Genomic DNA, 144,179 nt, shown 5'->3' on the forward strand with positions numbered 1-144,179 from the left:
AAGTGAAATGACCTGGCCTAGACCATGTATTTTGCCACCCACCAGTCTGACAAGTGAAGCATGGCTTCAGGTCCACATGTGTGGCCTTACTGCTGCAGCTTTTAAACCTGCAAGCAGTCCTGTCAAACTATGTTTTTTCAACCATTTTAACAGAAAGTAAACCTACTATTAAATGTTATGTAAGTCACACTAAGTAGACCTTACAGCACACAAGGTAGGGTGTCTATGCTTAAAAGTAGAATATGTAAGAATATATGGAAGGCATTTTCCAACACTGACTAACCCATGAAGACTATTTCATTGTATAAGTGGTATTGTTCTTTCTAAGAAAAAAAGCTAAAATAATATTGAAAATGTTATGTTTGCAAATTTGACTTGAAAATCTACAGAGGCTTACAACCACCATTTTTGATATTTATAAACATCCAATTCAATGGTGAAATTGAATTTCTGACAAATATAGAGGTAAGACGTTTCTGAGATGGATTTACTTTTTCTGCCTAAAACTACAGTAAACTAATTAGCATAAGCCTGCCTGGGCTGCCTTTCCTGCCAGTGCTTCACCTCTGAGTATGTGTGAAAAGCGCTCCCAGAGAAGAGATAATGGCTCAGGTCTTTTGGCAGGATGGCCTGAGTGTGAGATATATAACTCAGGTTACCGAAAGAAAAGACCATTTGGAAGTGTCATTAAATTGAAAGGGACCAGGGTGAGACCTGTCCCTTCCTGGTTAAGTGACAAGTGAGACCTGGAAAGAAGGGGCCTACAGGATGTGATGAAAAATGGGGAAGGTTGACCCTATGGAGAATTTTACCCATTGGTTAAGGAGTGTCCAGCAGCTCCTACCCATGGGCTAGTGCACTGTGCCAAAGTGGTACCTCTTCCTCCACTCCTCAGAACATCTTTGGACTGTGGCTGAGTACAAGAGGAAGATATCTGCTGCCTGTGACCTTTGTGAACTCAAGAATGCCTAGACTTGCTCCCACTTGTAGCCAGGACAGGGAAGTGGACTGAACCATTAGTTAGCTGACCTCCTTCATGGCTTTAGGGCAGAACAAGCTGTAATAAGCCTTTCTGGGTAGTAATCAGTGGCAAGGAATTCTGATTGGACTGTGCCGGTAACCTCTGATGTAGTGTGTCCTGCATGCTAAGTGCTCTCCCTGAGGTCCTGGGAGGCATAAGAGTGACCAAGAGGAGCTGCTCTGAAAAAGAATAGTTAGGCTTTAGGCATGTTTGATCTCCACTTGACCAGTTCCAAGCAATAAGGTAATATGACCAATGGGCAACCTTGGGAGGTAAGAAAATAATGTTAGTTTCCCTTGAAGCTTTATGCTACCACTTTGGTGAACTTTGTCACACAACAGCTTTGCATGCTTGTCCCACTGGTGGTTTTCAAGCTCCATAAAATAGTCTAAGACTTACAAAAAAGTGGCACATCAGCTCTGATGTGCTACTTTTCTTGTGTTGCCCTGCGGCCCCCTAACGTTACCATGGTAGTGCTGTATTTACTATACAGGGCACCATGGCACACATTGGCACAATAGCATCATAATTTATGGTGTTATTGTGGTGCTTTTCTGTATCAAAGCTATAAATTATGGTGCTAGTCCAGTAAAGCACAGGGAGGCCTGTAGGTTTTTATGGGAGCATCACTTTAATGCCTGCCCTGAGCAGGCGTTAAAAATAACAGCAAAAATGACGCAGTGAAACCTTGTAAATTTCACTGTGCCATCTTTTTGGGCCTTCCTGCATGGGAAAGTCCCCCTTGCATACATTATACCTGGTGCAGGTATAATGTGGCACAAGGAGTTACAAAGTGGCGTAATGCATGCATTGCCCCACCTTGTAAATATGGCATATAGTAGGGGCCTCCTTAATGCTTCCTTAGTGTAACAAAATGACTCTAGCGTGGCACAAGAAAGCACAAGGGGCTTGTAAATATGCCCCTAAGGGTCTTATGAATACTCCATTAAAATGTGGTTGTTATCCTGTTCTCTGTGGGACAAGTTCTATAGGCAATGATCACTTGTAATTCGGCAGATGAGACATATGCAACATTTGTGATGGAGTATCCCATCTGCCAATCTCTTAGTAAGGCCCTAAGTCGTAGCGTAGAGGACTTTACCAGGGGAAAGCGATTCAGGTATCTGGCCTACAAGAGGATTTCAGAGAGCATGGAATTAAAATCTTCTCATTGTGTTTTTATTTTGAAAAACCAAAGCTTCAGCAGGACCTCGTCTACATGTGTCCAACTACAAGAGGAATTTGTCATATACGTCTTTCAACTTTGCCTCACTGGAGATTTTCTATTCCAAAAACAAGACTAAGGGAAAATTTAACATATTTGTCTCGTTGACCCAGTGGGCTTAGCTGGCATCCAGTGCTTCACAGGTGGCCTCCACTTGCACCTAAGCCCCAGGCAAATGAACCTTTAGATGCTATGCAGTTTGATGGAACATTTTAAGTTAAAACCTTTGAACTTGCATATCTTCAGTTCCCCTGATTTAACTATGATAATTTATATTTTTGCCATGTTCTTGTTAATTTTTTCTTGATTTTTAGAAATTGTCTGCAGGGTTTTTATTTTGTTGTGTTTTGACTTCTTACCTTTTTTGTAATGTTGAAACCTTTACACGTGTATTCTAAGTGTAACATGACTGCTCCATGCCATAGTCTCTATTCAAGGTTTATTTAGTGAAATTAGTGTTTGACCTGAGTAGTTTGTGGTTTTATTACTTGTGGGAGGGCACATCATCCCCAAATAATAAACCACCTTATTATGGGCCTTTAATTTCAAGACACATCTACATAGTAAACATGGAAAAGCCACATAATTATCTCTGAAGAAATGTGAAGATAGGAAGCATGCCAGTATTAACTTTAGACTACTTCCTGCTGCATAGAGGAAGTCTTGCATGTTCAATGCAACACTATACTAAGTTGCTGCAAGGTTTATGGAGTTCAATCTCTGTTAACTCTCTAAGGCTGCAACTACAACAATAATACTGGTGCAAGTAAGGTTGTTTTTCAATATTTTTTAGCTACCTCAGTGTTTGTTATTGATATTATGGTCCCCATACGATTGGTTGCACACAGTACCTTTAAGACGCTTGCACACTGCACCTTAAGGCGCTTGATGCTGCCTTTTCCTGCCATAAAATGCCAGCAAAGGCCAGAGAACCACTCATGCTTGTGTACATGCTCTAGAATCATCTCTGAAGAGAGACAGTGCTAACTCCGTTCAAGTCCCACTGTTGGAAAATGGGTTATTGGGAAGGGCAGGTAGGTACCTACACCTAGCAACAAGCCACTAACCTCCACTTAGGTCCAGATAGGTCTCAGTAAATTAACCCCAGCTCAACCCTTGGTAGCTTGGCAACGAGCGTCAAGGCTTAACTTAGGAGACAGTGTGTAAAGCATTCAAATATCACAAAACAGTCATTAAATAAAACACAGGAAACAGTTTAAAAATCCAAAACCAATTTGTAAAAATAGTTTATATTTTTATCTTTAAAATGACAAAAAAACGAATAAAATCGGATAAAGGGAACGGGAGATATGAATTTTTAAAGAATTATTATTTTTCTAGCGCTTAGAAACAAAAAGCGCCAATCGGGTCATCTGGTTGCACCTCGACCGGGGCAAAGTCAAAGTTTCAGGCCGACCACGATGGAGCCCTGCTCGACTACAGGTCGCGGGAGGCCTCGGTTAAAAAGTTACCTTCTGACTTAGTCTTTATTTTGAAGATTTTCTTCAGCGGGACGAACCTGCCAGTCCTATCTGACCTCCTGGAGCCCTTCTCCGGATACGCGATGCTGGATTCCTCGGTGGAGATTTTTACCTTCGGACTTAGTCGTTTTTTCGAGGTGAAAATCCTTCGACCGGGGTAAACCTGGATCTTGATCCGACGTCCATGGAGCCCTTCTCGGATACGATGGCTGGGAGGTCCCGGTCAACTTTTTACCTCCGGACTTAGGGGGTCATTTTGACCTTGGCGGACGGCAGAGGCCGTCCGCCAAGGTACCGCCGCTGAATGACCGCACCGCGGTCAAAAGACCGCGGCGGCCATTCAGACATTTCCTCTGGGCCGGCGGGCGCTCTCCAAAAGAGCGCCCGCCGGCCCAGAGGAAATGCCCCTGCAACGAGGACGCCGGCTCAGAATTGAGCCAGCGTAGTTGCAGGGGTGCGACGGGTGCAGTTGCACCCGTCGCGTATTTCAGTGTCTGCAAAGCAGACACTGAAATACTTTGCGGGGCCCTCTTACGGGGGCCCCTGCAGTGCCCATGCCATGGGCATGGGCACTGCAGGGGCCCCCAGGGGCCCCGCGGCACCCCCTACCGCCATCCTGTTCATGGCGGGAGACCCGCCAGGAACAGGATGGCGGTAGGGGGTGTCAGAATCCCCATGGCTGCGGAGCGCGCTCCGCAGCCATGGAGGATTCACAAGGGCAGTGGTAAACCGGCGGGAGACCGCCGGTTTACCCTTTCTGGCCGCGGCTGAACCGCCGCGGTCAGAATGCCCTCGGGAGCACCGCCAGCCTGTTGGCGGTGCTCCCGTGGTCGGTGACCCTGGCGGTCACCGGCCGCCAGGGTCAGAATGACCCCCTTAGTCTCTTTTTCGGAGATTTTTCTTTACCGGGACGAACCACCAAATCAGGCCGGGTCGCGGTTGAGGCAAGCCGGCTAGAATTTCCGCGGCGGGTCGGTCCCTCTATGGAGCTTTTTTACAAAAATTCTCAAATCTTCTCCAAACTTCTGGGCTTCACCCAGATGTTCTTTTAAGGTTCTTTTGGGGTCCACAGCTCACCCCAAGGGTCCAGAAGTTCTGAGATGGTCCTTGGGGGGTGCGGATTACAACTCCCAGAATGCACCTGGCGCAAACTCCTTTTTGGCCACTGGGCAGTGGTCAGCTGGTCGCTTTCCTCAGGAGTTGGTGCAGGGGACTCTGGTTAGCAATTTTTCACCTGTAGCAAACAGGGAGTCCCTCCTTGAACCAGTTGAAGCCAGGCAAAGTCCTTCTTGTGGTGAAGCCCAAGTGTGCAGCTGGTGCAGTCCTTCTGAGTGCAGGTTCCAGGTGCAGGCCAGGGGTCCAGCAGGGCAGTCCTTCTTCTCCTTTAGTTCTTTTCTTGTTGAATTCTGGTGGGGATCTGAGGTGTGGGTGCAGGTCTGCCAGTTTTATCCTTGCTCCTGGGTGAAAAGCAGGGGGGTCCTGGTTCTCCAATCAGGTACAGGGTCGTCCCCCTGTGATGACCACTTCCTGGGAAGTGTGGCAAAAATCCATCCCAGAAGGCAACATTCTCTAAAAATCCAACATGGCTGAATCTGATTTTTGGAGGTTACATCTGGCTGAGCCCACCCACTGGTGTGGCTAAAAATCATAAACACACCCCTCTCCTGCCCTCTCCTAATCTAATCAAGGGGGCACCTAGTTGTCTGGGGTTGCAGGATGTGGGGGTGTTGCTGGTTGCTCCAAATGTCTTTCTCTGCCTTTGAAGACCAGTTTGGCAGCCCTCCCCTTCCTGCCTCACCATCTGCTGAGGGGAGATTCTCCCCCACAAGCACATTCCTTTGTGTGAAGCCAGGCCACTTCACACCTCATCAAGGCAGCGTGGCTAAGCTGCTGCAGGCTGGCCAATCAGAGCACAGCAGCAAAAACAATGCAGGGCTGAAATTGGCAACTTTTTAGGCAAAGTCTAAAACTTTTTACCTGAACAAGTTATATTAAATCCAACAACTGGAAGTTGTGGGATTTATTACAACAATTAATTTGATACCAAATTCTTGGGATGCAACATTTAAGGAGACTTTAAAATTTAAAATAAAGTCTCCCCATTCTAGCCTATGAAGGTCATTTACTTCAATGAGGGAAAAACGAATTTGGCTGTTTTTACCTCACCAGGGTTTATAAATCTATTTTTATAAAGTTCCTGCTTATAGTTACATGGCACCCAGCCCTAGGGGCACATAGGGCACACCTTAGGGGTGACTTATATGTAAAAATAAGGTAGTTTAAGACTTTGGAAGTACTTTTAATTCCAAAGTCGAATTTGCATGTAACTTTAATTTAAAAGCAGGCAGCAAGGCAGGCATGCCTTTAAAATGACACTGGGCACCTCAGCAGTGCACCTAGGTGTGCACCACCTATGCTGTGGTCCCTAAACCTACATGCCCTACCATATACTAGGGACTTATAGGTAGGTTAACTTAGCCAATTATAATTAGCCTAATTTGCATATTGATTTTACACAGAGCACAGGCCCTGGGACTGGTTAGCAGTACCCAAGGCACCATCAGAGTCAGGAAAACACCAGCATAAAGTGGAAAATGGGGGCAAAAAGTTAGGGGGCCTCTGCAATCAGCCCTGTTTTCTCACACCCACTGACTCCATTGCTGTCCCAAGCAAAGAAGTTATGCACAGGTACGTGCCTCTGATTTGGAAGCGAAGGGTCGGTGTGAACCGCTTGCACCAATCTTGAGGACAGAAATCCTCCTCCCTGCACAATACTCGTGTCAAAGCAAGCTCCCCATCCAAACAAACGAAGAGCCCACACTGAGTCAAGTCGTGGCAGGGGATGTAAAGTATAAAATCATCAAATGAGGATACAATGTTATTCAGTGCCAAGCCGTTACAGGCGATTGCAGACAAAAGTGCTGGATGCAGGTAGTTTTAATTAACACCAAGCCATCACAGGCAATTTCGTTCCATGTCTGCCATGTCTGCCCTTGAGGGTCACTTTCACCGCCAATGTCTAGTTGGAGGAGATTAAAGTACCCACATTCAGGCACAGCTTTAAAGACCAAGTTACTTTGCTCTAAGACATATTGTAAGGGGAATTGATTCACATGGCCTGACAACATAGCCTGGCAGTGCTTATCCTTTCCAGGGCTATAAGGAACGAAATTATATTTTTTGTGCACAGCTCTTGAAAACCCACTACTTCTAGGCACCCCTTACTACGTGCAACATGAGGGCTCATCCAATATGCCCCTCCAGATCACACAGCTCAGCGTACATTTCTAACATGCTCTCTGTCTACAGTCATGTGCAGAAAAAATCAAGGGGCATATTTACGAAAAGTGACACTGCACCTAGTGCAGCGCCACTTTATTTGAACCCCTTAGTGTTCCCCTAACACCACCATGGTAGTGCCATATTTATAATACGGTGCACCATGACTTTGCAGGACTAGCGTCACAAATTATGACACAAATCTTGCAAAGCACACAGATACCCACTGTAATCAATGGGAGTTGTTCGGGGCACTGTTTCCGGAGATTAGGTCCACAGTCTGGACCTTACGACAAAACCAGTCGTTCTGAGTCCTAGGAACGTGTACCCCAGGGGGTCCTTTCTCACATTGAGAATGGGTGACCTGATGTAACCAGTGTACTTAAATTGTAAGTTACCGGCTTCTTTACCCTACTAGAGGTGGTTGTTCCTTTTCTTTTGTATTATATGAAGAGGTTATTCATTTTTGGTCCTGATGAAGCGTCAATGGATCCAGATGGACCGACAGACGCGAAACATGTTGACCTGTTCCTAAAGGCCCTATAAAAACCTGGAGCCCTTAGTATGATGTGAAAGTACCAAGAGCATTACACTCTATATATGACTTTCAATTTTTGTTTTTAATCTTGGTCTTCATCTTCATGAAACTGATTAAAATATGATGTTGTTTGGGAGATGTATAACCAATTTTAATTATTTTTTTTTGACCTCTTTTGTGTACGGGTGCTTGAATTTAAGCATCTGTGACTGTATAATAAGTCTTGATTACATAAAAATGGTTTAGAGCCCCCCGTCTGGGGTGCCCACCAGGCATTGCAGCACCAGCTTGGTGAGGAGCATTTCCCGATGATGATACTGTTCATCCATTGTGATGCTTGAGGGCTCTTGCTCCTGAGACTATTGGTCCCCTAGGATGATAAGCATTTTTTTGGAACAGTGTACTCGATATATTTGCCTCTTTTTAACGCCTGCACTAAACAGGCGTTATAGAATGCAGATACAAATGATGCAAAGAAATATCATAGATTCCATAATGCCATTTTTACACTCCCCCCATGCATACATTATGCCTGGTGTAGGCACAATGTGGCGCAAGGGATTACAAAGTGGCGCAATTCAAGCATTGCGCCACTTTGTCAATATGGCACGTGGGAAATGCCACCTTAACCCCACATTTGTGTAAAAACAAATGTGGCAAATGTGGTGCAAGGTGGCGCAATGTGGCGCAAGGTGGAGCTAGGGGGTCATAAATATGCCCCCAGGAGGGTTCAGATTTAAAAGAAAATGACAGAGCACGCTGCTGCTCCAAAATTTGAAGATTTGCAGCACACACAGAAGTGCCAATGCATCTTTTTTAAATGATTGTTTATGTGCTGGAGGGGACACCTTCCTGCACATAAACAATCATGTCTGCCAATTTTAGCACAGCGTCGCGCTCCGTCATTTTCCGTTAAATATGGGCGCAAGTCTACTGAGGAAAGGCCTATGACTGTAAATATGCACTCTGCGGGGGCGTGGGAAGAAGAAAAGGGAGGAGAAATGTATAAATGCCCTTCCATACAAAAGAAAGCACTAACAAATTACTCTGTCCAAGTGGGTAATTAACCACCCGATAAGCTGCCGTGGTTTTTAAAATATAAGTGGTGGTGAAGGGATGCAAAAGACCAGAACCAACATTTTAAAGCGTTTTTCACAGAGATGATCATAAATGTTCTGAAGCCTAGACAAAATGGTAAAAGAAATTCAAGCTCACGGGGTGAAAGTAAATGGAAAGGTAGCAACTATATTTGGTCTATGTGTCATTGGTATGGAGGGACACGAGCAGACAGGATGGGCCAGACGGCCCTTGTCTAGTCTCAGGCTTGATGTTTTTATGTTGAATGTCAACACGTTCTCAAAGGTACTTCATACACTGGAACTTCCTATGAGCATTATTTATGATACACACCCTTGATGTTTTCTTTAATTGAAGCTTTCCTTTGCCAGCATGCAGCATAAATAGGCCTTTTATTTAAAAAAATGACATATCCTTGTGGTAATGTATGCACGAGCAGGGCATTAGAGACTTAAATATAGTAAAATAAATAGTCATTCCTAAGCAATGCTTAAAGAGCCTTTCTTACTTTACTGTTTAGAACTGTGTCCTAACTAAGATAAATTAGAGCATCAAGGGAGTCCAGAGTCATGTGCTATAACCATCAGTGAATGATGTCATCTGGGATGAAATGACTTCACACTAAAGATATTAAAAGGTAAATGAAATGCGAAGGGTGGTTAATGCATAGTAAATGAGGCCCAGAGCACACGTGATTCAGGACTGAATTAGGTCAGAATCAGAGGGAAATATAGAGTTCAAAGATTATTTTGATCACCATTTTGAATTACTTTTGTGATGATATGAGAGAATGCGGTAACCATTGTGGCCTAGTTTTTAATGGTGCCTTCTACATTTAGGCCCTCATTACAACCCTGGCGGTCGGGGATAAAGCAGCGGTAATACTGCCAACAGGCCAGCGGTAACAAAAATGGAACTATGACCATGGCGGAAACCGCTCAGACAGACAGCCACTTTAACACACCCACCGCCATGGCGGTAGCAACAAGCACCATGGTGGTAACCGGCAACAGCTAGGCTGAAGACAAAGAACTGACCACTGTATTACAACAGTCCTATCTGCCACTGTTTCCGGAGCGGTACCAACGATATCAAAAGCACAGTGGAAACAGTACACAGAAGGCAAGGGACTCAACGCTGGAGACACAAGAAAGAACAATGCAGCCATGGAGCACGAGTTGCAGGTGTTCCCCATGCTCATTTATCTTGTTCTTCACTACAAACACCAACGCCGGCGAAGATGACCCCAATGAATACTGCTGCCTAGCACACAGGGAAGGGGGGAGGAAAAAGAGAGTGACACACACATGCAATACCCCCACCCCCAACACCATACACATAACCAGATCCAGTGACATTACATATTCACCCTGTACCCCTCAGGAATAATGCAAGGACAAAAGGAATTGTTAAAGTAAGTGTAATAAGATAAAAGTGTAGGAAATTGTGCTTCAAAATCAAAACAGTATATATATATATACAAATGGAGGGACACTGCCCAGTCCACAATGTCCGTGGGCCACAGAGCCACATCACATAGGCCAAGGCCCCACTTGACTCCTGCAACAACCCGGAGAGAACACCGCAAGGGCATCAGGTCAAAAATACACAGGCACCTCATGGGGACGGGGAACGGGGGGGGATGGAAGCCAGAAGATGGTACAACACCACTGGTCCTGGAGGGGGCTACATGCCCTGTGCGATGTCCTGGGGAGTGCAAGGCCACAGTCTCTTAAGTGGGTGGTTTGCCCACTGCTTGGCCCTGGGGAGTGCAAAGCCACAGTCTCTCTAGTGAGTGGTTTGCCCACTGCGTGGTCCTTGGGAGTGCAAGGCCACAGTCTCTCAAGTGGGTGGCTTGCCCACTGCTTGGTCCTGGGGAGTGCAAAGACACAGTCTCTCAAGTGGGTGGTTTGCCCACTGCTTGGTCCTGGGGAGTGCAAGGCCACAGTCTCCCAAGTGGATAGTTTCTCCACTGGTTCTGGAGGGGGCCTTGTGCCCAGTGTGCTTCATCCTGGCAAGGATGGGGTGAGTGGATGGTTTCTTCCACTGGTTCTGGAGGGGGCCTGGTGCCCAGTGTGCTTCATCCTGGCAAGGATGGGGTGAGTGGATGGCGTCTTCCACTGGTCTGGAGAGGGCCTGGTGCCCAGTGTGCTTCATCCTGGCAATGATGGGGTGAGTGGATGGCTTCTTCCACTGGTTCTGGAGGGGGCCTGGTGCCCTGTGATGCAGCACTTGGGGAGTGCAAGGTCACAGACTCTCACTTGGGTATCACACCCACAGGATTTGCAGGGTTCAGGACGCACTACAGTCCATGGAGGCAGGACTACAAACTACCCGCCGGCGGTGACGGCTGCTCAGTGGTGGCAGTGGCGGTGCTGGTGTCAGGGCTGGCAGTGGTGGTGGGAGGCTCCAGCCCATCCCCTGCAGCCTCGTACGGCTGCCCACTGGGGCTGCAGCTTCTGGCAGTGGTACTGGTGGCGGTGCTGGCAGTGGTGGTGGGAGGCTCCAGCCCATCCCCTGCAACCTCAGATGGCTGCCCACTGGAGTTGCTGCTAGCAATGGTCCTGGCAGTGGTGCTGGTGGCGTTGCTGGTGTCGGGAATGCCAGTGGTGGGGGGAGGCTGCAGCCCATCCCCTGCAGCCTCGGACGGCTGCCCAATGAGGCTGCTGCTGCTGCCAGTGGTGCTGGTGGCGATGCTGGTGGCAGTGGTGGTGCCAGTGCTGGTGTCAGGAATGCCAGTAGTGGGGGGAGGCTGCAGCCTATTCTCTGCAGCCTCGGACTGCTGCCCACTCGGGCTGCTGTTGCTGGCAGTGGTGCTGGCAGTGGTGTTGGTGGTGGTGCTCATGGCGGCTCTGGTGTCGGGAATGCCAGTGGTGGGGGAGGCTTCAGCCCTTCCCCTGCAGCCTCGGATGGCTGAACCACCATGGTTGGGGTTGGGGGCTCAGAATCAGTCCCAGCATCAGGCCTCCTGTCCTTCCTGCCTGCAGGGGCAGGACCTTGCCCTTGCCCTTGGCAGCTGGTGGTGCCTCCTTGCCCTTGGCAGCTGGTGGTGCCTCCTTGCCTTTGCCCTTGGCAGCTGGTGGTGCCTCCTTGCCTTTGCCCTTGGCAGCTGGTGGTGCCTCCTTGCCTTTGCCCTTGGCAGCTGATGGTGCCTCCTTGCCTTTTCCCCTGGCAGCTGGTGGTGCTTCCTTGCCTTCCCCCTTGACAGCTGGTGCAGGCACACTGTCAGTGCTGATGTCTGGTTCCCTGGAGCCTCTCACACCTGCAGTAGCTGCCGAAAATACTGTGGCTGTGGACTGAGTGGCTGAGGTGATCGACTGGGTTCTGACCACCCTGGCCCGATGTGAAGGACGGGAGGGGTAGGGAAGAGGTCAACGGCGGAGAGGAAAAGCTTCTTAGGGACACTGGGGTGGGAAGAAGGTGAAGGTTTGGGGGTGGAAGAGGGAGTGCTTGTATGAGGGTTCTGTCTGCTGTGTTTGGGTGCAGGTGCATGGGCTGGATGCTGTTGTGAGGTGGATGGCTGTTGGGTGTCTGAGTGCTTGCATTGTGTTCTTTAGGAGGAGGGGGCACAGACACAGTGGGAGAGGACACAGGGGACGTGTGCATGGATGTGGTGGTGGTGACTGCCAGTGAGGGGTGTGTAGTGATAGGCGTGATGGTGATGGGGGTACTGGATGAGGATGTAGTGCATGCAGGTGTGAGTGGAGATCCTACAGGACGGGTGGTGGACATTGAGGAGGAGGGGGACACAGTGGACGCAGTGGATGTTGACATGTCTGCATCTGGATGGTGTTTGTGTGAGTGCCTGTGGAATGATGTGTGGTGCTTGTGTTTGCCAGAGCCACTCCTGTGTGTTGTCTTGGGTGCATGCTGGTCTGAATGAGTACTTGGGATAGGTTGGGGTTGAGGGGAATGGGACTTGGTAGAAGAAGTTGGAGGGTAGAGGCTAGAGACAGGGACAATGGCTGCCACCAGGGAGGAGGCCAGAGCCTGGATTGATCTCAGTTGGGTCGCCATGTCAGAGTGAATGCCCTCCAGGAATGCATTTGTTTGCTGCAAATGGCCTGCCAGCCCCTGGATGGCATTCACTATGGTTGACTGCCCTACAAAAATGGGTCATAGGAGGTCAATAGCCTCCTCACTCAGGGCAGCAGGGCTGACTGGGGCAGGGCCTGAGGTGCCTGGGGCGAAGGAGATGCCCACCCTCCTGAGTGAGCGGGCACGGGAAACTCGCTGAGGGGCTGCTGGGAGGGCGGTGTTGGTACGGGATGGCAGCTGTACCTGTAGTTGGGGTGGGCACACAGGTGTCTGCCACCAGCAGGGAGTTTCCATCGGAGGAGGTATCACTTTCAGAACTGTCCCCTCCTGTCTCCCCCGTGCTGCTCCCCTCGCCCTCCGTCCCACTTGTGCCCTCACCGTTGGTGGATTCGGCCTCATGGGCCATGTTGGATGCAGCTTCCTCCGTAGCTGGTGCCCCTGCTCCTCCGCCAGATGATGCTAATGCACATAAGGACAGGGTGACAAAACAAAAGGGGGGGAGAGACAGAGGATCATTGGCTGCCCCAACAACACCGTTGGCGTACACAGCACTATCACACAGGGAACAGGCCTACACACTATGCAATGCACTACCAGTCACAATGCTAGTCACCAGCCCGAGGACAGGAATACCTAACGCCAATAGCAGCATACCTGACACCCACAGACCCCTGCCCAGTAGTGGATACCTACCAGCTTTGTAGGAGGTGGTGTTCATCAGCCCCTGCCCAACATGGGACCTACCCTGCAATGTCCGGCCTGACCTAGGGGCACCCACAGGCCCACAAACCCCACCCATAGACCACCCCATGCGCAAGTAGTAGACTTGGAAACAGTACTCACCCCCTTGTGGCTGCTGTGATGCCCTCAAGTGCCCATCCAGCTCCGGATAGGCCACCGCCAGTATGTGGAACATCAGGGGGGTCAGGGTTCTACGGGCACCCCTTCCTCGTTGGGAGGCCATCCCCAGCTGGGCCTCCGCCGTCTTTCATGCCCAGCATCTTGGGTCCTCCCATAATTTGCAAAAGTGGGTTCTCCGCCTGCCGTAGACCCCCAGGGTCCACACATCCTTGGTGATGGCACACCATATACCCTTTTTCTGATGGGGGCTGACCTGCAGAAAAATACAGACAGAAAATGTATCAGTTATACTGTCCAGCCTGTTACACTCATGTTCCACCACAGCCCCTCCCATCCCCTTACGCACAGACATTACCCACCATACATGCACACACTTCCCAGGACCCTTCCACCAACCCCCCCTTTCATGAGGCCCTCACACACAGCACTACATTCATTCATGCCCCATGCATTGTGCTCACAGTGTACTCACCTGTTGGTCTGGGGGCCCATACAGCATTCGGTACTAGGGTAGGACCCCTCCACCAGTCTCTCCAACTCTGCAGCGGTGAAGGCAGGGGCCCTTTCCCCAGTGACTTAAGCTATGGTCGGTTCCAGACACAGGTCACAGCAGCACTTGCAGTGTAGGTCCTCTACTGTTGAACGTCATGCAGCAAGTAAGAGAACAGATAGAAAATGGCGGTCACGTCCACTGCGGTGCGTACCATCACCACTGGTGTACTTCACCATTGGCCACTGTAACCCATCGGGCCCAATGACAACCAACGAGGAGTTACACGACAGTACTCAAACTCCTCCCGCAATGGCGCACAACCTCAGCAGCATTACCTCATTTCCACATGCCCATCCACACAGGACACGCAGGCGCCATTTCAGGGGGGAAGGCCATGGCACCTAACTGCGTCAAAGTACACAGAGGCACCATTTGGGCCTATCCAAAAAGATACTGTTACTGTCACAATATGCAATACAGTGTACAGTTTGGGAATGTGGCATACTGACCAGCTGCTCACTCTTTTGCCCACTAGAGTAAAATCGCTGCAGATGAATAGGAGATGGAGACATTTCCCCATGTCCAGACCCCTTGTGGACTTGGCAATAATGGACGACAGGCACATTATCTTCACCTATAGGCTGGACAGGGCCACAATCACAGAGCTGTGTACATAATTGGAGCCAGACCTGATATATGCTATCCGTCACCCCTCTTGTGCAAGTCCTATCAGTGCTCCATTTCTTGGTAACTGGTTCTTTCCGAGTGACAGTGGGCTTGGAAGAAGGAATGTCTCAGCCAATGTTCTCAATAGTGCTGACCAGAGTGTTGTCTGGCCAGATTAAACACATGCACAGCTACATCGTTTTCCCCGAGGTGGAGGATTTGGCCACTGTGAAAGCTGATTTGTATGCAATGGGACATATCCCTAATATTATTGGGGCTATTGATGGTACACATATTGCATTTGTTCCCCACCGGAGAAATGAACAGGTGTTCAGAAATCGAAAGAGCTTTCACCCCATGCATGTGCAGATAGTGTGCCTGGCGGACCCGTACATCTCACATGTCAATGCTGAATATCCTGGGTCTGTGCATGATGCCTTTATCTTGAGGAGTAGCAGCATCCCATATGTGATGGCTCAACTCCAGAGGCACCGGGTGTGGCTAATAGGTGAGCCCATGGTTCCAACCCAGTATATGTTGGTGTATGTGTATGGTGTTGGGCCTAAGGGTTAGTGTTTGGCTGACAGGTATCCATTGATATTTGCAGGTGACTATGGTTACCCCAACCTCTCATGGCTACCGACCCAGTGAGGAATCCAGGACAAGGGCAGAGGAACGTTACAATGAGGCACATGGGCGACCAAGAAGACTAATCGAGAGGACATTGGGCCTCCTGAAGGCCAGGTTTCGTTGCCTCCATCTAACAGGTGGTTCCCTGGGCTACTCTGCCAAGAAGGTGTGCCAGATCATCGTGGCATGCTGTATGTTGCATAACCTTGCCTTGAGACCCCAGGTGCCTATTTTGCAGGAGGATGAGGCTGGAGATGGGCATGTGGCAGCAGTGGACCCTGTGGACATTGACGAAGAGGAGGCAGAGGATGAGTATGAGGACAACAGAACATCAATCATACAACAGTACTTCCAGTGACACACAGGTAAGACACTGTAACTTCACCTTCCATTGACAGTTTTGTGTTGGACATTGTACATGGCATTTTCCCACTACTATGGCCACTTACTGTACCCTTTGGCATCTCTATATGCAGATATCTGTGCCCCACTCTGGCTCCTGGTGTGTTGACTGCTGCCAAATGCAGGTCATACCTATGTACAGTATACATTACTGTACAGTTGAATTGCAATGTTTACAGCTTGTTAAACCAATACATATTTCAATCAATTGACAGACTCCATACTTTTATTTGTTCCAAGGGTGTTTATTTAGGTGCTAATAAGTGGAGGGGGTACTGCAATGAGCTGGGTTGCTGATGGAGGAAAGTCGAGGGTAGAGTCCAGTCTATTGGTATCACAGGTGCACTGTCCGAGGGGGCATAGGAAGTGGAGAAATGGCAGTTCAAGGTGGACAGGGTGACTGAGTGGGACACAAGGGTAACATTCAGGAGAGACTTCTTTACTGGCGGGGGTCTTGGCAATGTTCTTTGGCTTCTGCCTGGATCACAAGGACCGTTTGCGGGGTGATTCCCCTTCTGCAGGGGGAGGGGTGCTGGTGGCCTGTTGTTCCTGTGACAGGGCCTCCTGTCCACTAGCGACAGGGGAGGTGGAAGGCTGTACATCGTTTTGGCTAGTGTCAGGGCCTTGTTGGTGTGCCACTGCCTCCCTCATGGTGTTGGCCATGTTTGCCAGCACCACGGCAATTGTGACCAGGGTGGTGTGGATGTCCTTCAAGTCCTCCCTGATCCCTAGGTACTGTCCCTCCTGCAGCCACTGGGTCTCCTGCAACTTGTCCATTATCTGCCCCACCGTCTCCTGGGAATGGTGGTATGCTCCCAGGATGTTGGCGAGTGCCTCCTGGAGAGTTGGTTCCCTGGGCTTGTACTCCCCCTGTCGCACAGCAGTCCGCCCAGCTTCCCTGTTGTCCTGTGCCTCTGTCCCCTGAACCGTGTGCCCACTGCCACTGACCCCAGGTCCCTGATCGTCCTGTGTTTGTGGGGTGGCCTGGGGTCTCTGTAGTGGTGGACACACTGCTGATTGACGTGTCCTGGAGACATGTCCCTCTGGGTGGGTGCTGTGTTGGTGTTTCCTGAGGGGGGAGGCTCTGTGGTGGTATGGGACTGTGCCTGGGTTACCGACTGTCCGGAGATCCCTGATGAGCCCGGTCGATCATTCAGATCCAGGCGTGCATAGCTGCTGTCATCACTGTGGGCCTCTTCGGGGGAGGGACTGGATGTTACTGTCACCTCCTCTCCGGTGACGTTGGATGGGGGAACTGTGGGGATGTAAATGCAGTGTTATTGTTTCTGTGTGTGCCATCTTGTGCATGGGTGTGTTTCCCTCTATGGTTGTTATTGCCCTGGAAGCTTAGCCTTGTGTGAGTATTAATTTGGTGGGCTAGGAGATTGTCTCTAGTGTGCATGCTTTAGTGATGTGTGTCCATGCAGGTCTCTGATGGGGGTCCGTGCATTGGTGTTACGTGCAGGGCTTGGCATTGTGATGAGTGGGTTGTGATGGTGGAGTGATGGGGGTGAGGGCAGGAGTGGGGGTATGGGATGGTATGCAGGAAGAGGGGTGATAGTAATAGAGAGTTGACTTACCAGAGTCCAGTCCTCATGCTACTCCTGCCAGTCCCTCAGGATGCATGATTGCCAAGACTTGCTCCTCCCATGTTGTTAGTTGTGGGGTGGAGGGGGGGTCCACCGCCAGTCCTCTGACAGAGAGTTGGTGTCTTGCTGCTATGGAACTTACCTTCCCCCGTAGGTCGTTCCACCTCTTCCTGATGTCATCCTCAGTTCTTTGTGCTGTCCCACGGCATTGACCCTGTCCACGATCCTCTTCCATAGCTCCTTCTTCCTTGCAATGGATGTCTGCTGCACCTGTGATAAGAATGGCTGTGGCTCTACCCGGATGATTTCTTCCACTATGACCCTTAGCTCCTCCTCTGAGAACCTGGGGTGTCTTTGTGGTGCCATGGGTGTAGTGTGTGTGATGTGTGTGATGGTGTGTGGGGTGATGTGATGGGGTATGTGCTGTAAGGTGTGTGGATGGTGAATGGGTGATGGAGTTTTGTGGCTCTGGTTCTGTGGGTGCTCTTGATCTGTCTCTCTCAGTTGGCAATATTGTTTCGTCTTAATGGGGTTGTGGGTATTGTGTGTATGTGTTTTATGGTGTTGTGGGTGTGTGGGTGTGGTGTGTGTATGTGTGTCAGGTGTGTGTAGTTTGAATTGTCCAATGTGGTGTTTTTTGTTAGGTTGTGTGTATTTTGCCAATGTCACAAAGTATCACATAAGCACCAGAATGGTTCCAGAATATTCAATTCTGATGCCAAACATCTATGGAATAGACACTGTAAAAGAATGAATGAATAGTTGATTATTGATATTCCGTTAAAGCCAAGAACAAAGACACTACTTGTTGAACTCCTAGCATGGATGATGTTTGGCCTACAGTCCTTAATTGGAGGTTCAAGATGTTCAGACGTAGGAGAACCCATTAACCAAAATTATGCAAAATTCTTGTGCAATAGACATGTTGTGGAGCAATGTATCCATTGCCCCAACTGGGCCAGACACAAGGTAGATTCTCAGTCTATCAGCCTGGGATCCATTCCCATACATTTGATTTTTAAACATGGATCAATTAAAAACCAGTTGTTATCTGTGGAATTAGGGTCCTGATTTATACACATTACGAGGCTGGTTGTCCTAAAACCCCCAGCCCTGCGGTGGAGGTCAGACTGCTGTGGCTGGAGCAGTCCAACCGCCACATTCCAAAAATTGGCAGACATATCTGTCTAAAGACTGCATTCCCCGTCAGTATCAAAGATCCTGATGGAGTGACAACGGTCAGGTTTGTAACTAGCCATGGTGTTATTGAACTCAGCTCACGTGGCATATTACAACCCCTTTTTCCACCAGCCTTGTCATGGCGGGGACCCTGCCATAAAAAGGCTGGTGGAAAGCTAGTGCTGGGGGCCCCCCTGCCCAGCACCATCAGAATGCACACTGTCTGCATTGCAGACAGTGCACATTTTGAGGGTGCTGGAGTGTTACGATATTATGGGAACTGAGGCCAATATCCTAACATTGTTCCTGCTGTTCAGCTCGGCCGGACCACATATTGCAATGTTCCTGCCGGTCAGCCCGGTGGGAACATTCTTATTCGCTCGGGGGATATTACCACTATGGCAGTGGCATCCTCCCTGTGAGTTTGATGGTCCTGTGGTGGGACTGTCAAACTCATAATGCGGCCTTTCGGCTGATGGGTTATTCCATCACAATAGTGAACGCTATACTATCGGCCAAATTACAAATCCCATTATTTCCTATGGGATTTATATTCCAGTGGACGGGACATACTTCACTGTTGTGAAAGAATAACCCATCAGCCAAAATCTAAATCTGGCCCTATGTCTTGAATGGGAACTCTTGAATGTTGACGTTGGTCACCCCTATTTTAAGAGGTCACTGGGAATTTGTCTCATTATGTAATCTTTATTGCACATCAAAACATAAATGAACAGACATGAATGGAACCTCTTTCTTTATTTTATCAGAGAGTGTGTTCAAATCCCTTTTGTAACTGGTGCATACTGTTTTATCAATGCCAATTCATCTTCCCTATGAGGAGGAACAGGCTATTTAAATGCACTACTGTCACAACAAGACAACCAGCATTTGACTCACATTTCACATGATGTGGCCACCAATCATAAGGTGACAAAACTACCCAGATTAGTACTACTAGTGCAAGAGACAGCCCTGGTTCCATCTCCAAAAAAGATGCTGGGAAGCATTCTATCTATTTTTATTTGTAGAGTACAATACATTTTGATAGTTGTAGCTTTTGAAACAATTTCAAACAAAAATCCATAAGAAAATATCAAGTAGAGTTCCCAAAATTGGTGCTTTTTATATTTTAGAGATGTTTATCTCTCAGTTCAATAAACTCTCAGTAGATAGCAAGCCATCTCGCAGTGTCCAAAATTAGCAATTTTTCCATTCTCCACCGTGGAATATCATTCACACTACTCAGAGTTTCATGGTATGTTGGTTAAAATATCTGCCATCGGTCCATTTACTGTCTCCACCACTTTCTAGTACCTCCATTGATAGTAATGTAGGCACAGAATGAAGGATAGTTCACTGAAACTCAAGTACCCAGTCTACTGTATCTAGAGTCTGTCATCCCCAGGTTGATCCATGTTACATACTTGACAAATATGATGAAACAAACATTTGCAATGCAATTGGTCTTGCATTTCCTTGAGTTAGAGCTATTGGCACTGTAAATGTATAACTGGACTTTTATTGCCACATATACTGGTCAACCCTGCACCATAATTTGGTCTTCCCTGCCACATAATTCTGGTGGTCCTGCATATACGTAAAGCACTTCCATTTACCGTCTTCCTCTATGGGCAGCAAAAATTCAAAATATTGACATTATTTATTATATTTTTTATATCATTATTTTTGCAGTCCCCCCAACCTAGTGTGGGGACCCAGAGATGACCTAGAGAGAAAGAGCACGCTGTGCGTAGAGTTATGGGCCAAAAATGTTTTGTGAAAGGAATGCCTTGCAAAGCATTATGGGGCGAATTTCTGAGAGTTGCAAATATTGTAATATCTTGACTGTAATGCTCAGAACAGCCCCTAGAGGGTACCACTATAAAAAAAAAAAACATTTGTAATAAACATGGTCATGTAACCATATACTCAGCCCCTCCAGAGCATAACAACTTGAAAACAGAATGGCAGAACGTAATGCAGTGTAACCATATATGTAGCCCTTAGAGGGCATAGAGCTTAACACATTTTCAGGCCTACTGCAATGCTATCATAAACAACGCCCTTAAAACACACTACCAGCTGTAAAACAAAACATCCAGCCATGAAAGAGCTTAAACAGGCATTGTACGGTGGGAGAGGTTACTATTTTGGGGTCCCCCCAACCTAGTGTGGGGACCCAGAGATGGCAGACATCAGAAAACAAATGCAGCTTTGCACACTACATGAGCACCCTAACATGAATGAACGTACTTCATACCCAGGTTACATGAGTGGAAGGTTATGCTATAGAGACATGTAGATGCAGAATTTAAATACGGTGACATCATTACAGTAATGTAAATTTACAGTACTATCAGATGGTATTAATTTGCTGTCGGGGTACTTATGCTTTCCACCTACTCAACAAAAGTCACTGTGAAAAAAACAACATAAACTGAGGGGTAATGCACATCCCATGTCAGCTGCAGGCAGAAGGGTAATGGAATATGGTAATCATGAGATATTGCACTGCATCCAGAGGAGCCACTAAGCCAGCGTGAGTTCTTTATAGCGCCCACGGCAGACACAGATCACAGTGCCCACATATTACAGAGCGGCAGGGTTCACACACAGTGGATCACAAGACCACAGCCTTTATCCCCCTCAAAGCACCACTTTAGCCGGTTGTAATGAGACATTGGCGCACAGACTTTAAAAGACAAGCACTTGCAGCAATAGGTAAACGTTAGCACATCGTAACCTGCTAAAATCAGATTGTTATCCATTGCTAAATCACAAGCAGGTTTGTGGAACAAACACTTTGACTTGTATTGTTGCTTAAAAAGGTAATTTAGTGAGATATTACTGTTTGGATTTACTAAAACAATATTTATTGGTCAAGTGAAAACATGGATGACTGCTTTCTTCATCCAAGCAAATCACTTGTATGATCGTTTTGCACATAAAACTTTTAAAAAGCTGCTATTTTCAAAATACATTACATTTTGTTAACATATAGTTAAAACAGGCATTATTATATTTTTACACTTTCAAATATTTGCAAAGTCTGGAAACATATTCTCTCTTCTAAGTTAGCCTTTTCTAATACAAGTCTTTGTTAGATGCAGATCACCTACTGATGTCTACATTATTATAAAATTATGTTACATCAGTTATTTTGATATTGTCAGAATATTATTTTTTTTCTAATTATCATATATGATAATTATTTTTAAAGCATACCTTTTTTTGGGTGAACTGCAGTGCTTCACAATAGTGCGTTTCAGCTTTGAAAGTTATATGGGCTTTTTCTACATAGATAGAAAAATATACATTAAAAGCATCTTTATCTATAATGTTTTCAAAATGAAAACACAAATGTTTCAGTATTCCCTTCATTTGATTATATTATGCATGAGTTACTCATAGATTGCTCTTCCTCCTTTCTTTCATTGAAACCAGCCAACCAAAGGAAGCAGCAACCAAGAACTTTTAATTTTAACTCAGTTTTTCAATAGAAAGAACATTACTTTAATTATATGGAACAATTGAAAATCTTTTTGATGCTAATACTATATTCAAAATGAAAAGACTGAGAAATTAATGCATGAGGCATTTTACAATATTTTGATCATGCCAAAGGACCCCCATTGTTTTACAGAGTGCAAGTGCAATCACATTGCATTATCTGCCACGGAGAATCCATTTTTTTAAAACAAATTCGTCTTGATTTCATATATCATTACCTTAATTAAATATCTAACTAAAATATATACATTAAAATAATATAAAATATGAATACATTCTTATTTTGTTAAATACGTTTTATTCAATTGTTATGTTGAAATCAAAGTTATTGCTAATAATCATAGAGAATATGTTTTTTCCTTAATATAATTTAACATTTTAATGTTTAGAAATGTTACTAAACTTTAACTTAGGGATATATTTATGACCTGGCTTGCATCACTCTTGCACCACACTGCAACGTACTGCAAGAGCAGTGCAAACCTTAAGTGAGATTTATGAAGACATACAAGCCCACCTCGCATGGCCCTGAGTGGGTTCCTAAATCTTGAGTAACGTACCGCAGCGCAAATCACTGTATTAAATTGCTGTTGGCAAGGAAGGCATTACTGTGGGTGTTGCATGGGTGTTCCGTCACTACATCCTAGGATTTTGACACATTCCCAAATTTACAGGAACTTGTAAACCTGGAAATGCGCCAAAAATATACACTTCCCAAGGAAAGACATGAATGAGGAGAAATAAGTTTATTTTTCCTCTTACTATGTGTTGCACTCCACAGAAAGAGGAAGAAGCCTCTCAGGATTGTTTTTGTGCAGGAAGGTATTCATTCCTGCACAAAAACAATCCTGGATGCAGACTCTATTTCGGACATTAGTATTTCAACTGATATCTCACCACTTGCTATGATCATGACATTGTTACATTTCTGTTCAACTGGTTCTTTTCAGGATACTGCTACAGAGAATCTAATTGGAATGTCTCAGCCACAATTTTCTGCTATCTTGACACAAGCTTAGCTCCAGGATTTGGAAAAACAGGGATACATTTGTGCTTTAGATCGGTTTAGAAATGTGGTTGGAACAACTGCATGTAGACATGTAGCCTTGATTCCACCTCAACACAGGAAGCAGTTCAAGCATAAGAAAAAGGGCTTCCATTCAATCAATATATCTGAGATCTGTTCAATGCCAGCTAAAGTTTCCTGGATCTAGCCATAACTGGAAGATATTGTTCAACGTTAGCGTACCACAACAACTGACATTAGCTCCAGTGAGAGCCTGGAGTGTTGGTAAATTAATGGAATATTAATAACAAACATATAAATATCCATTCAACTTTTGTCCAAGTATATTCATCTATAGATTTTGTCAATGAATTCAGCCTATTCAATAAGAACATGATTTTTAAGAAATCCAACATTGCCAGGAGAAGTGCCTTATAACAAAGCCCTTGTTTTAACTAAAAGTCCCGTGAAATGGTCTTTCAGCCTCTTAAATGTCTGCTTCAGATGCATGGATAAGACTGGTGATCAAGAGATCACCAGTCTTTTACTCTCCTAGAAAAGAATGTAAAAAAGGGCTACTTTTCTGTAGGCTACTCAATAAGAAGACACGCACCTCTCATCCCTAATGAGTCATATGCGGATTCATTGAACATTCGACAAACATTGAGAATGACATTTTTTAAAGGTGTAATTGTATGCACATTAATTGAATGAAATTGCCTCTTGTTTCAATATTCCCAGCCCTGGTGTTGCTATGATGTTTTTTATGTGTTACGTTATTGAATTGGGAAGTTAATGTAAATTTCATCTGTATGCGTACAAAATATGAATTGTCATATTGTTTTCATATCTATTCCCTTCAGGCACAGAATATGCTAATGTATGTGAGTATTCAATCAACTTTCAAGATTTGAGTGTAACATTAGAACTCTTTGGCTGTAATACTGGAAAAGAAAATGTAAAGAAAATATTAAATTAATGTTTGAGAACATATATATGTCACTAATTTGTTTGTTTTTTATTATTCATAAAATCTAGTCATATTATGCAGCTTTATTTTTTTTTTAAATCTTTATTTCTTGTTGTCTTGGTAATAATGTGATGGCTTACACAAGTCATTGCAACCAAATCAAAATACATTTTTTAAAGAAACGGGTGTTGTTTTCCTTATTTATTGATATATGCACATATAACATTTGTTAACTAAGTAATATTGTGTATCAATGTATACATTTAAATATTTTGATAGATGATGTGTAAATAATTGTTCATATTTATTTATAGAAGATCAATAAGTAACTTTTAAACAAATCACTAATTACTGGACACATATCCATTACTCTTTATATAGTTTGCCTAAGCAGTCCTATTCTATGTATACCTTACCAATTTTCTGTATTGTGAATTCATTAAATTAATTTATGCAATTAAATTTATTTGTAGTTGTCTTAATATTTCTTACTTGTTGTGAGAAAACAGGGCTGATTGCAGAGGCCCCATAACTTTTTGGCCCCATTTTCCTCTTTTTGCTGGTGTTTTCCTGACTTTGATGGTGCCCTGGGTACTGCTAACCAGTCCCAGGGCCTGTGCTCTGTGTAAAATGGATATGCAAATTAGGCTAATTATAATTGGCTAAGTTAACCTACCTATAAGTCCCTAGTATATGGTAGGGCATGTAGGTTTAGGGACCACAGCATAGGTGGTGCACACCTAGGTGCACTGCTGAGGTGCCCAGTGTCATTTTAAAGGCAGGCCTGCTTTGCTGGCTGCTTTTAAATTAAAGTTATATGCAAATTCGACTTTGGAATTAAAGGTACTTCCAAAGTCTTAAACTACCTTATTTTTACATATAAGTCACCCCTAAGGTGTGCCCTATGTGCCCCTAGGGCTGGGTGCCATGTAACTATAAGCAGGGACTTTATAAAAATAGATTTATAAGCCCTGGTGAGGTAAAAACAGCCAAATTCGTTTTTCCCTCATTGAAGTAAATGGCCTTCATAGGCTAGAATGGGCAGACTTTATTTTAAATTTTAAAGTCTCCTTAAATGTTACATACCAAGAATTTGGTATCAAATTGATTGTTGTAATAAATCCCACAACTTCCAGTTGTTGGATTTAATATAACTTGTCCAGGTAAAAAGTTTAGACTTTACCTAAAAAGTTGCCAATTTCAGCTCTGCATTGTTTTTGCTGCTGTGCTCTGATTGGCCAGCCTGCAGCAGCTTCTGCCAAGCTGCCTTGATGAGGTGTGAAGTGGCCTGGCTTCACACAAAGGAATGTGCTTGGGGGAGAGAATCTCCCCTCAGCAGATGGTGAGGCAGGAAGGGGGGAGGGCTGCCAAACTGGTCTTCAAAGGCAGAGAAGGACATTTGGAGCACCCAGCAACACCCCCACATCCTGCAACCCCAGACAATTAGGTGCCCCCTTGATTAGATTAGGAGAGGGCAGGAGAGGGGTGTGTTTATGATTTTTAGCCACACCAGTGGGTGGGCTCAGCCAGATGTAACCTCCAAAAATCAGATTCATCCATGTTGGATTTTTAGAGACTGTTGCCTTCTGGGATGGATTTTTGCCACACTTCCCAGGAAGTGGTCATCACAGTGGGACGACCCTGTCCCTGATTGGAGAACCAGGGCCCCCCTGCTTTTCACCCAGGAGCAAGGATAAAACTGGCAGACCTGCACCCACGCCTCAGATCCCCTCCAGAATTCAACAAGAAAGGAACTAAAGAAGAAGAAGGACTGCCCTGCTGGACCCCTGGCCTGCACCTGGACCCTGCACTCAGAAGGACTGCACCAGCTGCACACTTGGGCTTCACCACAAGAAGGACTTTGCCTGGCTTCAACTGGTTCAAGGAGGGACTCCCTGTTTGCTACAGGTGAAAAATTGCTAAACCAGAGTCCCCTGCACCAACTCCTGAAGAAAGCGACCAGCTGACCACTGTCCAGTGGCCAAAAAGGAGTTTGCGCCAGGTGCATTCTGGGAGTTGAAGTCCGCACCCCCCAAGGACCATCACAGAACATCTGGACCCTTGGGGTGAGCTGTGGACCCCAAAAGAACCTTAAAAGAACATCTGGGTGAAGCCCCAGAAGTTTGGAAAAGATTTGAGAATTTTTGGAAAAAAGCTCCAGAGAGGGACCGACCCGCCGCGGAAATTCTAGCCGGCTTGCCTCAACCGCGACCCGGCCTGACTTCGTGGTTCGTCCCGGTAAAGAAAAACATCCAAAAAAGAGACTAAGTCCGAAGGTAAAAAGTTGACCGGGACCTCCCAGCCATCGTATCCGAGAAGGGCTCTATGGACGTCGGATCAAGATCCAGGTTTACCCCGGTCGAAGGATTTTCATCTCGAAAAAACGACTAAGTCCGAAGGTGAAAGTCTCCACCGAGGAAACCCACATCACGTATCCGGACAAGGGCTCCAGGAGGTCGGAATCAACTGGCAGGTTCGTCCCGGTGAAGAAAAACTTCAAAATAAAGACTAAGGGGGTGATTCTAATTCTGGCGGGCGGCGGAGGCCGCCCGCCAGAATTCCGCCCCTATAATACCGCTCCACGGTCAGAAGACCGCGGAGGGTATTATGAGTTTTTCCCTGGGCTGGCGGGTGGTCTCCAAAAGACCGCCCGCCAGCCCAGGGAAAAACTCCCTTCCCACGAGGATGCCGGCTCGTAATTGAGCCGGTCGGAGTGGGAAGGTGCGACGGGTGCAGTAGCACCCGTCGCGTATTTCAGTGTCTGCAAGGCAGACACTGAAATACCTTGCGGGGCCCTCTTACGGGGGCCCCTGCCGTGCCCATGCCATTGGCATGGGCACGGCAGGGGCCCCCAGGGGCCCCGCGACCCCCCCTACCGCCATCCTGTTCATGGCGGCTTTCCCGCCATGAACAGGATGGCGGTAGGGGGGGTCAGAATCCCCCATGGCGGCGCAGCAAGGATTCTGAGGGCAGCGGTAAACCGGCGGGAGACCGCCGGTTTACCCTTTCTGACCGGCCTGTCGGAGGTGCTCCCGCCGACCCTCGCCCCGGCGGTCGAAGACCGCCGGGGTTAGAATCAGCCCCTAAGTCAGAAGGTAACTTTTTAACCGAGGCCTCCCGCGACCTGTAGCCGAGCAGGGCTCCATCGCGGTCGGCCTGAAAGTTTGACTTTGCCCCGGTCGAGGTGCAACCAGATGACCCGATTGGCGCTTTTTGTTTCTAAGCGCTAGAAAAGTAATAATTCTTTAAAAATTCATATCTCCGGTTCCCCTGAACCGATTTTAATCGTTTTTGTGTCATTTTAAAGATAAAAATATAAACTATTTGTATACATTGGTTTTGGATTTTTGAACTGTTTCCTGTGTTTTATTTAATTACTGTTTTGTGATATTTGAATGCTTTACACTTTGTCTCCTAAGTTAAGCCTTGACGCTCGTTGCCAAGCTACCAAGGGTTGAGCTGGGATTAATTTACTGAGACCTAACTGTACCTAGGTGGAGGTTAGTGGCTTGTTGCTAGGTGTAGGTACCTACCTGCCCTACCAATAACCCATTTTCCAACACTTGTTATATAATTAAGTCTTAGTTCAATCATGCAAATTAGAGTTTGGATTTTATTGCATTATTTTATTTAAAAAAAATAAATGTAGGGTAATTCCTTTTTATTTAAATAATACATTCATCGAATCAAATGTATACAAGTACATAATTAAAAGTGAATTATATATTTCTATATTTTATTCTGTCATAATAATAGAATATCATGACTACATATTCATATGTGGAAAAACAAAATATATATTTGACAAACTTAAATTATTCATTCACATTATTCTGAGAAAAGTAAGATAGGGAAGTCTCCTAAACATAACCCATAGTTGTTTCAAGTTAAAATGCATAAAGTAACTTTGTCTTCCACTAGGAAGATTTCTAACCATCATATAAATAGGGTTCCAAATAGTGTCAGTGATAGAGGGTCACAGAATCACATTAGTTTTTCCTTGGTTGAACCTGCAGAACAAACCCAGCTTTATGGCTGTTTATTGAGCTGGGTTAGTTGTTGGTTCTAAGGGGCAGCAATTTGTGACATGTTAGCACTCGCCATATCTATACCACCATAAAATGTGGTACTTGTGGTTGTACCACACGTTCATATTTCATCACGAATAAAAAGTGGATCATTAATAGCTCAAGTCAATTTCTGAAATTAAAAAGTATACCTCATGTGCAAAGATCAAGGAAAATATTTTCAAGAGATTTACTCAAAGAATAAAATGACTCATATTAAAACATTTTCTGCTTAGGCTTGTTTCCCTTTTGCAAAGGTTATATAAAATCATGTAACACAAAAATTTCAAAGCATTTAATGAATTTTACATAAAGCTAAATTCCTCAAATTAGTTAGCATGAATACAATTACCCTTTCACCACTAACCCATTTTGTGTCAGGAGGGCTGGACTGGCATTAGTAGCAAGGAGGATAACTTCTGCCATCATGCAAAAAGTGACAGTTGTCCCGCCCCACAGAAGTGATGTCACTTCCATTACTGGGACTTCCTGGGGGTGTCACGTGACCGCGTTGGGTTACGTGTGTTGTGACATCCCCCTGGTCAAGTGCTAGTCACATTTTCATGGTCCTAAAATGTGGTGAGGGCTGTGCAGCAGCCCTCAATGACACAGAGCCCCTGGAGATAAGGTTATCATGATGTGTTGTAGAGGAGTATGCCCCATTTTTTTTATGCTTAGAATACATATAAGGCGCTCCTAAACAGCCTATGCTAAACCCAGGAGCAGACCTCCAGAAAAAGATCACTCTGTCATTATGAAGAGATACAGACAACTCATCAAAAATATGCCCTCTGATGGTGGTTTGAACACTATTGATAGATATTATTGTAGCCTGACATCAGAGGCAATGGAGTATAGCTCACAGCAGAGCGACCTTAAAGAGGGTTGTCACAATGTTACCGGTTTTGAAGAGGAACTCTGCCGAAGGATGGAAATGCTCCACCTTAAGGATTTGCCACAACTGATATCCCCTATTAAATGCTCCAGCAATGAAGCCTCGAGTAACAAAGCAAATGCTGTAAACAATTTAATCGAAATGGAAGATGGTGAAGAATCTATAACAGCTCCTAGCTCATCAGTCTGTGAAGATATGGGGTTTCCGGTGAAATCGTGCAACAGCCGTGTACAAACTCCAACGCTGGTTATGCCTCGATGGACCTCAGTGACTCTCAAGATTTCAGAGCCCCCACTGAGTCCCATGAAAACTACGAGGTTGGTAAAAATCATTATAGACATATACTTACACTGAATATGACTATATTTTATTTCTAACTGATAGTCTGTCTTTCTTTCTTTTTTGAATGGTAGAAAGCATCAGCAAAAATAGTCATAGTAGAGGGGGCGTCACCAAAAGTTAATGATGTAAATTTTTACTGCTCATGCTGTTCAAAATAGATTGAAAGTTCCAAAATCCAAAGCAAAGAGCTGCGTAAGATATGTGTTTGTGCCCATAATATCGCAGATTTTGAAAATAATCTCCAGGTGCACCTAACAATGCCATGTGGCCTGCGATTGCTGTTAGCGCTTGTGTCTATTGTGACTATTATAACCTGTTGCGGCGGTAAAATTAGTGATCCACAGCAGGAGGTTCACACGTATCTATGTGACTCATACACTTTAAGAACAGTCTCATATGTAGCTTGCTAGACACAAACAAAGTATAAACATTGTTGAGGTTGGTGTATGGTTTGCCCGAAGAAAAGAAAAATGTCCACCCTGATATGATTAAGGTCTCGTCGACCACGACCAAAGAGATCCGGTGTTCGAGTGAACCTCTGTCAAAACTCTGTTGTATGCATGGTTTGTATAAATATTTTATTAGAAGGATGGCAGAAATGTCTACAAAAAGACTTACGCACAATATTTATTTTAAAAATAAACAAGTCAGCCCCAAGAAGACTATTTAAAAAAATAATGAGTTACGCTGGCATCATGTCATTATTGTATTATTTAACATTACATACGTACTCACTTTTAGGCCATGCACCAGAATGTTGGTGCCTAAGATGCTTCTGAATTATGTCCAGGATACATATGTATTGCCAGATTGGTGTATGTATTGTTTAAAGAAAGTGACAGTCCTATGTGCATAGTAACTGGCGTATAATGCGTGGCTACCTACAATGGATGAATACTGGAGCGCATACAAAAGCTTTTTGAGGGAGTCAATACTATCACAGACATCCAGCTTACATATCGCCTTGGAGCTTCTGACTGAAGATCATTTCGTAAATAAAGGTTTTGTATTGCATGACAGAGCATTGTATGATCTTTTGAATGCGATCAGTATCCTGAGTGTACAAAGTTATAGGAGGGGTGAGCTGGAATTTGTGTCTAGAGCCGTTGAGTTTATAGCTATAAAAATATCAAAATATCTTCCGGGCCCCTTATAATGTATGTGTCATGTGTCATATTATGTATACATAATGAAAAGCCAGCAAACTGTCCAACAGCAATGACAAGACGTGTACCATAAAACTGTAAAGTATACCCTGTTTATGTGGAGCTAACAATCTTTATTTTTAATGAAATGCCCCTACATAAAACCACGTCTTTTATTTCATAGGATGCAGGGGCTGAAAACATGTTGGGGCTACAGTAAAGGAAGATTTATTATGATACAAGTGGGGTCGGAAGCTTTGGAAGCGGGGAAGCTCTGTTTAGAAGGGCTCTAGTTGAAAATGAGCAGATAAACAGAGCACAGGTGAAGACCTGGTTATCTGGGGAAGAGGCATATTCACTCCACAAGCCAGCCAGGTGAAGTTTTAAGAGGAGAATGACGTAATGCTCAGTTAGATTATTATTGCCAGCCAGGCATAATCAGCCATCAAGAGCTAGCCAAGCATAAAAATGGAGCTCAATATATATTAACGGTAATGGATGTGTTGTTCAAGTACGCCTTTGCAGAAGCACTACTCGATAAAACTGATAACAGTGTCACCATGGCCTTTAAAGCCATCTTCAGGAAAGGGTGAACCCCTCAAAAACTACAAACAGATGTTGGAAAATAATTTTTAAACAAGCTGTTTCAGAAAGTATTAAAACAGCACACTGGTCATCATTTTGTAATGCACATGGAGGTAAAAGCTGATAGCGCTTTACCAGAACTTTAAAATCTAAGATGTGGAGATATTTCACCGCTTACAACATGTATCGATATTTGGATGTTCTATGGGAATTTATAGATGCTTATAACACCAGTTATCACAGACCCATCAAAATGTCTCCCTTAGAGGTAATAACTATTAATTCCTTAGCAGTGTGGCAACCGGTGTACAAGAGCTGTTTCACTGCCAAAGTAAAGAATTCTCTTTTGAAAAAAGTCATCATTTTAGGGTTTCAAAGTTGAGAGGGGTCTTATTGAAGGGCTACAAGCAGACTTTTAGTGATTCAATAGTTATATTGGAGAATGTGGAGCTTAAAGAAGGTATATATATTGCAGGTTAAAGGACTACAATGGCAAAATGGTGTTGGGTGCCTTTTTCAAGGAAGAGTTACAAAAGGTACCATACAGTCCACACAGTGTGTACAGCATTGAAAAGATTCAGAAACAGAAAGGTAGCGGGGCAAACAGACAAGCCTTTGTCAAATGGAGGGGGTGGCACATGAAATTTAACAGTTGTGTGCTTGACAGCTTGCTGCAGAGCGTGTGAGTATGGGGGGGCTCTTTGAAGGCTGCAGTATATTACCTTGCCATCCAATGCCTTGAAGGACATGTTCCATGGCAATCAAATTTCTAATTATACTGTGAAACTGGCTAAATCTGTGGTCCTAAAAGGGGACTGGGAGGTGACCCTAACTGAAATCCAATTCCCCAAAACATGGAATATATTTCCAATGTTAGAGGCCAAGTTTACCATAATGCGTGATCAGGACCTATTGATCATCTAGGCTGGCTTTCCTCATGGCTATTACCCAAGCATCGCTGCGGTGGTCTAAACCATCAACAAATCCATAGCAGGTATCAAATCGTATTTGAATATTCAGCCAGTATTAGATAACGTCTGAAGGAAGGTGTTTCTTAAAGTTGAAACTAACTATACAAAGTTTAGCTGTATGGGTACTTTAAGAAGGGCGTTAGGCACAGTACAACATATAAAAAGGCAAGCGGATCCGTATCCTACGTGCCCTGATATTCTATACACTCTGTTTATAGTGAGAATATTGTGATATAGGGGGTCAGAGATAGTTATGCACCATTGCTAAGATTGTTCTAGGTGGAGTGGGAAAAGAACACAGTGGTTAATAGTCAATATATCACACCTGACTAAATCACAATTTCTAATAACAATTTTGACACTATATCGATCATGATCTTTGATGATCAATCTGAGTTGGTGCCCTTTTATAAATACAAGAAAGTTATTTTTAAGCTTCATTTTAGACCGTGACGCAAAAGTGAATATTAAAAAGTCGTCATGGTAATGATGAAAACATATGGCGACCCCGCTCTGTAGAGTTACTATTACAGACACCGGGTTGGATATGAAGGGCCACCATTGTTTCAAGGTGCCCCTGTTATGTACTGAGTGGGACTTAAAGGTTTTTACAGTTTTTTGTTTGGAAGAGCTATGCCTTTCTTGAGAAGAGACTAGAACAGTGCAAACCCCCACATTAAAGCGGCGGCCTCAAACATTTCTCAGGATGTTGTGGAACCTGTGACTTTGGCTGTTGCTGAACACATGAACAAGCACGCCCAAGAAGGACTGGATTTGTGTACAGGCCAAACACAAGTATTAAAAGGAAGCGAAGTTCTTTCAAGTATAGGGGTACGCCTGCTCCCTACAAAAAAGGCAGCACTCTTCAAAAAGGGCTCACAAAAGGTGATCCGTAAAACAGAAGAGAACCTCGAAGAAAAAGAGAACACCCAATAGCATAAATATTTTTACAAATGTAATAACCTGAAAAATTACGATGGTATATTGTGCATCCGGAGATTGCGCCTAACCAGAGATAAACTTGTTTTCTCAAAAGCCCACTCAGACCATTATCAAAAACTGTTTTTTCATGGACGTATCACCGCTAACCGTTTGACGCTGTTGGTGCCGATAGAGTTTTTTGTGTCAGGCTCCACGGATATGTATCTGGATCTCAACAGTATTCTGCTGCATCTTGTATGTAAAATCGTAAAAGCAAATGGTGCCAACGTACCAGCCGGAGCTAAAGTGTTGATCGCTTACACCAATGCAACCATGTTTAATCCAGAGGACATTACCCTAGATGATCCACTCATCACTGAAAGTGATAACATGTATGCCTACAGAGTCTACATTGACAGTATTCTAAATTACAGCCACAACACCCTGGACAAGCATACTTATGTATCTTTTGAAGACAAGGAGCTGGACAGTAACAATCAAGGTCTTGTAACAAGAGCAAGCTTTGCGGCCGGCAGTAGACAGTTTTACCTCCTTGGGTGTATACATTCAGACCTTTGCTTTCAAGATAAACTGCTCATCAAAGGTATCACTCCTAAGATCAAAAGCAACAAGGATTCTTTCTGTCTCATCAGTGGGGATGAGAAACAATATAAACTGGTCATACTGTCCACTAGTATGTTTGTAAAGAGAGTGAAAGTGTCCCCAAATGTCATGCTGGCTCACGCCAAAACTTTACAACTATCGAATGCCAATTAACCATTGAAAGAGTAGCTCTGAAGATATTCAGTATTCCATCCAGTACTAAATTAACACAGCAGCAAATTGTATTTTGGGCCAACTAACTAAACATATCATCACAGGTTTTGTCGACAACACAGCTTTTAGCTGACTCTAAACTTAAAACCCTTTCAATTCCAAACACTATGACATCAGCTATGTGGCACTGTTCCATGAAGGGGGCTGTGATTCATGCAAAACCGTACACACCCAGCTTTGGAGATGCTAACTTTATCAGGGAATATCAGGGCTTGGCTTTGATAACAGGGAAGAACCTGCGTGACTCAGGTGTCGTTGTGTCAAGAGAAGGATATGGGACAGGCTAATCGCTGTTTGCTTTAGATTTGACCCTGACATTGAAGACGGCGACCACTACAGCTTGATCCAAAATTGAAATCTAAAAGCAGAAATACATTTTAGTCAGCTCTTAGCTATGAATGCGTTCATGTTTGTATTCTCAGTATTCGACAACCACGCCTAACAGATTTTGACTATCTTTAAGATATTGTAAAATGGACACTGTTCAGATTCAGGATTTCTTAAGCCATCATAACTCTGCTAAGAAATACTTTTTTGGTGATTTCCAAGCAACACTCTACCTGCTGAAATTGGGTCCGAGAGACCCAGCACGCTTGTCTTTAACACAGATTTACACTACATGGAAGGAACTCACTGGGCAGCCATGTTTTTAGATAAAAGTAAGTTTACAGTGTTTGCGGTGGGGTTCCCCGAGCATGGCATCTATAGAAAACCTATATTTAAGTATGTAAAAAGAGCTGCAGCGAGGTTGGATTATAACCAAATACAGGTACAGGAGTCTCTCTGTGTCACATGTGGGGAGCATTGTATATATTATATTAGTAAAATGTCTGAGGGTATGATGTTCAGAAATATTTTTAATCGATATTTGAACAACCTAGTTAACAATGACAGTATTGTTATGAAATAGGTGAAAGAAAACTCTAGGTCTACGTCAAACGCTGTTAAAACAGAATACATAGTTTGTCAAACGTATAGGGTCATCTAACACCTCTTATGTGTAAAAAAAGAGTACAAACCTGAATGCAGACTCATTATGTTTATTCCAACACAAGGACACACATTTAAAATGTTTTTAAAAGAGGACAGAAACACCTTGAAAAATTAAAAGGTTTATTTACAATCACTGTTTTTTTAGTACAAGCATCACATTGATAAACTTACTAAAGAAATAAAAGAAGACAAAAGTAAAAATGTTAAATATGGCAAAACTATACACACAAACAAAGGCACACATATATAGGTTCGAAAATGAGAAGCAACATCATACATTTAACCATGTGTTCATTTTGGACAATGTCTTTTTTTTAGCAGCATTGCTCCAAAAGGGGGATAGCCGGGCAAATAAAGCTGATTATGGCATCTTAGGGAGGGAGTTAAAAACAACAGGTGTTGCAGTACTTAGGAGCTGTAAGACAGATCAAACATTCAAGCAGTCGTCTGTGTTCGGCATTACCAACAATTGTTGAAGGAATGTTGAGTTCCGCTGAGGCTGGCAGAAACTGTTCCTAACCTTTAGGCGCTTTCTGGAGCGTTACTGTTTTGGGATGCGTGAGACCTTTGACTAGGTTGTGCATATGGGATCCAACCATCCCTTGACCATTGTAGAGGAATTTGCCTCTCTCATTCCATGAGGGCCGATCTTTAGAAGCTGACATTTTACTTGACAACATTTGTGCTTCCCCTCTGTACCTTTGACTTAAATTTTTAAATATTTCCTCAACAACAATGTCTGAAGATGGTGGTGGTTCTTGAGGCATTGAAGAGGGATGTGGAGGCTGCTCAGAGTCAGGGGCATGTGACATCAAACTTTCTTTTCCAGCACTCATTTGCCTATAATATCTTGAAATGTTTTGAAGAGTGCTGGACTAAAGACCTGCTTTGTCATAAGGTTTTAAATCAGTACAGTTCAATATGTCTTTAATCCCTGCATCCAGGTGCTGCGTCTCATTTTTCCAGATATCCCAGGCGTCACCCGTAGATGGTCCCATTTGTTCCATCTGCTGTTGTGGTACCAAGTACATCTTTTGGGAATGATCCATTAGTTCCCAGTTAGGAGGCTGTTAGTGAGTGATATAGCTATACTTTACAAAGGACCTATAAAATCTCCCAACTGCTTTACCAGTTTCATCTCAAATGTGAGGGGAGCCATTTTATTACTGACCTTCTTGAGACGGTGATGCTTCTTCTTCAAAACACAGAACTGACATTCTGATATAGGGATATTATTAGGGTGTTTAGGGTGATTTCTGAAATAGCAGCCACTAAATTGTCCGAAGCAGCACACAGGATGGCCTTTCTGTGCTGAGGGTTAGCCACTACTAGCATTATTAAGAGGGCTAGATTACGGCATAGACATTGCAACATGGTCAATACTGTGTATTTTAAAGTCTAGGGTGTAAATGTTGCGGGAGTCTCTTTAACTATTCTTTTTATAGACTTTGGACTTAATTTTAAGTGTGTACGCAACAGGGAGATCGGGTGGGAAAATACCAGCACGCAGTCTGTAGTTTTCTAGAGTATTGGGTTTTAAGTCTACCAGTAAGTAACCGTGGGGTTTCTGAGTAGTGTCGTAAAAGGCTTCCAAGAAAAACTGGGTGTTTCCAGGGTACATCTGCTGATCTATGTTCTATAACAGATATCTGTTGATTGCCTCAGGGTTTTTAAAATAAAACCAGGTATGAGTCATTGAGAGATATAGAACGACTGCTCTTACCCTTATAAAACAAGTTCTACACAATGTAATATATGCTTAGATTGTGATGGTTTGAATATTGAGTAAAGGCTTTCTCTATCTCAGTTTGATCCCCACCTTCGCTCATAAGGTCATCTGCAATCACCATGTTTACAAGGCCTGTAGGTAACAATGCATTGTCATTGAGATTATTCAGTATGCCTTCTGTAAATTGGATGTGTGGGAACCTTAGGGATAGTTCTGAATAAAGACCTTGCCTGCACGAATAAAGCCAAACAATATTGTTAGGGGGTTGGGACAAAACACTGGAAGTATTTTCTAATAGAATCTTTATAAAATAGCTTTTAGCGTGGTTTGAGGGCCCTGGTCAAACCCAGGAGAACAGTCAAGACCCTTTTACTAAACAATATGCGTAAGGTTTTGTTCAAAAGGTGCGCTGTAATTTCCCACTGTTTTTTGGTCCGTATTATGCTAGGTTGTTTTATAATGATTGTTTTATAATTTTCACGGTCGCTCAAGGTAGAGTATTTGTTCACCAGAGCCTTTAGTCTGTCAAAATTGATTTTGATTTTTGGACTGTCAAAATTGATTTCAACACTGTTGTTTACTTTTAAGATGAGGCCTTTGACTTTTGTACATACTGCATTGTCAGACATTTTGTAAGAACCGGTCTTAGGCCCAGATGACATGAACTGGACTATGTATTCATCCTTTTCTAGCTCACTGGTCAAATCACCTAGATAATCATCCAGTTGGGGATCTTCATCTCCTAATTTGCTCACAAACATAATAGTGTTGGTATAGTGATACAGACACTGTTCCTGAAGTTTACCAAACACATTGTAAAGCTCTAAACGAGTGTGAGAGGTTGTGAAACAGGCTATGAAGATGTTTATATTGTTACAACTTGTGAGGTACTCTTTTGTGTATTTCCAACACAGTGCTGCAGTTTCATCATCGATAAACTCACAGCTGGATACCTCGCAACACGGCACAAAAAGATATTTAAACAATTTGTTGGGATGTGTGATGACAGTTGTGTTTTACAAGTTTGTATGCTGTGCAAATTTACTGCATAAGGAATTGTGGCACAGCTTGGCTACCTGACATCTGGCAGGGTTGACTTTGATGAACTGGGGTCTCAATCATATACCCTTGTGAGAGTAGTAATCATCAATGTATTTTTGCTTTGAGACCTCGTTAATGCACCAATCTGGAAACCCCAATGCCTTCTGCTTGTCTCTGAGAAATAAGTAAATATTCTCAGAAAAGAGTTGGGTTGTAGCCCTCTCAATGTGTCAAATTTTGTGTATATTTCCAATCAGTATCCTTTCTATAAGGCCACCTGTACCTCAAAGCTACACCAGATCCCAGTGAGCACCATTTGCTGTTCAGTGTGTCTGCACTCGCTAGTCTCTTTACTTTCAGCACAAGTTCCACACAGTGGGAACATTAGCTTACCATCTACTCTGTATGGTACTAAGGGGAAGTAAAGTCTTTGGGTGGGCAGATTTGACATTTAGCTAACCCAATGTGTTCATCTATGTCTTTAAAGTCAATATATATGATGCTGGGGTGACCTACGAGGAATACACTTTATCTTGTATTCAAATGGATACAGACTCGTGAAATCGTAGTAACGTATTTTCTCACCCTCTCACTTGGCCCTGTACAACTGTAGAGCATTTGTACAACCTCCAAATAAGGCATGACAGTGCTCCAAGTGTTCTGGTAATTTATTCCTCTTAATGAAGGACCAGAATTCCCCCTCTAATGATAACATGTCTAGCCACTCATCACCCCAGAGGAATATCAGCACAAAACCACAGTTTTCAACATATTGTGCCTTTAACAGAGTATCCCTGTGCAAACGTTCACATTTGGTACACAACAGCTTATTAAACATGTGGGGTTTGTAGCAGTGGGGGCAACTGTGGTAAAAGCAACTGCTGTATTCAAAGGCTGTTGGCATGCCACTAATTACAGTGTACCCATCTAGGAAATAAAAGCCCACATGATATTCACCACCCTGTAAGGCATGTTGGCCAAAGATGTTTTCCTTGTCATGAGCCATTAAATAGAAGGGGTAGAATAAAATTTCTTTTTACTATTATCAAGGTTAGGCAGCACTAGAAATATGCTTTCAGGTTGTAAAAACATGTGCTTGTAGGTGAACATATACATGGAAGCCAGCGTGACGTGTCATAAAGGGTCTATGTACTCTATGGACTTTGTCATATTGGTGGTTTTGGGTTTCAGAACCTTTTCTTGTTTTGTTATCTCTACAACAACGTCACTGAAGAAACTGCAACCCTTTCTCAAGATCATTCATCTGCCTGAGAGTAAGCATTTCACCATACCAATGCAGAAAACTCTCTTTCTCCTCAGGCATCATATTCTCAGCACCAGAACTAATGGGAGGAGGCATTGGAGCCTCATAATTCTGATTCGCCCAGGTGTTAAAAAAGTGGGGGAAATAGCCTTCACAACCTGGAAAAACCAAATGCTTTTGGCAACTTGATCAATTTCATGGGCAGAAAATTCAAAGTATCTATGAACCTTATATGTAACGGTGCAGCTGTTAGCAACATCAGTTTGGGCCCTGGGTGATAAGTTCTACAGGCATCTTTTCACAAATCATATTTTGCAAAATAAAGAATGAGTCATTTGCTTTTGAGTTATGGGCATCAGGGTATATTGAATTTTGTCTGAATTAATGTGCTAAGAAATTTGGTCATGCAAGAAAGGCCTTCGAACTCCCAACTTTCACCTGAAGTTAGATGGTGCACGCAAATATAATTAGGCTGTTGCACATTCTATATTGAACACTACATAGTCTTCTGTTTAGTTCTGTGGCAGGCCTTTAGTCATGTAACACAGGAAGAAAAGGTGCCTTACTGCGGGGGCATTTCATACCTTTGCATTTGTGATCAGTGGCTGTGTAGTGACCACATAGTCGATTTTAGTGATGCACTGAATGACCCCAGTGTGTAAGCTCAAACAGTTTCACGAGTGACAGAATAGATTACATCTAGGACATATCACCTTCCGATCGGGGTCTACAATGCAACCGTCCATTTGACATATTTACAATGCATTTCACACTGATGAGCTGTCTGTGTTGTAGATGTGATCTCAATTGGTGCACACGTATTTGGCTCCTAAAGAACCCTTCAGGTTCAAAATATCATTAAAGTGATTTTCATGATGTACAATGTAAACCGTTTTAGTTTTCACAGGCTCTCCAGATGTGAAGTACTTCCAAGATCCGCTGTAGTAAAGAATGTTTACTGTGATGGCAAAATAGTTCTCAAAAAGACCCAGTTCTCCAAAGCTTACCAATCTGTCAGGATGTATTTGAGGTGCAGCATGGGCTTCAGCATCTCTAGAAAGGATGACAGCATCTGTAGTGCTGCGATCCATTACTAACCCAGCAATGCTAGCCATCAGACATGTGTTGGTTGCACTGGTGTTAAAGTTAAGCATCCACAACTGGGTTTTTTCAATGACTTTACTGCAGAAGATACACTTTAAAGGTCCAGAAATTATCCCTTCTCGACCCCAAAAAATGAGGGTGACTCTTCTGAAGGTCCCAAATGCTCCTATTTCAGCTTTCCTCTGCAAAAGTTTTGTGAGGTTTTTTTAAAATTCCACAGCATCCAACACATTGCGAGGTGTTTGTCTGATGAACAAGGGGTTGTCAATACCCTGCCTGTGGAAACAGAGCTGAAAGACATAATTTGGCCCCACATTGTGCAACAACCACTCTGTAAATGTTTGTATGGCCTGGTAAATAGCTAGATTCCCCTGATCAGATGTATTCATGCATTCTAAGTTAACAAACCAGAATTCTTTGTAATACTCTACAGCGTTAAATCTCTCTACATATTGCAGGTACCATCTGAGGCTCTCTAAAAACACCATCTCTGAATCCTAAGTTTGGGATGTTTGCGCTGGATGTTGAGCTCTCTCGCAAATCATTTTGGGGGGCTGACTTTGATTCTGAGGCAGTGTATTTTCAAGCTTCCTTGTATCATAAATTCTGGCTTTCTTTAATTTATTGATTAGAAGCCTATGTTGCATAATGCTATTAGCCTACTTTTGTTTCTCACCGGCCCACCCAATTCCCAGAGCCGGTTCGAATGAGGAGTATTTGCTGAAGGTGCCCTCCCCGATTCCCTAGCTACTACTTTTACCTCAAGACTGTCTTTCTGCTCGGTGTATCCAGGTCTCTTAGCTTTGACCTGTGAACACTTAAAACTCCCAGAGCACCTGCAACCCTTTCCCAAATTTGTATTTGGGCATCAAGTCTGTGCCATTTTAGGATTCACTGTTATTGTATTTGAAATTTGTAGGCCCTCTCTAGGGGTTCTAACTTTTTTTGGCTGTGCAGACTCGTAAGAACCATTGTGGTTTAGTAAGGATGTCTTGTACCTTCTTCTTGTATCTTTTTATTATATTTGGAACTTTGGACTGTGTTATTAATAAAGCTGGAGCCCCCTCTTTAGGGAGCAGCACAGACCTGGTCAAGATGAAATAACCTCTACGTCTGCAACGACTGATTTGCAAGATTGTAACACCTCTATTCTACACCTTTGTATGATCTCCCTCAGAACAACTCTCAAGGGGTGGGTTCTGGGTTTCTGTCTTCCACAGTTTTATGGCCTTAGAGTTCAGTTTGGATTTTAGTTTTCTGACAACCTGCTGCATGTCTTTCACAAATGAACGTAGAACAGCTTCTTGGGCTAAAACCCCATATTCTGGGGATTTATCTGAGACAATAGGAGTGGGCATATATAACCCTGAATCTCCCTGAGCACTGCTCTTGGGCACCACCACTAACACCATTCTGAAGGTCTGGAATTGGAGGGGTCAAAAAAAGCTTCTCCTAATCTGATCACCCAGCGTAGTATCCTACGGCTGCTCCTGAGGATGCCTCATTGCTATAATTTGTTTCAAAGCTCCTATTTTGACAGCCGCTCCTTCCTGTACTACTGGTGGGGTACGTTGTGGAGGGTGATGGAGGTTTTACATTTGACGTGGGGCTGGTGGGATCATACGCGCCTGGAGGTGTAACCGTGGACGTAGGATATGCTGAATTTGATTATTGGTCATAATCGCTTTGTGTGATAGAGGAGTAGGAAACCTGGGGCTGGGAACAGGTGACTGCTGCCCCTTGGAGTCTACATTAGAAGGAACACTGTGAATGGCTACCGCCATTGTTTCAGAACTCGCTGGCTCCCTTATCAGACCCTTGAGAAACCCTGTACCTCCATAAGGTTTGTCCATTTGGAAGTGATCATTTTTAAACCCTCAATTAACTAGGGTTTGTGAGGTTTTTAAATGTGGTTGTGGCTCACCAGTTAGAGAAGCCCTATACGTGTAGAATACTGGTTTGAGTCAAGATGATCCTTTTCAAGCCCTGTGTCCCAAAGGTAATGTGAAAGATTTGTAGTCAGTTTTGGGGATCCTTTAGGGAGTACATCAACATTCACCCTCACAGCAGTTGAACATTTACCTGCATTAAGATTATGGGGACCTGGCTGTGCCGTAACTGTGTTTTTTAAGGATAGATCTAAAGGGACAGTTTGTAAGTCCGGGACCATGGGTTTCTTCTTCTTCAAGGAAAGATAACTTGTTTTTGGTTTGTTTAGCAGGAGATCTACCTCCTGGTTTTTACATGACCCTGGCTGTTGTATGTCTGTGGCTGGACATGTGCACCCTTTGAGGTCTACACCCCTAGCAAAAACTGGCCTTCCTGTAAGTGACTTCCCTGTACTGGTTGTGGGTTTTGCTGGGAAAGCAGTGTAGGGGCTACAGTAACAAGTGTTTATAAGGCCTACATTTTCAGAGTCCACACACAGTTTGTTATGATGCACTGGGCATCTCTGACAAGTTGCTGATGTTGGGTCATTTTGACAGATCTTTGTGATGTCCTTTAGTGGCGTCGACGTAAACGTAACCTTTTCGTGGTACTCCGGCGCCAGTCTTTTGCGTTGGCTATACGATGGAAACAAAAAATATAAATACATTATAAAAAAATGTAAAGCAATAGTTAGACAGGCTGTTACAATCATAAGGTTGTAAAGAGTTGTTTAGGTTTTTTTTTAGCCCTTCCAAGATGCTGAAGGAAATCGATGCTTGAGACAAAAATACATTAGGGTTTTTTGGCACTACATTTTGTAAAACACAACTGCTTTGCTCCTTTGTGGAACCCCTTTCTTTATAGCCGCTCTGTCTATAGGCCCTGAAGACTTCCGTTTTTTTGAATGATGTTCCAACCTTTACAGGACTCGTTGATGCTCCGGTCAACACTTTTGTCTGAGAGTCTACCTTTTGCTGAGGTTTGGCATAATTGCAAGCTTCCAGGGAAACTGTGAAGAAATTAACTACTGTCACATTTTCAATATAATACACCACTTTAGCACACTCTCTAAGGGCAGATGGAATCTTTGGGGTTTTTGAATGTACAAAACTGTTCCCACTCCTATAGTTTACAGGGTAATCTTGACATCTCATTCATTCAAACCCACCCCACATTCACCTGTCACAGAAGGGCTATGGTCTGATGCATCTGTAGACTCTAAGATGTGTTTTAGCATATCAATAGCTATCTGCACTTCCACCTTAAAACCTGTAAAAGCACGCACATAAGAATAGATTTAAAAATAAAAGACAATGTTGCGACAATAGGGTTACTAATGGTCTCAGAACTATGGCGCTCCAAATAGGTGTACCTTTCTGAAATTCAACTGTTAACTCATGGCTCCATGGTAATTCAGGAAGATCCTGTATGCAGAGCAGACAGATTTGCGTTAAACATAACTATGATGAAAAGCACATGTCATAGTTGATTGAGTCTTTTTAAAAACTATTCTAGACGTGTTACTAAATCTTGGAAAGCTGCTGCAACTGGAAATCTTATCAAACTTTGTAGAACAGGTTGCTAATTAAGGCAGGGGCTTTGAAATGGCGCTAAACATTTGTGTCATCTATGCACAAAGACTGTGCTAAATCCCTAACTCCAACATTACAGATCTGATCAAAGCATGTTAGTAATTCAATACACATTTTACATCAGAGTAATTTGTGCTATTACACAGAACATTAAACATGTATTAACAAATATTCAAGAGTCAGAGTCTTCTGTGCAAACACCCCTGGCAAACCATGGTTTAAACAACAGATTTTATGCCCATATGGCCTGCAACCTCTTAAGCAGATGTACCCCAATCAAACAAACACCCTGCTTCAGTGACCGTTCCCTAAATAACAACAAGGTCCTTGAACTCTCAAGGGTTGCCCTGTCAAAATGTGCACTTTTACATAAGCCTGTTACAGAATTGCTCAAAGCATTTTAGAATTCAAGGGCTACAGGCTTCTGTGCAAAAAAAATGGCAAAAATGTTATTTCAACACAGCCTGAAACCTCTTAAACAGATGTACCACAATAAAACAAATGACCTGTTTGAGTGACCATTCCCTAAATAACAGCAGAGGTCCATGAGTCCTCAAGTACTGCCCTGTCAAAAATTACACTTTTACTTAAGCGTGTTACAGAATTGCTCAAAGCATATTGGAAAATCAACACACATTTGACATCAGAGCAATTTGTGCTATTACACAGAACATTAAACATTTACAAGTAAATATTCAAGAGCTAGAGCCTTTTGTGAAAAACCCCCTGGCAAACCGTGATTTCAACAACAGATTTTAGTTCCATGTGTCCTGCAGCATGTTAAGCTGAGCCTCTATGACGTTAGGTTAACACAGTTTTTTTTCAAACCTAAAAGAAGCAGACATTTTTCAGACCAGGAAAAACAGTAACAGGGCTTCCCTATGCAACACATTGAATGGAAAACAAAAAATATATTAAAAGATATAAACTATCATTGTGTTTTAGCTGCAGCAGAAGTTGTCCTATATTTCCCTGTTGCTCCCCTCAATTCTATTCAAAGCTTTGCCCCATCTTGCTTGGGGTCCTTCAGTCCACAAACTTAAATTCAGCATTTCCCTGCTGCTTCTGATTGTGTGTATGTGTGCAGCCTTGGGTTGGCATTTTATACTTAATAGAGCTTGGTAATTATGCATGGGTCCTCCTTGGGGAGTTGAGTATTCCCAGCCATCTGTGTAGGAGTTGCATTTTATAACAGTTATGTGCTTCTGGTTGTGTGTGTGTCTGCATGTGTGTGACCTTTGGGGTGACATTTTATACTTAGTAGTCCTTGCTAATTATAAGATGGGAGCACTTTGGGAATTTTAGGAGCCCCAGCCATCTGCTTAGGGGTTGCATTTCGTAGCAGTTGGATGCTTATAAGTGTGTGTGTGCGGCCTTGGGATGACATTTTATACTCAGTAGAGCTTGTTAATTATAAGATGGGAGCACTTTGAGGAGTTGTGGAGTACCTGCCTTCTGTGTCTGGTTTGCATTTCATAGCAGTCTTGATTCAGTTGTGAAGTTATCTGGGCATTTCTAACAAAAGACCTTTCTAAGTCAAATATGTACTTTCCAAGATAAGACAGATGAGGCTTAGGGAGACAGTGGGACCTTGGGGGTTCCATCTGTGTATTTGTCCAAGCCTCTTGCTGGGGAGCCCTCCAATTATCTCATCAAGATTTCATGACTGCAGATGTCTGAACATGCCCGGGCTTTCTTTGGTAGAGACTCACAAATTGTGCACACTAGAGGGCATTACAGTTTTGCCTATGACAAAGCCCTAGACACGGGGCAATGGGGCCCATACCTGTTTTGACAGCATTCTAACCACATTTTAGGACCATGGGCATGTGATGAGGGTGATGTCACAACACGTGTGGCCCCCAGGAAGTGACTTTACTGCCAGGGGAGGGCCCCCAGGGGCCCAGAAGTCCCAGTAACGGAGGTGACATTATTTTAAGGGGACGGGAAAGCTGACACTTTTTGCATGATGGCAGAAGGAATATCCTCATTAGTGGCAGTAATAAAAGACATATCTCAGATACTTGGAGAGGGACTTGAATGTTGTGATGAGACTTTCCATTTCGTTTTAAAGCCATTTCTTGACTTTACATTAAAGCTTAATTCCCCTAATGCCATGCAATTTTTAGGGTAACTGATGCAGGATGTAGCAACTCATTTTGATGCCCAAATTGAACTGACACAATTGAAAGGATCTTAATGTTTGACACGTTAGGAGACCACTCAATCTCTTCAGTGATGATTTCTTCTGTTTATGTTTCTTCTGACTTGCCTCTGTTTCTTTAGTTGACGAAACTTCTAGAAAGATAGTCCTCATTTGCTGAGAAAAATATACAAGTATCTTGTCACAGATGTTCACTTTTTGAGAATGTGTGTACCTTTATTGGCAGCCCTAAGTAGTACAATTGTTCTTTAAGAAAGAAAAAGGAGTTGGGACGATTTGAGAAAAAAGTTGCAGATTGTAGTATATTTCCTACCAGATAAATAGAGACATTAAGTTGAGACTTTCCTACACAATGTCACCACTACAGTCAGCTATGGCATTAGCATATTTGCTTACCATGAGACATGGAAGATAGACCATGGTGTCAACTCCAAGGCTAGACTCCAATGGTTGAGGCCAATTGAATAACATTGCCTTGCATGGGAACTTCTCTGGGAATTCCTTATTCAATATTCATGCCACTAAAGCAGAAAAGGAGTAATAGAGGAGGCAAATACAATTTGCACAGTGAGCAAGGGTGTTCCATGAATTGATTAATGAAGCACCCAAATTCAGTGAGTGATGTACAGGGACATTGTTCCAGCAGGTCTAATCAGAATAGCCAGAAGACTATACCCACATCTGGAAAAGATAGCTAATAAAATAGGAAATAGGTTGAATCCTGTAAGCCATGTGAAGAGCCTCTCTCCTGCTTTTAGAGAAAGTTAAACACATTTTCTTAGGGCTTCATTACGAGCTCGGTGGTCCAAGGAAGGCCAAACTTGTGCTTGTGTGCAACGGCATAGGACTTGGCTCCCCAAGGGAGCTGAGGCCAATTCAGCTGCGCTGTTTCCACCAGGCTGACCAGCGTTTCCTCTGGTCAGCCCAATGGAAACACCATAATACGAAAAGATGAGGCCACCAGCTTGACAGCAGCCTTACCCTCACCGTATTGGCAGTCTCTGCTGCAATGCAGCTCAGATTGTAATCAGGCCCTAAGTGTCAGATGGAAACTCTTTCTGTAGTAATACGATACCCCTGGGGAAGGCTTTCATTTGTTATTGCTCAACTAGACTTACCACATACAGAACAGAGACTATTTAAAAAATCCATCTGCAACTTACTGCCTGCAGAGAGGGAACCTTTTCGAGATCATGGATAATGATTGTTTTCCAGGTATTTCCTGGCAGACAAGAATGTGTCAGACAGAGAAAGAATCAGTATTAGACTAGAGTCATCTAAATTAATAGTTTCAAAAAATGTTTTAACAAAAGGCAAAATTGCAGCACTAGTGTCAAATCTATAAAAGAGTGGTTATTTGGCTATCCTCAATGAAGTGCAAGTTTTTCTGTGTTTTACAGTAGAGGGAGAGCAGTATAAGTTCAAAGTCCATTTTGTCAATTCAAATGTCTTGCAATAATGATGATGGTGCTCATAGACAATCAAGGATTTCACATTCATAAGTATATGAACAACGGACTACAGTACAGATGTTCCCACTCTTCAAGCAACCATAGAGCAGGTACCCAAATTAAAATTCTCCCTGATTCTGACAAAGTCAAACTTCTTACTTCAAACAAAGTTCTTTTATCTGGTGCTGACTATACATTTACACTTTATTGTCCTTCATCTATCCAGACTAGAGGCCAGATGTAGCAAATAAAATATTTGCGAGTTGCAAAGTGCGAGTCCATGCGACTCGCAATTTGCAACTTGCAAATTGGTATGCAGTACGGTGTCTCAGACACCGACTGCGACTCGCTATGGGGTCGCAATGACCCACCTCATGAATATTCATGAGGTGGATCGCAAATTGCGGCCCCATAGCGAGTCAAGGCACTCGCAAACATGGAGGCCTGCTGTAGTCAGCAGACCTCCGTGTTCGTGACTGCTTTAAATAAAGCCGTTTTTTTTTTTTTTAAGTGTAGCCCGTTTTCCTTAAAGGAAAACGAGCTGCACTTAAAAAAAAAAACGAAACCTTTAGTTTCGGTATTTTTTCAGGGCAGGGAGTGGTCCCTTGGACCACTCCCTGCCCTGAAAAAATAATATGGGGTCCAGTCACAAAGGGGAAGGGGTCCCATGGGGACCCCTTCCCGTTTGCGAGTGGGTTACCATCCACTTCAAGTGGATGGTAACTGCGACTCCATTTGCGACCGCGTACGCGGTCGCAAATGGAATTGCATCCCACTGCGAGTCGCAAATAGGAAGGGAACACCCCTTCCTATTTGCGAGTCGGAAATGCATTTTGCGAGTCGGTCCCGACTCGCAAAATGCATTTCTGCATAGGAAACTCACATTTGCGACTCGCAAACGGCCATTTTTGCCGTTTGCGAGTCGCAAATCGTTTCCTACATCTGGCCCTAGGTTTGTTATGCATTTTTGCGATACAAAATGCATGTCTAGATATCAGGCAAGAGTGCCAACAATTCATTTGGCATCAGATGCTTTCTCAGTGGGAGGACACAATGACCTCAAATGCTGGATAAAATTGGAAAATCTCTAAAGAAGTCTACAATGAGAAGTCTGCCTTTCAGCCAAGAGTTTGTGGTAAAAGATGCTTCATTGGAAGGACAAGGATCCCTCACCCTCATATTAATGCACAAAATTCAGTTAGAGAACACATTTGTTTTATCAAAATGGCGGAATTGAGAGTATACGTTTAGCCACACATGATTGTAGCTTGAGCCTGTAAGAGAAGTCCATTTTCATCCTGCAGGGTGGCACCATAAGTACTTTATAACCTGTAGAGCAAGGCAGGGCTGGATTATGGCCCTCTCAAGGAAAGATCATATTCTGTGGAGCTGTGTAGTAGATCAAAACATAGCACTCAGCATACATGTATTATGGACACACAGCTAGAGAACAGGCCTCCTAAAGATGGACCTCAAGGATTAGCACCAGTGGGTGCTTCATCAGCCAGTTTGGAACAGATAAGAAATAAAAAAGGACAACTTATGGTGTCGAGACTAACATATTCAGTATTTAAGAACAAATTTTTACTTGATTGGCCTTCATAAAAATCTAACTAAAAAATGTTTCTATCAGCCTTTCACTCAGTTCCTGTAGTTAGCTCAGTGAGACATACATTCAAAACAAAGGATCAACCTTGATCCTAACACCTCCATTTTAAGTAATTCATTTGTGGTTTCCAAACCTGCTTTGTATGTCAACCCTCAGCCTATTAAAGTAACACCAACATCGGACCTACGTCTGAGAGGGAAGAATTATACACCACATGATTTGTCACCTTAACAAACATGTAAATAAAGTTCTCTGAAAAAGGAAAACAAACTCATTAGGAAACTTTAAGTGTTTTGCTAACTGAAGCCATAGCACCAGCCACTCGAATCAGTTATTTTGTCATTTAGAAGAGGTTTGCTTTGATGCTCAAAGCATGGTGGTGGTCAATGAATTTGCCAAGAGTAGCCTCTTCATGATATTTCTCAAATATCTCAAGATGTATGTTATTCTTCCTGAACATTTTACCACTTTGCCAACCCAGCCCTGAAGATGTTGCCATCAGTGATTTATATTATTTCTGTTAGACACATTTTTTCAGAAAAAGAGAATTTACATTGTTTGAATACTGGTTTCAAACATGGAACTGCATATGGTACTTTCAAATTTAAAACCAGTGCATAGTAGAGACTTGACGGTCTTCACTTAAAAAGTGGCAATATAAAGACTCAATGCTTGACTTAATGGTATAGGGTTGTGTTTACAAATTCATAACTTCTTGCATCAGTCATTGATAGATCCTTAAGTACTGTTGACAGTGTTCAGCAAATATAGAGATGTTCCGCTCTTCCAGTGCAAACTAGAGCAGTGATCACTGTGGCTCCCAGGGATCCATCAGATATCAACCTCTGAATAATGGAATTCATAATTTAATAGATGAGCAGGAAGAAATGCCGCTTCCCCAAGACAAAGGGGAAGCACCTTCTAGTGAACAATATTTGTTGTCCCAAAGACAAAGAGCAGATTGAGGCTTGTGCTGGATATCAAGAATATCTGCCTGTGAAACTCAGCCCTGCCTTTTCTAAATTATGATTTTATACAGTGCAGCTTTTCTAGTGTAACTTTAGGATTTTCTGGCATCATTGGATCTACGAGATGAATACCTGCATGACCCAATTTAGATGCTAGCTTTAGCTTTATTTTGGTTGGGATGATAAATGTCAGATCGTCTCTGTTGGCATTTGCTTCCTACTGCGGAGCTTACCTACAAATATTAATAAGAATGGACATTACTCTGACAACAATATATAGAAAAATGTGGGTAAAAAGTCTGGATTGCCTGGTATTGCAGATCATGCAATGGGCCAAGAGTTTGGTTCCATAAATGAAGGCTGTACTCCTCAGTGATCTGAAATATCAGTAGATATATTATCTGAGAATACATGTTCCCTCATTAAACTCTCTGTACATCAATGAAAGTTTATTTAAAAGTCTGTGCAGGATGTTTGGCCCTCTTGTTCTGGACTTGCTTGCCAATCAGGAAGACCAGGGTGATCTCTGGCTCAATATCAAGATCTGTCAGCAAAGGTGATCCAACAGACCAGAATTGTTCCCTCAGTTTCTTGAATCCCACTGGATCTTCCCAAAATCAAGAAAAATGCTTCCATATTAGTTAAGGGTTGACTTCCACAACCAACAAGGTAAGATTTTCAGTGGCAGCTATGGGAGTTGCCTCTGGCTCTCTGTCCTGCAATTTACTTGGTTGAGTTCCCCAATCTCTATCCAGATTGAAATTACCAGTTTGAGTATTGAAAATCTAGGGTTAGTGAACTTCGTGAATAGGCTGCAGCTGCAGTTCAAAACTTAAGGTGCACTTCTGCCAGAGGGTCTTATAGAAATCATTGGGGTTCTTTTCAATCCTGGTGCTTATTAAAAGTACAGTATTATTATTTTGTTCTGAAAACAGATTTGAAATATGTTTCCTCATTGTTTTCTAAATGGGATTGTGTGTAGCAATATTAAAAATACAATGGGCAACTATTAACACTTTTCATACCCACGTGGAGGCTTACATCCTCTGGATTATTTAGTCCTACTGCAGGGAATTTTGATTGTTAATTGACTGAGAAAGGTCTTAGTGCCCTCATTGGATTTGCCAAAAGTCCAGCAGCTTGCACCATTTAAACATCTTGATGCTATCCCAATAGTCATTCTGGCCTACAAGTTGGATTATTTCTGGGGGAATTTAGGTATGCTCCCAACTTCTACGTTCTAGAGGATTCATTGCTTTTGTGACCTAGTCCAAATTTTGTAGTTAAAGTAAATCTTATTTTTACGTAGAACAGGAGGTGGCTTATCCACAGAATCACAGGATTCTGTATTGAAGAGTATCAAGTAAAAGGAGCTGTGCAATGTTACCTATAAAAAAGACAGCAGGGTTTTACAGTTGTAAAGGACTGTGTTTCTTCAAAAGAAGGTTCAAAGGTCAGCTGCTACTGTAAATGGGTGAGTTTGTTCTGTCATTTTAAAGATGTATTAGATGGTTGTAGCAGTGGAATTACCCAGTATGGTATAGGGCATGCCTACTGGGGGAATGCAGCATCTTGAGCTTAAGCAACTGTAGTTCCATTGTTAGATTGATGTGGTTAGACTGTCAGACTTAAGGTGGTCTTCCCCCAAACATTTTACCTTCTTCCTCCAACTTTTTGCTGATCTCATTTTGCTGGCCTTAGGACTCTGCACACTTTGGCCCTCATTACAACATTGGCGGTAAAAGCCGCTTACTGCTGTGCAGAAGACCGGCAACACACCGCCGCGGCCGCGGAATTCCGCCACAGCTATTATGACCCACATCTTGGAATCCGCTAAAACTCAGACAACCACACAAGTCCGCCACAGCAAAGGTCAGTGATAAACTGGCAAAAACAAAACCTCCACCGTCACGCCAACAGAATTACGCCCACACTATCACGACACACGAATCCACTCGGCGGTCTTTCAACCGCGGTATTCCATTGGTGGTACACACCGCCGCGCTCAAAATACACACACTTCTACAAAACATCCCCACATTGGACGATTCAAAATACACACACCTAAAACACATACACACACCACTCCCACACACCCATTACAATATAAAACCCACATCTCCCACAAACCCTTACGACCACAAATCACGAATGAAGGCCAGAGAGAGACACCACCATCAACAACACTAGCATCCACAGGAACATAACACTATCACCCACACAACTTCCACGCACCTCACACAACACACCACTACATATCACCAGATTTATCACCACACACTCCACCCCACACATCACCTACACCACCCCATGGCACGGCAAAGACACCCCAGGTTCTCGGAGGAGGAGCTCAGGGTCATGGTGGAGGAAATCGTCCGGGTAGAGCCACAGCTATTCGGAGCACAGGTGCAGCACACCTCCATAGCTAGGAAGATGGAGCTATGGCGAAGAATCGTGGACAGAGTCAACGCAGTGGGACAACACCCAAGAAATCGGGAGGACATCAGGAAAAGGTGTCTCAAGACACCACCTGGCGGTTCAGCAGACTGGCAGCAGACCCCCACCTCCTCCCCCACAACTAACAACATGGGAGGAGCAGGTATTGGCGATTCTGCATCCTGAGGGCCTCGCAGGAGTAGCTGGAGAAATGGAGTCTGGTAATCAAAGCTTTACTATTACATTCCCCACCCTACCTGCATGCTATCACATACCCCCACCCTCGCCCTCACCCCATCACACCAACTCCTCACAAATGTACCAATATCACTAACCATCCATCCCAACACCAAGCCCTGCATGCAACAACAAAGCATGGACACCCATCACCAAAGCATGCACACTGCACATAGCCATACACCCCCCTAAACCATCATCACACAAGCTCCCACACAGGAATGCCAGCACTGGGGTACACGGTCACCCACCCATTGCACACCATGGCACACACAGATGCAATAATCATGCCTTTCCACCCCTGCAGGATCCCTACCCAACGTCACCAGACTGGAGGATCCAGACATTTTCCAATCCACCCACAGAAGAGGCCCACAGTGATGACAGCAGCTCTGTCCAACTGGATCTAGATGACCAGTCCGGACCATCGGGGACCTCTGGACAGTCGGTTTCCCTCACACAGGCACAGGCCACCACAGACCTTCCCCCCTCTGGAAACACCAGCACAGCACCCACCCAGCGGGCCCATACCTCCGTCCCCAGGACACGTCAATCAGCTGTGTGTCCATCACTACAGGGAACCCAGGATAACCCACCACCCCAACAACAACAGGGACCTGGGGGCAGTGGCAGTGGGCATACGGTCCAGGGGACGGAGGCCCAGGAACACAGGGGAACTGGGAGGGCTGACGTGCAACAGTGGGCGGACAGGTCGAGGGAACCCACTCTCCACTAGGCCCTCTCCTCCATCATGGGAGCATACCACCAATCCCAGGAGACGATGGCAACGGTACTCGCCAAGTTTCAGGAGACCCAGCCCATGCAGGAGGAACAGTATTTGGGCTTCAGGGAGGAACTCAGAACCATCAGCTCCACCCTGGGCACCATCGTAGGGGTGCTGAAGGAAGGACTCAACACCAGGAGGGACACTGTGGCACTACAAGGGGCCCCTGACACGAGCATGGACGATGAACTGCTCACCACCTCCGCCAGCGCTAGTGGACAGGACGCCCCACCACAGGACCACCACACCAGCACCCCACCTCCTGCAGATGGAGAACCACTCCGCAAACGGTCCCTGAGATCCAGGAACAAGACAGAGAACAATGCCAAGACCCCCGCCAAGAAATGAGACCACCCTGATTGTCATCCTACTGTCCCACTTTGTCACCCTGTCCATAATTAAACTGCCCCAGCTCCACTTCCTATGCCCATATGGGCAATGCACCTGTGAGACTAATAGACTGGACTGTGCCATGGAAACTCCTCCGCCATCACCCCTCACCATTTAACTTCCCCCTCCAATATTTTGCATTTAAATAAATACACCTAAAGCACAAGATGATCTGGAGTCTGTCTGTGATTTCGAAATAGTGTATTTGCAATTACAGTGACAAAATGTTTTTGAAATAGTAATGTCAATATACCTATGTCACACAGCTCTAGTCCATGTGGAATTTAAGCAGATGACACACAGTGGGACCCACATCTGTGAAATCGTAAGGGAAAGTGACAACTCAGTGACCATACACTGGGTGAAAACGACAGACAGGATAGAGGTTGCAGTGTAAAAGTACATGTAGTAGGCAGGATTGTATTCTCACCTGTGTTTCACTGGAAATGTTGCTGGATCACTGAGTCCCTGTTCTGCATGTCTTCTTCCTCTGCTTCACCCTCATCACTGTCCACAGGCTCCACAGCTGCCACAACACCGCTGTCTGGACCTTCCTCCTGCAGAAAAGGCACCTGTCGTCGCAAAGTCAAGTTGTGAAGCATACAGCAGGCCACGATGATCTGGGACACCTTCTTTGGTGAGTAGAATAGCGATCCACCTGTCACGTGGAGGCACCTGAACCTGGCCTTCAGGAGGCCGAAGGTCGGCTCGATCACCCTCCTAGTTCGCCCATGGGCCTCATTGTAGCGTTCCTCTGCCCTGGTCCTGGGATTCCTCACTGGGGTCAGTAGCCATGACAGGTTGGGGTACCCAGAGTCACCTGCAAATGGCGAGGGACAACTGTTAGACACACACTAACCTGTAGGGATGACCCCAGACAACCATTCCCACTGTCTTGCTTCCAGGGGCTCACCTAATAGCCACACACGGTGCCTCTGGAGTTGACCCATCACATAAGGGATGCTGCTATTCCGCAGGATGTAGGCATCATGCATTGAGCCAGGGAACATGGCATTTACATGGGAGATGTACTGGTCTGCCAAACATACCATCTGTACATTCATAGAATGATGACTCTTCCGTTTTCTGTACACCTGTTCACTCCTGTGGGGGGGGACCAAAGCCACATGTGTCCCATCAATGGCACCTATGATGTTGGGGATATGTCCCAGGGCATAGAAATCACCTTTCACTGTAGGCAAATCCTCCACCTGAGGGAAAACGATGTAGCTCCGCATGTGTTTCAGAAGGGCAGACAACACTCTGGACAATACGTTGGAAAACATAGGATGGGACATCCCTGATGCCATGGCCACAGTTGTTTGAAAAGAGCCACTTGCAAGGAAATGGAGCACTGACAGCACCTGCACTTGAGGGGGATTCCTGTGGGATGGGGGATTGCTGACATCAGGTCTGGCTACAACTGGGTACACAGTTCCTGGATTGTGGCACGGTCAAACCTGTAGGTGATTATCAAATGTCGCTCCTCCATTGTCGACAGGTCCACCAATGGTCGGTACACCGGAGGATGCCGCCATCTCCTCACATGTCCCAGCAGACGGTGCCTATGAAGGACAACAGCGACCACAGAGTCAAACAACTCAGAGGTACGTACCCACAGTTTACACAGAACACGAATCATGCCCAAAAGGTGGCCTGTATGTGTGTTGAGACTAGGCCAAGGTATGTGTGACACAGTTGAAAATAATGCCATGTGGGCCCCTGAAATGGCGGCTGCCTGACCTCTAAAGTGGGACAATGGGATGTGAGCTAACTGCGCTGGCGTTGTACACCGTCACGGTAGGCGGTCGGAGACCGCAGCGCAATGCTGCATTGGTTAACATTGGACCCTATGGGTCCCAGGAGCCAATGACGATGCAAAATTCATGCCCCTGTGTCATCTATGTGTGTAGATGTCGTCCATAGCCTTGTAGGCCATTTCCCAGGAATTGCACTGTGGAGCCCAAGAGCGCGACGTAGTGCAGGGGACCTCTGTGTCTGTCTTGTCTGCCAACGGTAGCGGTAATCCATGCACTCAACATGTCTTTCTTCTGTCTCCCCCCCCTTTTTGTGGTCTTCCTGTTCTTGTGTGCATTAGCCTCATCAGGCGGAGGAGCAGTGGCACCGGGGCACGAGGGAGCTGCATCCCACATGGCCCTGGAAGGCGAGACTACGTACTCCGAATTCATCAGTGGGACGGAGGGTGAGGGGAGCTCCACGGCGGGGACAGGAGCTGACGCCAGTGACACGGACTCATCCTCTGATGGGAGCTCCCTTGTGGTGGCGGCAACATCTGTGCCCCCCGCATCTACAGGTACAGCCGCCACCCCCCCTACCAGCACCGCCCTCCCAGCAGCCCTTCAGCGTTCGCCCCGTGCCTCCTCACCCAGGAGGATGGGCATCACCTTCGCCCCAGGCACCTCAGCCCCTGCCCCAGTCAACCCTGCTGCCCTCAGTGAGGAGGCCATTGACCTCCTCAGGTCACTCACTGTTGGGCAGTCTACCATTTTGAATGCCGTCCAGGGTGTAGAAAGGCAGTTGCAACAAACTAATGCATTCCTGGAGGGCATTCATTCTAGTCAGGCTGCCCTTCACAGAGCTTTTCAAACTCTGGCCTCAGCACTGATGGCAGCCATTGTCCCCGTCTCTAGCCTCCCCCCTCCAACTTCCTCCACCCAGACCCAATCCCCTGTACCTCTGCCTATCCCAAGCACACCATCAGACCAGCCTGCACACACCCCACCACACAAGGGAAGCTCAGGCAAACATAAGCACTACACATCCCACAGGCACTCACATGCAGACACACCAACATCCACTGCCTCCACTGTGTCCCCCTCCTCCCTGTCTCCCTCCTCCCTCCCAGTCTCATCTACACACACACCTGCATGCACTACTTCTACAGCCACTACGTCCCTCACCAGCACACCCACCAGCACACCTCGCTCACGTGCAGTCACCACCCCCACTACCATTCACACGTCCCCTGTGTCCTCTCCCAGGGTGTCTGTGACGCCCCCTCCCAAGATACACAAACGCAGGCACACACCCACCCAACAGCCATCCACCTCACGACAGCCTCCAGCGCATGCACCTGCACCCAAAGCCACCAAACGTACACCTCCTACTACCACCACCTCTTCCTCCACTCCCAAACCCGCCTCCAGCTACCTGTCCCAGTGTGTCCAAAAGAATTTTCCTGTCCAGCCTTGACCAATTTTCCCACACCTCCCCCACCCCGTCCATCTCATAGGTCCCGAAGTAGCACCTCAGCCACAACATCTACGGGACCAGTGGTGCCTGTTGTCACAGGTATGTGGAGTGCACCGGCCACCAGGACAGCCGGTGTGGCACGGAGCCACAGCACAGTCAGTCCCCCCCGTGAAGCATCAGAAGTTGGCCAGTGCCCGGCGGGAGAGGGGGAAGACTCCAGCCACCAAAGCCGCTCCCAGGGTCCCAGTGGGAGTGTGGAGTCAGCTGTTACACCTCCCACGGTGGGGAAGGGCCACAAGAAACCCAGCCCAGCTGCCCAGGAGCGCCCCGCCAGCCCCAGCCCAGCTGCCTAAAAGGGCCCCGCCAGCCCCAGGACAGCTTCCCATGAGGCCACCGCCAGCACAAGCCCCGCTGGGCCATGAAGGACCGCCAGCACAAGCCCCGCTGGGCCATGAAGGACTGCTAGCACAAGCCCCGCTGGGCCATGAAGGACCGCTTGCACAAGCACCGCTGGGCCATGAAGGACCGCCAGCACAATCACCGCTGGGCAATGAAGGACCGCCAGCACAAGCACCCCTGGGCCATGAAGGACCGCCAGCACAGGCACCGCTGGGCTGGGCACCGCCAACTCATGCACCGCTGAACAGGGCACTGCCAAATCAAGCATCACTGACCCGGGCACCGCCAACTCAAGCACCGCTGAACAGGGCACCGCCGTCTCAAGCACTGCTGAACAGGGCACCGCCGTCTCAAGCACCGCTGGGCCGGGCACCGCCAACTCATGCACCGCTGAACAGGGCACCGCCAAATCAAGCAACGCTGAACAGGGCACCGCCAACTGAAGCACCGCTGAACAGGGCACCACCGTCTCAAGCACTGCTGGGCCGGGCACCACCAAATCAAGCACCGCTGAACAGGGTACTGCCAACTCAAGCACCGCTGAACAGGGAACCGCAGTCTCAAGCACCGCTGGGCCGGGCACCGCCAACTCATGCACCGCTGAACAGGGCATTGCCAAATCAAGCACCGCTGAACAGGGCACCGCCAAATCAAGCACTGCTGAACAGGGCACTGCCAAATCAAGCACTGCTGAACAGGGCACCGCCAAATCAAGCACCGCTAGCCCATGAGCGGCAGGGGCACTGACGCAACTGGGTCCGTCACGGGGTGAGTGATGCACTCTGGGCACCAGTTCCCCTCCAGAACCAGTGGAGACATCCATCCACTACCTCTGTCCTTCACAGGATGAAGCACTCTGGGCAGCAGTCCCCCTCCAGAACCAGTGGAGACATCCATCCACTACCTCTGTCCTTCACAGGATGAAGTACTCTGGGCACCAGTCCCCCTCCAGAACCAGTGGAGACATCCATCCACTACCTCTGTCCTTCACAGGATGAAGCACTCTGGGCACCAGTCCCCCTCCAGAACCAGTGGAGAGATCCATCCACTACCTCTGTCCTTCACAGGATGAAGCACTCTGGGCACCAGTCCCCCCTCCAGAACAAGTGGAGACATCCATCCACTACCTCTGTCCTTCACAGGATGAAGCACTCTGGGCACCAGTCCCCCCTCCAGAACAAGTGGAGACATCCATCCACTACCTCTGTCCTTCACAGGATGAAGCACTCTGGGCACCAGTCCCCCTCCAGAACCAGAGGAGACTGTTATCCACGTGAGAGACTGCTGCTTTGCACTCCCCAGGATATAGCAGTGGGCAAACCACCCACTGCAGAGACTTGAGAGACTGTGGCTTTGCACTCACCAGGAGTGAACAGTGGGCAACCCACCCACTGTAGAGACTTGAGAGACTGTGGCTTTGCACTCCCCAGGATTGAACAGTGGGCAAACCACCCACTGTAGAGACTTGAGAGACTGTGGCTTTGCACTCCCCAGGATTGAACAGTGGGCAAACCACCCACTGTAGAGACTTGAGAGACTGTGGCTTTGCAGTCCCCAGGATATGGCAGTGGGCAACCCACCCACTGTAGAGACTTGAGAGACTGTGGCTTTGCACTCCCCAGGATTGAACAGTGGGCATTGAGCCCCCTCGTGGATCTGGCGTTGTGCACTCATCCGGCTGAGGTGCCCCCCCTTCCCTTCCCCCTGAGGTCCTTGTTGTATTTCTATCTGATGTCCCTGCAGTGTTCTCTCTGTTTTGATCGGGTATCGAGTGTGGGCCTCGTCCATGCATTTTGGGCCCAGTGGTCCATGGACTATAAATGGTGCAATACCTGGACTTGTATTATTGGTGTATATATTTGTTTATAGTGTATATATATTTTTGAGTACTGGATTTTAATAGATTACAATGGTTACACTCATTTCCTTTTGTCTTTGCATTCTTCCGGGGGGCTTGGGGGGTATAACTGTGATGTATTGATATGCATTAGTCTGTGTGTTGTAGTGGGTGAGGGTGGGGGTGGGGGTGTTGCGTGTGTGTATCCCTGTTTTTTGCCTCCCCTGTGTCGTAGGTGCAGTACTCACTGTGGTCTTCGCCGCCTGCGTTCGTGCTCCTGGTAGAGGAGCAGGAAGACTATCGCAGGTAGAATTTGGAGTTCCGGTTCCATGGTGTCCTCGTTATTCGTGGGGTGTGTAGAGGTGAGCGTTTTCCCTTCGGAATTCCTGCTTCCGCCGTGTTTTTATCCGCAGTGAATCCGCCCCGGAAAAGGTGGCGGATTGGCCTGTCATAATAGTGTAGGCGGTACATTGTCTCCCGCCTGTCTGTTGGCGGTGACCGCCAAGCTGTTTGTTTGTACCGCTGTGGCGGTCGGAGTGTTAAAGGGGCTGTCTTTGTTGGCGGTTTCCGCCACAGTCGTAATTGCAATTTTTTTACCGCCGGCCTGTTGGTGGTCTTACCGCCGTTTTAACACAGTCCGCCAGGGTTGTAATGAACTCCTTTATCACTGCTAACCAGTGCTAAAGAGCATGTGCTCACTCCTTAAAACATGGTATCATTGGCTTGGCCCCAATTGGCACACTTAATTTACTTATAGGTCCCCAGTATGATGGCACTATAAGTGTCCGGGCCTGTAAATTAAATGCTGCTAGTGTGCCTTCAGCAATGATTGTGCCACCAACTTACACAGCTCTTTAATTACGTTCTCAGGCGTGCCATGACAGCCTGTGTATGCAGTTTAAACTGCCATGGCAACCTAGCAAAATAAACTTTTTTCCAGGTCCAAACCTTCCCTTTTTATACATGCAAGTCACCCCTGGGTATGTCTTGAACAGCACAGAGGGCAGGGTGCAGTGTATTTAAAAGGTTGGACATGTACTTTTAAGTTTACTTGTTCTAGTGGTGAAATACTTTTAAATTAATTTTTCGCGACTGCAAGGCCCACTTTTCCCATAGGCTAACATTGGGGTTACATTACTACATTTAATAAGCTGTAATCTCCAAATAGAGATAGGTAACCAGTTTATGTTTGATGTCTTTGGAATTGTAATGAAACATTTAAACTTATAGTGAAGTAGGGTTTTAAGTTCCAAACTTGAAAACACCACTTTTAGAAAGTTTGCATTTTCCTGTCTTGGCCATATAGGGGGTCATTCTGACCTCGGCGGTAAAAGGCGCTTACCGCCGGTCAGAAGACCGCCATAACACCGCCGCGGTCGCGGTAAACCGCCACGGTCATTCTGACCCGCAACTGGCAAACCGCCAAAAACCCGACACCAACAAAAGGCCGCCACACCAAATGTCAGCGGGAAACTGGCGATGACCAAACCTCCACCGTCACGCCAACACAAATACGCCCATACCATTCCGACCCACAAATCCCCGCAGCGGTCTTTCAACGGCGGTATTCCATTGGCGGTACACATAGCCACACTCAAAATACACACACCTTTACAAAACACTACCACATTGGACAAATCAAAATACACACACTTGAGACACATACACACACCACTCCCACACACCCAATTAAATATAAAACACACACCCACATCACCCACAAACCCTTACGACCACAATTGCGACTGAAGGACAGAGAGAGAGAGCACAGCATAGAGTAGACCATCACACAGAGGCAAATCACAACATCACCCACACAATTTCCACGCACAAAACACCATACACCACCACACTCACCACACTCTACAACACATACACCACCCCTCACCTCATCCACACCACCCCATGGCACCCCAAAGACACCCCAGGTTCTCTGACGCAGAACTCAGGGTCATGGTGGAGGAAATAGTTCGTTTAGAGCCCCAGCTCTTCGGGGCAAAGGTGCAGCACACCACCATTGCCAGGAAGATGGGGCTATGGCAAAGAATAGTGGACAGGGTCACCGCTGTGGGACAGCATCCACGCAATCGGGACGACATCAGGAAGCGGTGGAACGACCTACGGGGGAAGGTGCGTTCCATGGTATCAAGGCACAACATCGCGGTACAGCGGACTGGCGGCGGACCCCCACCTACTCCCCCAGAATTCACAGCATGGGAGGAGGAAGTCTTGCACATCCTGCATCCTGAGGGCCTCGCAGGAGTAGGCGGAGGAATGGACTCTGGTAAGGCAAATCTCCACTACTTCATTCCCCCCACCCCACCTGCATGCCAAATCATACCCCCAACCTCACCCCCACCCCCATCACACCAACTCCTTGCAAATGGCTCACCATCACATCCCACCCATCCCAAAACCTAGCCCTGCATGCGTCTACAAAGCATGGACACCCATCACCAAAGCATGCCCACTGCACACACCCATCACCCCCACAAGCCACCGTCACAAAAGCCCCCACAAGGGAATGCCAGCACTGGGGTACACGGCCACCCACCCATTACACGAAATGCCACACACATAAGCAATAACCATACTCTTATACCCCTGCAGGACCCAAACGCCACCACACCGCCACGGAGGGTCCAGAGATGTCCATCCCACCCCCAGAAGAGGCCCCCAGTGATGACAGCAGCTCTGTCTCCCTGGACCCAGATGACCAACCCGGCCCATCGGGGACCTCGGGACAGTCGGTTCCCCACAGACAGCCACAGGCTACAGCAGACCTATCCCCCTCTGGGAACACCAGCACAGCTCCCACCCAGCGGGCCCATGCCTCTGTCTCCAGGACACGTCAATCAGCGGTGTGTCCACCACTACAGGGCACCCAGGTTGACCCACCACCCCAACAACAACAGGGACCTGGGGGCAGTGGTAGTGGGCACACCGTCCAGGGGACAGAGGCCCAGGGAAACAGGGGAACTGGGAGGGCTGCTTTGCGATGGGGGGGGACAGGCCCAGGGAACCCACTCTCCAAGAGGCCCTCTCCTCCATCATGGGAGCATACCACCACTCCCAGGAGACGATGGCTACGGTACTGGCCAGGTTCCAGGAGATCCAGGTACTGCAGGAGGAACAGTACATGGAGTTCAGAGAGGAACTGAGGAACATTAGTTCCGCAATGGGGACCATCGTCGTGGCCCTTAACCAGATAGTCACCACATTGCAGGACCATGTGGCACCACAAAGGGCCCCTGTCACTAGCCTGGACCAGGAACAGCCTACCACCTCCGCCGGCGCTAGTGGACAGGAGGCCCCCACACAACGACAGGCCACCAGAACCCCACCTCCTGCAGAAGAAGAACCACCCCGCAAGCGGAACCTGAGATCTCACAACAAGACAGAGTAGGATGCCAAGACCCCCTCCAGCAAACGATACCCCCTGATGTCATCCCACTGTCCCACATTGTCACCCTGTCCAACCTTGAACTGCCCCTGCTCCATCCTTCCACAGGCATATGGACAATGCACCTGTGAGACTGAGAACTGGACTCTGCCATGGACATTACTCCACCATCACCCATCACCGTTTTACAATCATGTCCCTAAATTTAGCACTTTAATAAAATCACTTATTGCACTTAAAAAATCTGTAGTCTGCTTGTATTTTGAACAAATGTATTAGACATAACGGTGCAAAAATGTTCAGTTACATTGTGATGACAACATACCACTGTCACACAGCTGTAGTCCATGGGCAAACAAAGCAGAGGACACGCAGTGGGGCCCACAGCACTGAAAACGGAAGGGAAAGTCACAACTCAGTTAACAGGAACTGGGGGGGGAACTCAGACAGTAGAGAGGCAGGAGACTTTAAGTAAATGTAAAATGGCGTGGTAGATTCGTACCTGTGTGCTACTGAAAATACTGTTGTATAACTGTGTCCCTGTTGTCTGTGTCGTCCCCGTCGTCTTCCTCCTCTTCACTCTCCACAGGCTCCACAGCTGCAACAACACCACCATCTGGACCATCCTCCTGCAGGAAAGGCACCTGGCGTCGCAAAGCCAGGTTGTGAAGCATACAGCAGGCCACGATGATATGGCACACCTTCTTTGGTGAGTACATTAGGGATCCACCTGTCATATGCAGGCACCTAAACCTGGCCTTCTGGAGGCTGAAGGTTCTTTCTATAATCCTCCTAGTTCGCCCATGGGCCTTATTGTAGCGTTCCTCTGCCCTTGTCCTGGGATTCCTCACTGGGGTAAGTAGCCACAACAGGTTGGGGTAACCAGAGTCACCTATTAGCCACACACGGTGTCTCTGTAGCTGTTCCATCACATAAGGGATGCTGCTATTTCGCATGATGTACGCATCATGCACTGACCCAGGGAACTTGGCATTTACATGGGAGATGTACTGGTCAGCCAAACAGACCACCTGGACATTCATCGAATGATAACTTTTTCTGTTCCTGTACACCTGTTCACTTCCACTGGGGGGAACCAAAGCCACATGAGTCCCATCAATGGCACCAATGATGTTGGGGATATGTCCAAGGGCATAGAAATCACCCTTCACTGTAGCCAAATCGCCCACCTCAGGGAAAACAATGTAGCTCCGCATGTATTTCATCAGGGCAGACAACACTCTGGACAAAACCTTAGAAAACATAGGCTGAGACATCCCTGATGATATGGCCACTGTTGTTTGGAATGATCCACTTGCCAAAAAATGGAGTACTGACAGAACCTGCACCAGAGGGGGAATCCCTGTGGGCTGGCGAATGGGGGACATCAGGTCTGGCTCCAGCTGGGCACACAGTTCCTGTATAGTGGTTCGGTCAAGTCTGTATGTCAGTATGACATGTCTTTCTTCCATTGTCGACAGGTCCACCAGCGGTCTGTACACAGGAGGATTCCTCCATCTCCTCGCAAGTCCCAGCGGACGGTGCATAGGAAGGACAACATGGAGCACAGAGTCAAGCAACCCACAGGTACGTAACCACAGCTTGCACAGTACACGATTCGCTATGCATTGAATGGCTTGTATGATTGGCAATGCAAGGCCTGTGTGACGCAGTAGAAATTAAGCCATGTGGGCCCTTGAAATGGCGGCTGCCTGACCTGTGAAGTGTGACAATGGGATGTGAGGTCAATGCGCTGGCGTGGCACACCGTGGCGGTAGGTGGTCGAAGACTGCGGCGCAAAGCAGCATTGGTTAACATTGAACCCTATGGGTCTCAGGAGCCAATGACGATGTGCGCCGCGGTCGCGGTACGCACCGCCGCGGTACGCACGGCCACGGGCGTGACCGCCATTTTCTATCTGCTTAATCACTCGAGACCTGATCATTCACAGGAGAGGACCTATACTGCAAGTGCTGCTGTGACCTCGGTCTGTTAGAGACAATGGCTGCTGCGACTGGGGAAAGGGCCCCTGCCTTCACATCTGAGGAATTGGAGAAACTTGTTGATGGGGTCCTCCCCCAGTATGCGCTACTCTACGGTCTTCCAGACCAACAGGTAAGTACACAGGGAGCACGTAGTATGGGCTATGCCTGTGTTGAGTGGGGTGGATGTAAGATGGTGGGGAGGGGAGCGAATGAGGAGTGCAACGCACGACAGATGAGAGCATGTGCCACATGGCAAGGTTTGGGAGGGGGGGCCACTCACATCGACCATGCAGAAAAGTGATGATATTTCTTTTTCCACCCTGTACATGACACATAGGTCAGCGCCCATCAGAAGATCGACATTTGGCGTGCCATCGCCAAGGACATCCGGGCCCTGGGGGTCCACAACAGACGGGGCACCCACTGCCGCAAGAGGTGGGAGGACATCCGCCGCGGGAGCAGAAAGACCGCCGAGGCTCTGCTGGGGATGGCCTCCCAACCTAGGAGGGGTGCCACACGGCAATTGACCCCCCTGATGTCCCGGATCCTGGCGGTGGCCTACCCCGATTTGGATGGGCGCGTGAGGACATCACAGCAGACACAAGGGGGTGAGTATCAGCACATTCTGCTATATTAGCGCACAGTGGAGGTGTCTGGGTGGGGGAGGAGGGCTGAGGCTATCTCTATGCCAGGGCGGTTTCTGTAGGCTAGGCCCCTCCATTAGGCATGGCCCTGTGCCCCCGCCCCCCACCTTTGTAGGGTGCTAAGTACAGCTATCCATGGTCCGGGCTCACCTATGTGTGCATTTGTCGTCCATAGACTTGTAGGCCAAGTCACAATAATTGAGTAGTGTACCCCGAGTGCGCGGTGTAGTGCAGGGGGCTTCTGTGTCTGTTCTCTCCGCCAACGGTGCCGCCAATGCATGCACTGAACATGTCTTTCTTTCTTCTCCCCCCCTTTTTTTTTGGTTTTCCTGTTCATGTGTGCAGTAGCATCATCAGGCGGAGGAGAAGTGGCATCGGCGCATGAGGGAGTTGCATCTCACATGGCCCCGGAGGGCCCTGCAACCGACTCGGAGTTCACCAGTGAGACGGAGGGCGAGGGGAGCTCCACAACGGGGACCCGTGGAGACGTCAGCGACACCGACACGTCCTCGGAAGGGAGCTCCCTTGTGGTGGCGGCAACATCCGTGCCCACCGCAACAACAGGTACAGCCGCCACCCAGCGCACCAGCTCCGCCCTCCCAGCAGCCCCTCAGCTTTCGCCCCGTGCCCGCTCGGCCAGGAAGCCGGGCATCTCCTTCGCCCCAGGCACCTCAGGCCCTGACCCAGTTACCCCTGCTGCCCTCAGTGCGGAGATCATTGACCTCCTCCAGACGCTCATTGTTGGGCAGTCTACCCTTTTGAATGCCATCCAGGGGGTAGAAAGGGAGGTGCATCGGAGCAATGCATACCTGGAGGGCATTCATTCGGGTCAGGCTGCCCATCTGCGATCGTTCAACGCTCTGGCCTCAGCACTGACGGCAGCCATTGTCCCTGTCTCCAGCCTCCCTCCTCCAACTCCCTCCACCCAGTCCCACTCCCCTGTTCCTCTGCCTATCCCAGACACACCTACAGACCAGCCTGCACACACATCAACACCCAAGGGCAGCTCATCCAGACATAAGCACCACAGATCACACAAGCATTCACCCAAGCAACATCCACATGCAGACATGCCAACAGCCACTGCCTCCTCTGTGTCCCCCTCCTCCTCATCTCCCTCCTCCCTCCCTGTGACGTCTCCACTCACACCTGCATGCACACCACCATCAGCCAGTACGTCCATCACCACCACACCCACCAGAACAGTCCGCACACGTGCAGTCACCACCCCACTGCCATTTACACGTCCCCTGTGTCCTCTCCCAGTGTGTCTGTCACCCCCTCTTCCAAACCACACAAACGCAGGCAGCCACCCACCCAACAGCCATCCACCTCACGACAGCCTCCGTCACAAGCACCTGCACCCAAAGACAGCACACTTGACTCTCCTACAACCACATCCTCTTCCTCCACTCCCATACCCACTGCACCTACCCTTCCCATTGCTCCTAAAAAGTTGTTCCTCTCCAAAATTAACCTCTTTGCATCACCTGACCCACCCCCTCCATCTCGTAAGAGTCCAAACAGCACCTCAGCCACCACAAGCCCTGCACCTACTAGGACCATCGTTCAGGGCTATTGGAGTCCACCAGCTCCTAGGGCAGGAACATCGGCCAGCAGCAAGGGGACAGCCAGCCCACCCCCTGGGAAAAGAACCAAAAAAGGGAAGGGCCGGCGCGACAGGCCTGAGACGGCTGCCCCCAAGGACACCACCCTTGCACCGTCACCAGGCACATCCACAAAGGGAGGCAAGGGCCCCAGAGATTCGGCCAAGGAGGGCAAGGGCAGCAGGGCGAACAAGTCCAGCAGCAGGCGAGCTGCCCAGGAGGGCCCCACCAGCCCCATTTGGGGTGTGACGGAGGACACCCACGGGCCCAGGACTCCAGCACAGGAGGGGCCCGCAAGCGAAAGGTCAGATGGCGACTGAGTGGGAATTATTGGCCAGATCTGGTTCCCTAGGAACACAAGACAAGCACCGCTGAACAGGGCCCCGCCGTGAGAAGCACTGCTGAACAGGGCCCCGCCAAGACAAGCACCGCTGAACAGGGCCCCGGCGTGAGAAGCACCGCTGAATAGGGCCCCGCCGTGAGAAGCACCACTCCGCTGGGCCCTTCCTGTCAGGCACCGCTCCGCTGGGCACCACCGTCTCTGAACTGCTCCGCTGGGCCCTTCCTGTCAAGCACCGCTCCGCTGAGCCCTTCCTGGCAAGCACCGATCTGCTGGGCACCGCCGTCTCTGGACTGCTCCGCTGGGCCCTTCCTGTCAAGCACCGCTCCGCTGGGCACCTCCGTCTCTGGACTGCTCCGCTGGGTCCTTCCTGTCAAGCACCGCTCCGCTGGGCCCTTCCTGTCAAGCACCGCTCCGCTGGGCACCGCCGTCTCTGGACTGCTCCGCTGGGCCCTTCCTGTCAAGCACCGCTCCGCTGGGCACCGCCGTCTCTGAACTGCTCCGCTGGGCCCTTCATCTCAAGCACCGCTGGCCCATTGGCAGGGCCGGATCTGTGTCGGGCAGGACTTCACGAAGCACTCTGGCCAACATGCCTCCTCCATAACCAGTGGAGTCTGTAATCCACCTGATGGACTATGGCTTTGCACTCCCCCGGATGGTACAGTGGGCAATCCACCCACTGTAGAGACTTGGAAAACTGTGGCTTTGCACTCCCCAGGATGGTACAGTGGGCAATCCACCCACTGTAGAGACTTGAGAGACTGTGGCTTTGCACTCCCCAGGATGGTACAGTCGACATGGAGGCCCCTCGTGGATCTGGCGTTGTGGACTCATGTGGCTGAGGTGCCCCCCCTTCCCTTCCCCCTGAGGTGCCTGTGGTTTTATTATCTGATGCCCCTGCAGTGTTCTCTCCAATGGAATCGGGTCTTGTGTGTGGGCTTTGCCCATGTGTTTATGCACATTGGCCCACGAACAATGGAATGTAGCCAATATGTGCCGGACTTTTGGACTATGTATATATTGTTCATGTTGTAATATATTTGTTTTATAAATTTCATATTTCACTTAAGTTCAAATATGCTTTAATATACTTCAATTTTAATGATCATTTTATTTTGTGTTTGCATTATTCTGGGGGGTTTGGGGGGTGTCACTCTGACTTGTTGCTCTGCATTGGTGTGTAGGGATTTGGGGGGGGGGTGGGTGTGTCGTGTATGTGTGTGCCCGTAACCTTTTCTCCTCCCCCCTCCCCTGTGTCGTAGGTGCAGTACTCACCGTTGTCTTCTGCGCCGGCGTTCGTGCTCCTGGTAGAGGAGCAGGAAGACAATGGCTGGCAGGATGTTTAATTCGGGTTCCATGCTGTCCAGATTCCTCGTGGAGTGTGTATAGGTGAGCGTTTTCCAGTTCGTAGTCTGTTTCTGCCGTGTTTTTATCGGCGGGGCTCCCGCCCCGGAAAAGGTGGCGGATTGGTGGGTCGTGATAGTGTGGACGGTACATTGTCTGCCGCCTGTCTGTTGGCGGTGACCGCCACGCTGTTTGTTTGTCCCGCCGTGGCGGTCGGAGTGTTAAAGTGGTGGGCTGTGTTGGCGGTTCCCGCCAGGGTCGGAATTCCATTTATTTTACCGCCTGCCTGTTGGCGGGTTGGCCGCCGCTTTAACACCGACCGCCAGGGTTGGAATGACCCCCATAGTGCCTGTACCTGTGACACATGACTGAGTGTAGCTTTCAATATTTCTCTTAGACAGCCACACATATACGGAAGCTTAAGTTTGCCTGGATGAACTATCACTTCCAGGGCGGAAAAAAGGAGCTGAGCACAGCCCCATATACACCTGAATAGGCTGTCATGCTTCCACATAAAGGGCTGCATAATCTCCTTAGTTAGTCTGGAGCCAGGACAGGGAAGGCAGGATGCCTAAGGACTTCAACTAAAAGCCACTTGAAGCTTCTCCCCCATTTTAAAGCAATAACTGCGTATAAATACTAGATCTCAGACAGCAACACTTCAGTACACTTCTGAACCTGTGGATACTCTGCCAAGAAGGAGTGCTGTGCTGCTGAAGGACTACCATTCAGCTGAACTGCTGTCCTTCTGTACTGCTGCCTTGATGTGCTGACCTGCCGCCTTCTTGCCTGGGTGAATAGGGCTGGACGTTTATCTCTTCAACCCAGAACCCCTGAGTTACTCCAAGGGATAGTTGATTTGAGCCTCAGGGACAGAAGACTCATACATCCTTGCATATTTGGCACTATTTTTGCTAAAATATTGGGCATTGAATATCTCCAGTATTAGTAATTGGATGTTTGTTGTTATGGTTTTCTTTTATTTATTAAAATTTACTCTATTTTCTAGCTTTGTTGTGGACACCTTTCCTGGCGGTTTTTCACTGTATTACTGTTTGAAGTGTTGCACAAACAATTTACACATTGCCTCTCAGCTAAGCCCGACTGCTCTATGCAAAAGTACCACAGGGTGGTTGCTCCTTACTCATTTGGGTGCGTCGGATGGCCGAGAGCCGTTCCATGCCACAGTGCTTGCGTCTGTCGGACAACTCCTGGCCATCGGCCTAAACAGCACCTGAAATTCCTCTGGTGCTGGCACCAGAGGGATTTATTTTTGCACGAAAACAGCATCAGGAGCTGGGCAATAGTTTTCTCAGCTCCCAAGGATGGTTTTGGTTTTCAGGGAAATGGCTATTAGCGCATGCATTTCACTGAAAATGAAAGTGAAATGAGCCAATCATCTAATTTCACTTTCTCTGCATCGATGCTTGTGGCACTATGTCAGCCCTCACAAGCACTGAACCATATGGGGGAGGTATAATTCAAAAGGGGAGAATCTCCTCTTTCCAATGGTACCCCTTACTACTGGATTCCTACTTGACAATCGCAGCAGGAGAGCGATCCCCAAACCGGAATCCACCACTAGACACCAGGGAGGGGGAGGGGCCCCTTAGGCAAGAGCTTTTGCCCCGCTTAAGTTGTTTGGGCAAATTTAGTATTTTCGCCCCCCCAGGCACAGATGGGGCAAAAGTCCCATATCTGCCCCCCCTGCCACTAAGAGGGCAGAAAGCAGACTAGGGACCAGGGACTATTTTTTTGAGACTATTTAGAGGGGGCAGCACAAAATGGGCATGCCAATGCCCCCACCCCCTTGAGCACACCCTTCCTGCCCTACCCCCAATCTGTCCCCCTCCCGGGGGGGCAGAAAGCCCACTAGACACAAGGATTTTTTTATACAAACGAGGGTTGGGGCTGCCCACAATGGGTATGGCTATGCCCTACCCAAACTAAATGGGGCCCAACTCCTTCCACCCCCTGGGGGGGCAGATGGGAGCATTGGCCCCTGATCTGCCTGCCTGGGGGACAGAATGCCCACTAGGCACCAGGGATTTTTTTTACAAATCCCTCAGGGTTAGGCTGCCCAGAATGGTATCGCCCCACACCCTCAAAAATGGGCACAGTCTTTCTGACCCCCTGGGGGCAGAAGGAGTAATTACCCATCATCTGCGTCCTGGGTCTTAGAAATCACACTAGACACCAGAGAATATTTATTTTTCAAAAAGAGTGGTGGGGGCTGCCCAACACCATGGGTGTGGTTAGCCCTCCACACTCCAAATGAAGGGGTCAACAGTCTTTGTGCTCCCCTTGGGGACCGAAGACTCTCGTTCTTATGGCAAGCAAGAGGACATTTGACTCTTTTGGGTGTTGATTTGGGTTTTGATTCAACATACGAGCATGGAGAGCATGGCTAACTCACAATATCGTCCCATTAGCAATGGTGAATGGCTGCACTTTTTGGGATTGGGTAGGCTGACAGCTTAAAAAACCTGCCAAACCTAGACACTTCTGAAAACAAGACATCTGGGGTGGTCGAGGGTGGTGTGCTTCACAAGCACTGCGCACTATTTTCTTACCCACAATGCCCTGCAAACCTCAAACTTTGCACTTGTGTGGCCGGACCTAGTGTCACCACAGGAACGGATCCAACAGTGGTTAAAAGGAGTCTGCATGCAGGGGTTTCCATTGCACTTGATTTGTTCTGTTCCTCCTGTTGTGGCACTAGGCCCAGCCCCACAAGCGAGGCAGTGTTTTTATTGGCACAGGTAGGGCAACGCAAGGTAGTAGGAATTTTGTGGATTCCTGCTGTTCCAGAAGTTTCCATCATATAAATGTAAGGACAATGCATAATTTCAGGCAAAGTTGGAGGTTTGCAAGGCATTGTGGGTAGACAAACCTAGTGGCATCCACGGAAGTCACACCATCCAGGATTCCCCTAGGTGTTGAGATTTCAATGATATACAGGTTGGTTAGTCTTCCCTATGTGCCGGCTAATCTAGAGTCCGAAATCTAGAGCTACCCACTTCAGAAAAAGAAGTTCAGTTTTCTTTGCAAAAAGTGTGCTGAATCCATGTTGTGTAATGGGCTATTTCCTTTAACAGGCACTAGGTCTACCCACCCAAATGAGCTACAATTTTTATTGAGAGACTTTAGGGAAATGCTGGGTGAAAGCAGTTTGTGTCTCTGTGCAGATTCCAGTATTTTGCAGAGCACAAATGTGAGGAAAATGTGTTTTTAATCCAATGTTTGAGATTTGCAAGGGTTTCTGTGTCAACAAATGTGGTGAGAGTTGCAAATATCATCCCACCCTGGACACCCCTAGATGTTTTCAAAAATATATAGGTTGGCTACGTTCCCTTAGGTACCGGTTGAGCTAGGGTCCAAAATCTAGAGCTACCCACATCAGAAAAAGAGGGGCAGTTTTCTTTGGAAAAATGTTCCTCATCCATGTTGTGTTTTGGACCATTTCCTATCATGGGCACTGGATCTACGCACACAAGTGAGGTACCTTTTTACCGGGAGAATAGGGGGAATGCCAGGTGGGAGGAAGTTTGTGGCTCCCTACAGATTCCAGAACTTTCCATCACAGAAATATGAGGAAAACGTTTTTTAATCAAATTTTGACGTTTCCAAGGGATTCTGGTTACAAAAATGTGGTGAGAGCCACGCAAGTAGGACCACCCTGTCTAGTGTTCAAAAATGTAGAAGTTGGCCAAGTTTTCCTAGGTGTCAACAGAGAGAGTACAAATTCTAGAGCTACCCACATTGGAAATAGAGGGTCAGTTTTGGGTGACAAAATGTGCTGCATCCATGTTGCATTTTGGGCCATTTGCTGTTGTTTGCACTAGGCTGGCCCACACAAGTGAAGTACCATTTTTATTGGGAGACTTGTAGAAGCATAGAATAGTATGCCATTTTCAATCTAATTGGATTTCACTGCATTTGTGCCTTTCAAATGTGAGTCAATGTATAAGAAAGATTACATTTTGAAAAAAACCCTCCAAATCATATGCTAGTATTGGTACCTACGAATTCAGAGATGTAGAAATAACCTCTGCCCCTAAACTCCATATCTTGTGAAAGTTTGAGAAATACATAAGTGTCCTTGATACCCATTTTCCTCACTGACTATTTAATTATAAGAATTGCTCTTTACTTGGTAGTCAATGAAAAGCCTTTGTGTGGTGCACCGCAGTCGTTTGCTCTGGGTAGCTTGGATTCTTAGAGAACCTACAAGCCCATATATGCCTGTAAATAGAAGGGTTTAACCAATGCAATGGTATATTTCTTTTATCAATCCGCTATTGTGGCAAAAAGTGCCTTTTTTTTCGTACTGGTTGTCAATATTTTTTTATTTCAACACTTATTTTCCTTGAGAAATCCTTGAAGGATCCACAAATATCACCCCTTGCTGAATTTGGTATTTGTTCTGCTTTGCAGAAATCTATAGCTTTTCAGGATCACCCAGGGGTTTTACACTAGTTTTCACCATAAACTAGAAGTAGGTTAAGAGAACAAACATTGGGAAAATAGGCTGCCTCTTAGAAAAATACCAAAACTGTGGCTCAAAATTAGGGGGCATGTTTAAGAAACATGGCGTTGCACACAGTGCAGCATCACTTTTCTTGCACCCCCTAGCTAGCGCCTCTCTAACACCACTATGTGTGCGCCATATTTAAAATACAGCTCACCATGGTGGAAGTTAGGGGACTAGTGTCAGAATTTATAACGCTATTCCGGTGCTTTGCAGGATTAGCATCAAAAATTCTGATGCTAATCTTGCGAAGCACCCAGAGGCGTATTGTAACCAATGGAAGCCTCCTTTAAACACCTGGTCTGAGCAGGGATTAAAAGTGCTGAAAACAATGAAGCAAAGAAATCTCTAAGATTTCTTTGCACCATTTTTTGGACCCCCCTAGTGGGGGAATGTCACCTTTGCATACATTATGTCTGGCGCAGGCATAATGGACGCTCACTGTATTTACAAAGTGGCACAATGCATGCAATGCAACACTTTGTAAATACAGTGAGCGTTTTTTTTTGCTCTTCTAATGCCACATTAATGTAAAAAAAGGAAGCTAATAAGCTGTTGGAATGGCGCTAGGGGCCCTTAAATTTGCCCCTACGTCTTTTGATTTTTTGATTCAGCTCTGCATGTTCCTGAAAGCTGGGAAGATGATGACTTTAGCACAGCTAACTGTTAATTGATCCATTTTAGGACACTGTTCTGTGCAGCACTCTTTCCCTACTTTTTTCAAAATATGTTGCTATATTTTGCCTATATTCTCGGTCCCCTCTAGGTTAATCCACAAACCATGGGGATCTTTAGAATCCCCAGTATGTTTGAAAAAAGGATGCAAATTTGGTGTCGTTGGCTTATGTGGACAAAAAGCTATGGAGCACTAAGCGCAAACTACCCCAAATAGCCAAAAGGGGCTCAGCACTTGGGGGAGTTGGAAAGGCCTAGCAGTGAAAGGGTTCAGCAGTGTTTCACTCCCAGCACCCCAAAACCAATAACACAATTTCTTACAGATGTTGAGGGGGTAGACACGCTTCTCATTCTCAATTGACAATTCCAGCAACGGCAGTGGTGGCAGTTGCCATTTGTCATATCTTCTTAAGGCAAAGGAATTTAATGTGTGTGATTTCATAAAGTTTTACTGGTTATACCATAAACTTCAATCTTTTCTGTTTTTTGCTTAATACAGTAATGCAAACAAAATGATTTACTGGATGAAAGATAGCATGGAATGTAGAAAGCTTAGCTGAAGAAAATAAGACAGTAGAATACAAAATATTATGCTGGTTAGGTGTATAAGGACAGCCATGAACACTGGAAATTGATGTAAAACTGAATGGTGGCATTTTGTTATGAATTTTCGTGACTACTTTTGACCTGGCCTTAAATAAAATCAAAACATTTCCCCACTTGCATGGCACCACAGTGGCTCTGGTTAGCCGAATAAAGCAAAAAAGGGCACCTCAAGCGATTTAACTTTTCACAAGCACTGCTGGCCTTTCCACGGCAGCAACGTACTAAGGGCCAGATGTAGCAAGAAAAAATTTGCGACTTGCAAATTGCGAGTCATACCGACTCGCAAATTGCAACTCGCAAAAGTGCAGGCAGAAAGGTGTCTCAGACACCTTCTGCGACTCGCTATGGGGTCGCAAAGACCACCTCATGAATAGTTATGAGGTGGGTCGCAAATTGCGACCCCATAGCGAGTCCCTGCACTCACAGGGATGGTGGCCTGCTGGAGACAGCAGACCTCCATGTCTGTGACTGCTTTTTTTAATAAAGCAGTTTTTTTTTTTTATTGCAGCCCGTTTTCCTTAAAGGAAAACGAGTTGCAATTCAAAAAAATAATGAAACCATTTGGTTTCATTTTTTCAGAGTAGGCAGTGGTCCATTGGACCACTGTCTGCTCTGAATAAATATTTTCAGCAACATTCACAAAGGGGAAGGGGTCCCATGGGGACCCCTTCCCTTTTGCGAATGCGTTACCACCCACTTCAAGTGGGTGGTAACTGCGAGTTGGTTTGTGACCGCTTTTGCGGTCACAAAGGGCCAGATGTAGCAAGAAAAGTTTTTGCGACTTGCAAATTGCGAGTCATACCGACTCGCAAATTGCAACTCGCAAAAGCGCATGCAGAAAGGTGTCTCAGACACCTTCTGCGACTCGCTATGGGGGCGCAAAGACCCACCTCATGAATATTTATGAGGTGGGTCGCAAATTGCGACCCCATAGCGAGTCCCTGCACTCACAGGGATGGTGGCCTGCTGGAGACAGCAGACCTCCATGTCTGTGACTGCTTTTTTTAATAAAGCGTTTTTTCTTTTTTTTTTTTTATTGCAGCCCGTTTTCCTTAAAGGAAAACGAGTTGCAATTCAAAAAAATAATTAAACCAACAATATTTTCTGCGACATTCACAAAGGGGAAGGGATCCCATGCATTACCACTCACTTCAAGTGGGTGGTAACTGCGAGTTGGTTTGCGACCGCTTTCGCGGTCACAAAGCAACTCAGCATGGCGAGGGAACACCCCTTCCTATTTGCGAGTCGGAATCACATTTTGCGAGTCGGTACCGACTCGCAAAATGTGACTCTGCATCGCGATGGCCGTTTTGCATGGCGCAACCTGCGTTTTTCGCAGTTTGCAACATGCAAACCGGTTGCTACATCTGGCCCTAAGTAAGGTATTTACGGGTTTCCAATAGACCAAGCAACCTTAGTTAATTAGAAGTTTTCATCATTTGTATACGACTGAGACAAAGCTTCTTTACATTCAAGAGTTTTCTAAGCATAGCCATAATGAAAGCTCAATTTAGCATATCGCTACCATACCTCTTTATGAAGGATCTGAAATGACATCCCCTTCTTTAAATGGCTGTTACCTATGGTTCATGAAAACTAGTATTGGAACGACTGAATTTTATAGTTACCATGGCTGCCAGTCAGCATTAAAATGAGTGAAACACGAAACTTAAAGGGCTGCAAAAGCTTTTAAATACACGTTTGAAAACTGAAATAGATGTTTCCAAGTTTATATTGACAGAATCTTCCAAAGAATATATTTTCTGTTGCTGATATCCGTATTCCTACTGGTTTCACAAGCAAGTAAGTGAGAGCCGGTCTGCAACATGAACTGCCTAAGACAGTACGATGGAGGCTGCCCCAAATGGCACCTCCGATGCAGCCGAGTTGTCTGCCCTGGAGGGCATCCCGCTCATTATGCCAGCCAGTTCTCCCACACCCATCCATTAGTGTCACCAAAATCTGGAAATATTAGGGTATTTGAAACCCAATTCTGCGATTCGGCCCCAGTGGTGACAGCTGAGTAATGGCACGTCCGTCACATATGCAAGTGCCAGCACACTTACTGGGAACTGCGGAGAGCGGCTGCTGACAGGCTCTCTGACTTCTGATGCTGCAATGCAAAGCTGCTTGCCAAGAAAACCATTGGTGACGTTCATACCTCCAAATAGCATACGAAATAGTCTTTTAAAATCAGCGTACGTTTGAAATGGCATTCAAATTGAAAATACCCACTCCTCGTGTTCGTTGGTTAGTAGTTTGGGCTTGTAGTGGATAATGTGTTGACTATTTTGCCAATTTCTCTTTTATTAAACGAATGCATACATTGTTGTTTAATACACCGCTATTGCCGTGTTTTACCAATCAGAGCTTTTTACTCATTAGGTACATACATTCAGGTACCGTACACTGTGAGAGTGAGCCATGTACATGAAATGAGCAACTACAATAAGATTTTACATTTAACAGAAAAGATAAGGCAATATTCTTGCACTAAGACCATTATTACATACATATCTAACTTCTCAACTGTAAGTTCTGTTTCTCATGAAGCAATCAATTTGCAAGAAGCTCCATATCTAAGTTCAATTAATAGTTTTTGTTAGACTTGTCATCCTTGACTTTTTGTCTCTGTTTACCAGGTTGTTGATGTGTGCTGGACTCTGTTTTTGCTGTTTTTGTTACTCTTGGCACTTTGCCACAGCTAATCAGTGCTAAAGTGCAAGTGCTCCTACACAAATTGTGTGTGTCATTGGTCTATCCATGATTGACATATTTGATTTACTAGTAAGTCCTCAGTAAAGTGCACTAGAGGTGCCCAAGGCCTGTAAACCAAATGCTACTAGTGGGCCTACAGCACTGGTTGTGCCACCCACCTAAGTAGCTCTGTAATCATGTCTCAGACCTGCCACTGCATTGTCTGTGTGTGCAGTTTTAAATGTAATTTCAACTTGGCACGTGTACCCACTTGCCAGGCCTAAACCTTTCATTTTCTTACATGTAAGGCTCCCCTAAAGTAGGCCCTAGGTAGCCTCAAGGGCAGAGTGCAGTGCATGGTTATGGTAGGACATAGAGTAATGTATTTTATATGTCCTGACAGTGAAATATTGCTAAATATGTTTTTCACTGTTGCAAGGCCTGTCCCTCTCACAGGTTAACATGGGGCTACCTTTAAATCTGATTAAAGTGTAGATTCCCTTTGGGATCGGATAGACATGTGGAGTTTGGGGTCTCTGAGCTCGCAATTTGAAAATACATCTTTTAGTAAAGTTGATTTTAAGATTGTGTGTTTGAAAATGCCACTTTTAGAAATTGAGCATTTTCTTGCTTGAACCATTTCTGTGACTTGCTTGTGGATTCCCCGTCTGGGTCAGTTTGATAGTTGGGTTGGTTGCATCTCTCACCAGACAGTGACACAAAGGGAGCTGGGGTGTAGCTGCATTTCCTTTTGAGCCATCTGTGCTAGGAGGGAGGGAAGGAGTGGTCACTCCCACCAGAAAGGGCTGTGCCTGTCCTCACACAATGCAGTCTCCAACCCCTGGTGTGTGCCTGGGCCACAGACTTTAGAACACTTCTGGAAACCAAGAGGAACCTGTGCCTGGAGAAGAGCTAAAGAGCTGAGGAAGAAGAGCTGCCCCACCTGTGGCTGTGCTTTGTGGAGCAATCTGCAGTTGCTGCTTCTGACTGTGCTAGAGGACAAAGACTGGACTTTGTGTTGCCTTCCTTCTTGTGATGCTCTCAAAGGGCTTGATTTAGAGCTTACCTCCTGTTGTTTGAAGTCTCAGGGACAGCAAAGACTTCTCTGGAGAGACTCCTACTCTGCCAAGTGGGACCCTTCCAGTTCCTGGGACCCTGAAAAGAGAAGCTGGCAGCCCAAGAATGAGAAATCCACGAAGAGAACGCCGTGCGGGGAAAAGATCAACGTGACTCCAATCTGCGGCTGAAAAATCGATGCACCACCGGGCTTCGAGGCTGAAAATCCAGGCTTGCCTGAAACGCGACCCGAAAATCAATGCCCAGGGCTGTAGAAACAACGCACAGCATCGCTGACGGAGGCTGGTAAGAGCGCAACCTGCGCTGCATGGTTTTCGGATCATCGTGCCACTGGATTTCCGATGCAAACACCTCTGGGCGTGTAAAAACAACAAAAGGCCTGCCCGGACCCGAGAGTGCTGACCGGATCGACGCATCCCTCTCCTGTGGAGAGAAGAAACGACGCACGCTGACCCGACTAAGGAGAAAGGACGCAAGGGCTCGCTTGCGAGTGAAATCAATGCATCGCAAGCTCTTTTTGACACACACTCACCTGGGCGGGGTTATTTTTGACGCGCCCAAGGTACATTTTTATGCTAATAGCATTAGTGTGTGTTAAAAATTACATGAAGACTCTTTTTGCATTGTTAGCGATAACTTGACTTGTGTATTGTGGATTTTTGTCGTTTTGGCTTGTTTTGTTAGATAAATATTTCCTATTTTTCTAAACCTGTGTTGTGTCGTTTTGTAGTGTTTTCATTAAGTTACTGTGTGTGTTGGTACAAATACTTTACACCTAGCACTCTGAAGTTAAGCCTACTACTCATGTCAAGCTACCAAGGGGATAAGCAGGGGTTAGCTGAGGGTGAGTCTCTTTTACCCTGACTAGAGTGAGGATCCTTGCTTAGACAGGGGGTAACGTGACGGCCAACCAAAGTCCCCATTTCCAACAGTTTTCACTCCATAAAATATTGAAATTGTCTTGAATGTGTTGTTTAGAATTTTTCTGTACTTGTTCCTGTTGTTACACATGAAAAACCAATCTGATATCTTTAATTATTTAATTAATAAATATCTGGGCACATATATACATATTTGGGCTTTCAGTCAGTGCTCTTCACAAGCTAAATCACTATAATATAATTAACCTTTTATTTGCTTCCACCACAGAATATATAATTGGGCACAAGCTCAGCCCTCTTCGTCCACCGGCTTAGCTCACTGAGTGATGCGATTCTCAGGGGTGTAGTTTCGGGGGTGAGCGTGAATGGGGTGTCACACCACCCTAATAATTGTATTATTTGCTAAAAAGCTGGGTACATGAGCTTTCAGTTGGGTTTCGTAAGGCGTCTGTCGACTTCACCTGGGATTTTAACTACTCAGACAGAAACACACATACACACACTCTTCTGTTTTGAAAGTCTTAACACATGGGCATTTACAAAATACTGTGTTTTAAATGCACCTCACAATCCACACTCCTTTCCATTGGCCCTGAAGCCACCCTCATGCACTGTTTCTGAAATAATAGTTAATATGTTATACCAGCGTGATTTTCGAAAAATGTGCTTCTGGCTATGCACAATGTACCAATCTGCTAGTTAGTAGCCGGCTTCTCCCCTAACACAACAATTCTTAGTCATCTGTTTCCTAGACGAAATGTATTGCTTATTATGCCACTACAGGCCATTTTCCAACCACAACGAGCACATTGATTCACAAGACTTTAATAACGATTTTTATTGTAATATAAATGACAAACGGTATTGGTGTATTGTATGCAGTGTTTTAGTAACTAAACATACTCAACAAATTGTAGACCATCCGCTGATAAAATAATCCCCTTCAGAGCTAGGAGCTGCAGGCCAAAGGCCCACTTTTTGTTCAAAACCATGTTTTTTCCCTTTTCTAATCTTTTATTCTTTCTATGTTTATTTGTGAGGAGATAACAGGTCACCAGACAACAATGGCGTAGCGTGGGGGGTGCAGGGGGGGCCGGCCGCACCGGGCGCAACATCTTGGAAGAGACTAAATCCACGGGTTAGGGGGCGCAAATTACTTGCCTTGCCCCGGGTGCTGACAACCCACGCTATGCCACTGCCAGACAAGGCTAACAATCCCTTGCTACAGGTGGTAGGCTGTTGCATCCCCCCACACACATGCACACTTCTAGAGGCTGCCAAAAAGACTTTCTAAGCCATTTGTAAATAACTACAAGTGTCTTTGTGAGCGTCCTACCACACGCATTAGTGGACAACTTCAAAATATTTGTTAAATGTTTTATTACAAAACGTATTCAAGGATGGCTGCCGGTGTGTGGTCATGCATTTCTATATATTTGGTCGCAATGGAGTCTACTTTAAATGTTTTTGTAATACAGTTTGACAAAATGTCAAAACGTTGCAATAGGAAAACAGCCTTGGTAAGACAAATACCTCTGCAGTCAATTTTAGATCAAATGGCTTTGACAACGTTTGCTTCCTGATTGGTCCTTGCCTTGCCACATGGTATCCTGGAACCTTGACTTTTCCAGTCTTTTGGAATGTTTACTATGACACACAGTACCTGGGGATCGTGCAGCTGTGCTGTGGAGGTTTGGGGTTTGTACACTAGTCCTAGAGCCTCTCTTTGTACTTCATGGGCCAGATATACAACCAATTTTAGCGGTCACAATTGGAGATTTGGCCCTTTTGCGACTGCTATAACGGCCTCTGGCATGAACAAGTCCTATTTTATGAGTCGGTAATCTATTATCAACTCACAAAACAGGGTTTGCAAGTCGCTATTAGGAAGAGGCGTGCCAAGGGTGTCCCTTCCTAATAGCAAGTTGCAGGGGGTGTCCAATTGTTTTGCGACTGGAATGCTTTTGCAAGAGAATTGCAGCTTACCACCTACCTCAAGTAGGTGATGAGCCAGTAGCAAAAGGAGAAGAGGTTCTGAAAGGTACCACTTCCCCTCAGTGAATGGAAATGAAAATGTTTTAAGAGCAGGCAGTGGACACATGGACCACATGGACCACGGACTACCCTTAAACAATGAAACAGAACCATTTCATTTTCCTTTTTGAAATGCATCCCATTTTCCTTTAAGAAAAATGGGCTGCATTTTAAAAAAAGTTGCTTTTGTTAACAGTAATCACAGACATGGTGGCCTTCTGTTCCCAGTAGGCCACCATCCCTGTGTTATTGCCCATTCCCAGTAGGTCGCAAAGTGTGAACTGCCTAATGAATATTAATGAGGCAGGTCAATTGAGACCCCCTTACAGTGGCCTAACAAAGGCCCCCAGAGTCCCCACAGTGTAGGGGGATCCCTCGAGCTCCAGGGGTCCCACTCAGCACTGAACACTGTTCACAGGCCCAAGCTCCTGACAGGGTCCCGGTGGTTGGGGCTCCCTTCAGGTACTTTGCATGGAGTTTCATTACCCCACTGCCCCATTGGGAATAGATAAATGTGTCTGTGACACATTAGTACATTTCCTATTGCTACTCGGAAATAGGGAGTAACTAAAATTCACAATTTTGAGTCTCAAAAGGAAATGGTCATACAGCTGGCCCCTTTTGGGCTGTGAAGTAATGGGGAGAATGATTGGTGCAGCTTAGGGGAAATGGGGTGCCCAGGTATAGGGTTGGACTGCCCTATACGGAATCAGGCAGTGCTGGTCAGACAAGTAAGTATGCATACCATTTTTTGCCTATTTGTGGACTTGTTTTAAGGTCTGATATGCCAGGTTTTACGGTTCATTTACCTGAGACTAAAACAAACATTGCCTGCCAAAAGCTCAAATCCATGCAGTCTTCCTAATTTAAAAAAATGTTATAAAGTATTTAATTCACTAATTTGGTCCCCTTTTATTTAAGTGTCTGCCCCTATTTTCAGTCTCAGTCCGACTTTGCCTAGCTATTGGGATCACTGACCTCCTCCAGTATAACCCTGCTATGCTGCCCTTGGAGGTTACTCTACTAAATCAATTATCAAAAGCTTCAAGGTGCTTTGCAGCTCAGTTCCTCCTCACATACTCATATTGATTGACAGAGTAGAACAGGTCTGACCTGTAATAAAAATGTCTATGTTGAATGTCCAACTTTGTCAGTCATACTGATAGAGTGATAGCAGTGCTGTCCAGAAAGACAACGCAGATCCACTTTATGGTGTGTGTCATAGGTGGGATCAAGAATGAGACTATGGACTAGGTAATATTAAAAGAAGAATTGATGTTGTAGGATATTATGTGCAACTACGATACTACTTTCATGCAAACCCACAAAAAATGTGGCATAATACTGGTACTTCTTGCCATATAATGGGCATGTGCCACGGCAGTGCTCAGTCATGGCATAATGGTGCTCCTGGAAAAACACAGAGGTGTAATTATGGCATTTCATATCCAAGGGATTATGGTGTTTACCCCTGAGTGAATGTTTTCTATTTCACAGTGGTGATAATTTGCAGCATATTCATGCAGCATATTCATGATATGATGGTACCCATCTCGGTAAAATAGTGATGGAAATGTCTTAGCATGTAATACACATTTGTTTTATGTCAAAAAGAAACACAAGCATGTACGGCAGTATCTGCTCTCAGGTGAAACACTGATATTTGGAAAACAAACTTCTACCTGTCAAGAAATAACTAAATAATATGTAACTGTCGTGCTGTTGGGTGGTATTTGTTCAAATTAAGAACATGCATTAGTAACAAAAGCCAGATTTACAATCAAGTAGCATTGCTCTGATTCACTTAGAAAATGCAGGAATGAGCCATATTAACAAGAATATGGTGCTAAATTTGCTGCCGAGCACCAACTCAACCATCCTTGCGCCATGGTGCAAAGATGGCTAGGTTGCGGGAGAGATTTGCTAAAAAAACAAGGCAAAATGAAAGCTTCAGATTAATGAAATTTTGTAAATCTGAACAAGCATCAAAAGGCAATGGGGCAGATTTAAGAAAAGTGACGTTGCATCCAATGCAGCGCCACTTTTCTTGCACCCCTTAGTGCCCCCTAATGCCACCATGTGTGCACCGTATTTAATATACTAGCATCAAAATGTTGATGCTAGTTTGTCGCTTTGCAGGATTAGTGTAAAAATGTTGATGCTTGTCCTGCAAAGTACATAGAGGCCCATTTTAATAAATGGTGTGCCTCCTTTTAACGCCTGCTTAGAGCAGGCATTAAAAATGCTGCAAAAATATTTTAGATTTCTTTGTGCCATTTTTGCAGCCCCCCCAATGGGGGAATGCCCCCTTTCATACATTATGCCTGGCACAGCCATAGTGTGGCACAAGGGGTTCCAAAGTGGTGCAATGCATGCATCTGGTGTGGAGATTTTTGAAGCCAAACTCCACATTAGCGTAAAAAAATGACGCTTCTTAAATCTGGGCCAATGGGTGTTGCTGTGGAAGTTCCACAGCAACACCCAGTACTCACCCCTTCCATGCAAAGTGCTACATGCAAGAGCTTAACGTTGCCTTGTAAATATGGCAGAGTACACAGCGCCAACAGAGCGTCACTAAAGTGACCCTCCGGTGGCGCTAGGGGCTTGTTAATGTGCCCCAAACTGTTCATAATTCTCTAAATCAACAAGTTGATGGTGGACAGAATGATGTCAATTCAGATTGAGTTTGGGAGGCATATTGCTGATGTTTTCTGATGTTTTAGAAGATGCGTCGTGTTATTACACCTATTTAATGACTGGTGGAGGCATTTCATTATCTATACTGATTAACCTATTTTGACATTCTGGGGGTCATTCCAACCCTGGCGGTCGGTGTTAAAGCTGCGGCCAAACCGCAAACAGGCTGGCGGGAAAAAAAATGGAATTCCGACCCTGGTGGAAACCGCCAACAGTGACCGCCACAACAACACATCGCCCGCCACAGCGGCACAAACAAACAGCGCGGTGGTCACCGCCAACAGACAGGCGGGAGACAATGTACCGCCCACTCTATCACAACCTACCAATCTGCCACCTTTTCCGGGGCGGTAGCCCCGCTGATAAAAACACGGCGGAAACAGCCATTTCGAAGGGAAAGCGCTCACCTCCATACAGCCCACGAGGAATCAGGACAGCATGGAACCCAAACTCCACATACTCCCAGCGATAGTGTTCCTACTCCTCTACCAGGAGCACGAACGCCGGCGCAGAAGACAACGGTGAGTACTGCACCTACGACACAGGGGAGGGGGGAGGGGAAATTATTACGGGTACACACATACGCGACACACCCACCCTCACCCACTACAACACACACATCAATGCATAGCAACACATCAGAGTGACACCCCCAAACCCCCCGGAAGAATGCAAATACAAAAGGAAATGATTCTAAACATTGGAATATATTGTAATACTGCCAAAAAAATATATATACACATCAAAAACTCTTATATACATAAATGTACAAGTCCGAGCATTGTAGCAGGCATTGTTCGTGGACCACTGGGCCCAAATCACATGGGCAAAGCCCACACAGGATACCTGACTCCAACGGAGAGAACACTGCAGGGGCATCAGATAGCAAAACTACAGGCACCTCAGGGGGAAGGGAAGGGGGGGAACCTCAGCCAGATGAGTGCACGACGCCAGATCCACGAGGGGCCTCCATGCCCACTGTTCAATCCTGGGGAGTGCAAAGCCACAGTCTCACAAGTCCAGACAGTGGGTGGGCTGCCCACTGTTAAATCCTGGGGAGTGCAAAGCCACAGTCTCACAAGTCCAGACAGTGGGTGGGCTTCCCACTGTTACATCCTGGGGAGTGCAAAGCCACAGTCTCACAAGTCCAGACAGTGGGTGGGCTTCCCACTGTTACATACTGGGGAGTGCAAAGCCACAGTCTCACAAGTGGATAACAGTCTCCACTGGTTCTGGAAGGGGCCTGGTGCCCAGAGTGCTTTGTGCAGCCCTGTCCGACACAGATGCGGGCCAGCCCCTGCCGCTCATGGGCCAGCGGTACCTGAGATGAAGGGCCCAGCGCAGCAGTGCTTGAGATGAAGGGCCCAGTTCAGCGGTGCTTGAGATGAAGGTCCCAGTTCAGCGGTGCTTGAGACGGCGGTGCCCACCGCAGCGGTGCTTGAGATGAAGGGCCCAGTTCAGCGGTGCTTGAGACGGCGGTGCCCAGCGCAGCGGTGCTTGAGATGAAGGGCCCAGTTCAGCGGTGCTTGAGACGGCGGTGCCCAGCGCAGCGGTGCTTGAGATGAAGGGCCCAGCGCAGCGGTGCTTGAGACGCCGGTGCCCAGCGCAGCGGTGCTTGAGATGAAGGGCCCAGCGCAGCAGTGCTTGAGATGAAGGGCCCAGTTCAGCGGTGCTTGAGATGAAGGTCCCAGTTCAGCGGTGCTTGAGACGGCGGTGCCCACCGCAGCGGTGCTTGAGATGAAGGGCCCAGTTCAGCGGTGCTTGAGACGGCGGTGCCCAGCGCAGCGGTGCTTGAGATGAAGGGCCCAGTTCAGCGGTGCTTGAGACGGCGGTGCCCAGCGCAGCGGTGCTTGAGATGAAGGGCCCAGCGCAGCGGTGCTTGAGACGCCGGTGCCCAGCGCAGCGGTGCTTGAGATGAAGGGCCCAGCTCAGCGGTGCTTGAGATGAAAGGCCCAGTTCAGCGGTTCCTGAGATGAAGGGCCCAGTTCAGCGGTGCTTGAGATGAAGGGCCCAGTTCAGCGGTGTTTGAGACGGCGGTGCCCAGCGCAGCGGTGCTTGAGATGAAGGGCCCAGTTCAGCGGTGCTTGAGACGGCGGTGCCCAGCGCAGCAGTGCTTGAGATGAAGGGCCCAGCGCAGCGGTGCTTGAGACGGCGGTGCCCAGCGCAGCGGTGCTTGAGATGGCGGTGCCCAGCACAGCGGTGCTTGAGATGAAGGGCCCAGTTCAGCGGTGCTTGAGACGGCGGTGCCCAGCGCAGCGGTGCTTGAGATGAAGTGTCCAGTTCAGCGGTGCTTGAGACGGCGGTGCCCAGTTCAGCGGTGCTTGAGATGAAGGGCCCAGTTCAGCGGTTCCTGAGATGAAGGGCCCAGTTCAGCGGTGCTTGAGATGAAGGGCCCAGTTCAGCGGTGCTTGAGACGGCGGTGCCCAGCGCAGCGGTGCTTGAGATGAAGGGCCCAGTTCAGCGGTGCTTGAGATGAAGGGCCCAGTTCAGCGGTGCTTGAGACGGCGGTGCCCAGCGCAGCGGTGCTTGAGATGAAGTGCCCAGTTCAGCGGTGCTTGAGACGGCGGTGCCCAGCGCAGCGGTGCTTGAGATGAAGGGACCAGTTCAGCGGTGCTTGAGACGGCGGTGCCCAGCGCAGCGGTGCTTGAGATGAAGGGCCCAGTTCAGCGGTGCTTGAGATGAAGGGCCCAGTTCAGCGGTGCTTGAGACGGCGGTGCCCAGCGCAGCGGTGCTTGAGATGAAGGGCCCAGTTCAGCGGTGCTTGAGACGGCGGTGCCCAGCGCAGCGGTGCTTGAGATGAAGGGCCCAGTTCAGCGGTGCTTGAGACGGCGGTGCCCAGCGCAGCGGTGCTTGAGATGAAGGGCCCAGCGCAGCGGTGCTTGAGACGGCGGTGCCCAGTGCAGCGGTGCTTGAGATGAAGGGCCCAGTTCAGCGGTGCTTGAGATGAAGGGCCCAGTTCAGCGGTGCTTGAGACGGCGGTGCCCAGTGCAGCGGTGCTTGAGATGAAGGGCCCAGTTCAGCGGTGCTTGAGACGGCATTGCCCAGCGCAGCGGTGCTTGAGATGAAGGGCCCAGTTCAGCGGTGCTTGAGACGGCGGTGCCCAGTTCAGCGGTGCTTGAGATGAAGGGCCCAGTTCAGCGGATCCGGCCATGGCGGGGAGGTCATTTGCCACCTGTCCTGTGGCTGGCGGGGCCCTCCTGGGCTGCAGTGCCGGGCCTGTTGGTGGCCTCCTGCCCACCTGGGATGGGGCTGGCGGGGCCCTCCTGGCCAGCTGGGCTGATGGCGGTGTTGTCGGCCGTGCTGCCCTTCCCAGCCTTCCCTGATCGCCTGTGGACCTTCCCCACCTTGGGCGGTGTGCCAGCTGCCTCCACACTTCCTGCCGCAGCCATGGTAGGGGTTTTAGTCCCTGGTGTTTTCACCCTCTTGCGCCGGCCACTGCCTATCTTGGGATGTTTCTCCGGGGTGGGCTGCCCGTACCTTGGCTTCGTACCGAACTGGCTGCCCTGGAGGGTGGGGCACTCCACAGTCCATGGCAGACTGTGATGACAGGGGCCGGTTTTGTCGTGGCTGAGGTGCTGACTGTAGTCCTGACATGGACGGGGTGGGGGACTTGGAGGAAAGAGGTTGATTTTCGACAGGAAAAGCTTTTTAGGAGCAGTGGGACGGGTAGGTGTAGTGGGTATGGGAGTGGAGGAAGAGGTTGTGGTTGTAGGAGTTTTAAGTCTGGTGTCTTTGGGTGCAGGTGCTTGGGCTGGAGGCTGTCGTGAGGTGGATGGCTGTTGGGTCGGTGGCTGCCTGCGTTTGTGTATCTTGGAAGAGGGGGTCACAGACACACTGGGAGAGGACACAGGGGACGTGTAAATGGTAGTGGGGGTGGTGAGTGCACGTGTGCGGGGGTGCTGGTGTGTGTGCTGGTGATGGACGTAGTGGCTGAAGATGTTGTGCATGCAGGTGTGAGTGGAGACGTGACAGGGAGGGAGGAGGGAGACGAGGAGGAGGGGGACACAGTGGAGGCAGTGGGTGTTGGTATGTCTGTATGTGGATGTTGCTTGTGTGAATGCCTGTGTGATGTGTGGTGCTTATGTCTGGCTGAGCTTCCCTTGGGTGTTGAGGTGTGTGCAGGCTGGTCTGATGGTGTGTCTGGGATAGGCAGAGGTACAGGTGATAGGGTATGGGTGGAGGAAGTTGGAGGGGGAGGCTAGAGACAGGGACAATGGCTGCCATCTGTGCTGAGGCCAGAGTCTGGAACGATCGCTGATGGGAAGCCTGACCAGAATGAATGTCCTCCAGGTATCATTACTCTGGTGCACCTCTCTTTCGACACCCTGGATGGCATTCAAAATGGTAGACTGCCCAACAGTGAGCGTCCTCAGGAGGTCAATGATCTCCTCACTCAGGGCAGCAGGGGTGACTGGGGCAGGGCCTGAGGTGCCTGGGAGATGCCCACCTTCCTGGGTGAGCGGGCACGGGGCAAACGCTGAGGGGCTGCTGGGAGGGCGGTGCTGGTGCAGTGGGTGGCGGCTGTACCTGTTGTTGCGGGGGGCACACATGTTGCCGCCACCACAAGGGAGCTCCCTTCAGAGGACGAGTCGGTGTCACTGATGTCTGCCCGAGTCCCCGCTGTGGAGCTCCCCTCGCCCTCTGTCCCACTGGTAAATTCGGAGTCCGTTGCATGGCCCTCCATGGCCATGTGGGATGCAGCTCCCTCGTTCTCCGATGTCACTGCTCCTCCGCCTGATGATGCTAATGCACACATGAACAGGAAGACCACAAAAAAGGGGGGGGGAGAAAATAAAGACATGTTGAGCGCATGCATTTGCGACACCGTTGGCGAACAGGACAGACACAGAAGCCCCCTGCACTACGCCGTGCACTTTGGGTCGACTACTCAATCCGTGGGACATGGCCTACAAGCCTATGGACGACATCTGCACACATAGATGACACAGGGCCATGAATAGCTGTACTTGGCACCCTACAGAGGTGGGGGGCGGGGCACAGGGCCATGCCTTACGGAGGGGCCTAGCCTACAGAAATCGCCCTGGCCTAGGGATACCCACAGCCCTCCTCCCCCACCCAGACACCTCCACTGCGCGCAAAGTCACCAGGATGAGAGTGTACTCACCCCCTTGTGTCTGCTGAGATGTCCTCACGCGCCCATCCAAATCGGGGTAGGCCACCGCCAGGATCCGTGACATCAGGGGGGTCAAAGTCCGACTGGCACCCCTCCTACGTTGGGAGGCCATCCCCAGCTGAGCCTCCGCCGTCTTCCTGCTCCAGCGGCGGATGTCCTCCCATCTCTTCCGGCAGTGGGTGCCCCGTCTGTGGTGGACCCCCAGGGTCCGGACTTCCTTGGCGATGGCACGCCAAATATCGATCTTCTGCTGGGCGCTGACCTATGTGAAATGTACAGGGGGAGAAAAATAGTCATCACCTTCTGCACGCTCAATGTGAGTGGCCCCCCATCCCTACCCTTGCCATGTGGCACATGCTCTCACCGTCGTTTGATTCATGCCTCAATCGCTTTCCTCCCCTCCATCTTTCATCCACCCCACTCAACACAGGCATTGCCCACAAAGCATGGTCCCAGTGTGCTTACCTGTTGGTCTGGAGGACCGTAGAGTAGCGCGTACTGGGGGAGGACCCCATCCACAAGCTTCTCCAATTCCTGAGCAGTGAAGGCAGGGGCCCTTTCCCCAGTCGCATGAGCCATTGTCTCTTCCAGACCGAGGTCACAGCAGCACTTGCAGTGTAGGTCCTCTCCTGTCGAAGATCAGGCATCGAGTGATTAAGCAGATATAAAATGGCAGCCACGCCCGCGGTGGTGCGTACCGTGGCGGTGCATACCGCGACCGCCGGCGCACATCGTCATTGGCTCCTGAGACCCATAGGGTCCAATGTTAACCAATGCTGCTTAGCGCCGCGGTCTTCGACCGCCTACTGCCACGGTGTGCCACGCCAGCGCAGTTACCTCACATCCCATTGTCGCACTTCACAGGTCAGGCAGCCGCCATTTCAGGGGCCCACATGGCTTACTTTCTACTGCGTCACACATACCTAGGCCATGCATCAACACTCATACAAACCATTCAATGGATTGAGAATCGTGTTATGTGCAAGCTGTGGTTACGTACCTGTGGGTTGATTGACTCTGTGCTCGCTGTTGTCCTTCATAGGCACCGTCCGCTGGGACATGCGAGGAGATGGCGGAATCTTCCCGTGTACAGACCGCTGGTGGACCTGTCAACAATGGAGGAAAGACATGTCATACTGACATACAGGCTTGACCGAGCCACTATTCATGAACTGTGTGCCCAGCTGGAGCCAGACCTGATGTCACCAATCCGCCAACCCACAGGGATCCCCCCTCAAGTGCAGGTGCTGTCAGTGCTCCATTTCTTTGCAAGTGGGTCATTTCAAACAACAGTGGCCATATCATCAGGGATGTCCCAGCCTATATTTTCCAAGGTGTTGTCCAGAGTGTTGTCTGCCCTGCTGCTACATCGTTTTCCCTGAGGTGGGGGATTTCCCTACAGTGAAGGGTGATTTCTATGCCCTTGGACACATCCCCAACATCATAGGTGCCATTGATGGGACCCATGTGGCTTTGGTTCCCCCACAGAGGAGTGAACAGGTGTACAGAAACAGGAAGAGTTATCATTCAATGAATGTACAGATGGTGTGTTTGGCAGACCAGTACATCTCCCATGTTAATGCCAAGTTCCCTGGCTCAGTGCATGACGCGTACATCATGCAGAATAGCAGCATCCCTTACGTGATGGGTCAACTCCAGAGGCACCGTGTGTGGCTAATTGGTGACTCTGGTTACCCCAACCTGTCATGGCTACTGACCCCAGTGAGGAATCCCAGGACAAGGGCAGAGGAACTAGGAGGGTGATCGAGCGGACCTTCGGCCTCCTGAAGGCCAGGTTCCGCTGCCTCCATATGACAGGTGGATCCCTATTCTACTCACCAAAGAAGGTGTGCCACATCATCGTGGCCTGCTGTATGCTTCACAACCTGGCTTTGCGACGACAGGTGCCTTTTCTGCAGGAGGATGGTCCAGATGGTGGTGTTGTAGCAGCTGTGGAGCCTGTGGAAAGTGAAGACAAGGAAGCCGAAGAAGACGACATAGACAACAGGAACACAGTAATACAGCAGTATTTTCAATGACACACAGGTAAGAATACACACCGGCATATTACATATACTTAAACACTACTACCTCTCTACTGTCTGTCCTTTTCCCCCAGTGTATGGTAACTGAGTTGTGACTTTCCCTTCCGATTTCAGAGATGTGGGCCCCACTGCGTGACATCTGCTTTGTTTCCCCATGGACTACAGCTGTGTGACAGTGGTATGTTGGCATCACAATGTAAATAAGCATTTTGGCACAGTAATGTCTAATACATTTGTACAAAATCACAGCCAGACTCCTGATTGTTTTGTGCAATAACTGTGTTTATTACAGTGCTCTATATTGGTGGGTGGTTGCAAATCGGTGAGGGGTGATGGTGGAGGACTGTCCATGGCAGAGTCCAGAATATTTGTATCACAGTTGCATTGTCCAAATGGCTGTGAGAAGTGGAGCAGGGGCAGTTTAAGGATGGACAGGGTGACAATGTGGGACAGTGGGATGACAATCAGGGAGGTATCCTTTCCTGGCGGGGGTCTTGGCATCTTACTCTGTCTTCTTCCTGGATCTCAGGGCCCGCTTGCGGGGTGGTTCTCCTTCTGCAGGGGGTGGGGTGCTGGTGGCCTGTTGGTCCTGTGGCGGGGCCTCCTGTCCACTAGCGCCGGCAGAGGTGGTAGGCAGTTCTTGGTCCAAGCTAGTGTCAGGGGCCCTTTGTGGTGCCACAGTGTCCCGCAATGTGGTGACTACCTGATTCAGAGCCCCTACAATGGTGCCCAGGGCGGAACTGATGGTTCGTAGTTCCTCCCTGAACCCCAAATACTGATCTCTTGAAACCTGGCCAGGACCCTCGCCATCGTCTCCTGGGAATGATGGTAGGCTCCCATGATGAAGGAGAGGGCCTCGTGGAGAGTGGGTTCCCTGGGCCTGTCCCCCCCCTGTCACACTGCAGCCCTCCCAGTTCCCCTCTTTCCCTGGGCCTCTGTCCCCGGGACCGTGTGCCCACTACCACTGCCCCCAGGTCCCTGTTGTTGTTGGGGTGGTGGGTTAACCTGGGTGCCCTGTAGTGGTGGACACACCGCTGATTGACGTGTCCTGGGGACAGAGGGATGGGCCCGCTGGGTGGGTGCTGTGCTTTTGTTCCCAGAGGGGGGAAGGTCTGCTGTGGCCTGTGGCTGTCTGAGGGGAACCAACTGTCCCAAGGTCCCCGATGGGCCGGGCTGGTCATCTAGATCCAGGTCGACAGAGGTGCTGTCATCACTGTGGGCCTCTTCTGGGGGTGGAGTGGACATTTGTGGACCCTCCTGCGCGGTGACGTGGCGTTCGGGTCCTGCAGGGGTATAAATGGATGGTTATTGCATCTGTGTGTGCCATAGCGTGCAATGGGTGGGTGCCCGTGTACCCCAGTGCTGGCATTCCTGTGTGGGGGCTTTTGTGACAGTGGTTTGGGGGGGTGATGGGGATGTGTAGTGGGCATGCTTTGGTGATGGGTGTCCATGCTTTGTGGTCGCATGCAGGGCTTGGAGTTGGGATGGGTGGGTTGTGATGGTGAGACATTTACAAGGAGTAAGTGTGATGGGGTGAGGGTGAGGGTGGGGGTATGAGTTGGCATGCTGGTGGGGTGGGGGGGATGAAGTAGTGAAGTTGAGACTTACCAGAGTCCATTCCTCCAGATACTCCTGCGAGGCCCTCAGGATGCAGGATCGCCAAGACCGGCTCCTCCCATGTTGTAAATTCTGGGGGAGGAGGTGGGGGTCCGCCACCACTCCGCTGCACCGCGATGTTGTGCCTGCATACCATTGAACGCACCTTCCCCCGTAGGTCGTTCCACCGCTTCTTGATGTCGTCCCTATTTCTTGGGTGCTGTCCCACAGCGTTGACCCTGTCGACTGTTCTGCTCCATAGCTCCATCTTCCTGGCAATGGTGGTGTGCTGCACCTGTGTGCCGAAGAGCTGTGGCTCTACCCGTACAATTTCCTCCACCATGACCCTGAGTTCATCCTCAGAAAACCTGGGGTGTCTTTGCGGTGCCATGGGGTGGTGTGGGTGATGTGTGGGGTGGATTGTGTGGTGCTAAGTGTGGTGATGTGTATTGGTGTGTTGTGTGAAGTGTGTGGTAATATTGCTGGGTGTATGTAATATGCGCGTCTGGGTGCTCGGTTCTCTATTTCTCTGTGAGTGGTCCCGATTCTCTAGGAGTGGAGGTTTGTGGGTGATGTGGGTGTGTGTTTTATATTTAATTGGGTGTGTGGGAGTGGTGTGTGTATGTGTATCAGGTGTGTGTGTTTCGAATTGTCCAATGTGGGTGTGTTTTGTAAGTGTGCGTGTATTTTGAGCGCAGCTGTGTGTACCGCCAATAGAATACCGCGTTTGAAAGACCGCCGCATGGATTCATGTGTTGTGATAGTGTGGGCGTATTTCTGTTGGCGTGACGGTGGAGGTTTGGTCATCGCCAGTTTCGCCTTTGGTGTGGCGGACTTTTGTGGATGTCTGTATTTTGGGGGATTGCCTGTTGTGGGTCAGAATGACCGTGGCGGTTTGCCGCGGCGGTATGTTGGCGGTCTTCTGACAGCGGTAAGCGGCTTTTACCGCCAGGGTTGGAATGACCCCCTATGTCTACTGCTGATTGAAGCCTCAGCGTCGAGTGGTATTTCTGCTGTTTGTCCCTTTAAGATCCGTCTAATTCTGCTGTTTGGCACCTGACTGCGTGTGTTCTGTGTAACTTTTCATTTTTCGATCAGATCATCAAAACTAGATTATGAGTCATCATATATGACTGACACTTACTGTGAAAGACAGAACGTTGAATTTAGAAGTTGAAGGAGATGCTATATTGGTTTTAAAAACAAATGATTAGGTATTGTGAATATGCACATGCAGCTTTTTCCAACCTTCTTCTAATGTGTATGAATTTTTGCCAATTGCTTATGGTATGAGAGTGAAAATGCACAGCTTTGTCTCAATTTTTCAATCTTTCCTGGCGAGGGAGAATTACAAACACCTCTTGTGAGATGAATATGCATTGTTCGACACAGAATCAAAGTACTGGAGTATTTCACAATTGCCCTTTCATAGCTAATTTAACCAATTTAGACATAAATAGTGCATGAACGTGAACAATTTGTCTATTTTGTCAAAAATGTTTCTCGAGGAAGGATCCAATCCTTCCACAAGGTCCCCAATTAAGTTGATTTACTTCACTTGCGCACCATGTGCTATTGGTATTCATGATTGCGCCTTACTACAGTTAGACTTAACAAGCACCACAGTCCACAGCTGCAGTTTATACCTACTCCATCCCCGCTTTGGAAGTTCAACAGGTGTGTGACGGGCCGGACTGGGCCGACCCGCACAATGTCCCTGCTTGTGCTGGCGCTTCTTTGGCTGACCCGGATGTGTCTCCGGGTTCAACCAATCGCGCGGGCCAGAGTCCGCCTCAGCGGGAACCTGGGCTGTTAAAGAGCCAGGCAGTGTGTTGGAAAGGGAGGACGGCGGTTGTGCGGATGAACGGGAGCTCAGAGACGGCGATTGCAGAGGAGGACGAGGACGGGATTAGGAAATCCGACGGGAGCGAAGGACCCAGGGAGCTCACAGGAGAGAAGACCAGGACTGCAGCGGTCCCAATCGGGGACGAAGAGAGTCGGCTCTGGGGAGCAGAACACTACTACCCGCCATGCTTCAGGAGAAACGTGGCAGAGTCAGGTACGTGGCCGTGGCCTGGGCAGGGTTAGGGAGGACGGGAGGTGGACAAAAATATGGGTTTAACCACTGAAGGGCTGTAAGGGACACAATATACAAAAGTAAGCACAGAAGGGTTGGAGGGCACAAATTGGGGAGGACCAAGAGGAGAAAAGGGGCATATGAGTACAGGAAAAGTAATTAAATAAGAGCAAAACAGTACAACTAGAACCCAGTGAGAGAAAAGAAAGTGAGGACGAGGAACTGAAACTACAGGGACAGTAGACTCAGGAAAAGAAAAGAGAACACAGGAAAAAGGAATAGAAGAAAGCCCAGAAGCAACCACCCCAGAACAGAAAAGAGAAAAGCAAAAGCAGAAGAGAGAGAGAGAGAGACAGAGAGAGAGAGAGAGAGAGAGAGAGAAAGAGAGAGAGAGAGAGAGAGAGAGAGAGAGAGAGAGAGAGAGAGAGATAGAGAGAGAAGAAACAAGTACACAGACATTCCCCTTCCCCCAATAAAAGACCAGGAAAGGAACCAGAAGAGGAAAAGGGAAAGACAGAGACAGAGATAAAAGATAAAATAAGGGAAGGGAAACTCCATGATCACTTACCAGACTATTCTTCTTCTTTTCACATATGCTTCCTGAGAGACCTACGAAGAGTACAAAGAGAAGAAGAAGAGACCATTAAACCCTGCCTGGAGGAGAAGCTTGGGGAGCAGAAACATAAAACAAGAGCCTTTCTCCACCATAAACTGTTACATCCAAACAATAAATATCACTTACCTGTATAACCGACGAGTCCTGTGTGATTGCTAGCGCCAATCCTGCAACAAGGTGCAACTGGCCAAGACAGCAGTTGACCTTCTCCTACGACATAAACACCTGAATCAGCTGCAGCTTTTGATTTGTCAATGTTGTTTGTTTTGGGAATGAAGAATTTGCTCACTCTCCTTTCCTTGTATAGAATCAGAAATTAGAATCAAGCTGAAGCTACTAACATCACACTTTCACAGTAACTGTTGTGAGATAAGCCTTCCTGAAAGCTATCTGCGTTTTCATCTATCACCCAAAAGAGAAGTCGTTTTTTGGTTGGAGGGTCCTAACATGTCCATTGCAACGCTTGGGAGTTGTTCTCGGAGAGTCAAGTCTGGCAAGTAGCTGGATGTGCCTACCCTCCACAGTTCCTATCTTTCGAGATTCGAGCTTCTCCGGTAAGTGGAAGGAGAATGGGCTCCTGTGCACTATTCCAGAGCAGGTCCCATGAGCTGAAAAATACCATGGCTGTTTAAAGACGCAACGGGCTATAATCCTTGTAGCAGAGCCACTGGAGCCCCGTATCCTAGATGCTGCTAATTCCTCTGCTGTTTGATATGCATACCCATATGCCAATCAGATAGGCCTGCCTTTTCTATTTACAATGCATTGTTGGTTTTTCTGCACGCAGTAATCAATGTTCTGTGACTTTTCTGGTTTTGAGGTAGAGTTGTTGAGTATTGGAATGGTATGTAGTACATGATGCTGATCCTCTCATGACAGTGATCAGGATTCGGACCACCTTCTTTGAAGGTAAGTTCTGCGGCACTGCTTCAGGGAGTCTTGAGTTAACGTGGCCTGGAGTGTCTTTGGGGATAGGCTGGCTCGTCTCACCCAAAATAGGCACATTTCTGTTTTCTGTTCTCTGTGTGTAATGCTTCCTTTTAGAATCTGACAATTTAGGGGCAGATTTATGAAAAGTGGTGCTGCACTTACTCCAGCACCACTTTTCTTGTGCCCCTAAGCAGCCCCCAAATGCTACCATGTTTGCACTGCATTTAACATACTGTGCACCATGGAGGTAGTTAGGGAACTAGCACCAGAATTTTTGATGCTAGTTCAGAGCTTTGCCGGATTAGCTTTAAAAAATGTTGACTCTAATCCTGCAAAGCCCATTGAGGCCCATTGTAAACCATGGTGTGCTTCCTTTTAACGTCTACTCTGAGCAGGCATCAAAAGTGCCGGAAACAATGACGCAAAGAAATGTCTTAGATGTCTTTGCATCATTTCTACGGGCCCCCCAATGAGGGAATGCCCCCTTTTCGTATACTATGGCTGACGCAGGCATATTGTAGTGCAAAGGGTTACAGAGTGGCGCAATGCATGCATTGCGCCACTCTGTAAATTTGGCACAGCGATTTTGGCCTTGTTGGGCCACATTAGCATAAAACAAAATGACACTAATGTGGCGCATGGAGGCGCTAAGGGCTCTTAAATCAGACCCTTAGTTCCTTTAGTTGATTCAAAGTAGACCAGTACATTATACCTGAGTCATGGACTCAAACTTTCATCCTTACACATTGTTGATTGCATTAGTCCCTTTGTGAACAACAGAGCTATTCATAATGCTGCCAAGGAATGAGAAACTAGCGGTAAGCACTATGGGGCATACTTAGGAGCAATGTTCCCTCTAATTTTTTTCCACTGTGTGCGGCAGTGTAAGATCTCTGTGCGCTGCAGCCAAGGATATGTGCGCCAAGAAATTGACAATTCACGCGAGCGCAGCGCATAACTACCAAGATCTTTGGCATTTGCCGCTCCATTGCTTTGTTTTACCACTAAAGCAAAAAAGGGATATTTGTATGAACATTGCTCCATATAATAGGCCATTAAGTTAGTATTGTGAACTGATGGCACACCCCAAGGACATGACCTGTTATGTGCCACCTACACCCCAGTTAGAAAAAACAGAAATCAGGAGGTTGAACCATTGTGAAACTTTAATGAATACTTTCAGAGTGCTTCAGGGGGCCATGTACATCAAATAAAGGATGTTCTACAATTAGTTAACATTTACAATGTGATGAACACACTACTGATGAATGCCATGAAGCCCCTGCCTAGAGACAGGATGAGAAATGTTCTTACCCAACCCACACATGGACTGTAGGAGAAGCCACATCAAAGTTTAGACAAGTCAGGTGCCAACATTAGATGTCTGACATGTTTGTTTTTCTCGCCGGTCCTTGCCATTCTTCCAGTGCTGATAAACTTGTTCTAAGTCAACTTTCCCATTTAAGAGGTAGGCCTTTGTCCTCATGAGCATATCTAGGTGACTCTCTTCTAGCCTGTTTCTTAATTTGGACTTGATTGAGTTCATGAGGCTGAATCCTCGTTCACAGTCTGCACTTGAAGCCTGGAAAGTTGCACAGACATCAATAAGCTGAGATACAACACTATACTGTGCAGCATTCCGCAGGGTGAAATTCACCATGTCTTGAAAGGTCCTAAACAATCCGCTTTTTATATGTTCTGCCACCACATACTTATAATCTCGGTATTGCTGAACAACATCATCAGGGGTGTCACAATCACCCAGGACCAAGACCTTCTTATACTTTTCAACAAGTCTTTGTACATTCTCAGTCCCAAAATCAAACTGTGATTGTGTTATTACTGCATGGAAATCAAAGCTTGTCCATTCCTTCAACTCATCTTCTGGGAACCTTCTTTCCATGTGCTCACAAAGGAGTTTAATGAAAGATAACATCAGCTCACTATCATACTCTCTGTCCTCTCTGTACAAAGCCATCAGATCTCTTACTGTGTTGCTCCAAAAGACAGTGTTGCCCAAGTACTGTCCCTTTATTTGGCCAATTTTTGCTCTTGCATACTGTACAGCTTCAACAGTGGTCAAAGAGCTTTTTTTAAACAACTTGCACAAAGATGCAAGTTCACCCAGAATGTCGTTCAGTGCTGCAAAGGAAATATGGTAGTTTGAGTCAGATAGTTTTTTGTAGCAATATTTAGCAATTGGGTCATTCTCCTCAACTCTTTCATGATCAAAGTATTTGAGAGCAACCTCATAATTACGCAAGAGTGCACCAACAGCAAAATGCCTTGAAAGCCACCGCACTTCATTGAGTGGCCGAAAGGAGACCGCTTCACATTCAGTGACCAAAGCAATTTCGTTTAGCTTAGACTTCTTTACAGGTGAGCGGGAGAACACAGTGTAGACAGTCCTCAGTAATGTTTCCATTTCCCTGATCATCAGCACTTTTTTCCAGGCATCATCAACTCCCAAATCCTCTCTGTGCGCAACACAGTGCTGCTCAACTAGATGGGGAATGGATTGTTTGAGGCGGGTAGCAACACCATGGTTCTTTCCCAGAATCACTGATGCTCCATCTGATGTAAACATGACCATTTTCATAAGGTCCAGTTTATTGGCAGAGTAGAAGTCTTTCACAGCTATAGTGATAGCCTCCGCATTGCATGTACTCAGAGTTACAATTCCCCCAAACACTGTTTGTGCTCTGTTGATGTTACAGATCGGAATTTGAAGTAGAGGATGAGCATTTTTGTAACTGAAATATCTGTGCTCTCATCAATTATCAACGTGTGATACCGAGCACTGCGAAGTTCTGCCATGAAGTCAGAGCGTATCACACTGTTGATGGCCTCCAAAAACTCAAAGGCATAGTTCTTGCTCCTCCAGCTGTCTGGTATCTTCACATACAATGCGACGTGATCATGGATACCTTGAACAGATAACATTGACGTGTTCATTTTGACTGCTAGTAACACATTGTTGATGAGAATCTTTATCTCCTCAGGCATGGATCTATGCCGTTCAACCACTTCTAGTCTGTTTGCTCTGTCACTGGCAGTTTCCGTCAGCATGGTGCGCACTCCAAAACCCAGCCTGGCAGCAGCACTTTTATTTCTTAGGGTCACCAAAGCAGATTTGTGAACTTTGCTAAATAGATGGCATTTCAAGTAGTCCAGCTTCCATCCATCACTCCATTTCTTCCCAGTCGAAAAGTCCCCTGCAATGTTTGCTTCTGCACATACTTTGCACATCAGGCCTACTTCTGTATTGTATAGAAATATCTCTCCCAGTTGTACGTGAACCTTGCTCCGTGACTTCTGTGTCTCAGTCTCCACAATTTCTTTCAGCCATTCTTATTTGAACACAAGACAGCATTTCTTCCTTTGTGGCAAAGCACTGCTCTCTGCTGAAGTCACAGCTTTGCACTTGAACATTTTGGTGGCAATCAGTCTGAGCCTACTATGCTGCAAAACCTGCAAAAAAAAAAAAAAAAAAAAAAGAGGAGCATTATTTAAAGTGATGAACATTATTTAAAGTTGGTTCTTACGCTATTGAATGCAATTTACCAGACACGTCTGAGCTATCTCTTGGAAAATGTAGCAATTAATTACCTGGGCCTTTCTATTTGTTCTCACACCTGCCTGTAGATGTAAAAAAAAAAAAAAAGGGATGACTAATGATATGTTATAATAATGTACTAGGTGCATCACAAGTGAAATCAACCAAATAACTACCTTGTCTTTCTGCTTCTACTCGCATATGCCTGTTCAAATTTCTGTGTAGCAGGGTCTAAGATGCCTGTAAAAGAAGAAAACATGATTAAAGCACCTGATTGTTTCAATGTTTCAGATGCACCATAAGGAAAACTAGCAAATAATAACCTTCTCTTTCTGCTGCTACTCCAGTCTGCCCGTCCTCATCTATGAACAGTACTGTCTGAGATGCCTGCAACAAAAGAAAAGATGGTTAACAGTTGGTTACAGCATGTTGTCATATTATAATGTGCCAGGTGACCCAGATGGGGGACCTACCAAATAATTACCTGGTCCTTATGCTTCTACGCATGTCGGTCCATTCAAATCGATAACGTGCTTAGTCCGGCAAACCTGTAATAGAAGCAAAGGTGTGGATCATGAATGTGATTTATCTAGAGACCCTTAATCCCACCTGGAACGTCTACAGAATTACCTGGGCTTCCTTGGTACTCACGCCTGCCCATTCAAATCCAAATGTAGACCATCTGTAATTGGGAAGAAGATATTTAGCATAGGTTATAGGAGTTACAAAAACATTATGCATGACCGTTCCAAAGCAATTGGATAGTTCCCTGGGGTTTCAGTTTAGCTGAACTCCTGTTCCATATTATCATCCGCTTACAAACCTATGTCATGCGTTAGCCCTTCGATGGTGCGGCCTTTACAGGCCTCAAGTTATCTGCTCACCCACTCGCCATGACGAATCGGATTTTATAAGCATTATTGTGCCCTTTTTTTCAGCCCCCTCAACCAGGAAACGCCCCATTTACATATATTATGTCTGGCGCAGACATAATGTAGTGCAAAGGGTTACAAAGTGACACAATGCATGTATTGCAGTACATTGTAAATTTGGGGCAACGATTTTGGCCTCGTTGGGACACCTTATCGTAAAAGAAATATCTGAAAAAGGATAATACATACAAGGTTGTAGTTGGGATAAGCAGTCATGGAGCATGACCGGGGCATGCAGAGGGTGCAAAACTAGCTTCTCATGCACCTGATTAGCTGAAAGCTTCCAAAGCCTTCAATGCAATCAACCTCCCAGCAAACTTGCATTATCCTTCATCTTGGATCACCACCACTGTGCTATCACCCTTTCAAATACCAGTCGTCGAGCTCCCAAATAGGACAACAGGTTAAAAAATAACCAACTATTAACTGGATTACACCACACCCCATTCTTGAGCTGCAGACTATGGGGGTCATTCTGACCTCGGCGGTAAAAGGCCTATACCGCCGGTCAGAACTCCGCCATACTACCGCCGCGGCCGCGGTAAACCGCCACGGTCATTCTGACCACCAACTGTGAATCCGCCAAAAACCCGACATCCAAGGAAGGCCGCCTCATCAGCGGGCCGCGGAAAACTGGAGATGACCTAACCTCCACCGCCACGCCAACACAAACACGCCCATGCCATTCTGACCCACGAATCCACGCGGCGGTCTTTCAACCGCGGTATTCCATTGGCGGTACACACCGCCGCGCTCAAAATACACACACAGCTCCAAAACACAGCCACATTGGACAATTTGAAATACACACACCTGACACACATACAAACAACACTCCCACACATCCAATCAACTATAAAACACACACCCACATCACCCACAAACCCCTACGACCGAAGATCAGAGACGAAGGAGAGAGAGACACATCACAGAATAGAGAGCTACATCACACAGAGGCACACTACACCATCACACACACCACATAGAAGCACAAAGCACCACACACCAACACACTCATCACCATATACACCACCCCACACCTCATCCACACCACCCCATGGCACCCCAAAGGCACCCGCGCTTTTCGGACCAAGAACTCCGGGTCATGGTGGAGGAAATTATAAGAGTTGAACCCCAGCTCTTCGGCTCACAGGTGCAGCACACCACTATAGCCAGGAAGGCGGAGCTATGGCAGCGGATCGTGGACAGGGTCAACGCGGTGGGACAGCATCCCAGAAATCGAGACGACATCCGCAAATGCTGGAACGACTTACGGGGAAAGGTGCGCTCGATGGTCTCGCGACACAACATCACAGTGCAGAAGACTGGCGGGGGACCCCCACCCACTCCACCCAAATTCACTGCATGGGAGCAAGAGGTACTAAACATCCTGCATCCTAATGGCCTCGCTGGAGTACACGGAGGAATGGATTCTGGTAAGTACAATCTCAACTACTTCACCCCCCCCCAGCATGCTAACCCCCACCACCACCCTCACCCCCATCACACATCCTCCCTGAGAATGTCTCTCCAGCACAACCCACCCAACACCAACCCCTGCATGCCACCACAAACTATGGACACCCATCACCTAAGCATGACCACTGCACATACCCCCCCCAAACACCCCCACAACACCTCCCCCAAGGGAATGACAGCACTGGGGGACAAGGGCACCCATAAATCGCACGCAATAGCACACACAGAAACAATAACCATACTCTCTTACCCCATGCAGGACCCCAACGCCAACACACCGGCCAGGAGGGTCCAGAAATGTCCACCCCCCCCCGGAAGAGGCCCCCAGTGATGACAGCAGCTCTGTCGACCTGGAACCTGATGACCAGCCCGGACCATCGGAGACCTCTGGACAGTTGGTTCCCCACACACAGGCCACAGCAGACCCAACCCCCTCTGGGAACAACAGCACAGCTCCCACCCAGCGGGCCCATGCCTCTGTCTCTAGGACAGGTCAATCAGCGGTGTGTCTGCCACTACAGGGCACCCAGGCTAACCCACCACCCCAACAACAACAGGGACCTGGGGGCAGTGGTAGTGGGCACACCGTCCAGGGGACAGAGGCCGGGGGAAACAGGGCAACTCGGAGGGCTGCTGTGCGACAGGGGGGGGAGGAGAGGCCCAGAGAACCCACTCTCCAAGAGGCCCTCACCACCATCATGGCAGCCTACCACCACTCCCAAGAGACGATGGCGACGGTACTGGCCAGGTTCCAGGAGATCCAGGCACAGCAGGAGGAACGCTACATGGGGTTCACCAATCAACTCACCAACATCTCTACCGCTATGGGGAGCATAGTCCAGGCCCTCAACCGGATAGAAGACACGTTGCGGGACCATGTGGCACCACACAGGGCCCCTGTCACTAGCCCGGACCAGGAACAGCCTACCACCTCCGCCGGCGCTAGTGGACAGGAGGCCCCACCACAACGACAGGCCACCAGAACCCCACCTCCTGCTGAAGACCAACCACCCTGAGCCTGAGATCCAAAAAATAGACAGAGTAGGATGTCAAGACCCCCGCCAGCATGAGATACCCCCTGAAGTCATCCCACTGTCCCACATTGCCACCCTGTCCAACCTTGAACTGCCCCTGCTCCATCCTTCCACAGGCATATGGACAATGCACCTGCGAGACTGAGAACTGGACTCTGCCATGGACATTACTCCACCCCCACCCATCACCGTGTTAATATCATGTACCATTATCTAGCACAAAAAATAAATCACTCAATGCACTGAAATCAATCAGGAGTCAGGCTGTATTATTTACAAATGTATAACACATTACCGATCAATTATGTTCTGTTAACTTTGTGCTGAACACATACCGAGATCAATAAGCATTAGTCCATGGGCTAACCAAGCAGAAGTCACACAGTGGGTCATACAGCACTGAAAAGGGAAGGGAAAATCAAACATCAGTTTAAAAGAACTGGGGGGTCATAGACAAAGTTGAGAAGCAGGAGGCTTTCAGGAAAAGTAAAATGGCGTGGTTGATTCTTACCTGTGTGCTACTGAAAATACTGTTGGATAACTCTGTCCCTGTTGTCTGTGTCGTCCTCCTCTTCACTCTCCGCAGGCTCCACAGCTGCTTCAACACCACCATCTGGACCATCCTCCTGCAGGAAAGGCACCTGACGTCGCAATGCCAGATTGTGAAGCATACAGCAGGCCACGATGATCTGGCACACCTTCTTTGGTGAGTACATCAGGGATCCCCCTGTCATATGCAGGCACCTAAACCTGGCCTTCAGGAGGCCAAAGGTCCTTTCTATGATCCTCCTAGTTCGCCCATGGGCCTCATTGTACCGTTCCTCTGCCCTGGTCCGGGGATTCCTCACTGGGGTCAATAGCCAAGGCAGGTTGGGGTAACCAGAGTCACCTATTAGCCACACACGTTGTCTCTGTAGCTGTTCCATCACATAAGGGATGCTGCTATTACGCATCACATACGCGTCATGCACTGAACCAGGGAACATGGCATTCACATGGGAGATGTACTGGTCAGCCAAACAGACCACCTGGACGTTCATAGAATGGTAACTTTTCCTGTTTCTGTACACCTGCTCATCGTCTTTTGGGGGGACTAAGGCCACATGGGTCCCATCAATGGCACCAATTATGTTGGGAATATGTCCAAGGGCATAAAAATCACCCTTCACAGTGGCCAAATCAACCTCCTCAGGGAATATAATGTAACTCCGCATGTGTTTCGTCAGGGCAGACAACACTCTAGACAAAACTTTTGAAAACATGGGCTGAGACATTCCAGATGACATGGCCACTGTTGTCTGGAATGAGCCACTTGCAAGAAAATGGAGGACTGACAGCACCTGCACCAGAGGGGGAATTCCTGTGGGTTGGCGGATGGGGGACATCAGGGCTGGCTCCAGCTGGGCACACAGTTCATGGATAGTGGCACGGTCAAGTCGGTATCATAGTATGATGTGGCATTCTTCCATTGTCGACAGGTCCACCAGCGGTCGGTACACGCGAGGATTCATCCTTCTCCTCGCAAGTCCCAGCGGACGGTGCCTAGGAATGACAACATGGAGCACAGAGTCAAGCTAATCACTGGTACGTTCACCACAGCTTGCATAGCACACGGTTATCTATGTATTGAAAGGCGTGTATGTGTGGCAATGCAAGGACTAGGCCTGTGTGTCGCAGTAGAAATTATGCCATGTGGGCCCTTGAAATGGCGGCTGCCTGACCTGTGAAGTGGGACAATGGGATGTGAGGTCAATGCGCTGGCGGAGCACACCGTGGCGGTAGGCGGTCGAAGACCGCTATACGAAGCCGCATTGGTTAACATTGAAGCCTATGGGTTTCAGAAGCCAATGACGATGTGCGCCGGCGGTAGCGGTACGCACCGCCGCGGTACGCACCGCCGCGGTCGTGACCGCCATTTTCTATCTGCTTAATCACTCGAGACCTGATCATCCACAGGAGAGGACCTATACTGCAAGTGCTGCTGTGACCTCGGTCTGGAAGTGACAATGGCTGCTGCGACTAGGGAAATGGCCCCTGCCTTCACGTCTGAAGAGTTGGAGAAGCTCGTGGATGGGGTCCTCCCCCAGTATGCGTTACTCTACGGTCCTCCAGACCAACAGGTAAGTACACCGGGTGCATGGAATGGGCGATGCCTGTGTGGAGTGGGGTGGATGTAAGTTGGTGGGGTGGGGGGCGAATGAGGAGTGCAACGCACGACAGATGAGAGCATGTGCCATATGGCAAGGTTGGGGAGGGGGGGCCAATCACATCTAACATGCAGTAAGTTGATGAATGTTTCCTTCCCACCCTGTACATGTCACATAGGTCAGCGCCCATCAGAAAGTCGAGATTTGGCGTGCCATCGCCAAGGAAGTCCGGGCCCTGGGGGTCCACGTCAGACGGGGCACCCACTGCCGCAAGAGGTGGGAGGACATCCGCCGCGGGACCAGGAAGACCGCTGATTCACTGCTGGGGATGGCCTCCCAACCTAGGAGGGGTGCCAGTCGTACCCTGACCCCCCTGATGTCCCGGATCCTGGCGGTGGCCTACCCTGATTTGGATGGGCACTTGAGAGCATCACAGCAGACACAAGGGGGTAAGTATCAGCACATTCTGCTTTCTTTCTGCGCAGTGGAGGCGTCTGGGTGGGGGAGGAGGGTTGTGGGTGACATTAGGCCAGGGCGCTTTCTGTAGTGTAGTCCTCTCCCTTAGGCATGGCCCTGTGCTCCCGGCCCCCACCTCTGTAGGGTGACAAGTACAGCTATTGATGGTCCAGCCTCACACATGTGCGCGTTTGTCATCTCTTGACCTGTTGTCCTAGTCAGAAGTACTGAGTAGTGTACCCCGAATGCGCGGCTTAGTGCATGAGGCTCCTGTGTCTGTCCTCTCCGCCAACGGTGTTGACATTGCATGCACTCAACCTGGTCTTCTTTTTTCTCCCCCCACCCTTCTTCTTCATCTTGTGCATGTGTGCATTAGCATCATCAGGCGGAGGAGATTTGGCATCGGAGCACGAGGGAGCTGCAAGTCACAAGGCCCCGGTGGGCCCAGGAACAGACACCGAGGGCACCAGTGATCCGGAGGGCGAGGGGAGCACCACAACGGGGAACGGTGGTGAGACCAGCGACACAGACACGTCCTCGGATGGGTGCTCCCTAGCGGTGGCGGCAACATCCGTGCCCCCCGCCTCTACAGGTACAGCCGCCACCCAGCGCACCAGCCCCGCCCTCCCTGCAGCCCCTCAGACTACGCTCCGTGCCCGCTCGCCCAGGAAGGCGGGCGTCTCCTTCGCCCCAGGCACCTCAGCCCCTGCCCCTGTCACCCCTGCTGCCCTCAGTGCGGAGCTCATTGACCTTGTGAGGACGCTCATTGTTGGGCAGACTACCCTTTTGAATGCCAACCAGGGGGTAGAAAGGGAGGTGCATCGGAGCAATGCCTACCTGGAGGGCATTCATTCGGGTCAGGCTGCCCATCAACGATTGTTCACTGCTCTGGCCTCAGCACTGACGGCAGCCATTGTCCCTGTTTCCAGCCTCCCTCTTCTGACTGCCTCCAACCTGTCTCTGTCTCCTGTTCCTCAGCCTATCCCATCCACACCATCTGACCAGCCTGCACACACCTCAACACCCAAGGGCAGCTCATCCAGACACAAGCACCACAGATCCCACAATCACTCACCCAAGCAACACCCAGATGCAGACATTCCATCAGTCACTACCACCCCTGTGTCCCCCTCCTCCTCGTCTCCCTCCTCCCTCCCTGTGACGTCTACACTCACACCTGCATGCACACCAACATCAGCCAGTGCTTCCATCACCACCACACCCTCCTGTACAGTCCGCACGCGTGCAGTCACCACCCCCACTGCCATTTACACGTCCCCTGTGTCCTCTCCCACTGTGTCTGTCACCCCCTCTTCCAAGACACACAAACGCAGGCAGCCACCCACCCAACAGACATCCACCTCACGACAGCCTACAGCACCAGCACCTTCACCCAATGACAGCACACCTGACTCTCCTACAACCACATCCTCTTCCTCCACTCCCATCACCACTTCTCCTACCCTTTACCTAGGCCCTAAAAAACTTTTCCTGGCTAATCTTAACCTCTTTCCCTCCGATGACCTACCCCCTCCATCTGCAAAGAGTCCCAAGAGCACCACAGCCACCACCAGCCCAGCTTCGAGTGTCACTGTTGTGCATGGGTTCTGGAGTCCACCCTTTGCCAGCAGTGACACCTCAATCAGCAGCAAGGACACATCCAGCCCCCCCCCGGCAAGAGGACCAGGAAACAAAAGGGCCGCCGTGCGAGGACTGACACGGCTGCCCCCAAGGAGCAAAGTTCGCCCACTTCACCAGCCACAACATCTAGGGGAGGCAAGGGCCAGAGAGCCCCATCTAAGGAGCGAAAGGGCAGCAGGGCGGAGAAGTCAGCCAGCAGGAGCGCGGAGCAGGTGGGCCCCACATGCCACATCCCAGCTGTAAAGGAGGACACCAAAGGGCCCAGGACTCCATCACCGAAGGGTCCAGAAACATCACGGTCGGAGGGCGACTGAGCAGGGAGTCCAGCCCAAGTCTGGCTCCCTTGACCTACTGGATGTGCACCGCTGAAGAGGGCCCACCGTGCAGAAGAGCACCGCTGAACAGGGCCCCGCCGTGAAGATAGGCACCGCTGAAGAGGGCCCGCCGTGCAGAAGAGCACCGCTGAACAGGGCCCGCCGTGCAGAAGAGCACCGCTGAACAGGGCCCGCCGTGCAGAAGAGCACCGCTGAACAGGGCCCCGCCGTGAAGATAGGCACCGCTGTACAGGGCCCCGCCGTGCAGAAGAGCACCGCTGAACAGGGCCCCGCCGTGAAGATAGGCACCGCTGAAGAGGGCCCGCCGTGCAGAAGAGCACCGCTGAACAGGGTCCGCCGTGCAGAAGAGCACCGCTGAACAGGGCCCGCCGTGCAGAAGAGCACCGCTGAACAGGGCCCCGCCGGGAAGATAGGCACCGCTGAACAGGGCCCCGCCGTGCAGAAGAGCACCGCTGAACAGGGCCCGCCGTCTCAAGCACCGCTCCGCTGGGCCCTTCCTGTCAAGCACCGCTCCGCTGGGCACCGCCGTCTCAAGCACCGCTCCGCTGGGCCCCGCCGTCTCAAGCACCGCTCCGCTGGGCCCTTCCTGTCAAGCACCGCTCTGCTGGGCCCCGCCGTCTCAAGCACCGCTCCGCTGGGCCCTTCCTGTCAAGCACCGCTCCACTGGGCCCCGCCGTCTCAAGCACCGCTCCGCTGGGCCCCGCCGTCTCAAGCACCGCTCCGCTGGGCCCCGCCGTCTCAAGCACCGCTCCGCTGGGCACCGCCGTCTCAAGCACCGCTCCGCTGGGCACCGCCGTCTCAAGCACCGCTCCGCTGGGCCCCGCTGTCTCAAGCACCGCTCCGCTGGGCCCTTCCTGTCAAGCACTGTTTATGGTTCACTGTGCCCACCATGCCTCCTCCTTGACCAGTGGAGACTGTCATCCACCTGATGGACTGTGGCTTTGCACTCCCCAGGATGGCACAGTGGGCAGCCCACCCACTGTAGAGACTTGAGAGACTGTGGCTTTGCATTCCCCAGGATGGCACTGTGGGCAACCCACCCACTGTAGAGACTTGAGAGACTGTGGCTTTGCACTCCCCAGGATGGCACAGTGGGCAACCCACCCACTGTAGAGACTTGAGACACTGTGGCTTTGCACTCCCCAGGATGGCACAGTGGGCAACCCACCCACTGTAGAGACTTGAGAGACTGTGGCTTTGCACTCCCCAGGATGGCACAGTGGGCAACCCACCCACTGTAGAGACTTGAGAGACTGTGGCTTTGCACTCCCCAGGATACATCAATGGGCATGGTGGCCCCTTCGTGGATCTGGCGTCGTGGACTCATGTGGCTGTGGTGCCCCCCCCCTCACTTCCCCCTGAGGTGCCTGTAGTTTTTTCATCAGATGCCCCTGCAGTGTTCTCTCCAAAGGACTCAGGTCTCCTGTGTGGGCTTTGCCCTTGTGTCGCTACACTGTGGCCCACGGACTGTTCTATTTAACTTTGATGTAGAGGACTAATTGCCTCGGTTCTCCATGGCAGTGTATATAGTATTATTTTGGTATGGATATTTTGCATAGTTGACCTATATTTATCAGAGTCTATTTTTTATCTAAATTTTTCTTCACAATTTAATTATGTCTTTGCATTTTTCAGGGGGGTTTGGGTGGTGTCACTGTGCATTGTTGCTCTGCATTGGTGTGTACATTGTTTGGGGGGGTGGGGGTCGCATATGTGTGTGCCGTAAGCTTCCCTCCTCCCCCCTCCCGTGTGTCGTAGGTGCAGTACTCACCGTTGTCGTCTGCGCCGGCGTTTGTACTTGTGGTAGATGAGCAGGTAGACGAGAGCAGGTAGGATGTTTAATTCGGGTTCCATGCTGTCCTCCGTACTCGTGGAGTGTGTTTTGGTGAGCGTTTTCCCGTTCGTAGTCTGTTTCCGCCGTGTTTTTATCGGCAGGGCTCCCGCCCCGGAAAAGGTGGCGGATTGGTGAGTTATGATAGTGTGGGCGGTACATTGTCTGCCGTCTGCCTGTTGGCGGTGACCGCCGCGCTGTTTGTCTGTACCGCCGTGGCGGTCGGAGTGTTAATGTGGCGGGCTGTGTTGGCGGTTGCCGCCAGGGTCAGAATTCAATTTTTTCGACCGCCGGCCTGTTGGCGGTTTGGCTGCCGCTTTATCACCGACCGCCAGGGTTAGAATCACCCCCTATGTCTGTCAACCAGTTCAACCTCAAAATAACCCCACTGATCCAAGAGCAAGCTCTGCCTAGCAGCGCTGCACTTGTAGATTGGGCATGCTTTGTGCAATAAGCTAAAAACAACCGGATTAGATTTTTATGTCAGCAGCTTCTGAAATCCTGGTGGGTTTGAAATGTGCTAGGAGGTGGCGGTCGCACCATTTTGTCTGTGTGTGCCTACAAAATGACAAGTGATTTACTTCCCACTTCGGATCTGTAAATAAAATATAAATAAGTAGTTTGCACAGGAGTGGGGAAGCAACAGAGGAGCGAAGTGGGCGGAAACAAGACTGAGGGCCGCAGTCAGGGAAAGCAGCGTTGTGGGGGGGGGGAATAGAGGAAACACAAAGGCTGCAGGTGGAAAAGAAACAACCATTGTAAGAAAAGAAGCTTGTGGGTGGGGAAGCAACAGGTGAGAGAGGAGTGCACAGGTGGGAAGGAGAAGCAACAAACCGACAAGAAAGGAGAAGAAAAACAGATGGCAGGGAGGAGAAGCAACGGACAAGAGAACAAAGTGGATGGGGCAGGGACAAGCATACAAGCAAGAAAGCATGGGGGGGGTATGAGAGGACAACATGGAAAGGATATGGAGAGAGACAGCAACATGTTGTGTGGGGGACAGAAATACACAAGGGACACACATGCGTTTTCATCAAGTGCTTAACTCAAAAGGAAACAATCAGAGCTTAAAAAGCAAGTAATGGAAGCACATAAGCCAGACAATCAAAGAGATGGTGAAGAAGCTATGCTTCATGGAAAAGACAAACTATAGGGTGACAAGCAGGGCCACGAATAACAAGCAGCTAATGAGCGTGACAGGAAAGCCAACTAACGGTAAGCAATGGGTGGGCTAAAAGCCCCCTGCGAGTGCTTGGCAAGTCCTGAAAATGTCCTTCAAGAGCCAAGGCATACGCTGTCTAGTGGGCACAACCTAAAAATAGAAATCAGCCTTTACTAAGCAGATAGTAAAAGGGAAATTCAACAATGGTGAGTAATATTTTGAAATATAGGGAGAAAAGAGATATAGCTTCAGTGTTCTCATGGACCTCTATTGTCAGGTATTGAGTATCTGCACTTTTTTAATTTGGAAGGGAAAGTGCCAACCCTTTTCAGCAATGGCGCTACACGTTTAAAAGGCAAGCACCAGGACTTCTCCGTAGCAAACAAGAAGTCTGGCACAGTGGATACCTGCACTTCTATATTTCCATTTCAAGCGCTGACTTAAAAAAACAATGCACAGGTCTTGGAACAATACTCATCGGTTTTTGTATAAAGAATAAACATGACAGGTACACTGATGTAGCCGTACCTAAAGACTATACATAATGAAAAAACAATAACCAGAGACATATAAATTAGGAAATATTTACAACTTCAGGGAAGAATATTGCGAGGGCCCTGGCACTTTTTTTTTTTTTTTTTCTTTTTTACAAATTAAGCACTAGGGCTGGTCCCAGTATGCAGGTATGCCCATCCGTGAGTACTGCATGCCTGAAAGCATGCTCCTATGTGGTATGTCAGTGTGTGGGTGCTTGAACAAAACAAGCCATTTAAAATAGAGTATACATGTTGTATCTATAACAGAAGTATGGAATCCGGCAAAGGTCCCCATTCTATTGTGGCTGTCTCTTCAGAGCATTAAGATCTAATCAGAATTACTCACATCACAATATTGGGCATTAAGTCTAATTTAGGTGTACTGGCAGCGTAAGCGTGTGTCAGCCCAACTGTTGATCCACCAGCACAAGAAAGTATTTTGCATGCAGCTCACATGCTTTAGTTTACGCCAGTAAACGATGAGGACAGACATACCTCCACACACCTCCCTCTTGTGCAAACATGAAGGCACAGCATCAAAGATGAGTTTTAGACCGTGTCCAACGCAGCCACACACAGCACCAGATACAGCACAGAGATTGTGGTCAGAAGTCGGATCTGCTCAGCAACACAGTGCATCCAAGTGCAACCTAGGGCACTATCACTGACACACACAAGCACCAAGGGACCAGAGTCTACAATGAAACTTCAGGGCAACATGTCTTACCTCGCTTCTTCTCTCCCTCCTTCGCTACCTCCAGAACTCCACGAGCCACCTTGTCCTGCCGCGAATAGAGTGACCGTGATTTCGCGCTGTTTGTTTTTAAAGCGCAGCGCTTACGTACGGTTTCACTCTCCCCGCGTTATGCAGGAAGTGACGTGGCTAAAAGGTGTGCGCATCGGAAAGAGGACTGCGCGGTGGGGGAAGGAAGGGTGCGCGCGCGCCCGAGCGTGCGCCTTAAAGGCAACGTTGCCCCACACCCCCACTTTGAACCCTAAAACCTACCCCGCCCTGACCTAAAAATTAACCTGACACCCTCTGGCCTGAACTCTAACACCTACCACATCCACTCCTAAAAACTACTCTGACCCCCCGCCCTGAACTCTAAAACCTACCCTGCCCCAAAAGCCCTCACCTCCCCAAGCTGCACTTACCCGGTCCCTGCATTCCTCTCCCGGCTGTTCCTGTTATATGAAAGAAAGATTCCTATTATGCTGGGCTCCTTGCTGATTACACCAAGCATGTGGATAGGTCACAGTTCTGTAATGAGGGTGGTTCCCACGATCAGGTCCACCCTTACTCTGCATAATAAAGGACACTACATCATCGTCCTGAGAAATGGTTCAGAATGACATTAAAATACTACTTGTCCAGATGTCCTTGCTTCTAAATGAGGAACCTGAGGCTGAACCATGTTCCTCCTGAATTATTCAGTATTTTGAGAAGACGCAATTAAACATGTGTGCTAATCATTCTTATTGTTCAAAATGTACATAGATCATTGAGGAACATTTTTGTTAAAAATAGAATTAGAGTCACATTTTCCCTCACGCAGAGTTGGTGCAATTGAAAAGGTGCACCGCTGTGAAAGCGTAAGAATAAAAAAGGTGATATACCGTCAGTATAAATAATGAGGTTTATACAGGCCACAGCAGTAGGATGTAAGGACTGCTAACTTCCATTATCACAAAGTAATTATCGATGAATAGTGATATGTATTTATTCTTCATGTTGGAGAGAGTATTGCATTAAAAGATGAGAATGGCTAGAATGCGCGCATAACTCTGAACTCATAATGTGAAAGAGGGTTGCCAAAAAGGAATTTGGAAAGGCACTAAATATGTTGATCCTCGTTGGCTGGCAAGCTGTCCGCGTGGGCTGAAGTTGGCATGCTGCTCTTTATGTGGGCAGGCCATTGACAACCAAGTGCATTTCCTAGAAATGAATGTAAGCAAGTTGTATGTGGCACCGAATAACGAAAGGGAAAACATGAGTTTGGTGACTTTTTAAGACTTGATTAAGGTTTGGGAGCACAGACATGAAACTTACGTCGCTTCTTCTTCCCCTCCTTTGCTAACTCCAGAACTCCACGAGCCACCTTGTCCTGCTGCGAAGAGAGTGACCGCGATTTTGCGCTTACGTACGGTTTCACTCTCCCCGCGTTATGCAGGAAGTGACGTGGCTAAAAGGTGTGCGCATCGGAAAGAGGACTGCGCGGCGGGGGAAGGAAGGGTGCACGCGCGCCCGAGCGCGCGCCTTAAAGGGAACGTTGCTTAGGAGGCCATAGTGCCATTCCAACACCACATTAACATTATTTTTGACTACTTTTTCGGTATTCACAAAGGTAAAGTTAGACCAAAATTCTAACTTAGACCAAAAGTTTAAGGGCCTGATTTAGAGTTCAGTAGATGGGATTCTCCATCAGAAACGTGAAGGATATCCTGTCCACTGTATTACGTTTTCCATTGGAAATAATGGAATCATAATACGGTGGAAGGAATATCCATCACGTTTGTGATGGAGTAAACCCCTCCTTCAAATTCTAAATTAGGCCCGGACTTTACCACTTTTCGGTATTCACAAAAGTTAGACCAAAAGTTTAGCTTTACTAGTAATAAAATCAGACTAATGGTCTAACTTTACCTTTGTGAATAACGAAAAGAAAAAAGTTAGACTTTTGGTTTAGGTCAGACTTTTGGCCAAACTTTACCTTTGTAAATACATAAAAGTAGTAAAGTTAGACTTTTGGTCTAACTTTACCTTTATGAAAACCTAAAAGTAGTAAAGTTAGACATTTGGTCAAACTTGACCTTTGTGAATCAGGCCCATAGAGTTTAAACCTCTGAAATACAATACACTTTTAAGGCTTCTGAATAAAATTAAGTAAAGCTCCTCAAATGACCCTATCCCTCCAAGAGTAGTGAAATATTTAGCCCTTAGTATACTAAAGCCTCTTAGTAATTTGCTTAGCTCCGCTCTTCAGACAGGTATTCTTCCAAAGTACCTTAAAAAAGGGGGGTCATAGTTCCTGTATTAAAAAAATTGAACAATGACTCAACTGTGCTGAAAAACTACAAGCCTATCTCATTACTCCTTTTTTGTTTCAACTTACTGGAAATGCAGTTTGCACAGGAGATATTTAATCATCTTCATACTGGAAAATTCCTAGATTATCACCAAGCTGAGTTTAGACCTAAGTACAATACAAGACATTCTGGTATTGCCAATGCTGATTTGAGAATGGAAATGGGTGCAGGCCACTCTGTGGCCCTGATACTGTTAGATCTATCTTCTACTTTCTATACAGTAGTTCATGGGATTCTTCTAAAGCACTTGAAAGTAGCTGGGTTCATAGTACCAACATATAACTGGATTAGCTCATTCCTAGAAGATTGAACTCAAGCGGTTCCCCTCTTTCCCTTTAAAGTTACTGAAGTAACAGTGGATTGTGGAGCCTCTCAAGTTTCTGCCCTCTCGCTTCATCTGCTTAATATCAATTTACAACCTTTGATCAAGGAGCTAGTCGGCAGACGATGTCGGATGTTCAATTATACTGATGATTCTTGGATACTCCTCTGATTAGAGAACCATTTCAGGTCTCATGTCTTTTTTTAAACAGAATTTGGTTGCATTTTTGCATCAATACTTACATACAGTACATCATTAGGACAACAGTGTGTCATCAGGAGTATTTTTGAGAGGGTCTATAGTGTCCACTATTATATCCGGATAGCCCTTCTAAGTCTAATGTACGATACAGTGCAACCGCCCTCTCCTGTAGTTGGAGTACAGTGGGAGCTGGCCAAGGAGGTGTGGGTGAAGATGCAAAATATGGCAGCCAGCCTAGAGGGCGTGTGTTCGTGCATGATGTCATCTGCTGAACAGGCAGCAGCCATGCAAGGGCAAACATCTATCTTGCAAGAACCCCAACAAAGTGTGAAGGAAATCAGCACAGCAGTAAGGGAGTTGACACAACACCTGGCATCCCAAACTTTTCAACGAGTGCACAAATGCAATCATGACCCCCTCAGGGCCGACCTGGCTGCCTACCACAGTGATATAGCTGCTATACTTAAGCACCAGAAGCTCCTCCTTGCTGCAGTACTGCCCCTAATAGACCCACAGTTGGCAGCTACCGGGATTTCTGACTCCACTTCTTTAAACACTGAAGTGTGTGTTGCTCCTTCAAACCCACCACCACCAAGGGCAGAGGAATCGACACACACATCAGAAGATGAAGATGTGGAACAGATCACCTTCACCCATAGGAGTACCCGGTAGCACTAGTCCATGCCAAATGGGCACTTATAACCAAGGTCCTGTGCTTCGTAACTTGCCAGTCTTTCAACAGCTGCTAACAAGCACTGTCCTCCAGCCCACTGTTTACTTTGACACCATGCTCTGTGATTGTCTCTCACTACCTTATTGGCAATTCATGTTCCTCTGCAATGTATGACACTTCACCCCAGCATGTCCAATAACATGTCCTTTTGCACTTGTGTAGTATCACAATAGAAGGCGTCACACTAATGGACTCACAATCCTGGACTATGTAAATATTGCACTACAGCACTTTAAAATACATAGCTCTTACACCTCCACTTTGTCTCTGTGTAATGTGACATATCAACCGTGAGGGAGATTAGTGATGTTTGCCTCATGTTAATGCCCATCGAATGTCAATGCAAATGCCTTGAAAGATTGTGGGCTTATAACTATGCACTGGGATCTGGATTGTACCATCATCTGCCCTTCCTGAGGGTTAATTCTGAAGTAAATAGACAAATTACACTATAATGCTGTGTGGAACAGAAAAAGTCTACTTCAAGGGATGTCTAAGCAGATAAACAATGTCTTAACATTTTTCTTCCAGACAATCTTTAGGTATGTGACATTTCACTCTAAAATTTCATCACACACACACACCATACAGCAGGAATGGATGTGTGTGAGTGTACGGACAAATAAGTAACCTGGCAGTACAATGTAAGAAATGATAGGTGTGAGTCATGTATACTATACTACATAAGATTACCCCATCACTCACCTTATCAGGGTTCACAAGAACAACAGGCTGCAGGCAGACGTACCACAGTGTCCTCAATACAAAATCTGGTCTCAAAGTATGACAGATTTAAAACATACATCCAAACTTAACAACACATTGGGAACCATAGGAACCTTGAGTGGTGGGTGCAATAGATGGCAGATGCATAGAGAAGTAGCTTTGGAGTAGCTGCCAATGTGACAGCTCAGTTGGGATTTGGATACAGGATGGCACTCAAATGCAAACACTAAATTGACACTGTTAACCCATGCCAAGGCCCTGATCCCAAGCATATGACACATCCTGTAAAAGAGTACCTAAATATTTATTTAACTGTAAAAATAGGATGCTAAAACTAGGGGAAACACCTTAACTAACCTAACCTATCCTAACTACACATTACCTAAAACTGGCCCTAACAACCCTAAGCTAAACGTACTTATCACATTTAACTAAAAACTCTAAACATCAACCCCACCACCCCCCTTATATGACAGGACACATGGAGGACAACATATACTACTATCTTCTCCTAAACAATCATATATTTTTTTGTATTTTTTTTGTTTTTTTATATATCTATTTTTTTTAATACACAAATACCCCAACATCATCACCCACCCACCAACCCACAAAAAATACACATGTAAAAATATCATACCCTCCACCCCCCAACCCACTTATACTAACTAAACTAACAGCCTATTCTAACCTAACACTAATCCCCTTAAACCCACTAAATATAAGAATCAGGAAAGAGGAGGGGGGGAGGGAATCATGGCTGAGGGTCACAATGTAACAAGTTTTCCTTCAGCAGGATCTTCTTTATCCCACGCACTCTCCTGTTGATCTGGGACACCTCCTGCTGCAGCCTGTCCAGTCTGTGCAACATCCGTTGCATGTCACGTTGCATGTTACGAAATTCTACATTGCCAATGACTGCAGCAGGGGTGGTCTGTGTGCTAGTTGGAAGGGTTGTGCAGGTGCCGGTGCCGGTGCCATGCTTGGAGGTGGAGGTGCAGGGGATGCTGTCAGTGGTCCAGGAGCGGAGGATGTTGACGGACCTGCAGTGGTGGCTGTCATCCTTGGTGCCACCTGGGTCAACATCCAGAATGTGGTGGTAACACATTGCCCTCCTCTGGAACTCACGGATCTGATTGGCATCCATATTGGCTGCTGTTAAAAAAGAGAAAGCCAAACATTAGCTACATCATTGTGTGATACAGATACTGATGATATTAAAAAAATACATCAATATTATCTTAAACAGGCCAAATCACAGTACAGATCACAGATTCTCCCTGAGGAAGTGCATGCCAACGCAACCTACACATGTCCTATCTAACAGCACAGCAATGCTCAAAAAGCTGTTTACCTACTTAAATGATCTAAGCATCATTGTTCTGCCATTAGTCACATAAAAAATGCTGCAACTCCTCTACATGTGGCAGGCCAACTAATGACTATCTTCTGGATGACAACCAAGGGCCACAAGATCTGTGATTTGTAAATGGAATTGCCAGGATGGTATGCAGTTGCTAATCATGAGTGGGTATCCTAGGTTGGAACAAATGAATTTCAGAATTACGTCTGTGTACTACACCAGGATCCTCACATCTAGGTACACATAGTTCATAACCCTAAGCCTGTGCCTCAGAGGGGGATGGACAAGTAACACATACTTTCAAACATCAAGGACAGCCAGGAAGCTTTGGACAGCTGTGCATGGGTTTAGTCAGTCCACCACAAGTAAGGAGGGTGTCCAACTAGGATAGACACAAACATTGTACAATCCCATCCGCATTTATGTTCCTAATTTCGGACAATTGTCAACATCATTTGATACCACCAATAAGCACATAGATGCAAGCACCCATCTGACCATGAGCTGCATGCACACCTATGACATTGTACTTAAGTGCCACATAAACGTAGCACAACATGTGGAGCTAGATGCTGCTAGGAAGTCACACATGCAGTCTAACATGTTCCTTAGTGAACAGGGAGGCTCAAGTCTGTGGGTAATACTTCGGCATCCCTGCTCTGTGTGAATCAGGGTATGACTTGCTGACTAATTCATGAAAATGGCTCTCTCCAAATTTTATATTACAAGAAATGTAACAAGAAATGTCACCCTATTCACATGGCCATGCCTACAGGGCTGCACTACAATCCCAAAATAAGACTCTAAGCCACTGATTGTCAAACTCAAATATGGAAAAACAAGTCAAACTCCAGTCACGTCACATATCAGATCATGTGCCAGCACATCATACCTTTCTATGTGTCCAACGCACAGGAGTCAATCACACAACAGCTGCAAACACAACACAGAACTGAAATATCAACACTTGTCTGGGTCCGCAAATCGAGCCACTTCTCCAATTGTGTAGGGGGCAGGTCTACCTGTAAAGCATGGAAGGGTGAAATGTGCTCAATGTCAGTGCACTGTACAACACTTTGAAGAAAAAAATACTGTGTGTGACATATTATATCTGAAAGTCCAGCCCCCCAGACATCAAGACACTCCAACAGACATACCACTGCAAACATGTATAGACCCTGTCACTCCGGTGAGTGATACACACATATATGCACACATGCAGTGGCCCTAACTATCATGTGGTGACAAACATGATTCATCAATTGGTTGCAGATTAATTTATAGAGTGTACTTCATTTCTTCATTTGTTGTTATGAGAGACATGCAAAGCCACATTCCTGGTGCACTGCAATACCAGGCACTCAGGTATTGTGGCTTGTGCATCGAGGGACAATCAGTTACTGTGTGATGCTCATGTGGGTTGAGTTTATCTAATGAATTGTTATGCTTTCTATGGTCCCTTACCTGTGGGCCTATGTTGTGTGTAGGTTACATATACTACATTTACAGTGTACCTTGAGCCACATATGCCCCCTATGACACCATAATGGCAGGGATCCTGTGCCTCACTTGATGACAATCTGACGCTAAACATGGAATGACCATTTATCTAAATTAATACAACAAATAAATATATGCTGACTGTATATTTTGGTCACCCATGACAGAATGCATGGGCACAGATGTAGTCATTGCACCTGAAATGTGTCACTCATTGCTCTGTGTACCCATATCGGGTATTGGAATTCACAGTTAGCCACATTCATCATCTTACATTAGCCAAGTTGGGAGATCAGCGGGTATACAGCAAACTGACACTGTCCCATTATTGAAACATGGTTTAGCAAATGTCCTACTGTGGCAATCATGATGATGTAGGTTTCAATTTGTAAGCACCTTGGAAATGGCAGCAGTCACAGGAATGCTGGTCTTCTGATTTTAGCATACACCCATGTCTGTGATAGCTTTCATACTGGGAAGTTAGCTATTGTACATATGCTGCACTAGATCAGCAGGGGTGTACCAGCCATAAAGTAGCAAAGTATTTGGGGACTTTATATGTATGATGGAATTGGTCAGGGGTCCCTTGCACAACATCATGCAAGTAATACATTGTGACCATGCAGTCACCAACTTCACGTATCCCATGATGACCCAATAACTTATGAGATGTGCATGGCTATAAAGTAAAACAGATGGCAAATGCATCAGCTCTGTTCCAGCTATTGTGCCCAAGGCAATTTAAAACACACAGGAACAATGAACTGAGGGCCAGAGATATTTTTTATTCCTCAATTTGTAGCATTTGCTTAATGTTTTACGCTACAGCTATGGAAAGTAGCACCAAACATTTAGATATGAACCCGTGTGCATTACTTTGGCATCCATTTCTAAGTTAATTGCACCACAAACCAAGTCAAACTATCTGCCTAAGATATAACCTGAGGTTAGGAAGAACTTTGTACGTATGGCCCGGAATGCAGTTCAGACATGTATTGCAAATAATTGGGGACCACATAAATTCCTTGCTTTAGCTTGTGAAATACATCTCTTTCCTGGTACACTCACAGACCTTGGATAAAACATATGTTTAAGCCACATTTCCATCATCTATTGACGTGAAAGCAGCACTAATTTACAAGATCAAGTTGTGTTTTGTAAATTTGTGCAGCTGTTGCGTCAAGAAATGATGGTAATGTGTAGCAAGTATTGTATAACTCAGGGCCACGGTATGTTTAACTTGCATTCCACATGTCCAAAAATATTGCCTGCAGCATATCAACAAATCTGCTACTGTCACTACAGAGCATTTAAATGTGCACATTACTCTGAACTGTACTCACCAACAGGGCCACCAATCACAACACCCAGGTGGTCCAGCAGGTCTTGCTTTCTGGCAACAAGGTCAGCCTTGCGATGCTTGAGTTGGTGGTCGTTGCGCAGTGTGTTGAAGATTCTCCGCAGATGGTACAGCACCTTGGACCACCTAAGCCTCCTCGCCTCCGTGTGATACCCCTATGTCACCCTGCCACCTGCCTCAATCATCAGGGGGAGGAAGTGGCAGACCAGCCAAATGAATGCCCCCGCTCCTCCTCACCCATTCTCCCCAGACATGGCCTACCCAACATGACCAAAATAATAGTAATAGGAAAGGTACAGAGGGAAATACAGGGAAAGGAGGGAGGAAAATGAAAGTAAAGTAACCCACAAACAGTCCAACTATCCCCACACTAACAATACCCACTACACACTCCCAACAGTACAAAGACAAAATTAGACACCAAATATGACCAAAACACACTTACAAGGAACAATTGGGAAAATTACAAATAAAACAGATGACAAATAGGATGGCACACAGGAGACAAAAGCACAATTTGGACAGACAAAACTCTCAGCACAGCCACACAGTCTAGAAAAATCACAGACTGCAAAGTGAAAGTGAAAGTACACCCACTGTACCATTTTTGTAAACAGGATATCCTATTACATCACTACCTGCCTCAAATGCGGGGCGTTTTTATTCTGATGCGTCAAAATTTATGACGCTTACGGGCTATGCGTCAAATGTTTTTGACGCAAATGCTTAAAAATTCCCCCGCATTCATATTTCCAAATATTTTTCTTTGTTAATCAATTTCATGGGGTACAGTGTAGGGATTACCGATCGTCAATAGATGTATAATGGCTGTGAGCGTCATTTTTCAACGCATATGCGCCAGTTTTTCATGTATATATATTTGTTTTTTTTATGCATTTGCGTCAAAATATGTCTTTTACTGTGTTTGTGTCATTTCTCTCATTTTTAATGTACATGAAAGCTGTAACTGTACAGAGATAGGCTATTTGCACCAGCATTGTGTGTTCCAGTGTCTGGGCACATGTGGCAGACCACACTACTGAGGACCATAATACTTATGTTGTTGTACTGGATGAGCACTCTTCACTGACGCAATAGATACCCAAACTTTTTGAATAAAAATTTGTATTACCCAGTCTGAGCAGGTTGTGCGTCAATGGAGAATAGCAAGGCTACGCAACTTAATACATTAACTCATTGCCTGTGTGTTAATGTCTGAATTGACTATATGAATTGTTGTTGGGCCTCTGTGTGAACGTCACAAGATGTGCTTTCATTAATGTGCTTGTATGCATGTGTTATAAATGTGGATAACCACCAGATGCTATTCAGTGTAGAAATGAGTCAGGATATGTGTTTGTCATACACGTAGCATCTAATGCTGTGTGAACTGCACTGACTTTTGGGACAATACATCTCCCATGACATACTATGCACAGGATAGATAGATAGAGGCAATGAGTAAGCCATCACATGTATAGGAATGTTTGATACCACATCCTGGTCACTTGTTTGTATGCTACCCATGAGTCAGTCATTTGAAAATGCTATGTAGGTACAGTGTTTGTGACACAGATTCACAAAAACAATCCAAAAATGTAATGTCACTCCACAGTTTGAGTGATATAAATGACCTATGTTTCTCGTGTGGCAGTGGAGGACCAGCTGAGCAAGCTGCATGTGTTTACATATTTTCAGTGGTTAATTGCACAAAGGTGTCCAGTTCAAGTGTGTGGCCATATGTACCCTGTGTCATTATTGTCCTCCATGTTGTCACTGTTACGTGCATGTCTACTCATGAGTCTGTTGAGCCAGAGTATCCTTCAAAGCAGAATTGACCGAAAGCCAAAGAGCAACACACATGGGGGTAGTCCAGCTATGGCACTGCAGAAGTTTTATGAGGCTGACAACAGGTCAACCTTGCTCACCAATGTAATGGATCAGTAAATAGAACCCGGCATCACCACATTTGTACACAGGGTGGCGTCTAAAATTCACACTGCAACAGGTAACATCAGTGCCTCTGTGCTGATTAATCTCACAGCTAGTCAGCACGCAAGCACCATCATTGGGTTGCAGCCAATGTGAATCTGTGTGTGGACTGTCAAGGCACAAACATTTTCTCCTTTCATGCACATTAGCAAACGTTGTTTGTTGTGCTGGAGGCACCATTCCCAATCCATGCATACAGCCATAGTACACTGTCACTGTTTGTCACTCATGCATACATGAAACCCAGGCAAGAGATAGGGCCAGGATTAGGCTATTTGAATACATGTCCCAGACCTTGATACCATATGTAAACTGATTAAACTATACAATATATTTGTGGATTCATCGTAGACCTACCAGGCACAATACCCCAGTGAGGGCATGGAACACAACTATGAGAGAAATGTAGTCACAGGGAACCTCTATGGTAACACAAAGACAGGAACCAATCAGGTTAACAGGATGCATGCTCTGTCAGGAACTAACATGAACAAGGCAAATGCACAGTCAGCAGACTCAGACTGGGAAAAAATGGAACAACACTGTAGAAAATAAAAACTGGATTTGTGCTGTGGACTGTAATGTTACACAATAACCCAAGGGCTGTGTTACACAAGTGGTTTATACGGCAATGCACAACAAGGGTATACATAAAATGGCAGCTTCTAAGCAGTTCCAGGCAGCAGCAATGGCAGTGCAGGTTCAAATGGCTGATCTGCATGGAAGTGCTCACAGGTGTGTGCAGCTTCAGTCTCTCACAAGTCATGTAGGTGAGAATCAAGTTCAAAGGGCCAAGAGTACCTTTCACATGGGAAGCAATGGACAGGTGATTACAGGTCCTGCAGACTACCAGGCAGTGCATTATCAGACCTAAAGTCCATGCAGACAGATGAACTATGGCTATGGCATGCCATACTAAAGAGGGAATCACACTGGAGTCAGAATGGGAGTCTGGGTGTGTGTAGATGAAGGTTATCAGGGTAGAAATAGTCCATTTACAGGGCCCCCTAGAGAAGGGTGGGGAGAGACTGAAAACATGCCTGTGGCAGGACTTATAACCTGGGATGGCATGCGCAGGGCATGTCTTGTGAGCAATGCTTGTCATACCTGGGGCACTCATTGTTGGAAAATGGGTTATTGGTAAGGGCAGGTAAGTACCTCCACTTAGCAATAGTCCACTAACCTCCACTTAGGTCCAGTTAGGTCTCAGTAAATTAAACCTAGCTCAAACCCTTGGTAGCTTGGCAACGAGCGACAAGGCTTAACTTAGGAAAAAAAGCGTAAAGCGTTAAAATAATCACAAAACAGTAATTAAATAAAACACAGGAAACAGTTTAAAAATCCAAAATCAATTTATAAAAATAGATTATGGGGGTCATTCCGACCCCGGCGGGCGGCGGGCGCCGCCCGCCGGGCGTAAACCGCCCAAACACCGCCCCGCGGTCAAATGACCGCGGGGAGCATTCTGACTTTCCCGCTGGGCCGGCGGGCGATCTTCAAAAGACACCCGTTCCCGCCAGCCTCTTCCTGGCGGTGTAAAACGCCAGGAACAGGCTGGCGGGAAGCGGGTCGGAATCCCCATGGAGCGCCGCCATGGAGGATTCCCTGGGGCAGGGGAAAACAGGCGGGAAACCGCTGGTTCCCCTTTTCTGACCGCGGCTTTACCGCCGCGGTCAGAATTGCCCCGGAAGCACCGCCAGCCTGTTGGCGGTGCTTCCTCTGCCCTCTGCCCTGGCGGTTACAAACCGCCAGGGTCAGAATGAGGGCCTATATTTTTATCTTTAAAATGACACCAAAACGAATACATTTGGATAAGGGGAACCGGAGATATGAATTTTTAAAGAATTAATGCTTTCTAGCGCATAGAAGCAACTAGCGCTCAAAGGGTTAAAAAAGGTCACACTGGAAAGGAACAAAGTCCAGAGTTCAGGCCACCCATGAGGTAACACTGTCACACTTACTTTCAGAAGTGTTTATTCAGGAAAGTGGTCCACAGCACCAGCAAAGGGTTCAGAGGCGATGGGGTGCCTCTTGGGGTCTGGGACTACAACTCCCACAATGCACCTCTTCTACTTATGGAGTTGCTCCAAACGTCTCCAAACTTCTGGATCTTCTTCCAGAGGTCCTTTTTGTGTCCTTGAAGTGTCCACAACTTGATCCTAGGTTCCAGGAGCTCTGAGTTGCTCCTTGGGAGTTGGGACTACAATTCCCAGAATGCACCTGGTCAGAATCCTCAAATGGTCACTGGACGCTGGTCAGCTGGGCTCTGCTTGCAGGACTTAATGCAGGGGACTCTGGGCAACTCCTTTGTACCTGTAGCAAACAGGGAGTCCCTTCTTGAAGCAGTAGAAGACAGGTAAAGTCCTTTTAGTGGTGAAGCCCAAGTGTGCAGCTGTTGCAGTCCTTCAGAGTGCAGTGTCCAGAAGCAGGTCAGGGGTCCAGCAGCGCAGTCCGACTTCTCCTGTAGTTCTTCCCTGTCGGAATCTGATAGGGATATGAGGTGTGGGTGCAGGTCTGCCAGTTGTATCCCTGCTCCTGGGTGAAAAACAGGGGGCTCCTGGTTCTCCAATCAGGTGCAGGGTCCTTCCCCCTGTGATGACCACTTCCTGGGAAGTGTGGCAAAAATCTATCCCAGGGAGCAACATTCTTCAAAAATCCATAATGACTGAAAGCGATTTTTGGAGGTTACATATGGCTGAGCCCACCCACTGGTGTGGCTAAAAATCCTAAACACACCCCTCTCCTGCCCTCTCCTAATCTAATCAAGGGGATACTAATTGTCTGGGTTTGCAGGATGTGACGGTGTTGCTGGGTTGCTCCAAATGTCCTTCTCTGCCTTTGAAGACCGGTTTGGCAGCCCTCCCCCTTCCTGCTTCACCATCTGCTGAGGGGAGATCTCCTCCCCCATGCACATCTCTTCGTGTGGAGCCAGGCCACTTCACACCTCATCAAGGAAGCCTGGCCAGGCTGCCAGAGGCTGGCCAATCAGAGCACAGCAGCAAAAACACTTCAGGGCTAAGTTGTCAACTTTTCAGGTAAAGTTTAAAACTCTTTACCTGAACAAGTTATATTAAATCCTACAACTGGAAGTTGTGGGATTTATTATAACAATTAATTTGATACCAAACTTCTGGTATCTGTTACTTAACCCCTTCGTTGCCAAGCCTTTTCCCCCTCAGGTACCAAGCATTTTTTTGGCTATTTGGGGCAGTTTGCACTTAGGCCCTCATAACTTTTTGTCCACATAAGCTACCCACGCCAAATTTGCATCCTTTTTTTCCAACATCCTAGGGATTCTAGAGGTACCCAGACTTTGTGAGTTCCCCTGAAGGAGACCAAGAAATTAGACAAAATACAGTGAAAATTTAGTTTTTTTCAAACAAATTGAAAAAAAGGGCTGCAGAAGAAGGCTTGTGGTATTTCCCCTGAGAATGGCATCAACAAAGGGTTTGCTGTGCTAAAATCACCATCTTTCCAGCTTTCAGGACAAAGCAGACTTGAATCAGAAAACCAAAATTTTCAACACAATTTTGGCATTTTACTGGGACATACCCCATTTGTACTAATTTTTGCGCTTTCAGCCTCCTTCCAGTTAGTGACAGAAATGGTTGTGAAACCAATACTGGATCCCAGACAGCTAAACATTTCTGAAAAGTAGACAAACTTCTGAAGTCAGCAAGGGGTCATTTGTGTAGATCCTACAAGGGTTTCATACAGAAAACAACAACTGAAATAAAAAAATATTGAAATTGAGGTGAAAAAAACAGCAATTTTTCTCCACGTTTTACTCTGCAACTTTTTCCTGCGATGTCAGATTTTTTAAAGCAATATACCGTTACGTCAGCTGGACTCTTCTGGTTGCGGGGATATATAGGGCTTGTAGGTAAATCAAGAACCCTAGGTACCCTGAGCCAATAAATGAGCTGCACCTTGCAATGGGTTTTCATTCTATAACTGGTATACAGCAATTCATTTGCTGAAATATAAAAAGTGAAAAATAGGTATCAAGAAAACCTTTGTATTTCCAAAAAGGCCACAATATAAGGTGTTGAAAAGCAGTGGTTATTTGCCCATCTCTGAATTCTGGGGTCCTCATACTAGCATATGAATTACAGGGCATTTCTCAAATAGACGTCTTTTTTACACACTGTCTTACATTTGGAAGGAAAAAATGTAGAGAAAGACAAGGGACAATAACACTTGTTTTGCTGTTCTGTGTTCCCCCAAGTCTCCTGATAAAAATGATACCTCACTTGCGTGGGTAGGCCTAGCACCCGCAACAGGATATGCCCCAAAACACAACGTGGACACATCACATTTTCAGAAAAAAGACAGAGCTGTTTTTTTACAAAGTGCTTAGCTGTGGATTTTGGCCTCTAGCTCAGCCGGCACCTGGGGAAACCTAGAAAACCTGTGCATTTTTTAAAACTAGACACCTAGAGAAATCCAAAATGGGGTGACTTGTGGGGCTCGGACCAGGTTCTGTTACCCAGAATCCTTTGCAAACCTCAAAATTTGGCAAAAAAACCACTTTTTCCTGTCATTTCGGTGACAGAAAGTTCTGGAATCTGAGAGGAGCCATGTAGGAAAGTCCTCCTTTTTTGCCTGATCACCCCCACACTTTTTGGATAGGTACTGGTGGTTACTGACTCTTGGCTGTGCCCTGGGTACTGCTTACCAGTCCCAGGGCCAGTGCTCTGTGTAAAATGGATATGCAAATTAGGCTAATTATAATTGGCTAAGTTAACCTACCTATAAGTCCCTAGTATATGGTAGGGCATGTAGGTTAAGGGACCACAGCATAGGTGGTGCACACCTAGGTGCACTGCTGAAGTGCCCAGTGTCATTTTAAAAGCAAGCCTGCCTTGCTGGCTGCTTTTAAATTAAAGTTATATGCAAATTCGACTTTGGAATTAAAAGTACTTCCAAAGTCTTAAACTACCTTATTTTTACATATAAGTCACCCCTAAGGTGTGCCCTATGTGCCCCTAGGGCTGGGTGCCATGTAACTATAAGCAGAGACTTTATAAAAATAGATTTATAAGCCCTGGTGAGGTAAAAACAGCCAAATTCGTTTTTCCCTCATTGAAGTAAATGGCCTTCATAGGCTAGAATGGGGAGACTTTATTTTAATTTTTAAAGTCTCCTTAAATGTTGCATACCAAGAATTTGGTATCAAATTAATTGTTGTAATAAATCCCACAACTTCCAGTTGTGGGATTTAATATAACTTGTTAAGGTAAAAAGTTTAGACTTTACCTAAAAAGTTGCCAATTTCAGCTCTGCATTGTTTTTGCTGCTGTGCTCTGATTGGCCAGCCTGCAGCAGCTTTTGCCAAGCTGCCTTGATGAGGTGTGAAGTGGCCTGGCTTCACACAAAGGAATGTGCTTGGGGGAGAGAATCTCCCCTCAGCAGATGGTTAGGCAGGAAGGGGGAGGGCTGCCAAACTGGTCTTCAAAGGCAGAGAAGGACATCTGGAGCACCCAGCAACACCCCCACATCCTGCAACCCCAGACAACTAGGTGCCCCCTTGATTAGATTAGGAGAGGGCAGGAGAGGGGTGTGTTTATGATTTTTAGCCACACCAGTGGGTGGGCTCAGACAGATGTAACCTCCAAAAATCAGATTCAGCCATGTTGGATTTTTAGAGACTGTTGCCTTTTGGGATGGATTTTTGCCACACTTCCCAGGAAGTGGTCATCACAGGAGGACGACCCTGTACCTGATTGGAGGACCAGGACCCCCCTGCTTTTCACCCAGGAGCAAGGATAAAACTGGCAGACCTGCACCCACACCTCAGATCCCTACCAGATTTCAACAAGAAAAGAACTAAAGGAGAAGAAGGACTGCCCTGCTGGACCCCTGGCCTGCACCTGGAACCTGCACTCAGAAGAACTGCACCAGCTGCACACTTGGGCTTCACCACAAGAAGGACTTTGCCTGGCTTCAACTGGTTCAAGGAGGGACTCCCTGTTTGCTACAGGTGAAAAATTGCTAACCAGAGTCCCCTGCACCAACTCCTGAAAAGTGACCAGCTGACCACTGTCCAGTGGCCAAAAAGGAGTTTGCGCCAGGTGCATTCCGGGAGTTGAAGTCCACACCCCCCAAGGACCATCTCAGAACTTCTGGACCCTTGGGGTGAGCTGTGGACCCCAAAAGAACCTTAAACGAACATCTGGGTGAAGCCCCAGAAGTTTGGAGAAGATTTGAGAATTTTTGAAAAAAAGCTCCATAGAGGGACCGACCCGCCGCGGAAATTCTAGCCGGCTTGCCTCAACCGCGAACCGGCCTGACTTGTTGGTTCGTCCCGGTAAAGAAAAATCTCAGAAAAAGAGACTAAGTCCGAAGGTAAAAAGTTGACCGGGACCTCCCAGCCATCGTATCCGAGAAGGGCTCCATGGACGTTGGATCAAGATCCATGTTTACCCCGGTCGAAGGATTTTCACCTCGAAAAAACGACTAAGTCTGAAGGTAAAAATCTCCACCGAGGAATCCAGCATCGCGTATCCGGACAAGGGCTCCAGGAGGTCGGATTCGACTGGCAGGTTTGTCCCGCTGAAGAAAATCTTCAAAATAAAGACTAAGTCAGAAGGTAACATTTTAACCGAGGCCTCCCGCGACTTGTAGCCGAGCAGGGCTCCATCGCGGTCGGCCTGAAACTTTGACTTTGCCTCGGTCACGGTGCAACCAGATGACCCGATTGGCGCTTTTTGTTTCTAAGCCCTAGAAAAGTAATAATTCTTTAAAAATTCATATCTCCGGTTCCCTTTATCCGATATTATTCGTTTTGGTGTCATTGTAAAGATAAAAATATAAACTATTTTTATAAATTGGTTTTGGATTTTTAAACTGTTTCCTGTGTTTTATTTAATTACTGTTTTGTGATATTTGAATGCTTTACACACTGGGGGTTATTCTAACTTTGGAGGAGGTGTTAATCCGTCCCAAAAGTGACGGAAAAGTGACGTATTTACCACCAGCCGTATTACGAGTCCATTATATCCTATGGAACTCGTAATACGGCTGGTGGTATATCCGTCACTTTACCATCACTTTTGGGACGGATTAACACTCCTCCAAAGTTAGAATAACCCCCACTGTCTCCTAAGTTAAGCCTTGACGCTCGTTGCCAAGCTACCAAGGGTTGAGCTGGGGTTAATTTACTGAGACCTAACTGGACCTAAGTGGAGGTTAGTGGCTTGTTGCTAGGTGTAGGTACCTTCCTGCCCTTACCAATAACCCATTTTCCAACATTTTTGGTGGCAGCGGTGGGATCCTGTACTTGTGTTCAGTATCACGTTACAGTTTTAAGTAAAACAAATTAAAAATCCTTTAAATTGTCTTAGTGCAAAAATTATTTTTTTATTTATTAATTTCAATTATTGAATTTTTGTAATTTTTCTAAATTCTTGTTTCCAATTTTTGCAAAAAGTTTTTGTTGACACAAAACTAGGGAACCATGGAGCTTGATCTGGCTAGCCTACCCACACTGACAGTAGTCCAGCTTAGGGGGTTGTGTATTGAAAGAGGGTTGCCTGCAACCACTGATCTCAGGAAGCAAATCCTGATCAAATCCCTGACAGCATGGGCTGAGGCCCAAGAGGTAGAGTCAGAATAAGCTCCAGAGGAGGGAGAAAGAAGGGAGGATGCTAGCTCTAACCACTCAGGGGAGGGAAGGCATCTGAGCCTAAGTGAGGATGAGTAAGAACGGTCCTCAGTAAATACAGTCACTAGGTGCAGACCCAAAGCTAGTGGTGGGAAGGGGGTCCTATCAGGAGGAGAGAACCCATCCATCAGAGAAAGAGAGCTGGAGGCCCAGCTAGCATACATAGCTTTGGAAGCAGATAAGCTGGCCCTAGAAAAGAAAAAGTGGGCAAACAAAGAAAAAAGAGATGGTGGCAGCGAGAAAGAAGCTGAGGTGTCCCTGGGTGTTTTTTTTTCCCCCAGATTACCCAAAGGGGTGGTTCCTGCCTATGTAGAGGGGGATGACATAGATAAATGGCTGGGGGCCTTTGAGAGGGCACTCCAGATGAGGAGAGTCAAGCCTCAGTACTGGGGTTCACTTCTTTGGGAGTTAGTTCCCAACTCTGGGAGGGATAGGCTCCTAACCATGAGTGGGGAGGATGCAGACTCATACCCCAGTATGAAGAGTTGCTTGACTAAAAAGTTTGGTCTGACCCCAGAGCAGTATAGGCTCAAGTTTAGGGACACCCAAAAGACAAGCACCCAGTCCTGGGTAGACTTTGTGGACATTTCAGTAAAGGCACTGGAGGGCTGGATACAGGGCAACAGGGTAAGTACCTTTGAGGGGCTGTACAATTTGATTATGAGGGAGCACCTTCTAACTAATTGTGTCCAAGAGAAGCTCTGCCAGTATCTAGTTGACTATAGGTTGACCAACCCCAGAGAGCTGGGGGAGGCAGCAGATGACTGGTTAAGAACTAGGGTTAACCAGAAACCCCCAGGGGGTGACCAGAAAAAGGGAGGACATGGTTCTTCTCAGGGGAAGAACCAGGGGAAAGATGATAAAAAACCCAAAGAGTCCTCACAAGAGTCCCCAAAAACTTCTCAGGGAGGGGGAGCCCCGAGCCAATTCACTTTTAAAGGGAAAGGGTATCAGGGAAAGAATTATGATCCTGCTAAAGCAGGAAGGTTTCAGGAGCTTGCTAAGGCCGGCAAGTGTTTTGATTGTCATCAACCTGGACATAAAAGAGGAGATGCTCTCTGCTCCAAGAAGCCCCCCACTGGTGGGCAATCCCAGGGGATTGCTAGTGTAGGGTTGGGGGTGGAAGTTGGCCCAGGGGTGGAATCAGGGTACACAGAGGTCACCTTAGTATCCGTGGGTGGGGTGGACATTGCAACTATGGCCACCTTACCTCCCATCATGGAGAGGTATAGGCAGAGGCCTAAAGTCAATGGGACTGAAGTGGAAGCTCTGAGAGATACAGGAGCCAGTGTGACAATGGTCACAGAAAAGCTGGTTTCTCCAGAGCAGGTCTTACCTGGTGTCTTCCACCAGGTGACTTATGCAGATAGCAGAACCAAACTCCATCCCATGGCTATGGTGAGTCTGGAATGGGGAGGTGTGACTGGCCCTAAAAAGGTAGCTGTAGCTCCTGCCCTCCCAGTAGAGTGTCTGCTGGGAAATGATCTTGAAGCATCTGAATGGTCAGAAGTGGAGAGAAGGGTCCATGCACAGATGCTGGACCTCCCTGAATGGGTGTGTGCTGTGACCAGGTCACAGGCAGCACAACAGGGAAATGCTGGACACTTGGACCCTGGAACAATGGGCCAAGCTTCCAAGAAGAAGAGAAAGGGCACTGGGTCTGGCTTGCCAGCCCCTACAAGTACAGAGGGTCAGGAAGAATCCAACCCTGAGGGGGAGGATCTGAACTCTGAGGGAGGGACACTTTCCCTGCAAACTCTGCCTGACTTGGCAGAACTGCAAGGGGCAGGTGGGCCCACCAGAGAAGATTTGTGCCAGGGACAAAGGGAGTGTCCCACTCTTGAGGGCCTGAGGCAGACTGCTGCCAGGCAAGAACAAGGGGATACCAGTGGGACCCACAAGGTTTACTGGGAGGATGGAGTTCTCTACACTGAGGCAAGGGCCCTCAAACCAGGGGCTACTAGGAGAGTTGTGGTCCCCCAGAAGTATAGAGAATTCCTCCTTACCTTAAGCCATGATATCCCCTTAGCTGGACATTTGGGACAGACCAAGACCTGGAACAGGCTGGTCAACCATTTTTATTGGCCCCAAATGTCAGAAAAAGTCAAGGAGTTTTGCAGCTCCTGTGTCACCTGTCAAGCCAGTGGCAAGACAGGGGGCAAGCCAAAGGCTCCCTTGATACCACTGCCAGTGGTTGGGACTCCCTTTGAGAGGGTGGGGATTGACATTGTTGGTCCCCTAGACCCACCAACTGCCTCAGGTAACAGGTACATTGTGGTGGTTGTGGACCATGCCAACAGGTACCCTGAGGCAATACCCCTCCGGACAGTCACTGCTCCCACAGTGGCTAGGGCCCTACTTGGTGTGTTCACAAGAGTGGGGTTCCCAAAGGAGGTGGTCTCAGATAGGGGCACAAACTTTATGTCAGCCTATCTGAAAGCCATGTGGGATGAGTGTGGTGTTACTTATAAGTTCACCACCCCCTATCATCCACAGCCCAATGGTCTGGTGGAAAAATTTAATAAGACCCTGAAGGGCATGATTATGGGTTTGTCTGACAAACTCAGGAGGAGATGGGATGTCCTCCTCCCATGCCTGCTGTTTGCCTACAGAGAGGTGCCACAGAAGGGGGTTGGATTCAGCCCCTTTGAGTTACTGTTTGGGCACCTTGTAAGAGGCCCATTGTGCTTGGTGAGAGAGTCTTGGGAAAAGCCTCTCAAAGAGTCCAAGGAGAATGTGCTAGATTATGTGCTGGGCCTGCGGTCACGCATGGCTGAGTACATGAAGAAGGCAAGCAGAAACCTGGAGGCCAGCCAGGAGCTCATGAAGCTCTGGCATGATCAAAAGGCTACCATGCCTGAGTATCACCCAGGACAGCTGGTGTGGGTTTTGGAGCCTATGGCTCCTAGGGCACTTCAGGCCAAATGGACTGGGCCATATCCAATTCTGGAGAAAAAAGGTGAGGTCACCTACTTGGTGGACCTTGGCACCCCCAGGAATCCTCACAGGATCTTGCATGTAAACAGGATGAAACCCCACCAGGACAGGGCAGACACGACCATGCTGATGGTCACTGATGAAGGGAAGGAGGAGGAGGGTGAACCTCTGCCAGACCTCCTGTCCTCAAAGGCACAAGATGGGTCAGTGGAGGGAGTGGTACTCTCTCCCAAATTGACAGATCAGCAACAAAAAGACTGCAAACAAGTTTTGGGACAGTTTGCTAGTTTGTTCTCCCTGACCCTTGGACTCACCAATTGGTGTGTCCATGATGTTGACACTGGTGACAGCTTGCCTGTCAAGAACAAGCTGTACAGGCTGTCTGACCAGGTCAAGGCCAACATCAAAGCTGAAGTAGCTAAGATGTTGGATCTCAAGGTAATTGAGCCCTCTGATAGTCCTTGGTCCAGTCCAGTGGTACTGGTGCCCAAACCTAATCCCCAAGGTGGGAAGAAAGAATTGAGATTTTGTGTGGACTACAGAGGTCTAAACGCAGTCACTAGGACTGATGCTCACCCCATACCTAGAGCTGATGAGCTCATTGACAGGTTGGGGGCTGCCAAATTCCTGAGCACATTTGATCTGACCTCAGGATATTGGCAGATTGCCTTAAGTCCAGGAGCTAAGGAGAGGTCAGCATTTTCCACACCAGAGGGCCACTTTCAGTTCAAGGTGATGCCCTTTGGCATGAAAAATGCTCCTGCCACCTTCCAACGGTTGGTGAATAGAGTCCTATCTGGGTTGGAATCTTTCAGTGCAGCTTATCTGGATGATATAGCTGTATTTAGTTCCACCTGGAAGGACCACCTGGTCCACCTGAAGGAAGTGCTTCAGGCCCTGCTTCAAGCAGGCCTGACTATCAAGGCAAGCAAGTGCCAGATAGGGCAAAGCTCTGTTGTGTACCTGGGCCACCTTGTTGGTGGAGGCCATGTACAACCTCTCCAGCCCAAGATCCAGACTATTCTGGATTGGGAGGCTCCAAAAACCCAGACTCAGGTCAGGGCCTTTCTTGGCCTGACTGGGTACTACAGGAGGTTTGTTCAGAATTTTGGGACCATAGTGGCCCCTCTGACTGAGCTTACCTCCAAGAAACAGCCCAAGAAGGTCATTTGGACCCCAGAGTGTCAAAAAGCTTTTGACACCCTAAAACAGGCTATGTGTTCAGCACCAGTGTTACTGGCCCCTGACTATAGCAAGGAGTTTGTAGTGCAAACAGATGCTTCAGAGGAAGGGATTGGGGCAGTGTTAGCACAAGTTAATGAAGAGGGCCATGATCACCCAGTTGCCTTCATCAGCAGGCGACTACTCCCCAGAGAGAAAAAATGGAGTGCCATTGAGAGGGAGGCCTTTGCTGTGGTCTGGTCCCTGAAGAAGTTGAGGCCTTACTTGTTTGGCACTCACTTCCGTGTACAAACTGACCACAGACCTCTCAGGTGGTTGATGCAGATGAGGGGGGAGAACCCAAAACTTTTAAGGTGGACCATTTCCCTACAGGGGATGGACTTCACAGTGGAGCACAGACCTGGGACTGCTCATGCCAATGCAGATGGCCTTTCCAGGTTTTTCCACTTAGCTGATGAGGACTACCAGGGTGTAGGTTAGTACCCATCACCTTTCATCTGGGGGGGGGCAGTGTAGGAAAGTCCTCCTTTTTTGCATGATCACCCCCACACTTTTTGGATAGGTACTGGTGGTTACTGACTCTTGGCTGTGCCCTGGGTACTGCTTACCAGTCCCAGGGCCAGTGCTCTGTGTAAAATGGATATGCAAATTAGGCTAATTATAATTGGCTAAGTTAACCTACCTATAAGTCCCTAGTATATGGTAGGGCATGTAGGTTAAGGGACCACAGCATAGGTGGTGCACACCTAGGTGCACTGCTGAAGTGCCCAGTGTCATTTTAAAAGCAAGCCTGCCTTGCTGGCTGCTTTTAAATTAAAGTTATATGCAAATTCGACTTTGGAATTAAAAGTACTTCCAAAGTCTTAAACTACCTTATTTTTACATATAAGTCACCCCTAAGGTGTGCCCTATGTGCCCCTAGGGCTGGGTGCCATGTAACTATAAGCAGGGACTTTATAAAAATAGATTTATAAGCCCTGGTGAGGTAAAAACAGCCAAATTCGTTTTTCCCTCATTGAAGTAAATGGCCTTCATAGGCTAGAATGGGGAGACTTTATTTTAATTGTTAAAGTCTCCTTAAATGTTGCATACAAAGAATTTGGTATCAAATTAATTGTTGTAATAAATCCCACAACTTCCAGTTGTGGGATTTAATATAACTTGTTCAGGTAAAAAGTTTAGACTTTACCTAAAAAGTTGCCAATTTCAGCTCTGCATTGTTTTTGCTGCTGTGCTCTGATTGGCCAGCCTGCAGCAGCTTTTGCCAAGCTGCCTTGATGAGGTGTGAAGTGGCCTGGCTTCACACAACGGAATGTGCTTGGGGGAGAGAATCTCCCCTCAGCAGATGGTGAGGCAGGAAGGGGGAGGGCTGCCAAACTGGTCTTCAAAGGCAGAGAAGGACATCCGGAGCACCCAGCAACACCCCCACATCCTGCAACCCCAGACAACTAGGTGCCCCCTTGATTAGATTAGGAGAGGGCAGGAGAGGGGTGTGTTTATGATTTTTAGCCACACCAGTGGGTGGGCTCAGCCAGATGTAACCTCCAAAAATCAGATTCAGCCATGTTGGATTTTTAGAGACTGTTGCCTTTTGGGATGGATTTTTGCCACACTTCCCAGGAAGTGGTCATCACAGGGGGACGACCCTGTACCTGATTGGAGGACCAGGACCCCCCTGCTTTTCACCCAGGAGCAAGGATAAAACTGGCAGACCTGCACCCACACCTCAGATCCCTACCAGATTTCAACAAGAAAAGAACTAAAGGAGAAGAAGGACTGCCCTGCTGGACCCCTGGCCTGCACCTGGAACCTGCACTCAGAAGGACTGCACCAGCTGCACACTTGGGCTTCACCACAAGAAGGACTTTGCCTGGCTTCAACTGGTTCAAGGAGGGACTCCCTGTTTGCTACAGGTGAAAAATTGCTAACCAGAGTCCCCTGCACCAACTCCTGAAAAGTGACCAGCTGACCACTGTCCAGTGGCCAAAAAGGAGTTTGAGCCAGGTGCATTCTGGGAGTTGAAGTCCGCACCCCCCAAGGACCATCTCAGAACTTCTGGACCCTTGGGGTGAGCTGTGGACCCCAAAAGAACTTTAAAAGAACATCTGGGTGAAGCCCCAGAAGTTTGGAGAAGATTTGAGAATTTTTGAAAAAAAGCTCCATAGAGGGACCGACCCGCCGCGGAAATTCTAGCCGGCTTGCCCCAACCGCGACCCGGCCTGACTTGGTGGTTCGTCCCGGTAAAGAAAAATCTCCGAAAAAGAGACTAAGTCCGAAGGTAAAAAGTTGACCGGGACCTCCCAGCCATCATATCCGAGAAGGGCTCCACGGACGTCGGATCAAGATCCAGGTTTACCCCGGTCGAAGGATTTTCACCTCGAAAAAACGACTAAGTCCGAAGGTAAAAATCTCCACCGAGGAATCCAGCATCGCGTATCCGGACAAGGGCTCCAGGAGGTCGGATTCGACTGGCAGGTTCGTCCCGCTGAAGAAAATCTTCAAAATAAAGACTAAGTCAGAAGGTAACTTTTTAACCGAGGCCTCCCGCGACTTGTAGCCGAGCAGGGCTCCATCGTGGTCGGCCTGAAACTTTGACTTTGCCCCGGTCATGGTGCAACCAGATGACCCGATTGGCGCTTTTTGTTTCTAAGCCCTAGAAAAGTAATAATTCTTTAAAAATTCATATCTCCGGTTCCCTTTATCCGATTTTATTCGTTTTGCTGTCATTGTAAAGATAAAAATATAAACTATTTTTATAAATTGGTTTTGGATTTTTAAACTGTTTCCTGTGTTTTATTTAATTACTGTTTTGTGATATTTGAATGCTTTACACACTGTCTCCTAAGTTAAGCCTTGACGCTCGTTGCCAAGCTACCAAGGGTTGAGCTGGGGTTAATTTACTGAGACCTAACTGGACCTAAGTGGAAGTTAGTGGCTTGTTGCTAGGTGTAGGTACCTACCTGCCCTTACCAATAACCCATTTTCCAACAAGCCACAAATTTCCTTCCACCCAGCGTTCCCCCAAGTCTCCCGATAAAAATGGTACCTCACTTGTGTGGGTAGGCCTAGCGCCCACCACACCATATGCCCCAAAACACGACGTGGACACATCACATTTTCAGAAAGAAAACAGAGCTGTTTTTTACAAAGTGCCTAGCTGTGGATTTTGACCTCTAGCTCAGCCGGCACCTGGGGAAACCTAGGAAACCTGTGCATTTTTGAAAACTAGACACCTAGGAGAATCCAAAATAGGGTGACTTGTGGGGCTCTGACCAGGTTCTGTTACCCAGAATCCTTTGCAAACCTCAAAATTTGGCTAAAAAAACACATTTTCCTCACATTTTGGTGACAGAAAGTTCTGGAATCAGAGAGGAGCTACGAATTTCCCGTCACCCAGCGTTCCCCCAAGTCTCCCGATAAAAATGATACCTCACTTGTGTGGGTAGGCCTAGCGCCCGCGACACCATATGCCCCAAAACACGACGTGGACACATCACATTTTCAGAAAGAAAACAGAGCTGTTTTTTACAAAGTGCCTAGCTGTGGATTTTGGCCTCTAGCTCAGCCGGCACCTGGGGAAACCTAGGAAACCTGCGCATTTTTGAAAACTAGACACCTAGGAGAATCCAAAATGGGGTGACTTGTGGGGCTCAAACCAGGTTCTGTTACCCAGAATCCTTTGCAAACCTCAAAATTTGGCTAAAAAAACACATTTTCCTCACATTTTGGTGACAGAAAGTTCTGGAATCAGAGAGGAGCTACGAATTTCCTTCCACCCAGCGTTCCCCCAAGTCTCCCGATAAAAATGATACCTCACTTCTGTGGGTAGGTCTAGCGCCCGCGACAGGAAATGCCCCAAAATGCAACGTGGACCCATCACATTTTTTGAAAGAAAACAGAGGTGTTTTTTGCAAAGTGCCTACCTGTAGCTTTTGGCCTCTAGCTCAGCCGGCACCTAGGGAAACCTACCAAACCAGTGCATTTTTGAAAACTAGAGACCTAGGGGAATCCAAGGCGGGGTGACTTGTTTGGCTCTGACCAGGTTCTGTTACCCAGAATCCTTTGCAAACCTCAAAATTTGGCAAAAAAAACACATTTTCCACACATTTTGGTGACAGAAAGTTCCGGAATCAGAGAGGAGCCACAAATTTCCTTCCACCTAGCGTACCCCTAAGTCTCCCGATAAAAATGATCCCTCACTTGTGTGGTTAGGCCTAGCACCCACAACAGGAAATGCCCCAAAACGCAACGTGGACACATCACATTTTTTTAAAGAAAACAGAGGTGTTTTTTGCAAAATGCCTACCTGTAGATTTTGGCCTCTAGCACATCCGGCACCTAGGGAAACCTACAAAAACTGTGCTTTTTTGAAAACTAGAGACCAAGGGGAATCCAAGATGGTGTGAATTGTGGGGCTCTGACCAGGTTCTGTTCCCCAGAATCCTCTGCAAACCTCAAAATTTGGCTAAAAAAACACGTTTTCCTCACATTTTGGTGACAGAAAGTTCCGGAATCAGAGAGGAGCCACAAATTTCCTTCCACCCAGCGTTCCCCCAAGTCTCCCGATAAAAATGATACTTCACTTGTGTGGGTAGGCCTAGCGCCCGCAACAGGAAATGCCCCAAAACGCAACGTGGACACATCAAATTTTTTCAAGAAAACAGAGGTGTTTTTTGCAAAGTGCCTACCTGTAGATTTTGGCCTCTAGCTCAGCCGGCACCTAGGGAAACCCACCAAACCTGTGAATTTTATAAAACTAGAGACCTAGGGGAATCCAAGATGGGGTGACTTGTGTGGCTCTGACCAGGTTCTCTTACCCAGAATCCTTTGCAAACCTCAAAATTTGGCTAGAAAAACACATTTTCCTCACATTTTGGTGACAGAAAGAGTCTGGAATCAGAGAGGAGCCACGAATTTCCTTCCACCCAGCGTACCCCCAAGTCTACCAATAAAAATGATACCTCACTTGTGTGGGTAGGCCTAGCGCCCACGACAGGAAACGCCCCAAAACGCAACGTGGACACATCACATTTTCTGAAGGAAAACAGAGGTGTTTTTTGCAAAGTGCCTACCTGTAGATTTTGGCCTCTAGCTCAGCCGGCCCCTAGGGAAACCTACCAAACCTGTGCATTTTTGAAAACTAGAGACCTAGGGGAATCCAAATCCTTTGCAAACATCAAAATTTGGCTAAAAAAACACGTTTTCCTCACATTTTGGTGACAGAAAGTTCTGGAATCAGAGAGGATCCACAAATTTCCTTCCACCCAGCGTTCCCCCAAGTCTCCTGATAAAAATGATACCTCACTTGTGTGGGTGGGCCAGGTGCCTGCAACAGAATAAGGCCCAAAACTTGTAGAGATAGAGGGGATAGCACAGCGAGTTGATAAGGACATATTCTTCTTTTATACATCTTTAGGCTAACTCTGCTTTGGGGACCCACACAAGTGAGGTGTCATTTTACTTGGGAGACTGAGGGGAACACTGGGGAGTAGGAATTTTGTGCTGGAGCGGTGATCGTACAAACAAAAGTCAGGAAAATATGCTTTTTTAAGCAAATTTTGCGGTTTGCAGAGGCGTCTGGGTAAGAAAATGTTGGGGGATCCACGCAAGCCACAGCTCCCTGCACTCCTTGGGGTGTCTAGTTTTAAAAAATGTCTGGGTTTGGTAGGTTTCCCTAGATGAAGGCCGCACCCAGGACCAAAAACACAGGTGGACCCTCCCCCCAAACACAGGTAGTTTTGTAATATATAATTTTGATGTGTCCACATACGTCTGTGATATGCCAAACACTAAAAATTTTAAAAGAAACGCACTTAGGTTATGTGAAAAAGACCCCTCACCCACCAACCAAGATGCTTCATCATCGGGGTCCCACCTGAGACACCTAGCGTGTCTCAAGTGTGCTGCGACGCCTGATTACAGCGGAGCAGGTTTTGTCATTTGTACCACACATACTGGTTGGATTTGGCACGAGGGTGAGTGATGGTTCAGTAGATCAAATTTTATTAAGAAGAGATTTCACAAAAGTGAAATGCACTGGTGTTAGAAATGGGGTTTCTGGTTGGCTAGGGTATGCACCTCAGCCAGGCAGAACTTACCCACTCTAGTCAGGGCAAGGGAGTTACACGTCCAAGGTAACCCCTGCTCACCCCCTTGGTAGCTTGGCACGAGCAGTCAGGCTTAACCCGGAGGCAATGCGTAAAGCGTTTGCACAATACACACATACGTGTGACGCAATATCCCCACCACAAAGGAAACACAACACCAGATTATATGAAAATATACTGTATTGTACACAACGTAATTATCAGACCAACATCACATAATAGTACTATCCTGCTACCTTAGCAGTTGTCAGAACGTTACACATTAGTTACTCTGCAAACTAGCAGTAGTCACACATAACACACAGGTTACTCAGTATTCTGCAACATAAGCAGTAGTCAGGAAACACGTAATTACATTAGCACACTTGTCATTAGAATATCATAAAACGCCCATAGTAGGAACATTAGAAAATCTATGGCAAATTAGGGAAACATATTAGCAAGTCATGCCCATAAAAGGAACATGTGCACACATATGTAAAAGCATCATAGGACAGGCGGGCAATATAACACAATTAATAAAGTCTGTAGAAAGAACTTTAGATCATAATTATATTTGTCCATTTAAAAGTACCTGTTTTGATGAAGAGGCACTTCCAGTGCCTAAAATGAATAATGGGGCCCCTGGCGCTCCTCTACGCAAAACGGGGGCCTCCTTAAACATGGCAGAGGAGAGGGGCGGCACGCACCCTCTCTGACTCCTTGATGGGCCCCTTCGGGGACCTGTGATCACTGGGGGCCCCCCTGGACCTCCACCGGCCCTATGGAGGGGGGCCCAGGTCGCCCAATGAATTTTAATGGTAGAGGGGGCGATCGCGCCCCTAAGGCAGTGACCGGGGAGAAGGGAACTCCCGTTCCTCCCCGTGTCCTGCGTGTCAGGGGGCAGCCGCCTTTGTCCGGCTGCCCCAAAAGGAAGTATACGAAGCAGGGACCTCCGTTGAGGTCCCTCGACGGCTTCCTGCGGCAGCTGCACCGGTCTGGTGCACGGACTGCTCCCCTGCCGTCCCTCGTCCACGAGGGAGGCAGTTCCGGCAGTTGATGCTGGCGTGTGCCCCAGGGGCGCTCCGTAGAGCGCGCGCCACCCGGGGGCACGACAGGAGCGTCCCCGCTCCTCTCTTCAACTCCAGCGTGTGCCCTGGGGGCACACTGAACCGCGCGGTCCTGGCGACCGTCCTGATGCGGCGCCCGGGCCGCGGCGGTGATTCTCTAGAACCACAGACACGTTCGAGAGGGCGCGAAGGTCCTCCTTTAAGCCCGAGCTGCGGCGGTGATTTTGCTTCAGCAGAGGAGCGCTTCAAGAAGCGCTAGGGCACAGTTTAAAACTCGGGCTGCGGCGGTGATTTCTTCTTAGGAAAAGAAAAGCGCTTTCCAAGGGCTATAGTACCTCAACAGCCCAGCAACTGAAAGAATGCCTTGTTCTCTGTCAGAGCATTCTGGGCAAAGGTTCAAAAGAGCGTTGCAGGGGTCAGGGGCCACAGCACCCTGCCCCTGGGAACAACCAAACAAGAAAGAGCACAGGGCTGGTGGGCCCAGCTACAGGCCAGCACAAGGGGTGCAGATGGTGGCAGTTCCTCCTAGTGACCAGGCAGGTCACAGGTCAGCACAGCAGCAGCAGTCCATGGCGGTTTCCTGGTGAGTCCATTCATCAGCGTTCTGTGTCCAGTTTCAAGTTCCAAGAATGTTCAAATTGTGGGGAAAATTCCCCTGTACTTATAGTCCTTTTTTACAGTGTTTTACAATGATAGGGAGAGGAGGTTCCAGCCAGTTACAACTGGTTCTGGGAGTGCCCCCTCTCTCCTTTCAGCACAGGCTCCAAACATCAGTGGGGGGTTAACGACCCTATTGTGTGAGGCCAGGGCACAGCCTTTACAAATGTAGGTGTGCCCCGCCTCTCCCTTCTCTCAGCCCAGGAAGACTATTCAGCATGCAGATGCACCTTGGTGACACCTCCACCCTCCCTGTGTACAGGCTGTCTGAAAAGTATGCACAAAGCCCCAACTGTCACTCTGCCCAGACGTGGATTGGAGTCAAGCTGCAAAACACCAGAATTATAAGCACAGATAAATGCGCACTTTCTAGAAGTGGCATTTCTGTGATAGTAATAAAAAATACACCCACACCAGTAAGCAGTATTTATTATCACCAATACAACCATACCAAACACGCCTACGCTACCCCTCATAAATCAGACAAAACCCTTTACACATAAAGGAGGGCATTTCTAATGCAACCCTATGAGAAGGCAGCACTCACAGCAGTGAGACACCAAGTTAGGCTGTTTGTCACTACCAGGACAGGCCATGCAATATGACACATGTCCTGCCTTTCTACATACATGGCAGCCTGCCCATAGGGCTAGCTAGGGCGTACTTTAGGGGTGACTTACATGTAGTAAAAGGGGAGTTCTGGGCCTGGAAAGTAAATTTAGATGCCAGGTCCCTGTGGCGGAAAACTTCGCACACAGGCCCTGCGCTAGCAGGCCTGAGACAGGTTTGAAAGTCTACTTCAGTGGGTGGCGCAAGCAGCGCTGCAGGCCCACTAGTAGTATTTAATTTACAGGCCCTGGGTATAGAGATACCACTGTACAAGGGACTTATAGGTAAATTAAATATGCCAATTAGGTATAAGCCAATCATACCAACTTTAGATGGGAGAGCACCTGCACTTTAGCACTGGTCAGCAGTGATAAAGTGCTCAGAGTCCTAGAGCCAACAGCGAGAGGTCAGAAAAACCAGGAGGAAGGAGGCAAAAAGACTAGCGATGACCATGCGTATGGCCAAAAGTCCAACAACTGGTAATAACTGAAAGGCCAAAAAACTGAAACAATGACTCACAGCTCGTGAGCTGGAAAGCCACGACAAGGCACCAACCGCTTTACAGTCCATTCACACACCTTTCATACATGACATGCACAAGACCATTCACGCCGCCAGCCACGGGCCCAGCACATTACAAGACTCGCATCGACAGACAGCGCCAGTCAAGGGCCCATCACTTTCATACGCCCACATGCCTGATACAGCAATCACACCAGCTGATGAGTGTGTGGACTGGCGTTTGGCTGGCACTGCCAGCCAAGCGCCACCCCATCCACAACACCAGCCAAGCCCCACGCACACTGCCAGCCAAGCGCCACCCCGGTCACTCACACCGCCAGCCAAGCGCCACCCCACCCACCCACACCGCCAGCCAAGCACCACCCCATGCACACCGCCAGCCAAGCGCCACCCCACGCACACCGCCAGCCAAGCACCGCCCCACGCACACCGCCAGCCAAGCGCCACCCCACGCACACCACCAGCCAAGCGCCACCCCACACATACCATCCCATTTTTTGGTTGTTTTTAAACAACAAAGAAACCACTAATCATAAATAAGTACAAAACTACAAACACAAAAGCTCTAACTGAATACATGACTAATGCCAACCGTGAAACTGAACATATAAAAATATAAAACAGCAGTTTGCGCTCACGGAATTTCCCAATAATTCTTCTGTGTGTGGTAGATCCTGAAACAGATACCCACACACAGCCCAGGCTTTGAAGGACAATCAGGGCAGTACAGCCTAGTCTCCTTCCTGATACCTCTTCGAGCACAGACTCTACATCTCTTAGCAGGAAAGTTTTTTTTGGCCGTGGGAGGAATGTGCTCAGCAAAGTGACGATCTTTCAATCTAGCCACATCCTCCACCACTGCTTATCTAGGAACTCTTGCCTGTTCCAGCACAACAAGGCTAGCTATGATAGACTCCTAAAATTACACAAATGTCATCCTTGACTCTGGAGAACTATCCTTGAACACAACAAAAGCATTAAAAGTTGCCAAGTGGAACAAGTGAACCGCTAATTTCTTATACCACACATAAGACTTACGAGCAGCAGTGTAAGGTTCTAACCTCTGATCTACTCTATCAACACCACCCATGTGCTTATTATAGTCTAAGATGCACACAGGTTTGCGCACTTCGGCAACCTGACCCCAAACAGCCACAGGTGAAGTACTCTCATCATGGATGGTGCTTAGCATGTATACATCCCTCTTGTCTACAAATTTCAGAGCTAGCAGCTCATCACTCCGCAAGGCACTGCACTGTCCCTTCTC

The 144,179-nt window shown here is 47.4% G+C and overlaps 1 long non-coding RNA gene across 1 annotated transcript; it reads right to left on the reverse strand.

Annotated features, from left to right (window-relative positions):
* Window positions 1–38,941: 38,941 nt before the first annotated feature.
* On the reverse strand, window positions 38,942–113,052 carry LOC138245855 (uncharacterized). Its single transcript, XR_011194178.1, has 3 exons — window positions 112,950–113,052; window positions 94,813–94,853; window positions 38,942–42,426 (listed from the first exon to the last, which is right to left on the reverse strand). It is a non-coding gene; the product is annotated as an uncharacterized lncRNA (long non-coding RNA).
* Between the last annotated feature and the right edge of the window lie 31,127 nt (window positions 113,053–144,179).

This window comes from Pleurodeles waltl, chromosome 7 (assembly GCF_031143425.1).
Source record: "Pleurodeles waltl isolate 20211129_DDA chromosome 7, aPleWal1.hap1.20221129, whole genome shotgun sequence".
NCBI classification, from domain to species: Eukaryota; Metazoa; Chordata; class Amphibia; order Caudata; family Salamandridae; genus Pleurodeles; species Pleurodeles waltl.